This window comes from Semicossyphus pulcher, unplaced genomic scaffold (assembly GCF_022749685.1).
Source record: "Semicossyphus pulcher isolate SPU_LCO1_2020_fin unplaced genomic scaffold, fSemPul1.0.p SCAF_11, whole genome shotgun sequence".
Classification (NCBI taxonomy): Eukaryota; Metazoa; Chordata; class Actinopteri; order Labriformes; family Labridae; genus Semicossyphus; species Semicossyphus pulcher.
Genome location: NW_027211615.1, coordinates 1324379 through 1468557, shown reverse-complemented (window position 1 = coordinate 1468557; position 144179 = coordinate 1324379). Strand labels below are relative to the sequence as shown.

The 144179-nt window shown below is 41.7% G+C and overlaps 5 protein-coding genes and 1 pseudogene across 5 annotated transcripts; 4 read left to right on the top strand and 2 right to left on the bottom strand.

Annotated features, from left to right (window-relative positions):
- Positions 1–39658: 39658 nt before the first annotated feature.
- LOC138611398 (uncharacterized) lies at positions 39659–40543 on the bottom strand (the record flags this gene model as incomplete). Its single annotated transcript, XM_069684483.1, has 1 exon — positions 39659–40543. A coding segment is annotated over one exon (885 nt), but the record flags the coding sequence as incomplete, so codon positions are not given.
- An 8854-nt stretch (positions 40544–49397) lies between these two features.
- Positions 49398–73065, top strand: LOC138585218 (zinc finger protein 85-like). The gene is given in 6 exon segments (XM_069657507.1): positions 49398–49566; positions 70356–70817; positions 71322–71918; positions 72003–72200; positions 72737–72874; positions 73013–73065. Coding segments are annotated over 6 exon segments (1617 nt in total).
- A 16479-nt stretch (positions 73066–89544) lies between these two features.
- LOC138585217 (zinc finger protein ZFP2-like) lies at positions 89545–94443 on the top strand. The gene is made up of 4 exons (XM_069657506.1): positions 89545–89792; positions 92228–92962; positions 93380–93640; positions 93983–94443. The coding sequence occupies exons 1-4, from the start codon at positions 89624–89626 to the stop codon at positions 94441–94443; spliced, it is 1626 nt and encodes a 541-aa protein (XP_069513607.1). The 5' UTR covers positions 89545–89623.
- A 3333-nt stretch (positions 94444–97776) lies between these two features.
- On the top strand, positions 97777–108922 carry LOC138611028 (zinc finger protein 665-like). The gene is made up of 2 exons (XM_069683910.1): positions 97777–97996; positions 106480–108922. The coding sequence occupies exons 1-2, from the start codon at positions 97828–97830 to the stop codon at positions 108720–108722; spliced, it is 2412 nt and encodes an 803-aa protein (XP_069540011.1). The 5' UTR covers positions 97777–97827; the 3' UTR covers positions 108723–108922.
- Positions 108923–118300: 9378 nt separating this feature from the next.
- On the top strand, positions 118301–128625 carry LOC138585216 (gastrula zinc finger protein XlCGF57.1-like; annotated as a pseudogene).
- A 6914-nt stretch (positions 128626–135539) lies between these two features.
- Positions 135540–140795, bottom strand: LOC138585215 (uncharacterized). The gene is made up of 4 exons (XM_069657504.1): positions 140705–140795; positions 139941–139966; positions 139669–139846; positions 135540–136489 (listed from the first exon to the last, which is right to left on the bottom strand). The coding sequence occupies exons 1-4, from the start codon at positions 140793–140795 to the stop codon at positions 135540–135542; spliced, it is 1245 nt and encodes a 414-aa protein (XP_069513605.1).
- Positions 140796–144179: the final 3384 nt, after the last annotated feature.

Below are 144179 nucleotides of genomic sequence, written 5' to 3'. Positions count from 1 at the left end.
CTGTAGCTAAGAAGAACTCTGACAACCTTTAAAAGGACCCGGGAACTGCAGCTGGAACGGATGAGACAGGAGGTGCTTGAATCCCTTTGTGGCCGGTTCACATCATGAAGAATTCCAAGATTCTTCTCATTGCATTTTGGGCAAGACTTCTTAAGGTCACAGCTTGAGGCTCTGTGTTTACGTGCACATCTCAAGCAGCGGCCTTTCTCCTTAATCCACGTTTTTACAGCATCCCTTAATAGCTGTCGGAAATCTGGACAGACACTTAGGTGGTGGTCAGGGACATCACAGAAAGGACATGTCTGTACATTACAGGTGACAGGTGCATTTACACGGTTTTGGGGGTGACTAGTCCCATGAAGTACAGTAGCCTTGGGATGTGTTGACCTTATGGGTTTCCTTTCCTCAACATTACCTTTTCGAGTGTCCACAGCTTGACATTCTGCTTCCTCTTCCAGTCCTGCCAGTTAGAGAAGTCCACAAAGTTATACGGAACACCAGGTTTTGTAGCACGGGTGAATCTAGCATAATTAGCTACATGGTCTGAGGGAAGCCTTCCCAGGAGAAGCTGAACATGAGAGGCACAAGCTAACTCCGCATCTCCTTCTCCATTTTCCAGAGACTGCAGCATACCCACAAGAGCCTGAATCCGGATGGCAAAGTCGCTGAAGTTTCTGGAATCACCATAACGAACAGAGGGGAGGTTCTGAATGGCTGTTATTTCCCTCAGTACAAGCTGCTGTGGCTGTCCATATCTCTGCTGTAAGGCTAACATAGCTCTGGTGTAAGGATGGGGGTGATGTGCATAAGCAAAGGCAACATGACAGGCGGTGTCAAGCCTCAGGTGATCTAAAAGGATGTGATATTTGTTCACTTTCATCATGGGGCAGGAGATAAGTAAGTGCCATTTTGAGCATAGCAAACTGTCTTGGATCGTCTCTGGTGAAGTATGGAAAGGAGGGGGCTGCAACATGCGAGACTCTGTTTGATCTTGGTAATGGCTGTTGTGGGCCCTGCTGAATCGAATGAGACGTGGGGGGACCCAGGTTATATTCAGTCATGTTATGGTGCTGTGAGGAGGGAGGTCTATCTGTAGCGACTAGGGATAACTGATGACTATTCCAGGCACCAGGAGGCTGTCCATAAGGAAGAGGAGGAGGAATATCTGCAGTTGGAGGATGCACATAAGGAACCTGTGCATAAGGGGCATTAACAGACTGAACTGCTGAGGACGTAATGTTCACTGCAGGTGGGGGCACCATCAGCTGCGGAGGTTGGAAGGAGAGGGCAGGTTCTCAAGCTGGCATGGTGGCTAAAGGAGGGAAGGAAGCTGGAATTGACACTTGAGCTGGTATGGGGTCTCTTAGCATAAGGTGCTGCACAGCAGATGCTATTACTGGTCCACTGTGGGGATCGGCAGGATTTGGAGAAGCATGGGATAAGTGTGGGGCAGATCTCAAAACATGAGAAGCTGAAAATGCGTTTCTCTGCAAAGCTTCAGTCCTCTGAGCAAGGGGCTGGAATGGCTCTATATAAGAGGTTTTAATTGAAGTCCCATCACATGGTTGGTGCATGCTAGAATGCCCACACAAAGCTCCAGGGCAGGATGGTTTTATATTAAAGCCTATACCAACCTGTGTGGATTGGGATGATTTGGGCCTTACAGCCTGTGGTATAGGCTTTGGAGAACCAACAGGGGGAGGACGAGAGCAAACACGGCTGGGTGCAGGTGGAGAAGGGTGATTTACATCAGGATTATCGGAGGCAATGTTACACTCACGTAACTTATCATGCAGTTCTTTAACTATAGGGGGATAATTATGGTGTACAAATGGTGCTGGGGAGAGCTCAATACAGTTAGAATTTAAGGAAATTGATGATCGAGCTGAATGGGAAGAATGGAACCACCCAGAATAGAATTGATTCTCAACCTTATCTCCTAAAGCCCACACAGTTTTTCCCAGGTTCAGGATGAGACCTTTGAGCTCTGCAATTTCATTTTTCATAACCTTTATTTCTGTGTTGGCAGTTTCTCCCATCACTTATCCTTCCTCTGTAGTGGTTGAAGGTTTTGGAGATGGGGCAGGATGATTACCAGTAGCTGAGATCTCTGTAGCACTGAAGCCTTTTCCAACTGCAGGGGCTTGAGCCTTGTTAGCTCCATCAGGTAGCTCTGGAGGTTGAGGGGTAGCAGCATTAGCTTATTTGGGCCTGCATGGGAATGGTCTGTGGTAATCTGCCAGATAAGTAGGTAATTTATAATGACGTGCTGGTCATCTCTGTGACTGTGCTCCATCCATTCCTTCTCCAGAAAAGGACAAAGAATAAAGGATATTAAACTAAACAGATGGTCTCTCATTACAATAATTAGGATTTTAACTAAGGTTATCTTCACTAAACAAATCACAATAAGCACTCAGGAAATACTAACAAACAATAAACTTAGATACATAATGCAAGCAACATAATGATAATAAAGAGTGCTATAAAACAATGAAACAAAGGAAACTCACTTATCATTTAACAGTCAAACAATCGTTGATGGAGGAGAGGATGTCAGCCACACTCCTTTGTCTGCCAGAGTCTGGGGAAAAAGGCAGACCTCATGTAAGGAGGCGGCTTTTATTGCTTCCTGGTTCCGCCCACCAGGGAATGGAAGGCAGGTGGGTGTGGCCGTAATTTTCCCTCAGGTAAAGGGACACAGGTATCAGTGACTGTGGGTGGGATTTTCTACACAATGCTTTAATGAACAATACTCGCCGGATTATCGTTGGATGGCTCAAGAACAGTAAGCGTGTTGCCAGACACTGCAAGGCAAGCCAAAGTCAGACAGTCCACATAACACCATATAAATGGTTGATTGTGTTCCATGTGCCGTACTGGAATAATGTACATTGCATGAAGGGGGCAGTTTCTCTAGGTGGGAAAGAGTCGGTGGCTGTCCCCCCTTGGATCCCCTCCATCATAGGCCTCCCTTGGTTCAATTCAAGGGCCAGACACATGGGCTGCTGACAAAGGATTATCATAAATTTGATAAGATTGTAATTAATTTCGGCATTAATGACTCTAGGCTACGCCAATCAGAAGTCACTAAAATTAATGTTGAGTCTGCATGCATTTGCAAAGACGATGTCGGACTCCGTAGTTTTCTCTGGTCCCCTGCCTAATCTGACGAGTGATGACATGTATAGCCGCATGTCATCATTCAACCGCTGGCTGTCGAGGTGGTGCCCAGCAAACGATGTGGGCTTCATAGATAACTGGCAGACATTCTGGGGAAAGCATGGTCTGATCGGAAGAGACGGCATTCATCCCACTTTGGATGGTGCAGCTCTTTTGTCTCGTAATATGGCTAAGTTTGTTAGTCGTAAAACCTGACAAACCAGAGTTGAGACCAGGAGGCAGAGCTGTAGTCCTACACACTCCTCTGAGCTTCCTTGTGAGCAGTTTCCCAGCCACAATGTTAATGTTATAGAGACTGTGTCTGCCCCCCAACCCAGGCCTTTTATTACAGTTAATTCAAACTTAAATAAAAAAGGAGTAAATCATAAAAATCTAATTAAAATTAAAACAACTGAAGTTATGCCAGAAAATATGACAATTAAATGTGGTCTGTTAAATATCAGATCCCTGTCATCTAAAGCTCTATTAGTAAACGATCTGATATCAGATTATCATAATGATATACTCTCTTTAACTGAGACTTGGCTGTGTCAGGAAGAATATGTTAGCTTAAATGAATCCACTCCTCCCAGTCTTCCTAATACTAGCCCTCAGCAGTGATGATTTCATGAGCTTCTTTAATGACAAAATCCTAAAGATTAGAGACAAAATTTGTAACCTCCTGCCGTTAACTGGTGCAGATGTATCTTTGGAAAATACTCAAGAAAGAAGTTTTTCTCCAATTGACCTTCCTGAGCTAAATTCTGTGATATCTTCGTCTAAACCATCAACCTTTTCTTTTAGACCTGATTCCAACCAAGCTGCTTAAGGAAGTCTTTTCCTCAATTAGCACTTCTTTACTAGACATGATCAATATGCCTTTATCGACTGGCTATGTACCACAGTCTTTCAAACTAGCTGTAATTAAGCCACTTCTTAAAAAGCCTACCCTTGATTCAGGCACCTTAGCTAACTATAGACCTATATCTAACCTTCCTTTTATCTCAAAGATCCTTGAGAAAGCAGTCGCTAATCAATTATGTGACTTTCTTCATAACAACAGTTTATTTTTAGGATTTTCAATCAGGATTTAGAGTCCACCATAGCACTGAGACAGCACTTGTGTGAGTTTCAAATGATCTACTTATTGCTTCAGACAGAGGACTTCTCTCTGTACTCGTCCTGTTAGATCTTAATGCTGCTTTCGACACGATAGACCATCACATCCTGTTACAGAGACTAGAACATTTAATTGGCATTACAGGATCTGCATTAAGTTGGTTTAAATCTTATTGATCAGATCGATCTCAGTTTGTTAATGTTCATGATGTGTCCTCTATGCACACCAAAGTTAGTCATGGAGTTCCACAAGGGTCTGTGCTCGGACCGATTCTTTTTACCTTATATATGCTTCCTCTTGGTTATAACATGAGGAAACACATTAATTTTCATTGTTATGCAGATGGTACTCAATTATACTAATCAATGAAGCCAGATGAAACCAATCAGCTATCTAAACTAGAAGCATGCTGTTGGGACCTCACCATGTTGCTCAAACAAAAGAGAGGCCTACTTGGGAGATGAGGAGCCTGAACAACATTTATTTAATTATGTTAATGTGAAACTGCTGCTTTTTGCTTGATTGATTGTGGACCGCCATGTCCCGTTTATGCTTGTGTTTGGCTGCTGTGTTTGTTTTAACTCAACTACTCCGCTAGGATCAGTAAGCTGCCTTCATCAGTTAAAGGTCCAGTGCCACAGCGGATGATCTGTGATCACCCGCTGGGTTTCTGCGTGATAAAGTTACAATTTACTTTAAATTACTGAATCTGACTGCGGCTAGTTCGAGCTGCTTTGTGTTGCCTCACTGGCATATCTTTGTCCTCCTTTGTACTAACCGACATACACACACGCACTCACACACACCTTAAAGGTACAGATCGCGTGAGCACAAAGCTTAGCCTTTTCCACACCATCTTGAGTAGTTTATCAGGCCAGGCCAGGCCACCCCCTGTTTTCTTTGTTCAATTCACATGGACTTGATCCACCATTTGAACACATGAGTGGCGCGACCACCTCCATGGGAGCATCGCCATCTTGCCCTCTCTCTCTCTGCACCCTCACTCGCATGCTCGCTCACACACACTCACACACGTGTGCTTCTGCTTTGTACTTTGTAAATAACTGCTCTTAGTTTAGGTTTGATAGTAATTTGTTTGATTACTGCTTGTTGAATAAATTATATTTATAACTTAAAGAGAAGTTGTTGTGATTAATTGTGTATTTACATTGATTATGGCTGGTTGCAAAGGTCAGTGCTCGGATTCATACCTTCCCTTTTTCACTTTTAATTGAAAATATTGATTATTTAATAACAATATTTATATTTTATAAGTGTGATATTAAGACTGACTTTTCTTCTTCTTGGTTATTATTCCCTGATCCCAGGATGGTGCCCCGTAATTAGTCATTCCGACTGATATTCTTTTATTAATATTAATTATCATAATTATTAATAATAATATTTTTAATTAATAACCAAATTGCTCCTACCCAATCCCAACACATGTCTTAAGGACATAAAGATCCGGATGACTAGAAACTTTCTGCTACTTAATTCACACTAAACTGAAACTTATTGTGCTCGGCCCAAAACACCTTAGAGATTCTTTCTTGATCAGGATATGTCCTTCATCTCCCACATAAAACAAATGTTAAGGATCGCCTTCTTTCACCTTCCCAACAAACATCAGACACATCTTGTCTCAAAACGATGCAGAAAAACTAGTCCATGCATTCGTTACTTCCAGGCTGGATTATTGTAACTCGTTACTATCAGGCTGCCCTAATAAGTCACTAAAAACTCTGCAGCTGGTACAAAATGCTGCAGCACGTGTGCTGACAAGAACTAGGAAGAGAGATCACATCTCTCCTGTATTAGCCTCTCTGCACTGCACACGGAGTAAAATCTGTGCAAACTGAGCTTACAGTAGTGTAGACGGTGGACAACCTTAAACTGGATCAGCTGGTGTGTGCTATTTACAGAGCATGAGTGTATCATAGATAGACTTTCATCCCACATTGCTTCAGATAATTCAATGCCTAATTCCTCTTTCCAAGCAACTCTGATCTTCACAGTACAAGTTAAAGTACAAGCATTGAACAGAAAAACAAACTTAGAGATAAGATGTCTGGAGTCAGGAGGGTTCTTCAAGATATCAAAAAAGTATGCTCCATTGGGAGGGTTTTGAACTGGCACTGGCTTCCAGTAAAATTTAGAATAGAATTTAAAATCCTTCTTCTTACTTACAAAGGCAGATGGCTGTTCAACATGAGTCTGGTTCTGCTCGAGGTTTCTGCCTGTTAAAAGGAAATTTTTCTGCCAATGTGCCGAATGTTGCTAAGTGCTACTCGCGGTGATTCATGTTGGGCCTCTCTTTAAATAACATAACAAAGAGTCGGTCTAGACCTGCTCTTTTTATAAAGTGTCTTGAGATAACTTTGGTTAAGATTTGGCGCTATACAAATAAAATTTGATTGATGGACATTCTTTTTAACAGCTATAATCAGTACAGACAAAATATGTGAGCAGGCAGCTTCTAAGTATTACAACTCACTTGAACATTGTGATCAACAATCAATGCACTTACTAGCCTGCAAAATATTCTTGTGCTTGATCCTTACTTACAGTTCTGCCTGACAGGTAATTTCCCCATCTTAGTTTCTGCTGTATTTGTTTCACATTGCTAAGATGTCTGTGGACTAACATTAGCTTGTTCTCAATGTGGCTACTGTTAAGCATTGTTTCATGGCTGTGTGGCTGAAAATATCTTTTTGAAGTGCTCAGGCAGTGTGACCGTTTCAGACTTTCTCCTGATAGTTCAGTGTGCCTGTGCTCTCATAGCTAAATGTTCTCAACATCAGTGTATTACTGCTTAGTTGGCGCTGTTTTTTCCACAGTCTCTGTTAGCAAACTAAGTGCTGCTGGTTTTGCCAAATAGAGTCATTTCACGTTTTTACATATTTTATGTCTGGCTCATTCAGTTGCTGTGGTTACTAGCCTGCGCTCCTCTGCGAGGAGGGCTTTGGAGGCAGGACTGAGCACCGCAGAGAGAGGGGGAGGGACCTGGAGGTTGTCATCTTTCAAATTTTGAAGCAAAGTCCACTCCCTTCTCCATCTTACCTACTGCAGCTTTAAGCGCAGAGCTGTTAATCTCACAATATGCTTAAAGATGCTGTGCATCAAGTCTCTGGCAGTAGCAAAGAAATCTTAATCCCACATCAGTATTAACTAAGTGGGTGAGAAATGGGTCTCAGATAGCTAAAATGTTTTTATTAAACCGATCCGAGTCTTTCCATATGTATAACTGACATCATATCAGCAATCCATTTCTGAAGTGAAGGTGGAGAGGTAGACTTCCATTCTCTTAGGATGAGTCTCTTGGAAATGATCATCCCCAGCATTAGCAACCTTTTCACGGGTGTGGGAAGACCATCAGTCGACTGTGAGCAGCCGAAGATGGCAAGTCCAGCTTGTGGCCTTAGAATACCAGTCAAATATTTTGGACCAGAATCCAGTTTGTGAGGGCGAGACAGAGGAGTAAAATCTGTGCAACCTGAGCTTACAGTAGTGTAGACGGTGGACAACCTTAAACTGGATCAGCTGGTGTGTGCTATTTACAGAGCATGAGTGTATCATAGATAGACTTTCATCCCACATTGCTTCAGATAATTCAATGCCTAATTCCTCTTTCCAAGCATCTCTGATCTTCACAGTACAAGTTAAAGTACAAGCATTGAACAGAAAAACAAACTTAGAGATAAGATGTCTGGAGTCAGGAGGGTTCTTCAAGATATCAAAAAATGTATGCTCCATTGGGAGGGTTTTGAAATTTCAGATTTTGGACCAGACATAATGTCAAACCTGCAGATAGCGAAAAAAAAATGCAACTGGGGCAAATTAACTTTATCTCTCAGTTGACCGAATTAAGCAAATTGTCCATCTACATACAGATTCTCAATGGAGATTAAACCCTCACCCCCTCCAGGCTTGGTATGATTTACCTGTCTGTGGGGGTACAAAAGAATGGTTACAACAGATCAGTGTTTGTACAGAGGTCTCTGGTAGATTCAGAAAGCTTCTGACCTGGTTTAAGATTCTAACAGAATGTTTTAAAACAAAGCTTAAACTCTTAAAGGACTCAGGCCTCTCCAGCTTAGAATACAGCATGGCTGTCAGGGAGGAGTTAACAAAAGAGCTGCCCTCCATGTTGAGCCACAAGGGGCAAAACCACCTGGAGTCCCCAGTCGCCAAAACATTAGAGCCCTGGCATTGGCAGCCCAGTAATAGTGCCTAAACACTGGTAGGCCCAGTCCCCATTCTGACTTCAGCTTTCATATACAGGACAGGATCACAGAGTCCAATTCTTTGAAAAAGGCTGATGTCAGAAAGATTGGGAGATTTTGGCAGAGATAAAGAAATCTGGGAAGGGAAATCATTTTAATTACATTTATACGCCCAATCATAGACAAAGGTAAACTTTTCCAGCCTTCTGTGTTTTGCTTAAGTTTTAGGACAAATTCAGCTAAATTAAGTTTTAAGTTTAAATATTAATTTGACCTTTTACCATCACAACTAGTAACCGTAAGTTAGCAGCAGCTGAAAGAGTCTGCCAGCTAACTTTTCAAGTAAGGAACAACGGAGGAAGGAAGGACCAGTTTCCCTCCAACTGGACACCAACACAACGACTGCAACTTCTTCACCAAAAACACTGCTCCCCCAGCCCGGTTGAGCAACAGGATCATCGGCCTAACAAGCTGCAACACAGCACAGCAATGCCTTTCTGTCCTGGTCTGGTCTGGTAACGTAACATCTGGGCAAAGCTACAATAACCCACAGTACCGACTAAGCATGAATATTCACTGTATTGTAATGTTGATTGATTTGATTTGTTACTGAGTTGTCTGTTGAATGTCTGTTTCGTCAGGTATTGATTGTAGTTGAGGTTACTTATGCTTACTGTTGGAAGGGACAGTCACATCACCTGAGAGCACCCTCTCCAGCCAGTCACAGCTGTACTAATTAAGGCAGTTCACAGGTGCCTTGATAAGACTGGTCTTTGGCTTGAGATCTTTCTTCGTCTGCCCCACCTTGAGAAGTAACACTGTGCATGTCCTGAGTGTGTTGAGTGAGTAACTTCTTTCTTCTTGTACATTTCATTTGTTTATGTTTTTTGTTTAAGTCAGCCTTCTGGTCCACTGGATGGATTGTTTCAGACCATTCACCATCTGCCTCAGCCGGGGAACAGAGAAACGCTGGGGGATCCTTTTCAAATGCCTCACTACCCGCAGTGTATACCTGGACTTAATCAAGAGTCTGGATACTGATGCTATCCTCATGGCTTTACAATGTTTTGTTTCCAGAAGAGGTCGGCCTTACAAGGTTCTTTGTGACCAGGGTACAAACTTCAAAGGAGGGAGCACCAAATTACAACAAGCCTTCGCCAACATGGCTCCAGACCTCCAGTGACAATTATAAGATTAAAGTTCTCTTCTGTTTGGGGCGCTGGTTTGGCTCAGTTGGTAGAGCAGGCGCCTCATATGCAGAGGCTACAGTCCTTGACGCACTGATCGCAGGTTCAACTCCCGGCCTGCCAATCCGTTTGGTGCATGTCAACCCCCATTCTCTACTCCCCACATTCTCTACTCCCCACATTTCCTGTCTCCCTTCATCTGTCCTATCTAATAAAGGCAAAAGCTGAAAAAAATAATCTTAAAAAAAAAAAAAAGTTCTCTTTCTCTTTCTTCTGTTTCAATCCCTCCAGTGCCCCACAATTAGGTGGCACTTGGGAAAGGGAAATAAGGTTGGTGAAGGATGCTCCCAGTGTGGTACTGGGAAGTCAGTCCGTCCCTGAACCAGTACTACACACGGTACTGGTCGAGGTCGAGGGAATCTTGAACTCCAAGCCGTTGGGATACATATCCTCCAATGTGGCTGACCTGGACCCTGTAACCCCAAACATGTTACTCATGGGGCGGTGGGACGCTTCTCTCCCTCAAGCCATGTACACAAGCATCGACCTTATTGGGAAGAGGAGATGGCGCCATAGCCAAATTCTGGCTGATCATATCTGGGCCAGTTTCATCCGACACTACCTCCCGAACCTGCAACCTCGACCGAAGTGGCAAAGGGAGGCCACCAACCTTCAGTGTGGACAAGTCGTAATGATCATGGACCCACGACTGCCCCGTTCCCTTTGGCTGGTTGGACAGGTGACCCAAGTGCATCCAGAGATGCGTCCGAACAGTGGAAGTCAAGGTAAACTCTCATCACTATCTCTGTCAAGTAGCCTGCATTGTGGCCTTACCTCAGCTTAAGGATGATGATGCCCTGGAGTGACTCGAGCCCACACAGCGGGTTTGGAGGCGGCAGTGTTGGAAGGGACAGTCACATCACCTGAGAGCACCCTCTCCTGCCAGTCACAGCTGTACTAATTAAGGCAGTTCACAGGTGCCTTGAGATCTGGTCTTTGGCTTCATCTTCCTTTGTCTGCCCCACCTTGAGAAGTAACACTGTGCATGTCCTGAGTTCGTTGAGTGAGTAACTTCTTTTCTACACTGCTCAAAAAAATAAAGGGAACACATAAACATTACAATGTAACTCCAAGTCAATCACACTTCTGGGATATCAACCTGTCCAGTTAGGAAGCAACACTGATTGTGAATTAATTTCACCTGCTGTTGGTGGAAATGAGGCAATTAGCAAGACAACCCCTATTAAGGAATGGTTCCGCAGGTGGTGGCCACAGACCATTTCCCTGTCCTCATCCTTTCTGGCTGATTTTTGGTCACTTTTGCATTTTGCCAGTGCCCTCACCGCTAGAAGTAGCATGAGGCGGTGTCTGCAACCCACAGAAGTTGCTCAGGTAGTGCAACTCATCCAGGATGGCAAATCAATGCGCGCTGCGGCAAGAAGGTTTGCCGTGTCTCCCAGCACAGTGTCAAGAGCATCGGGGAGATACCAGGAGACAGGCCAGTACACCAGGAGTTGTGGAAGGGGCCATAGGAGGACAACAACCCAGCAGCAGGACCGCTATCTGCTCCTTTGTGCAAGAAGGAAGAGGAGGAGCACTGCCAGAGCCCTACAAAATTACCTCCAGCAGGCCACCAATGTGCATGTTTCTGTTCAAACTGTCAGAAACAGACTCCATGAGGGTGGTACCTGACGTCCACAAGTGGGGCCTGTGCTCACAGCCCAGCACCATGCAGCCCGATTGGCATTTGCCAGAGAACACCAGGATTGGCAGATTTGCCATTAGAGCCCTGTGCTCTTCACGGATGAGAGCAGGTTCACACTGAGCACATGTGACAGACGTGACAGAGTCTGGAGATGCCATGGAGAACGTTCTGCTGCCTGCAACATCGTTCAGCATGACCAGTTTGGCGGTGGGTCAGTGATGGTCTGGGAAGGCATATCCTTGGAGGGCCGCACAGACCTCCATGTGCTAGCCAGAGGTACCCTGACTGCCATTAGGTACCAGGATGAGATCCTCAGACTCATTGTCAGACCATATGCTAGTGCAGTGTGCCCTGGGTTCCTTCTGATGCATGACAATGCTCGGCCTCATGTGGCTGGAGTGTGTCAGCAATTCTTGCATGACGAGGGTACTGATGCTATTGACTGGCCTGCCGGCCCATGTCTCGTTTCATCTACTGACGCCACGTCGCACCACATACTGTCCAGGAGTTGACTGAGGCCCTGATCCAGGTCTGGGAGGAGATCCCTCAGGAGAACATCCGTCGTCTCATCAGGAACATGCCCAGACGTTGTCGGGAGTGCATACAGGCTACACTACTGAGCCTCATTTTGAATTGTCTTGAGGAATTTCCACAGAAGTTGGATCAGCCTGTCCACTTTTATTTTGAGTATGATTCTGAATCCAGACCTCCATGGGTTAATGATTTTGATTTCCATTGATTATTCTAATGTTATTTTGTTTTCAACGCATTCCACTATGTAATGAATAAAGATTTTCAACTGAAATATATCATTCATCGAGATCAAGGATGTGTTGTGTTAGTGTTCCCTTTATTTTTTTGAGCAGTGTATATTTCTTTTGTTTATGTTTATCTGACAGTATGAGAACACTGATTTAATCTACTTAATTTGACTCTACAATGATGTGTTAATTCACCTGAATGTGCTCAGTTGTATTTGATTTATCATTTTAAGCAGAAATTTCATTTCAGCAGACCTTCATGTTTCTGGGAGTTTGTTCCAGATATACGGAGCATAAAAACTGAACGCTGCTTCTCCATGTTTGGTTCTAACTCTGGGGACAGAAAGCAGACCTGTCCCTGACGACCTGAGTGGTCTGGATGGTTCGTACTGTGTCAGTAGATCACAAATGTATTTTGGCCCTTGACCATTCAGCACTTTGTAAACCAGTAGTAGTATTTTAGAGTCTATTCTCTGACAGACAGGGAGTCAGTGTAAAGACCTCAGAGCTGGAGTGATGTGATCTACTTTCTTGGTCTTAGTGAGGACTCTAGCAGCAGCATACTGAATCAGCTGCAGTTGTCTGATTGATTTTTTAGGGAGACCTGCAAAGACTCTTACAGTTATCAAGTCGACTGAAGATAAATGCATGGAACAGTTTCCTTGCTGAAAGTCTTTTAATCCTGGATATATTATTGAGGTGGTAGTAGGCCGACTTTGTAATTGTTTTAATGTGGCTTTGAAAGTTCAGGTCCGAGTCCATGACTACACCCAGATTTCTGGCTTGGTCAGTGGTTTTCAACACTAATGACTGAAGCTGTGCGCTGACTTTTAATTGCTCCTCCTTAGCTCCAAAAACAACTACCTCAGTTTTGTCTTTGTTCAACTGAAGAAAATTATGGCACATCCACTCATTGATTTGTTCAATGCATTTAACTAGTGCTTGTAAGGGGCTATGGTCCCCTGGTGACATTGTGATGTAGATCTATGTGTCGTCTGCATAGTTATGGTAACTAATTTTGTTGTTTTCCATAATCTGAGCCAGTGGAAGCATGTAGATGTTAAACAGAAGAGGCCCAAGAATGGAGCCTTGGGGAACTCCACATGTAACATTTGTCTGCTCAGATGTAAAGTTACCTATAGACACAAAGAAGTCCCTGTCCTTTAAATAAGAACCAAACCAGTTGAGTACTGTGCCAAAAAGTCCAACCCAGTTTTCCAGACGGTCAAGTAATATCTTATGATCAACTGTGTCGAATGCAGCACTAAGATCGAGTAGTACTAAGACTGAAACTCTGCCACTGTCTGTGTTTAAGCGGATGTCATTAATCACTTTGATAAGAGCCATCTCAGTGCTGTGGTGTGGTCGAAAAGCCTGACTGGAATACAACAAAGCAGTTGTTCACTGTCAAAAAGTGGTTCAACTGTTGAAAATAGCCTTTTCGATTATCTCACTTAAAAATGGTAGATTGGATATCGGCCTATAGTTCTTCATCAGTGACTTGTCTAGGTTGTTCTTTTTTAACAGTGGCTTGATGACTGCTGAGAGAAGAGATAAGTTCACAATCTGTATCAGATCTGATGCCATGACTTTTGAGACCTTTTCGAAAAAATCTGTAGGCATAATATCAAGGCAACAGTGGGAGGATTTTAGGTGTTGTATAATGTCCTCCAGGTCTTTATTGTTGATCAGATAAAATTTTGTCATTGTGTTTAAATTGGTTTTAGATGAACGCAGCACATATCCTGAACCTGATATTGAGTTGCTGACTGCTTGTCTGATTTTCAAAATTTTTTCTGTAAAGAAGGAGGCAAATTCATTGCAGGCCCTGGCTGAGTGAAGTTCAGGTGCTACTGACACAGGAGGGTTTGTTAGCCAGTCAACAGTAGCAAACAAGGCACGTGTGTTATTATTGTTCTTGGTGATGATGACAGAGAAGAATGATTGCCTTGCATTCCTCAGTTGTGAATTATAAATGCGAAGTTTCTCTTTATAGATGTCATAATGAATCTGAAGATTTGTTTTTCGCCACCTGCGTTCAGCTTTCCCCACACTCTCTTTTTTCAGTTCTTACCAGTGTGGAATTTCTCCAAGGAGATCTTTTCCTACCAGAGACAACCTTCGTCTTAGTGGGAGCGATGGTATCCATTACATTTGCAATTTTAGAATTGAAATTATCTACCAAGTCATTGACTGAGACCCAGGGCGGGGCAGGTTTGGAAGAGAAAACCTGGTTAAAAATGATGCTGGTGTTTTCAGTGATACAATGTTTTGTGATTGCTTTTGTTTGAGTAATTGTCTGCACTAAGATAACAAAGAAGGAAGAATCTCAAAGAAAACACAGGAGTGATCAGAGAGGACAACATCTGTCACTACAACTTTGGAAATGTTTAGACCCTTGGAGATAATTAAGTCCAGAGTGTGCCCCTTATTGTGTGTGGGCTCTGTCACATGCTGAGTCAGCCCATAGTTGTCAAGAGTGCAACACAGTTCTTTAGTCCCTCTGTCCTGAGAGTTGTCAACATGGATGTTAAAATCACCAACAATTACAACACAGTCAAAGTCAATGCAGATCAAAGACGGCAGTTCATTAACATCATCAAAAAAGTTTGCACAGTATTTAGGTGGCCTGTAAATATTCAGGAGCATGGCCGGAGGGGAGGACTTCAGCTGAAGAGCCACATATTCGAAAGAAGCAAAATTTCCAAAGAATAACTGCTTGCATTGGAAGGACTCTTTTAACAAAATTGCAACTCCACCTCCTCTCTTATGTACTCTAGCCTCGCTTATAAAACTAAAGTTAGGAGGGGTTGAATCAATAAGAACAGCTGCACTTATTTTGGTCTAACCAAGTTTCAGTTAAAAACATGAAATTAAGTTTGTGCTCAGTAATAAAATCATTGATTAAAAATGTTTTCCCTGCCAGAGATCTGATGTTTAATAAAGCCAGTTTCAATGTCTGAGGAGCCTTAGCTGCCCACATGATCGGGACAGATTGTGGCTCACAAGGAATGGATGCTAAATTTGCAAAATTACAGGGCCTGCAACCTATATATATATACACATATATACATATTGTAGTGACTATCTAACCCAATGTTCCAGACCTTCAGTTAGTCACTATGCGTAGGTGTATGAAAACAGGTTTTGACGCGTATCCAAATGATAAATGTCCAGATTGATATTGCCTTTGGGTGATGTTCCCGTTTATTGCAATGGTGGTACAGATGAGTGGTGATTACCAGTTGATGATGAATGTTTGATGCTCCAATGATGCTGTGATCCTGTGGTTATGTCTATGTGTTACGGTAAGAACCATATGTTCCCTCCACCTACACCAACTAACTTCCATACACCTGTGACCTATAAACACATGACCTAGTCATGTGACCAATTACCCAACTCAAATACACACCCTAGTGGTCAAAGTAAATCATTATAACAACATATTCATCAAACTATTTACAACTTAAGACAACCATTACACACACGCTCAAAATGGCTCCTACACATATGTATATACATATATATATATACATATACATACATATGAGCCACAATAAATATATATATATATATATGATGGATACAAAGGTTATGGCTACAAAGGCGAAGCAGTGGTCAGCCTAGGAGACAAGCTGCCTCCTTGAAGTTTGGAGATCAGTGACAGACTTGCTAGCATCACCATGTTAACAGTAGCTAGCATTAGCATGCTACATTTTGCCGCTGGCTTATAAACTAACGTCACTTAACATTTTGCATCTAGGCAAGCATTTTATAAAGTGCAATGGAAGAGTTTTGTTCATTGTTCTCATTGTGTTGTTTACAGAATTGTCTGCAGTCGATGATGCCTAGGCCGACGCAACGCTGCAAACACTCGCCTGCACCACCGAGCATCTCTGCAATAGTTAAAATCCATGTTGTATAAAGCTTGTACATATGTATGAAAAAAATGTTTTTTTATAAAAATGAAACAAGAGACCTGTCTGTGATTCAGTGCTTTTTTTAATCAATAGAGAAACAAATAATGACAATATTGATCGCTTTAACACAAAGAGAACAGGTTTGCTAGACTTTGAGAAAGAAAAATGTCACTCGTCCCTTCTTATGTGAAGTTATCGCCATGTTCCTCACATACGTTGTGAAGTACACAGCAGGTTTCAATCTGCCAGTATCTGAAAAAAGGTCATGAGCCAATCTTGCATTGGGTACGCCGGCGGGTCACAGATGGTCACTTTGTCTTGTCCCAGCAACTCCCCGTCGCTGAGGGCATCCAGATGAGAACTCGTCGTGTACACTCCCTGGAAAACGTAGTAAAAAGATTACTGATATGTTTAATAGACACCAGTTTAATCGATGCTAAATAAAAAGCTCAGTTGAGCTAGCGGTCTAGCGGAGAGGCCAACAACATATTACGTTCAGTCTTATTAAGAATAAAAATGGGTGGATCATTACCTTTATTCTCATAAGAAGTCACCGTCCATGGAAAGCACGACGAGGAGCACAAATGTGACAAGTTATCTTTGTGATCTAATGTGATTTAGAAAAGAGGAGCAACAGCGGAAAACATGTAGTCCCCCATTGTTGTTTTTGTGAGGTAAAGTTGCTGCTGGGTAAAATGGTCACATAGAGAGTGACATCTTGATGTGGCTCTTCCACAGGCTCTAGCGGGTGGAAAAACAAACTGTTTCCGAGTTGGTTTGCAAGTTGAACCAGCTCCGAACCAGCACGAGCCAGCCCTGCCCTGAACTAGAACCAGGTTCGCATTGGTGAAAAAGGGGTATTTGAGCATTTTTCAAGTTGTGCAGTGGGTGGACTTATGGTCAGACTGTGGTTGCAGTTACACTTAAAAAAGAAAAAGAGGTCTACCCTGCGCGTGCATAACAGCCTCCTCTGCAGGGATGGCTTTGGAGGCAGGACTGAGCGCCGCGGAGAGAGAGTGAGAGGGAGCTGGAGGTTGTAATCTTTCACATTCTGAGTTAAAGTACTCTCACTGTACTATAAAAGTTAATGAACGTTCATCACTGATTTTCACAAATAATATTAAGCGCCATCGGACATATTTTAATCAATACGCCATTGCCACTAAAGAGTCTTTAAATCCAGTAAACAGTATTTTCTTAGCAGGCGCTAGCTGCGGCTAACACGCTCTGTACGTCTATGAACGTTAGCTAAAGGCTCGGCTCCCTGAAACATTAGCAGGAAACACGTTTCCAGCAGTGAAAGAAAACCAACCTGCTCTCCGCAGCTTTATTTCAGGTGTTAAAATCACATCCAACAGTTTTCTTTGGCGGTGGAGCTCCTCTTCGTATCCGCATGTTGATGTTTGTCCTGCCTCGTCTCTGATAACCGCAGCGAGCAGCCGCCGTCTGAATAAATCTTTAAGATCCTGGAACCCGGACATTTTCCACACATCCAAGAGTCACAGAAGGAAAAGAAAACTAAACGCTGACGTCTTTTCTACGATTACTCTGCTGCTGTAAAACGCTAGCACATCCATACATACACGGAGAGAGCCTCCTCCTGCTTCTTCTTCTTCCTCCTTCTTCTTCTTCTTCGATGTTTAAGGGTGGGTGGCAACCAGCGTAAACAGGTGCATTACCGCCACCTTCTGCTCCGGAGTGTGGATCAAAGAATGAACTCCTGTCGACTAATCCAGTTCGTTTAATAAAATCAAAGAAAACTGTCCTGCTGATCTTACTAGAAAGATTAATTAATGTTTTAACACTAATTTCCTCAGTTCTAGTCTCTCTCAATTAATTCTTCATGTGTTGTCTTTGTTGTTCATATTGTGTACATTATCTCTCCTCAACATTACAATATTCACTTAACCCATAGGATGCTTCCAAATGATTTTAAGTGTACTGTTTAAGTTGGAGTGACCTAGCCTTATCCTGTTGTAAATTACCTCTTCTTCCCTTGACCTTGCACTATTTAGAATTGTTGACTTGACTGCACTATTTAAGCTGTAAAGAGACCAACCCTTTGACCTAGTGTCCCATTTCCCTTGCCATTCTTCCACTACAGTATGACTTACAATTTATTCAACAGAGATGTTAATTACATTAAATGTGTTCATAATTACACAATGTCTGACTAGATTCTATGATTAGGCCGATCGATTTCACTGTCCTTCTCTGCCCATCATCACTAAGAGAGCCTTTTTTTGGATCAACCAATCACAGCTTCTGAAAGAATGTGTCATACCTAGCAAAAGGTCAATCATGCCTCCTCACTAAGATAAAAGTTTCTGTCCCTTCCTGCTCAGAGTTGCTCTGAGAGTGTTCCTAAATCACTTCTAAGCTAGGACTCCTTACTAGAAGTTTTTAGGCTAAATAACAAACTGACGTCAGCATCTTAAATTTGACGTTATATTCAGGATTTAAGTGTTTTCATGTCTAGAAACAACACAAGTGAAAAGTTTAAAGTGTTTTATGTTCACAGGGATGGCTGTAAAAGCTCAGCAGGTCATTAACATGAGTTTGAGAAATATATTTACAGATGAGAAAAGCCACTAAGGAAGCTCGGGATGATTTCTCATGATGTGGAGTGATTTTAATGACTGCCTCGCTGGTATTTATGTACCTTTTATTATTTGCATGACATGAAACCATTGTTACACACATTTCCTGCCTCCGCCGGAGTGAGGGGAGTTTGTCTCAAAGCTCGGCGCTGTATTTAATCCCTTCACCTAAACGAAGGATGCTCCATTCAGCTGTGAAAGTGACGTCAGACGGAGTCTAATATGCTAAGGACTGTGAGTGGGGAAGATCCGGTTAGGGAACGGCCCATCTCCTCGAGCCTGGCTCGAACCGGAAGGAGTTCCGGAGCTGCCATATTGAGGACCGTCTCAAAGCTCTTATTGGTGCTCAGAGGAGCGAGGATCGAGGAGGGAATTCTGAGGAGCGATAAGCAAGGACACACGAGAGCAGCCTCCACAGAAGTCTGTTACTGGCCAATACGCCCCCTTATTAGATATCAGTTAGTGATTGGACACTGTAGCAGAACGAACTGATGTGAAACTTCACAACATCACCGGAGAAAGGAAGAAGCGGACCTTAATACAGACTTTAAAGGGTATTTTAATACCTGAGATCGTTTAGAAATATTGAAAACTTAAAATAAACACAATAGAGTGTAGACCTACTGTCGATTTGATTTGTTTTCTGAGTCACCATTTATGTAAAAATCTGTTGATTGTCTAAAAATCATTAATTTCTATTAATTTCATTTAAAAAAGACCTCTAGTCATGATCAGTTATTTCCCCCTGCTAACTTTTATTATGGATGAATGAATAAATTCAGAGGAAGCAGAAGAGTCTCTCTGTCTCTCTGGCAGCAGCTAACACTTTTTTCCCCCCATTTTATTCAGTCTCACAGACGTGTAAACCACTTACAGAGGAACACAAACCAAATTATGTTTATTGATTAAGACATTATAATGTCAGCAGGTTTTGTAACGACAAGTTATCTTTCATGATAATAATAATAATAATACATAATAATACATTTTATTTATATAGCGCTTTAAAAGGTAATCAAAGACACTTTACATGTAAAAACAACATAGCAAAGACAGTTAAAGTAATATACAGTATAAAACAATCAAGGTGCAGAAAAATAAACTTAAAATGTGTATAAAAAAAAACAACACAGACGGTCAAAGATTAAAAGCAGATTTGAAAAGGTGGGTTTTGAGACCAGTTTTGAAAGAGGCGAGTAAGGGAGAGTGTCTGAGGTGATGGGGGAGGGAGTTCCAGAGGGAGGGGGCAGCAATGGAGAAGGCTCTGTCCCCCCCAGGTCCGGTGCTTGGATTGGGTGAGAGGAGTGACCGATAACTGCCATCTCTAAAAAACTTCTTGTCCTCTTCTTCTTCTTCTCAGTCAGTTGGCATTGATAATCGTTGCATTACCGCCCACTACTGGATTGTATCAGTTTCACAGTGCATAATATTAACATAGTCAACCCAAAGTGATAGCCTTTCCTGACATATCTCGTTCTATAACCCAGACACAATTGTTTGGGTTTGCCCAAGTCCTTGTCTCAATGTTATAGCCAATTCCTCCCCAGAAATATCCACAATGTCCAGGAACCTTCTGGAAGCATCCAGCACCATTTTAATTTGTTCTGACTTCCTGTGCACATCAGCAGCACAGTTAGTAACCATGGAAATAAAAGCAAGAAAACTTTTTTTGTCCATGAAGCTAGTTTGGCTGGTTCCAGTCTTCACTTGCTCCTCTTCCTTTTGTACGGTTACCACTCTCTTGTTTCTTTCCATTCTTTTAACAGCTTCAGCGTATGACAATTCTCTTCCAGTTCTGATCCGATTCACTGTCTCTGCTTTTATTCTTTTTGGACAGTTTAAAGACCATGTGAAGTGATTTCCCTTTTGGAAGGCACGCTGCCTGATCTTTGTCTATCTTGCAGCTGTTGTCATAACAGCCGTTTTTTCCACAAGTCCCACATGTTCCGATTCCTCTGCAAACAGCAGCAACATGGCCGCACTCCTGGTAGCAGTAACAACTGAGAGACAGAAATGTAAGCTTAGTTTGATTCTCTGTTTGATAGTTTTGTTGATTTTTATTGATTGTTTACCATGAATGTATTAGTGTAGGTAGGCGATTTCACTGGAACCTGCGGTAGTGGCACTATATTTTATTGCACTCACCTGTTCACTTCTGGGTATTGGCATTGATGGAGAGGGGGTGAGCTCGCAAGTGGATATTTTCAAAATATATCTTGTGCACACCAGAAACTTTCCATGTGAGCACGGGAAAGTATTGTGTGCTCACAAGATATCAGGTGCGCACCTGAAAGCAGCCAGTGCATTTTGACCTGCTGTATTTCTGTGTGAAACTGACAGTGCAGGCGCTAGTTGGGCTTTATTTTAACCTTGCCATTTGAAATGTAAAACACAACTGGTATTTTTTTTGTAAATGCTGACTTCTTTCTGTTAAAAATGACACAACATGAACATGTGACAATGGTACATGTCTTCAAGGAGAAGTTTGGTATTTTTAAACCTGGGCCCTATTTTTTTTACAAATTTGGGTGTCGAAATGACTCATAGGAACAAAAACTTTTGGAATCGGTCCAGTAGATAACCTCCGCCATAGCCGAGATACAAACACACTGAGAACTTGAATTGTTTTGTTGCTGTAATCTGTCTTGGGAACCAGCAAGTTGGCAGCAGATATAATGTCTAGCCGAGAGGGTATATATGAAACAGTTGCATTGGAAGGATGCTTCTTAGATAAGATAAGATAAGATAAGATAAGATAATCCTTTATTCGTCCCACAACGGGGAAATTTACAGTGTTAATGCAGCAAAGTGGATAGTGCAACATTACAATAAAGAGCATATCAAAATAAGTATCCTAAAAAATATGTACAGAGCTAATATGATTCTTATATCCTCTCTTTTGCTGTTACTTTGTTTCTTTGGAGGCCTGTGTTGGGTAGCACAAGTTCTCGAGACAACTCATTTGTAACCTTGTAATAAATAAACTGTTACCATCTACTTGTGTTATGTTGTGTTGAGTTTCATAATTAAGTCTCTTTGGTAGAGAAAAGTAGTTCAGCAGATCCTGCTGCAGACATACAAAATAAAGAAATCTCCATGACACCTGACTAGATTTGTTTTCCATTGATGTTATTGTATCAGAAAAATACCAAGTAACACAATAAATTAACACCAGCTAGACACATTGTCAAAGTAGCTTTCATTTCATATTTATTGTTTCACGTTAACTGGATTACAACAAAGCAATGACTTCTTCTTTAATTAATCTCATGCGTGAGCTCAAGAAAGCTGAAGGGTTTCTCTTCTGTGTGACCCAAAATGTTTGAGATCAGATGCCCTTTTCAGTAAAATCTTTTACGACACTCAGAGCAGCTAAAGCTAAAGCATGAATTCTCATGAGCTCAGATGCCCTGTTAGGTTAAATGTTTTACTGCAAAAGAGCAGCTTAAGGTTTCTCTTCTCTATGAACTAACATATGTTTGAACCGACTCTGTCTATGGTTAAACCTTTTACCGCACTCTGAGCAGCTGAAGGATTTCTCCCCTCTGTGATTGTCCATGTGAAGTGTTAGGTTAGACTTAGTGTAAAATCTTTTACCACACTCAGAGCAGCTGAAGGGTTTCTCTCCTGAGTGAGTTCTCATATGTGAGCTTAGATGCCCTGTTAATCTAAATGTTTTCCCACACTCAGAGCAGCGGAAAGGTTTCTCTCCTGTGTGAATTCTCATGTGTGCGCTCAGATGACCTTTATGGTTAAATGTTTTGCTGCAAACAAAGCAGCTAACTGGTTTCTCTCCTCTGTGAACTAACATGTGTTTGGCCAGACCGTGTTTAAAGTTAAACCTTTTACTGCACTCAGAGCAGCAGAAGGGTTTCTCTCCTGAGTGAATTTTCATATGTGCATTCAGATGCCCTGTTAGTTTAAATGTTTTACTGCAAACAGAGCAGCTGAAGGGTTTCTCTTCGCTGTGAACTGACATATGTTTGGCCAGACTTTGTTTATAGTTGAACCTTTTACCGCACTCAGAGCAGCAGAAGGGTTTCTCCCGTCTGTGATTGCCCATGTGAAGTTTCAGATCAGACTTTCTGATAAATATTTTACCACACTCAGAGCAGCTGAAAGGTTTCTCTCCAGTGTGAATTCTCATGTGTTGGATCAGATGCCCTGTTTGGTTAAATCTTTTACCACACTCAGAGCAGCTGAAGGGTTTCTCTCCTGTGTGAATTCTCATGTGTAAGCTCAGTTGCCCTGTTTGGTTAAATCTTTTACCACACTCAGAGCAGCTGAAGGGTTTATCTCCTGTATGAATAATCTTGTGTCTTGTCAGATTTCCTTTTTGGCTAAAACTTTTACCACACTCAGAGCAGCTGAACGGCTTCTCTCCTATATGAATTCTCATGTGTTGGATCATATGTGATTTCATTTTTAATGTTTTACCACACTCAGAGCAGCTATGTGATTTCTTATTAATCTCTGGCCTCTTATCTTTAAAGATTTCCACAAAGTTCAAACCTGTCTGTTCCTGTTCTCTGGCCTCCTTCCAATCATCATCACTGTCTTCAGTCTCAGGTTCAGAAGAGTCTTCAGTCTTGACCTCAGTCTCTGGTTGTAAATGTCTCTCTGGATCTGAGTTCCTGGCTGGTTCTGCTCCTCCACAGTCCTCTCCATCAGCTCCTGTTTCCATCTGTTCAGTTTGTCTCTGATGAAGCTGTGAGGACTGAGGTTTCTCTTCATCATCTTCACTCTTCACAGTGACAATAGTGAAGGGGAACTTGGTGGTATCAGCCTCCTCCAATACTTGAAGCTGCTTCTCCTCCTGACTGATCCAGAGTTCCTCCTGTTCCTCTTTAATGTGGGGGGGCTCAGTGACCTCCTGGTCCAGGCTGGTGCTCCACTCCTGCTGCTCAGGTTGAAGCTCTTCTTTAATCACCAACAGCTGCTGGACGTCTGCAGGACACAGTAAACAAAAATAAAACAGATGTTAAAGAAAGCCACCACTAAAATCTGAAATGTGGAAATCTGAAAAACGTTAGGTTTTTTGAAGAAAGATAGAACATTTGCCTTCATGGCTGGTGAATGTTTTCAGCTGTACTTTTAAAACTATCTCATAAATTAGCTGAATGAAATATAAAGCTTGTGCCTGTTGCTGGGTCACTGATTTCTTTGCAGGGTTAATGGTGGATTACACGTGTTTCCATACATCACATAAAAAAGATATGGATCAACATATTTTTAAATTAGTTTTAAGAAAATAAACAACATTCTGTTTTTAGTTTACATTATTTTGGAATAAGCCGTCCAGATATTCAACTGTGCTGGTTGAATGCACACTCTGGAAGTGTTCATCAGAGTAGGGATGCAGAGGATTAGTCGAAATTGTAGACAAGGAGGTGACTAAATTAGTTGCCAACGAATTTTGGTGTTGACTGAGGAGTGGTCACCAAGGGAGGAAAAGTAGTCCCTGCCAGACAGATAAGATCTGAACCAATCCAAAACTGAGCCAGAGAGGCCAACACACTTCTCTAGTCTGTTCCTAAGAATATCATGATCGACCGTGTCAAAGGCAGCGCTTAAAGGACAAATTCACCCCTGGAAAAAGCCACTGTCAGTCAAAGCTGGTGTTCTCTGCAATCAATAGAAGCAATAATATTTGAAATTGGCCTTAGCTGTGGAGAAAGTTGTACAAACAGCTTGTGGTTTCACCCATTCTACATTCCTACAACACCCAGCGTGCATTGCACCCCTCTCTCTGTAAGGAACTGCCCAACAGGGGCGTTGTGAAAAATCCCCCCCTCCTCCTCTGACTTTCCTTTACCTGCCTCTTCACTTCCTGAATGGGCGGAGCTTCAAAACTAATAAAGGAGGCCAGTTCACCTGTGACAAGCTCTTTGGGAACAATGGAACTGGCTGGCTGCATGTGGATGCCCCCTCACCTCAAGTTTGAACTGTGTATTTGATATGCAAGTTTCCTTAAAATGTGTTTGAAGTATCCTATGCAGTTTATGCTTTATTTGTGATGTTTATTTAGTTCCTGTGTTAGCAACTGATCATTTAATGCTAGATTTATATTTTAATAGTGATTAAGATTAATTACTTTTATGTTATAATAATAATAATGGTTTGGGTACTATAATGTATAGTAAAATGTCCTTTGTTACTCCTTTCTTTCATCAGAAAACCAGTTTAACAATAAATAATCGGACTGGAACTCCATGCCTTTGCTCATCTGTTCTGACCGACAATCCACTGAGTTGGTACCACCCTTAAAGTCTCAAGTCTGTCCTAAGAAAAACAGTGTTCATCTAAAGCAAATATTTTTCAGGCATGGTTACATAGGGAAGTTATAGGTCTGCGCGAGAAGTCTGCCTCTTTGTTATGTTTGTTCTTTCGACCAGAACAGTTAGTAAACATAGGGGGTAATTCACTCATCTCAAGGTCCAATTCCCAAAGCACATTGCCCTGATGATACTCAAGCGCAAACTCGCCCATAGAGTTTCACAGATCCATGCAGTTTGCTCTTGTTTTGTCTCTGATTGTGGAGAGAATCTGTATGCAGCTCCACTCTGCCCTCTCAGCTTCGCTCGCACTGACGGACCTCAACTGCATGCACAGATCGATGAGGAGACGAGAGAGCAGGGGGCAGATCTTTGAACAGCTTACTGTAAAGTCCAGACAGGGGGGCGTTATCTTAACAACTGCTGCAGAGCTAGCTTCACCACAGTGCTTCACATAGCGTGACAGCATCGAGGAGAGGGGCTGTTCAGTCCACAGAGATCTGCTCTTTAACTGTAAAACACGCCAGTCTGTGTTTAACATTTCTAGGCGAGGTGTGCATATTACACTGCACATCGGCTCCTTTATATCAAACAGAGTTTCCACGTTTATACTTCTACCTGTGATAACGATTGGTTGCTTTACATTATCACTGACGTTGCAGGCCATGAATGTTAACTCACCGGTATTACACAAACTCAGTTTCATAGCGTAGTGCTGGGTCAAAAAACTCAAAAAAATTTTTTTGCTGTGACTTGCAAACACCAACGATACACACAAATCCCCTCAATGGACGTTGTGCATGTGTGATGTGTGTAGCGTAAATCGGTCGATTAATTATTTAATAATTAATTAGTCGTCGAATGCCTGCACTCCATTTTGACTATTGGAAATTAAAGTTTAATATTAATTAAAAGATTTAACCTATTGTAGGTATTTATCGGGGCGCCACAGGGGAAATTTATAATTAGTTGGTAATTATTTTAAATCAATCTCATAATCTGAAGGTTGCTACAATCTAGAATTGAGTTTGTTTCGCGGTGTACAGAGGCTTAGTACTTCACACATACAAAACACATAATGCAGATCTTTATAAATGAAGAATTTATTAACTAAACCACTAAATCTACATGAGATAAATGAATATGGTGAAGAGCATGAAAACGATTAATAACAGGATGAATATGATGAAAAGATGGGCTGAAAATGAAACATGTAAAGGGAGCACGGTGTAGCAGCTGAGACAGTGGCAGGTATCTTCGCTAAAGCTCTACTCTAACCCCTAATACTCTTAATACTACTACATCAACTCTGAATTACAGTAAAGCAAAGTTAGACCTACTCTGATGAAGGAGAGGGTTAACCGTACTGTAGGTGAGGCCTGGAGCTTCAGTTGCCCTGGGCTTTGACCCGGGGAACATCCCTCGGAGCGGCGCCGCACGGCCGGTTCGGTCTCTCTTAACGACAATGTGCAGGTCACTCCGTGTTGTGACCCGAGCTGGATGGAGACTGCGTTCGTCTTCTGGGCTCTGAGTTTGAGGCTTGTCAGGGCACAAGGACTGGAGCAAAAAGAAGCTGTTGTCTTCTGTTCTTGGAACACAGGGCTAGAACAGCTTTAAGTTTAACTGGAGCAATGTCTACTCGCGAAATCTTCAGCGCAGCAAGGTGCACACAGGCTTTGGGCCTTCTCACGTTGCAAAACTTAAGAAGTATAAGAAAATGTAAGAAGTCCGGAGGCAGGGTGTGGCGCTCGTCAGCTGCTGGATCGAAGAGGATGCATGAACGGCAAAGGATGAAAAAGAAACAAGGAGAAAAACAAGAGTGAAAAAACAAGAACATAGAGAGCGATCTTGGGGTGTTGTCTCTCTTTTAATTGGTCTCTTCTCCCGAGAGGGAGAGGGGGGAGTGCTGGGCAGCAGAGAACTTCACACACTCCTGCGTGTCTTTACAGGAGTTTGGGGTGCAAGTTCTCTCTTGCTGTGTCACAGTCCTTTAATAAAGCATTTGGTTAATAATCAAACACAAATTATTCTACATGCAAATATATAAAACAAAGCCACAATCAACTCAGTTCAATGGAGTGTGTCCCAAACTTTACATCCTGTCTCTGTGGAATCTTGAAAGCAGTGGGGGAGAGGGTTGTAAACCCCCCTTCTGATTCCATTAGTGTCATTTTGACTAATAGCAGAGCTAGCGGTCTAGCTCTCTTCCTGGTGGGGTCAAATGACCAGGTCAGACCTGGATCAGGCACATCCTGGTGCCACGCTACATGTGTTCACTGTAGACGTACTGCTATGTGAAAAACCTTTTGTAGATTACGATTTGATTTTATGACCTGCCTGTTTAATGTTTCTGCCTTTATGGAGTACTTTGAAGCCTTTATTTTGAAAAGTGCAGTATAAATAAATTGTATTATTATCATGTAGCCTACTCTAGTAGTGCAGAAGGATTTATGTTTAGTCTTTATTTTTATGTTCTGAGATGGGTCACACAGATATAGGTAAGGAAATAAACATCTTTTATATTATAGGGGGCTGTACTCTTGGTATACTTAAAAAGTTCTTTAATAATATGATAGTTCAACTACTTGAATTGATTATTGAAAAAGTACCAATGTGAAGTGATACGATTATTGAGGACTGACTACAGTGACAGTCATGGCAGGCTGAAGAGGGAAAAAGTTAATATGAATATTAACAATGATTAATGAGGTTTTGAGTTCTTATTTCACACTAGTTTTTCTAGCCCTTTTGGGTCTCGCCCCTGACCAGTATTCCATATTACAAAAAACTAAGCTAAAACTAAGCATTTTCCAAAAATAAACCAACAAACCAGCTTTGAAAACTGATTAAAACTAAACTGAAATTGAAAACAAAAAGTCAAAACAAAATAAGAATAAAAACTAGAGAAACAAAATCACAATGGCTCCAATGTCAGGGAGCTCCAGCAGAAGGACACAGACATTGGGCAGGTTCTGTCCTGGCTGGAAAATGGCCAGAGGCCTCCTAGGTGGAGGGTGAAGGGTGCTAGTCGGGGTCTGACAAGACTATGGCATGAGTTCCCCCAGTTAACCTTCAGTGATGCCACAGTTGCTGAGTGTCTCTGTAAGGACTACATCCTGTAGCATGGGGTGATGGAGACACTGCAGACAGACATGGGTAGGCAGTTTGAATCAGACGTGGTGAGACATTTGTGCGAGATGTTGGGTGTAAAGAAAACGCGCACTAAAACGTACAATCCCAAATCTGATGGCATTGTAGAGAGATTTAATAGGACTCTGATATATCAGTTGGCAAAGACTCTCCTGTCTTGTGAGGGGGAGTGGGACTCTTTTCTGTTACAGGTCGCGTTTGCTTACAATACCAGTGTCCATACCAGCAAAGGACTTACGCCTTACTTCCTTACGTACGGCAGGAAGGCTCGGACACCTGTGGATGTTGTGTTGGGTCCGCTGTTGCAGAGTGACCTGGTGTGTTGCACTCCAGGGGACTTCGTTAGTTCTCGTTTTAAGGGTTTGGACACAGCGTTCCGCCAGACGAAGGACAATAACCTTGCTGCAAGCAATAGACGAAAGGCTCGCTATGGCACCAGATTAAGGCACAATCCTTAAGAGGTTGGGGATCTTGTGTGGTTGAACGATCCCACGGAGAGCCGCCGTAAGCTGGCTCCCCACTGGAAGGGGCCTTACTCAGTGCAACAACGAATGGACAGAGACAACGAGGTGGGGGTCAAAAGTAGGAACAAAAAAGATTTTCTTGTTTTTAATTTCCAAGACTGATACTGTTGATAATACAAATAAAAGGCTTAAAGCTGCAGTAGGTAAGATGGAGGAGAGAGCAGACTTTGCTTCAAAATTTGAAAGATGACAACCTCCAGGTCCCTCCCCATCTCTCTTTGTGGCGCTCAGTCTTGCCTCCGAAGCCCTCCCCGCAGATGAGGCTGCCATGTGCGCACAGGCTATTAACTACAGCAACTGAAAGAGCCAGATATACAATATGGCAGACACACCGGTAAAAACATGAAATGACAACAACCGCATTGTATTACACGACCAACACTATCGATGCAGATACACATCAAACCAGCAGAATTTAGTGTTTTTACTGTGAACAGTAATCTACAGCTGATTCTTTTTGGCAAAACCAGCAGTACTTAGTTTGCTAACAGAGACTGTGGAAAAAAACAACAGCGCAAACTAAGCAGTAACACACTGATGTTGAGAATATTTAGCCATGAGAGCACAGGCACACTGAACTATCAGGAGAAAGTCTGAAACAGTCACACTGCTTGGGCACTTCATAGAGATATTTTCAGCCACACTGCCATGAAACAACGCTGAACAGCAGTCACATTGAGAACAAGCTAACGTTAGCCCGACTGCAACACCAACGTAACATCACAGTAACCGCAGACACGCAATGTGGATACGTTTTTTGAAAGCAAATACAGCAGAAATAAAGCTGGGGTAATTACCTGTTGAGCAGAACTGTCTAACTCAGCATCGCTTTTTTATCCTCTCAGGTCCCGTAGCTCTCTCCACCTCGGAAATGCCGCTCCAGTGTTTACTCTTGTTTTGTTTCTGTCTCGGTCCAACTCTTTCTTTTTAGCCTGCTTTTCCTCATTTCTCTTCTTCTGTGTAACGGTCTTTTGTAAGCCGTAGTTGGCAGTGGAGGGATGGGCAGTTTGTTCATTCCCGGTGATTGCGTTTTTTAGCCATTGTGGACACAAACCGGGTGACGCTGCGCAGACTGAAGAAATTGAGCTTGACCGTGTGAGCATGCGTGGAGGAGTGTGACTGACAGCAGCCTGAAAGACTGCGCGGCTCTGATTCGTTGTGTGTTTCGGGAGCGTTGGATTCTTACAAATGCCATTAGGAGCAGTAGGAGTAGCCAGAGGAACATGATTTTTTCACAGATTATCGCTATCATGTTCTACTGTGTGTTTATAGTGACAGTTTGGGCAAATATGACAAAAATTTAGTTTTAAAAAATGTTACCTACAGCTTTAATGAGCAAGATTTTCCATATTAAATATTCCCTCTTAATCAACATTATAATCCAGGAGAAGTGTGAGCTGGTGTCTGTATCTGCAGAGGATCTGCCCTTCGTCTGTGTTTCTATTCTTATTATTCTGCTCTGTTTGGGGCATTTTGGACGATCTATGGACTGTCTATCACGGGGCAGAGGTCTGGAGCTCAGCCAACAGTCCGCAGGTCGGGACTCAATCAACACGTAGCATCACAGTGACATGGCTGTCTCTCTGCTCTGCTCTCTGTCTGTCTGTCTGTAACACCGTCGTAACTTTAGCATCTTTATGAGGCGTGTGTGTGTTTCGCTGCTGTAAGGAGCAGCAGGTGTGACTGACCCCTCGATCCCACAGGATCCGTCTCCGGCACGTTCCGTCAGCGCCACTTTTCTGGTCCGTAAACGGCATGAGCCCTCGCCCACAGGAAGCGTGTCTGGTCCGCAGCGCAGCGGAGCGCTGGCCCAAGCAGCTGGATTCGCGAGATCACAAGATCACGGGAGAGCTACATTATCGCGAGAGAATTGAGAAATCACGCAATAACATCAATGTTAAACAGAGCAACACACAAACTACAGTTCAGTTTGCACCTCCGAGGTTGATTATCTGCTCATTTGGAAATCATTCCGTGATTATTGTGCTTCTACCATGGCTAGCATGGCTACCATAGAGTACACTACTTAATTAAAAGCGTCTTTTTTCGATATTTCAGTGTGTTGATCTTAAAATAAACAGGAAAAAACGGGAGTCTGTACAGGTCTGAACATGGTGTTTTATTTTGAAATAACCGGATGCTGTATGCTGCTTTCATGTGTGACTTCCTGTTTGGAACGATCTGCTCTGTTGAGCTTGACGCGTGATCAAAAGCATTGACTTGAATGGGTGCGATCGACTTCGGAGGTCGTGGCGCAGACGGAACGTGCCGGAGACGGATCCTGTGGAATCGAAGGGTAAGCTTGTTGTTTAGAGCATAACCACTGTGAAACTAGCAGACAATAAAGCTTAAAGCTCCTGTACCTTCATTACTATCGAATTTAAAACTGAGAGAAACAGCGGTGCTCTGATAGCAAGCTTTGTTTGGCTGATTACTTGTGATTTTAACTTGAGTTTGTTGAACTGCTGATGTGGGAAGCCTGAACGATATACCCCCACCGCCTTAGTTTGTCATGGTCGAGGATCAGAATGACCTGTTGGGACTAATTTCGTTACCGACCGAGAGATGACCCGGTCTCATTTATGAATGATCGGTAAGTCATTCGCCCCTCCTCAAGGCTCAAACTGTCTGTCTGTCACTGAGACTGCAGTCTGCTGTATAATTCAAATATTTCACACAGAGCTGCAAAGGCTTCATGATCAAACTAAGTTTTATATCATATCATCACTTCAGTCAGCGATGGCCCGCTCCCTCCCTCCCTCGGTGCCGGTGCTCGCCCCCTCTCAGTGCTGCGAGTCTGCGTTACAGTTTTGCTTATATGTTTTTTATAGACTAATGAAGGTGAATGAGGCTCCTTGTGTGTTCACAGGGCCTAAGGCTGTAATGTATTGAATCAGAGTACCCCCCAACACTGCTGTTTGAAAAAAAATGAATGAACGATACCAAAACAATTGTATTTTTCTACATTTTAAAAAAAACAAATAAACATCTAAGAGGCCTGTGCTGATTAATAAAAATATCATTAGAGCTCATGCACAGTTTATTTGATGGCCTTAAAGATCATTTACCAAAAAACTGGCCGATTTTAGCTGACTTCACTTTACGTTTCCTTCACGAGGACCATTCTCGTTCAGTGAACGAGAGAGGAGAGGAGAGGAGAGAGAGAGATTCGGTCATGCGATACGTTCTGTAGTTCTCCTATCCAATGATGGTCATTTGATTTGATACATACAGCCCTCCTTCAAAAGGCAATTGGTGCGTGCTAACATCAGTCAGTGCGTGCTAACATCAATCAGTGTGTGCTAACATCAATCAGTCTGGCAAGAAAGGAGGAATTGGAAAGCTGCGAGCGGAGCAGAATGGACGAAAGGAAAGAATTTAATGCATGAAAAGATTTGTTCTTTTTTAAAGAATCATTCAGGACTGAAACATCTCTAGGTGTAACGACTTTCTCTCACAGCACTGCAAAAACTGAAGTTCTTAATATCGGAGCATATCAGAGGACATATACGCAGAGACTATATATCTGCGAAATGCGAATGTCGGCCGATAAAATCGGTCGGGCTCTAATAATAATAATACTTTATTTGTATAGCACTTTTCTAAAGCAGGTAAAGTGCTTCACAACAGACAATTATAGACAGATAAAATTAATGATAAAAAAACAAGATAAATAAAACACCATAAATAATTCAGTTCGGGCTTCAAAACTATTCTTCAGTAACCTATGTGTGACGTCACTGAGACTACGTCCACTATTTATACAGTCCATGATTTTAACTAATTACCGTAATGTTGGCTAGTGTATGGGTCAATGACGTGACGCCTTTTTTTTGGTGTCTCTGTGGTTTAATGAAATTTAAAAGGGTTAAAATTAAATAAAAAACTTAAAAATGACTTTCAAGCAATCTCTTTTTTAAGGCCCTAATGCTAAATCGATGTTTTTGATAAATTTTGATACAATACTGTGTGGATTATGTCAAAAATGTCAATGTGGTGTAACCAAAATAAATTGTACCAAAAAATTAGACTTGCTTAAAAAAGGTGAAACTCTAAATAAAACACCCTACAAACTAGTTTGGCATAATCTTACATTAGTGATATTCAATAGTAAATAAAAATTATGAAACATCATCTTTCAGATTTTTATATATAATTTGGGGAAACGTGTCAGTCATGTCAACTTAAACTTAAATGTCAAGGCGGCCTTTAAGGAGCCATTTTGTCATATTGTGCAAGAAGACTGTGCGACAGGAAATGAAATCACAAAGAAGGACCCCTGATGATCCAAACTGCTGGATGCTAAAGTTAGTTACTCATTTGACAGAATAAGGCAACAGTCAGGTATGTTTCAAGGTACATGTCAAATGGTATGACCTTAGAAACACTTTGATAATACATCATACTTATAAAGATGTGTTTTTACTTTAAAAATAATGTTTGAAATGTTCACACTAAGGCAATGTGCTTGCATAGGTGTCCATGATAATGCCTGTAAAATTAGATTTTAAAGTAAAATGTCAAATGATGTAACCAGTTACACCATTGGACTCCTATTACAGGCCTTTCAGTTTGAGGTCACTTTTGTAAAAATATCAGTAGTTTATTCTGCTGATTAAACATGTAATATAAAGTCACTTATTATGTGAAACTATTTTAAAGTTTTCAGTGTTATATCTTTTGAAAAAGTGGTGGACCTGCTCTCATCTGAGAACGCGGTGCCAATGGCGGACCTTCCAATTCTGGTGTTCTCTGGCGAAGGCTAATAGAGCTGCACGGTGCTGGGCTGTGAGCACAGGTCCCATTAGAGGACGTCGGCCCACATGCCACCCTCATGGAGTCTGTTTCCGACTGTTTGGTCAGAAACATGCAAGCCAGTCGCCTGCTGGAGGTCATGTTGTCGGGCTCTGGCAGTGCTCCTCCTGTTCCTCCGCGCACAAAGTAGCAAATATCGCTCCTGCTGCTTAGTTGATGCCCTTCTACGGCCCTGTCCAGCTCTCCTCGTGTAACAACCAGTCTCCTGGTACCTCCTCCATGCTCTTGAGACTGTGCTGGGAGACACAGCAAACAGTCTTGCGACCGCACGTATGGCTGTGCCATCCTAGAGGAGCTTGACTACCTGTGCAACCTGATTGGGCTGCAGGTACCGCCTCATGCTACCAGTAGTGACAAGGCCACTAGCAGAACACAAAACTAAAGAAGACGCAGTCAGGAAGTATCAGGAGAGAGCAACTGTCTGTGGCCACCACATTCAAAACCATTCCCTTTTTGGGGGTTGTCTTGCTTTTGCCTCTCCATTGCACCTGGTGTCTCTGTAATTTGCACCACAGCAGGTGAAATTGATTCACAATCACTCGTGCTTCCTAAATTGACAGATTGATATCCCTGAAGTTTAACTGACTTGGTGTCATACTGTGACGATTAAGTGTTCCCTTAATTTTTTTGAGCAGTGTACATTGAAATTAAATTAAATTAAATTAAATTAAATTAAATTAAATTAAATTAACACATTGATTTCAGTCGACCTTGTTTATGTCATGCTTTGATTTTCAGTGTCAATTTCTTTGACAAACAATGGCCTTGGACTGTAGAAGCAACATGGTCAGTTGGTGTAACCGATTTGTGTCAATTGGCGTAACCAGTATTTTTAATCAAAATATCAAAATATACAGGAAAATTCATTTGGAATAAAATGTTATCCCCTATTGCAGTGGAATAACATGTGTTTGGTTTTTTTTCACATAATTTGTCACAGAATATTTAGAAAACCGAGCTGATTTCAGCATATGTCTCACCCAATATTGCAAAAATTCATACAAAAAGTATTTATAGATAATCCTAAAAAAATAAAAATCGCATGATCCTTTTATAACTGAGTTATTATTTCTCTGAGCACATTTACATACACACTAGCTGAATAGAACATTAAATATTTCTCATTATTTGGGGGTTACACCACTTGACATTTTCAGGCGCATTTAGTCTTTCCTTATGTATAAATGATGTAAATATAATTTCAAATGACATGAAACAAACATATATATGAAATCTACATTTTACCAAACCTGATAAATGCTTTTAAAACAAGTTTTGAAAAGGTTTTTGGAATTTCTCATCTTGCCCACCCTTATTTGTCACTGACCCGTATTCTACACTGTGCTGTATTCTACAGCAATGCATCAAGGTATATACGATCATCATATGATTGTCCAGCGAGAACAACGTGTCAACCCTCTTTTCCTGAGATCAGAGAAACAGCCTGTTTTCAGGTAAAGGTGTGTGATGTGCACGTAGAGAAAAAAAATCTAATTATCTTACATATTATAATCATTACACAAAAGCCACAAAGAAGTATTTAAGCCCAATAAACAAAGTTTTTTTTTTTAGAAAGAAAACCAACCTGCTCTCCGCAGCTTTATTTCAGGCGTTACAATCACATCCAGCAGTTTTCTTTGGCGGTGGAGCTCCTCTTCGTATCCGGATGTTGTTGTTTGTCCTGCCTCGTCTCTGATAACCGCAGCGAGCAGCCGCCGTCTGAATAAATCTTTAAGATCCTGAAACCCGGACATTTTCCACACATCCAAGAGTCAAAGAAGGACAAGAAAACTAAACGCTGACGTCTTTTCTACGATTACTTTGCTCCTGTAAGACGCTGTCACATCACTACATGCTAACTGTGCTCTGCAGGAGAGAGCTTCTTCTTCGTCTTGTGTTTTCTCGGCGGTTGGTGCATTACCGCCACCAACTGGAATGGAGTGTGGATCAAATATCTAAATCAGGGGTCGGCAACCTTTGTGACATTGAGTGCCAATTTGAAATTTTCTTGTCAATGAGTGTGCCAAATAGCATAATGTTAAAATATGACACAAAATACAAGAACATTTCCAACATAGCAGGAATTTTATTCTATCCATAGGCCACATCAAATCACATTTCAAAGATATGTTCCCATTATTCACAAGAGGGATCTCATTTCAAAACACTGCTTTCAGAACTTTGTTTAAAACATATTGCACTGGGTGGAAATGCAGACACTACGGTGCATCAAAAAAACCAACTCTATTACATCAGAACAAAACAGCCACAACATTTTAAATACATGGGCAAACAGCAACATGTTTAACTAAAAATAAGTGTGGGCTGTGGCTAAAACAAATTCACTACTATGCCTACCAGTCAGTGTGATCCCTGGCCCTGCTTTGCTTGGCTGAGCTCTGTTATCTGGGGCTTGTAGTTTGTCACTTTTAGTTGTAAACATGCCTCAGAGTGGTCCGTCGATAAACGACTGCGGGTGGGGCTGAGCACATTTTTCATGTGTGAGAATACCTGCTCACAAAGGTATGTTGACCCGAAGACTGACAAGAGAGCCAGTGCAATGTCCCGGAGACAGCTGAACTTCTCTGGTGCAGATGTCCAGCATGTGAGGATGCAGGCTCCGTGATGTTGCACAGCTGTGGTTTCTAACTGTTTTCGGAGCTCTGCAAACTTTGTCACCCACAGTGTTGAGCTCTTCAGCTCTATCAGCTGCATCTCCATGTCCTGTATATCCATCCATTCTATCAGAGATGCATCCAAATCATGTCCATCAAAGCTGTCGGGCTTGATCAAGAAAGAAAACATTGGTCCGTACCTTTTAAAATCCCCAAAGCGGGTTGTGAACTCAGACTCCAACTCACGCATGTATGCGGCTATTTCAGCGGTGCTGATGTTGCACTGGGAGGACAGCTCTTTCAAGTGTCGGAAGTAGCGGAAAGTGGATGTAGCAATGTCATTTGAGAATACTGCCAGCTTACCGACAAAAGCCGTCCATGTCTCAAACATGTCCAAAACAGTTTGTCCTGCACCTTGCAGTCTGACATTCAGTTCATTGAGGTGTCCCGTAATGTCCGCGAGAAACATAAGTTTCACAATCCACCTCTCGTCCTCCAGTTGTGGATGATGTTGTCCCTTCTCAGCCAGAAAGGCCTTGATAGCATCAAAGCAGCTGACAAATCGCTCCAAAACTTTTCCGCAGCTCAGCCATCTCACTGCTGAGTAGAGAGGGAGATCTGTGTATGCGCTGTCCACCTCCTCGAGCAGGGATCGAAACTGTCGGTGTGTCAGCGCAGATCGTTTAACTATGAAGTTAATAACCTTTGCCACCGTAGCCATAACTTCATTAAGATCTGCATTTGACATTTTTGCACACAGATTTTCTTGGTGTATTATGCAGTGGAGCTTCATGATGGGGTGGCCGACTTTTTCTTCAATCAGTTTGACAGCTCCCTTTTGTCTCCCAACCATGGCGGGTGCGCCGTCTGTTGTCACCGCAAACACTTTCCTGATGTTAATCCCTCGTTCCTCAAAATGTTCAATTAACGCCTTGGCTACGTCTTCACCTTTTGTTGTGTCAGGCATTGGCATCAAGCAGCAGAGTTCCTCTCTCACAGATGAATCGCAGTATCTTGCCATGACTGCCAAACGCGGGATGTCATTCACGTCCACACTTTCATCAAGTGCTATGCTAAATACCGTAGCATCTTTCAACCCAGCTGTTTGCTGAACTCTGACATTTTCTGCCATTTCATCGATACGTCGCTGAACACTTCTAGCTGACGTGGGGATGTCCTTTATCCTTGTCTTGATTGTTTCTTTGTTTGGCAAGTTTCCAAAAAGACTATCTGAGCAGCTGAGAAAAGCCTCCTTTATATATTCGCCATCTGTGAAGGGCTTTCCATGCTTAGCAATGCAATGAGCAATACGATAGCTAGCTTCTGTGGCGTGATTTTGAACAGTAGCAAAAACTTTGAGGGAGTTGGCTTGTTTTTCATACCTGGACACAGCACGCTTAATTGATTCTGCTTTATCTGCTTGGTCTTTGAAAGTCTTCTCGTGCTTCGTCTCAAAATGCCGCTTAACACTTGACGTTTGGCACACAATATTCTCACAACATAAAGTGCACACAGCACGGTCCTTCAAAAAAACAAAACCAAACTCTTGTGTCCATGAGGGCTGAAATGCCCTAGCTTTTTTAGCGGGCGGCGTTGCCATTTCTAGGCTACTACATCTTACACATCTGACGTGGGTCTCTGGGAATGTGGGCGGGAGGACCGGACAGCGGCTACTACGGAAGATTTCTTCTTCTATGGCACTGGCGGCTACACAGCGCTGAGGGGAATGTGGGCGTGAGATCTTGCTGTCACTCAAACACAAGAAACCAGCCAAGGCTGGGGCCGTCACCGAGAGGTGCCGGCGTGCCAATGATTATGCCGTGTCGTGCCAGCTGTGGCACGAGTGCCAAAGGTTGCCGACCCCTGATCTAAATATACCATATAACCCCCAAAAAATAATAATTAAAAATAAATATATATAAAATAAATACAATTTAAAAAACAACAATAATAATAATAAGTAATAATAATAAGTAAAATTTTGATAACACTCACTTGAATTCTTTTGTAAGATATCTACTAAATCCAATTGTACTTTTTGCTTTCTGAACATTTCAATCATTTGTCTTCTTTCTTCCTCATATTTCTTACAATGTAATATGACGTGCTCTATTGTCTCTTCTTGCCTACAATAATCACACCTGCTTGTATTATGCTTACCTATTATTAATAGTGTACTGTTAAGACCAGTGTGTCCAAATCTGATTCTTGATATTACTGTTTCCTCTCTTCTGTTCCTACTTGCACACCTCATTTCTCCCACTTTCCTTTTAACTCTGTAGAACCACCCACCTTTCCGCTCTTCCTCCCATTGCTTTTGCCATCTTTCCTTCAGTCTTTGCTTAATAATGCCTTTGATTTTAGTTTTACTTATGCTAATGCTTAACTCAGCCTTACTTCTTTTTGTCGCCTCCTTTGCCACCTTATCTGTCAGTTTGTTTCCTCTAATGCCAGTGTGTGCCAGTACCCATAAAAATATCACTGTAAGACCCATCATTTGAATTCTGTATAGTGTTTGTTGTATTCCAATCAAAATGTCCGGTCTGCTGTCTGAATGGCTGTGCTGCTAACTGTTTAGTGCTGAACTTGAATCTGAACAGATGATTGCCTTTAATGGTCTCGTATCCTCGACCCACTGCACTGTTAACAGTATTGCCATCATATCTCTGGTGTATACTAAGATCAATCAATCAATCAATCAATCAAATTTTATTTGTATAGCGCCAAATCATAACCAGGGTTATCTCGAGACACTTTACAGAAAGAGCAGGTCTAGACCGACTCTTTGTTAAGTTATTTAAAGAGAGGCCCAACATCAATCCACCATGAGTAGCACTTAGCAATTCGGCACATTGGCAAGGAAAAACTTCCTTTTAACAGGCAGAAACCTCGAGCAGAACCAGACTCATGTTGAACAGCCATCTGCCTCGACTGGATGGGCCGAAAATGGGATAGAAGGAGATGCAGGATAGAGACAGGCAAAGAGAGCAACAACAACACATGTTCTTGTTACCACAACAACATATGTCCTTGTTACATGAACAACAACAGACATATACTTATGGTTACAATGCCAATAATAGTGGTAGACTAGGGTGAAGATTGGCTAAATAAATAAATAAATAAATAAATTAGCGAGAGAAGCAGAGTAATGATAAAGGCTGAGGTAATCGTAATTGTAACAGTTGAAGTCAACAGGTCTACTATTAGCATTAGCAGCAACAATAATGATACTATGGGGAAGGCTGATGTTAGTAGGTGTTGCAGTCGAGCAGGTCCACAGCAGCAGGTGGTCTGCAGCAACGATCCTCAGGAACCTTCAAGACAAGGGAGCACAAGAACTCCCGGGAAGATATGTGGTTAGTAATGTTAATGGGACCAGAAAATACAGAGTTAATGAGCTGCATTAATATGACAGATAGAGATAGGGAGAGAGAGAGAGTCAGAGAGAGAGGAAGAGAGAGAGAGAGAGAGAGAGAGAGTCAGAGAGTCAGAGAGAGAGAGAGAGAGAGAGAGAAGCTTGGTGTGTCAGATCCCCCCGGCAGTCTAAACCTATAGCAGCATAACTATGGGCTAGTCCAAGCCTGAGCCAGCCCTAACTATAAGCTTTATCAAAGAGGAAAGTTTTAAGTCTACTCTTAAAAGAAGAGAGGGTGTCTGCCTCCCGGACCTTGACTGGTAGATTGTTCCAGAGGAGGGGGGCCTGGTAATTGAAGGCTCTACCTCCAACACTACTCTTAGAGACTTTAGGTACCACAAGCAGGCCTGCATCCTGGGAGCGCAATGTTCTAGAGGGGTAATATGGCACTATGAGCTCTTTAAGATATGATGGTGCCTGACCATTAAGAGCTTTGTAAGTAAGAAGAAGGATTTTAAATTCTATTCTATATTTTACAGGAAGCCAGTGCAGAGAGGCTAATACAGGAGAGATGTGCTCTCTCTTCCTAGTTCTTGTCAGCACACGTGCTGCAGCATTTTGTACCAGCTGCAGAGTTTTTAGTGACTTATTAGGGCAGCCTGATAGTAACGAGTTACAATAATCCAACCTGGAAGTAACGAATGCATGGACTAGTTTTTCTGCATCGTTTTGAGACAAGATGTGTCTGATTTTTGCTATGTTGCGAAGATGAAAGAAGGCTGTCCTTGATATTTGTTTTATGTGGGAGATGAAGGACATATCCTGATCAAATAGAACTCCCAGATTCCTAACAGTAGTGCTGATGCCATCTAGGGCAGCTATATCATTAGAGAAAGAGTCTCTAAGGTGTTTTGGGCCGAGCACAATAACTTCAGTTTTGTCTGAATTAAGTAGCAGAAAGTTTCTAGTCATCCAGATCTTTATGTCCTTAAGGCATGCTTCTAGTTTAGATAGCTGATTGGTTTCATCTGGCTTCATAGATAAGTATAATTGAGTATCATCTGCATAACAATGAAAATTAATGGAGTGTTTCCTCATGATATTACCCAGAGGAAGCATATATAAGGTAAAAAGAATCGGTCCGAGCACAGAACCTTGTGGAACTCCATGACTAACTTTGGTTTGCATAGAGGACACATCATGAACATTAACAAACTGAGATCGATCTGATAAATAAGATTTAAACCAACTTAATGCAGATCCTGTAATGCCAATTAAATGTTCTAATCTCTGTAACAGGATGTGATGGTCTATCGTGTCGAAAGCGGCACTAAGAACTAACAGGACGAGTACAGAGAGAAGTCCTCTGTCTGAAGCAGTAAGTAGATCATTTGAAACTCGCACAAGGGCTGTCTCAGTGCTATGGTGGACTCTAAATCCTGACTGAAAGTCCTCAAATAAACTGTTGTTATGAAGAAAGTCACATAATTGATTAGCGACTGCTTTCAAGGATCTTTGAGATAAAAGGAAGGTTAGATATAGGTCTATAGTTAGCTAAGGTGCCTGAATCTAGGGTAGGCTTTTTAAGAAGTGGCTTAATTACAGCTAGTTTAAAAGACTGGGGTACATAGCCCGTCGATAAAGACATATTGATCATATCTAGTAAAGAAGTGCTAATTGAGGGAAAGACTTCCTTAAGCAGCTTGGTTGGAATCGGGTCTAAAAGACAGGTTGATGGTTTAGACGAAGATATCAGAGAATTTAGCTCAGGAAGGTCAATTGGAGAAAAACAGTCAAGGTAAACATCAGGTTTTTGAGCAGTTTCCAAAGGTACATCTGCACCAGTTAACGGCCGGAGGTTACAAATTTTGTCTCTTATCTTTAGGATTTTGTCATTAAAGAAGCTCATGAAATCATCACTGCTGAGGCCTATAGGAATACTTGGCTCAGTGGAGCTGTGACTCTCTGTCAGCCTGGCTACAGTGCTGAAAAGGTACCTGGGATTGTTTTTATGTTCTTCTATGAGGGAGGAGTAGTAGACACCTCGAGCATGCCGTAGGGCCTTCCTGTATTTATTAAGACTATTTTGCCAGAGTAAACGAGACTCTTCTGTTTTGGTGGATCGCCACATTCTTTCAAATTTACGCGACATTTGCTTCAAGTTACGAGTTTCTGAGTCATACCATGGAGCTAGCCTCTGTCGTTTAATAATCTTCTTTTTTAAGGGGGCAATCGAGTCTAGAGTACTTCTCAGCAAACCTGCAGTACTATCAACAAACTGATCAAGCTGAGAGGGACTAACATTAGCATAAGAGCTTTCTGTAGTAAACAGATGTGGTAAAGAATTAAAAGCAGCTGGAATTGTTTCCTTAAATTTAGCTACAGTCCTATCAGACAAACATCTTGTGAGTACATTTTTGTTAACTGGAGAGTAGTCGGTTAATAGGACATCGAATGTTACTAAATAGTGATCTGATAAAAGAGGATTTTGTGGGAAGACAATTAAGTTTTCGGTTTCAAGGCCATAAGCTAGAACAAGGTCGAGGGTGTGGTTAAAGCGGTGAGTAGGCTGGTTTACACTTTGAGTGAAACCAATAGAGTCCAAAAGGGACATAAATGCCATGCTAAGACTATCATTATCAACATCTACATGAATATTGAAGTCCCCTACAATAATTATTTTATCTGAACTCAGGACTAAATCTGATAAAAACTCTGAGAATTCAGTTAGAAAATCAGAGTATGCGCCAGGAGGGCTTGATTATTGACCCTCTTACCTACTTTGATGTGAAACTCTGGTACAATAAATGCTTCTCCTACTTCAATTACTGGATTGTTTGATGCATCTGTGTGAATCTGGCCGTAACTGTTGTATCTATCAATGTCTTCCTGTATGATGAATGAATTATACATAACTTCTTTATACTTGTTTTCCTGTTCTAATATTGTGTTTGATTGTAATCAAACGTTGATGAAACAATGGATTTCACAATTTAATATAGCACAAGTGCTATATTAAATTCTATCGCTCTTTGGTTCATTGTCCACTCAACGCTTTTTGTTTTCCTTCTCTCCTTTTCCCAACACGGTTTAATGGTGATTTGTGTTGGGTGTTCTCGGCTATGGCCCTGTAAGTTAACCCAGTAACTCAATGAAAGCTGTATCCTTCTCTTCTCTAGAGGCATCTCCTCCATTTCCACCTGCAATGCTGCTGTTGGAGTTGTTTTTAATGCACCTGTACAGAATCTCAATGCCTGATACTGAATATTGTCTAACTTTTTCAGAGAAGTGCTTGCTGCTGGTCCATACACCACACAACCATAATCTATCACAGATCTAATTAATCCAGTGTATATGGCCTTCAAAGCAGCTCTGTCTGCCCCCCAGTCCCTTTCTACTAAACACCTCATTACATTCAAAACTTTCTTACATTTGTCCACTACTTTCTTAATATGTACAGCCCGTGTAATTCTCTCATCAAACCATAATACTAACAATTTATAGTGTTTCACTCTCTCCAGCTCGTGGTTATATCATTTCATGTTTACCTCACTACCAATTCTCTTCCTGGTATAACACATTATCTTTGTCTTCTCTACAGAAAATGTAACAGCCCATTTATATGACCATTATTTCTGCATACACATCATTTATCATAATTGAGAATAATAAAGGACTTATTATGCTCCCTTAAGGTGTAACATTGTCAATATCGAATGCCCGTGTGTACTGCTTTCCACTTCGTACTTGTATTGATCTCCCAAACAAATAGTCCTAATCCATGTATATACCCGGCCTTTAATACCCAATTTCACTAATAACCCTTGTCCCCACATCGTATCGTACGCTTTCTCAATATCAAAAAATACAGCCACGACACTTTCTCTGTGTATTTGTGCTGTCCTGATTTCATATTTTAACATAGTGCTGTGTCCATGGTGTTTCTACCCTTCCTAAAACCACTGTGGTAATTGAATAAATACCCTTTATTGTCTACATAATATGTTAACCTTTCGTTTACCAATTTTCTATTATTTTGCGTGTTGGATGTTCAGGCAATCGGCCTATAATGGGTTTGTACAATCTTTTCCTGGTTTGCGTATTGGATCTACAACTGCCTCCATCCAGCTTTGTGGTAGTTTCCCACCCTCCCACATGTTATTATATAATTCCAACAAAATATCCTCGGATGATTCACTGAGATGTTTCAACATGATATAACAAATGTGATCTTGACCCGGTGCTGACATCTTGGTTTTCTAAAGGGATCGGTTTAATTCTGTCTTTGTGAATGGCTTGTTAAGTAAATCATTAGTGTCTTCCTCCTGTTGTACGAGTTCTTCATTCTCTGCTATGGTCATTTCCCTTCCTTTCCTTCCTTCATCACTAATATTGTCTGAACTGTGAATTTGAGCAAAAGCTTTTTCCAACATCTCTGCTTTCTCTTCATCTTTCACTGCCGTAGTTTCACCGTCAACTAAGACTGGATACCCATACTCTCTTTTATTCCCGTTCATTCTTCTTATCATTTTCCAGATTTGACCTACTTCGGTCTCCCTTCCCACTGAATTACAAAATGTCCTCCAAAATTCATTCTTTGCATTTTTAATGACTCTTCTCACATTTGCTTGCAACCTTTGGTATTCAATAAGATTCTGAAAGTTGTGATTTCTTGTCAACATTTTAAACGCTTTATTTGGAGACTTGATTGCTTTATCACATCTTTAGTCCACCAAGGTACACTCTTCTTGTTGTGCTTACCTCTCTTCTTCTTCACAGACTTGCCGCCTCTAAAATAGTTTCACACACAGAAAGATTTAACTTCTCTACATCTTCATCAAGAGCAATTTTCCCCATTTCTTGATCACAGATTTCCTTAAATTTTTCCCAATCAGCACGACTAAAAGACCATCTCTGTAATCCCCCAGTATCATACTGATCTAAAATCTGTCCTACCTCTGTTTCTATCGGGTAGTGGTCACTTCTCCCAGTCGTCCCTCTCAATACTTCCCATGAACGAACACCGGCCAGTGAATCTGACACTAGTGTGAGGTCTAAGGCTGATTCTGAACCTGTTCTGATGTTGATTCTTGTCTCACTTCCATCATTAAGACACACAAGGTTTTTACTCTCCATGAACTCTTCGATCACCATCCCAGTTTCATCATGACAGTCGGCCCACAACGTGCTCTGAGCATTAAAATCTCCACACCATATAACTTTCCCTCCTAAAGACACAGCAAGCTCATCCATCAGCTCTATTGAAAGCTTTTTACATGGGTTATAAAAATTAATGGTTTTAACATTTCCTTCTTTTGTCCAAATTTCGACTTATAAATATTCTAACTCTGTTCCTTTGGCCAATAATTTATACTGTATTCCTTGCTTTATAAATATCACACATCCCCCTCCTCTCCCCTCCCCCCCGTCTCCGCGGAAACTATCGTAGCCTTTGATGACAAAGTCTCACGTAGGCTTAAGCCAGGTTTCTTGAATACAAATGATTTCTGGTTTTCTTCTTTGACTCTTTGATGAATCCTTTAAACTCTTGCCCATTTACTCTTCTTCTTTAGTGGGGGTTACTTAATAGCTCCTATACATCACCATAATGCTCTATCCACTTTTTGTAGTGATGTCTTTGCTGCTGCTCCATATATTTTACAACCATAGTCTGTTGTTTACCTCATGACTGCCATATATGTCAATTAATGCCTGTCTGTCTGCCCCCCAGTGCCCCCCCCCGGCCACAGCATGAATAGGATTTATGACTTTTTTGCACTTTGTTTCTAAATGTTTAATGTGTGTTTTCCATGTGTAACTGCTCTCTAACCACAAACCCAGGTACTTAAATTCAGACACCCTCTACTTCCTTTATTGCTTTTCCTATATTCTGTCATACATATGCTGGATTTCTTCGCCCCATCCATATTGCCCCGTTATCAGCGTACAGCGCCGATTTGATGCTTCCATCAAGTTTGTAAACGTATCATTATATTGAACAGTATAGGGCTGATAACACTCCCCTGTCGGATTCCATTTTCTATGTCAAAGTCCTTTGATATTTCTACTTCCACCTTTACTCCGAAGTCCCTGCTTATCAAAAAGTCCATTATCCAGTTATATATCCTCCTCCCAATACCCATTTGACTTAATTTGACAAGTAACCCTTCCCTCCACATAGAACCGTACGCCTTTTCAATGTCTAAATAAACTATTGCCATTAGCTCTTTCATTTTCAATGTTTTTTCCACGTCATTAGTTACTCTGGAGCGTCTATTGTGGAACATCCTTTTCTAAATCCATTCGGAAAATGACTCATTAATCCTTTGAACATGTGATAGCCTACGGACAATTATCCTCTCCATCCATTTACATACATGGGACGTCGATGCTACGGGCCTATAGCTTCCAGGATTAGCAGGATATTACTGCCCTTTTCCAACAACTGTATTACTCCCTCTCTCCAGATCTTGTTAAATAGTCTTAGCACTAGTTTCACTGTTCCCACTGGTAGCTGCCGAAACATTGCGTAACACAGCTGGTCTTGTCCTGGCGCTGTATAACCAGTAGCTTGCACGGCTGTTTTCCATTCAGACATTGTCATTTCTACATCCGGTGTTGACATATCTTACTCTCTTTTCCCTGACATTCCCATTTTCTCTGAGTGCAATGTCTTTCTGCTGCCTGTGACTATCATCAAGGTGCTCACCGCTATGGACTGCAGCAAATGCCCTACCTAACACATCTGCCTTTTCTTTATCTGACACTGCCAGTTTCCCACTCATTTGTTTAAACATAGACCAGACACCCCCTAACTTTACTCCCCTGCCAATGGTGGAACAGAATTCTCCATGTCCTCCTATTTGTGGATTTAACTATTCTACGAGCCACTTCCCCTTTTCCTTTGGTACTGTAAGAGATTCTCTTAAATACATATTTTTCCTCAAGGCTCTGAAGGCCTTGTTTCACTCTTTCACAGCTTTATTACATGCACCAAATTAAATGGATTTGACCTCCATTGAAAACCTAAAACTCACAAATCAGAAATTGGCAAAAACATTATTTATAAAGTTGAATTTGTATTCTCTTAAAGCAATTCTTACCTTTCTGGCATTTTTACGCTTTTTTTTTGTAATCATAAAATGCTCCTAATAAGCGTATAGCACAATAAAATGTAAAAGAAATCAACTAGGCGTTGAAACTCATCAATATTTAATTCTCATATATTTATGATAAAAGTCTGACCAATCATTTTATTCGGTCCGAATAAATTGATGTCATCCGTCGCCGCGTCCCTCCCAGTTGCACCGCTGTCATGGCTCGCAAGTCCCGCGCCTCTCAAGTCACGCGCCTCTCTGGTAGAGCAGTAGAGCGGTGAGAGAGAGCAAGGAACGGAGAACTGACAATGACTGACCAAGGCGAGCCGCCACTTCCATCATCAGCTGCCCCCACAGAGAAAATTATCAGGACAAAGACTATTTCACAAAAAGCTGCCTTAAAGAAAGAGCTTGATGCGGCAAGAGGCAAGACTGGAGTCAACATCGGCTCTGCTTTCCAGCAATGGAGGAGGCTAATGCAGCTACATCCGGAGCTAAAAAGAGATGAGATGGTCGCGGAGTTTCTGCTGGACAGGTACGTTAAGTTTGCCTAATCCTAAAACACAACATTACATGTGATAACATCAGTTACAAGTTACTGCCGTTCTGTAATATTATGTTATTTGTGCAGGGAAATTTAGCCTAGCGTTAGCGTTAGCACCGGTAGTGTAAACAAACTGACTCCACAGCTTGGTTTGTTTAACGTTACACTACCGGTGACGTTAGCTTCAGCGTTAGCCTCAGTGTTTATTGTGAAGTTGTCATTAACCCAGTTTTAGTATTATAACTCCGGGGTTGCGTTTGACTTGGTTGGTTGTACAGTAACCACAGCTAGTTCAGCACATTGCTAGAAGACTTCTCCGGCTAATAGATAATGCTGGCTAGCTGACATCTGTGTAAATAAGACCGATCTGTCTATGTTTGTGACTTTTTCCATCCTTGGGAAGAAGTACTATTTACCAGTAGGGAATTTTAAATTGTAAGAAGTTGATACATACACTTGCTCCACTTACTGTACATTGTGATAACATCACTCTGTGCCAAAGCAGCCTAAGATCTATGTAAAATCTAGCCTGTTTGAGTTTATGCAATTTATATCCTCTGTCACGTGTCTATTTTTTTTTTTACTCTTTGTCAAGGTACACCACTCCCACAGTAATGGAGGACATCCAGCACCAGCCAAGACTTGGTACCCCTGGAACTCATGAAGAGCTGAATGTTACATCTAAAAGATTTGTTTGCATTACTTAACAGTAATCTTGCAAGTGCCATATGTTATTTATTTGCTTTTTTATTGGGACCAAATAACTAATTTCTTAAAGAAGACAGCTGTAAAAAAAAAAAAGATAAACTGTGTACGATAATAAATGTTTTTCTAAAAAAATGATTTTAGTAATTCACTGCAGTTCATTCAGATGAAGTGGGAATATGAAAAAAGGGTCATAATGGAAGTAAAGCATAATAAACATTACCTTATGTGAGTAAAAAGACCAAGGCAATTATACAATGCAAGGTTTTATTGAACAACGTGAATAAGAAAAAATACAAAACTATATGAACTGCTGGACTCAGATGAGATCGTCAGGACTGAGTACAGCAGGTCCACGTGCCCTCTGACTGGCTCTTGTTGTGGATCTTGGGGCAGCTTGTCTGCTGGTTCCGGGCCTCTCCTCAGCAGATTCCCCACTCCGCATCACCCCATGGCCCCTGCTGCTTCTACCCTGGCAGCCCTTGGAAGGACCTGCCCTTCTCGGGGCTCTTACACCTCCTGTGCTGGTTCCTGCTGTAGGCTGCTGCTGTCGGCCCCTGCCTCTGAAGATCCGGAACGTAGTCGGGATCTCCAACCACACTCTCCTCCAAGAAGCACCACAATTTAAAAAAATGAAAGAGCCTTTTACTTTGTGACTATATAACATAAAGTTAAAAGAAAAAAATGTTGAAGCTAAACGTCTGAACGAGGGCTAAAGTTAGCTACCGTTAGCTACCGTTAGCTGACAAAACAGGTTCTCAACAAAGTTAACCTGTAAACAAAACTGCTTGTACTGCTCCTAATTTCATGACAAACGTTACCGGGACAATTCAGGCAAGGTAAGACGTTATGACAGCAAGAAAATATTAATTGTGCCGAAAAACGACGCATTTGACTGTAAACAAACAGGCGATGAAATGCTATAATTACGATAGTAACGTTGGTAGTTCGTCAGACTACAAAAGGTAACTAAACGTTACGAGGGAGGGAATTTTATTTTATACCACATGCAGAATTGAATATTATTTAATTACTGTTGGTTAGTTTTCACTTACCTGTGCCTCTGACTCTGACTCCGACTCCATTGACCCGTTTCACTCGCGCTACTTCTCTCACCGCACGCGTCAGGGATGCATGGAGGAGGAGGGAGGGAGGGAGGGAGGGGAGCGTCAGAGGTCAGGCAGGGGGAAGAGGGTGGGACTTTGAAGGGAGGCGGAGTTGTTCTTGTTCAAATTTTAACTAAGTGCTGAGGGACATGCCAGAAAGGTAAGAATTGCTTTAATTAGCAGAACCCCCTTGTCTCTCTTTGTTGTTGCTTGTTTTTATTTCATGGTAACATTTGTTGTACAGTCATATTGATCACCCCAGTTTGTAACTTTGATACATTATTGTACATGTTGACATATCTTTACATATGTACTTTAAATGTATTTAAATAAAGTTGACAGAAGAAGAAGAGGGAGAAGACAGGAAGTAGTGTTTTTTGTTTCCGGGTCTCGAAGGCTCTGCGAGGCAGAGAGCACAGTTAGCATGTATGGATTTGCTAGTGTCCCAAAGGAGCAGAGTGATCGTAGAAAAAACGTCAGCGTTTAGTTTTCTTTTCGTTCTTTGACTCTTGCATGTGTGGAAAATGTCCGGGTTTCAGGATCTTAAAGATTTATTCAGACGGCGGCTGCTCGCTGCGGTTATCAGAGACGAGGCAGGACAAACATCAACATGCGGATACGAAGAGGAGCTCCACCGCCAAAGAAAACTGCTGGATGTGATTTTAACACCTGAAATAAAGCTGCGGAGAGCAGGTTGGTTTTCTTTCACTGCTGGTAACGTGTTTCCTGCCAATGTTTCAGGGAGCCGAGCCTTTAGCTAACGTTCACAGATGCACAGAGCGTGTTAGCCGCAGCTAGCTCCTGTTAAGAAAATACTTTGTGTACTGGACGTTAAGACTCCTTAATGGCTGTGGAGTATGTGGACTGTGTTTGTGAAAATCAGTGGTGAAAGTACATTAACTTTTGTACAGATTCGATTAACTTGTACATAACTAGAGATTAAACAACCTTCTACTTTTACTACACTAGATAGACAGATAGATGAAAAGTTCTATCGGTCTATGTTTATCACACACCTTTACCTGAAAACAGGCCGTTTCCCTGAGGTTAGGAAAAGAGGATGTTTACTGGACTTAAAGACTCTTTAGTGGCTGTGGTGTAATGATTATAATATGTCTGATGGCGCTTGAAAGTATTTCTGAAAATCAGTGATAAAAAAAGTTCCTCGAATCTGTAAGAGTTAGAGATTGAGCAACCTTCTACTTTTTCTACACTACATTGTAGGGCTGAACAATTACTTGAAATTTAATTATCGCAATATGGGCTCCTGCAATGTTCAAATTGCAGGAAGTGCAATATTTTTTAAGGATGAAATGTGTGTTAAAACACCATTTTAAATTAAATATTTCGTTGCAGAGATGCTATGGCCTACACATCATACACAGATGAAAGTATCAGATGTCTTTGCTTGCTACAGATCCCTGAAAAAATAATTGCTAATTCATATTTTTCAATGAAAATTAGAATTATTTAAAAAATATGTATGATTCCCTTTAACACCGCAAATCATATCGAAATTTCAATATAAGTTAAAAAAAATGGCAATTACATTTTTTTTTTTGATCGTTCAGCCCCACTAAATTGTATATAAGATTGATAGATATATACGTTTATCACTCACTTTCACCTGAAAACAGGCTGTTTCTCTGAGCTCAGGTTTTTTAAAGACACGTAGTTCTCACAGGACAATCATATGATGATCTTATAGACCATGATGCATTGCTGTAGAATAAACCAGCCAGCTTTATGGTAATTAGTTAAAATGAGCAAAACGTTTAACAGAACTTTGTGGTTGGTGGTAAATACACAAACGGCATAGAGCCCAAAATCTTCAATAATCCTACACACTCACATCGTGACTTTAATAGAGGAGAAACACAAATCTGACATTCCTGAATTTCCCCTCTGGGGCTCAATTAAGGGTTTTCAATAAAGGATTATCTAAATCTAATAATCTGTTTATTACTTCATTCATTCTCATAGAAAAAACTAGAAACATTTAAAGGTATGTGATGTTTTTTTTTGACTGGCCAAAATATTTTTTAACTAGTGTTACGTGTTGAAAATTTCAGGGAAGGACCAAAAACACTTTATAGTATAATCACATCTGTTTAATGAAAATTGTTGAGAAAATAATGCTTGTACAAGGACCTTTTCTGATTGGCTCTCTGCAGTCTGCAAGCAGTTAGCTGCACTCAACCACCCAAAAAAGGATAACCTTTCCTAATACATTAGGTGATTATATTCTATGTGTGTGCATGTGATGCAAATGAATAATAATAATACATTTTATTTGAAGGCGCCTTTCTCGGCACTCAAGGACACCGTACATATATATATATATATATATATACACAAAATACACATTAAAAGAGAGAAAAAACAAACAAAACAAGAATAACAAAAGTGACAAAGCAATTAGCGTCATGTGGAATAGGCAGATTTAAACAAATGTGTTTTGAGTTTTGATTTAAAATCCGGGAATTAATCGATGTTTGTGAGTTGGGGTGGTAATGAATTCCAGAGACGGGGAGCAGAGCGGCTGAATGCTCTGCTCCCCATCGTGGTGAGTCGGGCGGAGGGGACAGACAGGTGTAAGGAGGAAGAGGATCTGAGGGAGTGGGAACATGGAGGAGGTCGGACAGATATGGGGGGGCGAGGTTGTGGATGGCCTTGAATGCTAACAGGAGGACTTTGAATTGAATACGGAACTGAACCGGGAGCCAGTGGAGCTGTTGGAGGACAGGAGTGATGTGGTGGATGGAGGGGGTTCGAGTAATGATACGGGCAGCCGAATTTTGGACCAGTTGAAGTTTATGGATGGATTTGTGAGGGAGGCCGAAGAGGAGGGAGTTGCAGTAATCCAGACGGGAAGTGACGAGACTGTGGACAAGGATGGCGGCAGTGTGGGGGGTGAGGGAGGCGCGGAGACGATTGATGTTTCGTAGGTGGAAGTAGGCAGACAGGGTAATGTTATTGATGTGGGATTGAAAGGATAGTGTGCTGTCGAGGATGACACCCAGACTCTTAACCTGGGTGGAGGGTGAAACGGAGGAGTTATCAATAGTGAGGGAGAAGCTGTTGGTTTTGGATAGAGTGGATTTGGTGCCAATGAGGAGAACCTCGGTTTTGTCACTGTTTAATTTAAGAAAGTTTATGGTGAACCAGGTTTTTATTTCAGAGACGCAGTCAGTGAGGGAGGTCGGCGGGAGAGTGGACGAGGGTGAAGTGGTGAGGTAGAGCTGGGTGTCATCTGCATAACAGTGGAACTGAATATTAAATTTGCGGAAGATATTGCTGAGGGGAAGGAGGTAGATGATGAAGAGGAGGGGCCCCAGGACAGAGCCCTGGGGCACATCTGTAGTGACGGAGGAAGGAGTGGATTTAAAGGACTTGAGTTGAATGAACTGAGTGCGGCCAGAGAGGTCAGATGTGAACCAGTCTAATGGAGTGTGCGTGATGCCAATGGAAGATAGCCTGTTGAGGAGGGTGGTGTGACAGATGGTATCGAAGGCTGCACTAAGGTCGAGGAGGATGAGGATGGTGAGGAGTCCAGAATCAGCTGCCATAAGGAGGTCATTGGTGATTTTGATGAGTGCTGTTTCAGTGCTATGGAGTGGGCGGAAACCAGACTGCAACTGTTCATACAGGTTATTGTGGGATAGGTGAGAATGGAGTTGGGAGGCAACTGTTTTTTCAAGGATTTTGGAGATGAAGGGTAGATTGCAGATAGGACGGAAGTTGTTGAAGTTGGAGGGGTCGGCACCAGGTTTTTTCAGAATTGGGGTGATGGCAGCAGTTTTGAAGGATGTAGGGACAGTTCCAGTGGTGAGAGAGGAGTGGATGATGGCAGAAATGAGGGGGACCAGAGAGGGGGGGCAGGTTTTAACAAGTTGTGTAGGGAGGGGGTCCAGTTGACAGGTGGATGGCTTGGATTTCTGGATAAGTTCTTAGATTTCTGAGAGAGTGGGGAGCTGGAAGAAGGTGAATGGGTGTGTGGATGGGTGAAAGTCGGCTGAGATGCTGAGGTGAGGGTTTGAACGAAGGTGCTGGTGGATATTCTTGATTAGCCTTAGCAACTAAGCTTCTCATTGGACTAAACTGTTGGAGAGAAACAGTGGTGTAAACTTCGCTCTCTCTTCGTTGGTGCTCGGGTTAGGCCTAACCCCTGGCACATGAACCCTCCAATCAGCGGAGTCCATGACCTGCAAGAAAAACTTCCCTTTACTCTCCATCTTATCTTCTATCTAGCAGCTGCTGGGTGGTTGTGGTTTCCAGCTATCTTCTGTGACCTCGTCTCTTGCCTGTCTCAGTTTCTTCCTGTCTTCGGTGTAAGTCTGTTCTCGTTAGCTGCCACTCTCAAAAACAACTTCCTCTTTACTGCTTTGCAGGGGGCTTTTATGCGTCAAGGCCTGAACTTAACCTTTCTACTTAGAATGACAGCTGTATATTTTAAGCACATGTGAAGCACTATTGACCCTGTAACCTGGCTTTTCTCTCATATGTATTAATCCATCGTAACACGGGACTAATGATTCCATCCAACTCATTAATCAACAGTTCACTATATCTAGTCTGGGCCTCGAGGGCATATACACAACTCTAAAAATAACCGAGTTTCATTACATAGTTTCACTCAAAGCAGATGACAATGTCGTAATGCAGTTTCGCTAAAGTCATACCTTTTCATAATGCAACTTCTCCTGCCTAACACTAGTCATACAAATGTTAGATGATGTCAATAAAAAAATTGTGCAGAAAGAAACTAATACAGGGCTCTACAGTGCAACTATTTTCAAGCCATATCATTTAAATGAACACTTTTCATTGGGGGTAAATCCCGCTTTAATGCAGCAGATGGCGCAATGGCGGTGTCATATGAGAAGACGCAGTTTTCCAACAAGGACAGCACCTGTTGGAGCAGAGTGGTTTGGTGTCGAACAAAGGCGAAGAGCAAGCAATCTTGCTAAGTGCTACTCATGGTGGATTGATGTTGGGCCTCTCTTTGAATAACTTAACAAAGAGTCGGTCTAGACCTGCTCTTTCTGTAAAGTGTCTCGAGATAACCCTGGTTATGATTTGGCGCTATACAAATAAAATTTGATTGATTGATTGATTGAATCTGGCGAAGCTCAACCGATGAGAAGCCAGGATTAGCCAGCTGACACTAAAATCCTTGAGATGTCAGTTCAAGGCCGCCAAGGAAGAGGAGAGGACCGCCCTGACAGAACTCACAAACATCATAAGGAAGAGGCTCATCTCGCTGAGGAGGGCGGAATGGCACCAAAGGAAGGGCAAGGAAAAGGCTCGGAAACGCAGCGCTTTTATTGGCAATCCCTTCGGCTTCACCAAGAAGCTACTGGGCCAAAAACGAAGTGGCCACCTCGCTTGCCCTGTAGAGGAGATCGACCATCATCTCAACGCCACCTTCAGCGACACCCTGAGAGACCACGAACTCGGGCCTTGTAGGGAACTGGTGCACCGCCAGAACCAGCGACCCAATTCAACAGCGCTGAACCCACCCTGATGGAGGTAAAAGAGGCTGTCAGAGCTGCAAGATCTAGCTCTGCTCCCGGCTCCAGTGGTGTATCCTACAAAGTGTACAAGCATTGCCCGCGGCTCCTGAGTCGTCTCTGGAAAATTCTGAAGGTGATCTGGTGGACGCCTACGGATCTGTTCCACACAAGCTCGTCGAAACCGCAATGGCAAGACACCATGTTCCAGACAAGATCTGCAGCCTCATCATGGACTACTACAGCAATTTCAGCGCGCAAGTCTCCTCAGGCCAAGTAACATCTGCCTGGCATCGCCTTGAGAAGGGCATAATTACTGGCTGCACAATCTCAATGCCACTCTTCTCACTAGCCATGAACATGATTGTTAAGTCCGCCAAGGTGGAATGCAGAGTGCCCAAGTCAAGATCTGGGACGCGTCAGCCCCCCCATAAGAGCCTTTATGGATGACAGTCATGACAACATCTGTTCCAGGGTGCAGGTGGCTCCTTCAGGGGCTTGAACGGCTCATCCAGTGGGCAAGGATGAGCTTCAAGCCCGCTAAGTCCAGGTCCCTGGGCCTGGAGAAAGGCAAAGTGACCTACCAGTTCCGCTTTGCCCTGGGAAGGACTAAAAATTCCATCAGTGACTGAAAAACCTGTCAAGACCCTGGGTAAGACCTTTGACAGCCCCCTGAAGGACACAGCAGCCGTAAAACAAACCAGGAGGACCTGGCAACCTAGCTCACAACCATCGACAAGTCTGGTCTCCCAGGGAAATTTAAAGCCTGGATCTATCAGCACGGAGTCCTGCCAGGAATACTCTGGCCCCTGTTGGTCTATGAGGTACCAATAACAACGGTAGAGGCACTAGAGTCCATCAGCCAGTTTCTCAGGAGATGGCTGGGGCTCCCTCAGTCCTTGAGCAGCATCGCCCTGTACTGCCATTCCACCAAACTGCTGCTCCCTTTCAGTGGACTAACGGAGGAGTTCAAAGTCACCCGCTCAAGAGAGGTGATGATGTACTGACGTCAAAGTCGCATCAGCAAGAATTCTCGTGCAGACCGGGAGAAAGTGGCAGGCACAAGAGGCCATCACCAGAGCTGAGGCGTGACTGAGGCACAACACGCTGGTAGGCTCCCTGGCAGTGGGGCGAGCAGGTCTTGGTTGCTTTCCAAAGCAGCGTTAAAACCTGGCCCGTAGAAAGGAGATTATAATATATAATATAACAGTCCTCTGACGACAAAACTTTTTCCGTAGACTGCAAGAATCTAGCTATCTAATGTTACCTAGCTACATGTAAGTAACTGTGTAACAACACACACGAACAAAGTAAAAAGTAAAATATCAAGACACATAATATTTGTAACCATTCAGAAACGTCCTGCTGCTGCCGCAGAGTTTGAATTTCTTAAGGAGCCTCTCCTTCTGGATCAGATTCTGGATCAAATTGATATGGCTGAACTACAGCAGACTTCAAATTGACTGTTCTGGGACCTCTTAGACCTATGTGAACTTGCTGAAAAGGAGTATAATATGAGACCTTTAAGATCTTTGGCAGACTCCATTTGCACGGTGATCTAGCACAGCAAGACCCAGGCCGCCCTCCAAACAGTCAATCTCCTTCATTAGACTGGGACAGAAGGCTTATCGATATCAGCCTAGCTCTACAGGGGGGCTCCTCACCACCGATCGTGACTGGCAGCTCCAAGTCGACCTTGAAAAACAGCTCAAGTTCCCAGTCAACATCAAAACCACTTCTCTACCCCCAGATCTGGTGCTAACATCAGAGTCCACCAAGCAAGTGGTTCTTCTGGAACTGACTGTCCCCTGGGAGGACCGAATTGACGAGGCCAATGAGCGAAAGGGGGCCAAATACGCAGAGCTCATCACAGAGTGCCGGAGCAAAGGCTGGAAAGCCTGCTGTGAGCCAGTCGAGGTTGGGTGCCGAGGCTTTGCTGGAGATTCACTACTGCAAACCCAACTCCTTGGAGTGAAAGAACTACAATCCAGGAGAGCCATCAAGAACACACTAGAGGCCACAGAGAGGGCCTCAAGGTGGCTGTGGATCCGTGGGGGGATCCGTGGAACAACGTGCCACTTGGGCACAAGCCGGGGACTGATCACCCCCGGATGGGTCGCCCGGGCGTGAGTGTATGAAGATTAAAGACCAAGTGTCCAATTATCACCGGAAGGTGTATTCAACACTAACTTACTCAACTCAACAGTAATAAAACAGAGCTCATGGTTGTGGGTTTCAAGGTGCTGCTCCGGAAGGTTGGAGATCGGTTCCTCTCTGTTGATGGCTGCTCCATCTCTCCATCCCCCGAAGTCCACAACCTTGGCGTCACCCTAGGCTCCACCCTCTCTTTCTAGGCTCACATCAAGACTGTCACCAAATCTGCTTATAAGCACTTCCGTAACATTTCCAGACTCCGGCCATGACTCTCTGACTCCATTGCAGAGACCCTCATGCATGCTTTCATCACCTCCCGCCTGGATTACTGCAATGGAGTCCTGATTGGGGTTCCCAGCAAAGCCCTGGAGAGGCTCCAATACGTCCAAAACTCAGCCACCAGGGTTCTCACCCACATCAAGCCCTAGCAGCACATCACCCCCATCCTCATCCACCTCCACTGGCTGTCAAGTCCCGAATCACCTATAAAATCCTCCTCCTCACCTACAAGTCTCTCCATTCCCTCCCCCCTCAGTACCTAAAGGGCCTCCTCCGTCGCTATACCCAGTGGCGCAAATAGGGGGTGTGCAAATATGCAGCGCATATAGGCGCTACGCAAAGAGTGATGCGAAACAATAGTGAAAATGTACATGCGACAAGATATGAAAATTAGTCTTTGTTGTCAGTTATCTTTGTTATGTAATTTAAAATATGAAAATTCTTACCTATTTTAAGTCTTCAAACACGTAGCCAATACGTTACAGTTGCGGTCCAAGAATGACTAGATTATGTTTTCATAACAACAGTAAGCACGCAGCTCCGGCTTTGGGTGCCTTCCCCTGTCCCACGGTTCGCCACACAGTTGATCCGCGGACCAAGTTTAACATGGTGATGTGAAATTTAGTTTTACTTCCGCTAAATCTCTCTGCAGAGTTACAGTGAAAAGAGACAACACAACATGATGTGTTTTACTCTGATGTACAGTTATCAGAGGTATGAACTTGATGTAGCGAGATTTCGAAGTTCACGATCATGCATCGATGCAGTGACAGAACGTAAAGTCAGGGGAGATTAGCAGCTCTTGCAGCGCGAGCCTTACCGCGGTGCTTCAGATAGCGCTGCAAATAGGAACGTATGAGACCACAGAGGTTTGCTCTGTAACTGTAATAATAATAATAACTTAATTTGTATAGTATAGTAAAGTGCTTTGACAACCAAGCAAAACAAGCAAATCATAAAATCAGCAAATCACTAAAAGAAGCAAGCACAAAACCAGCAGATCACAAAACAATCAAAGCGTACATGTTTTAATATTTCTATGAGGTATGTGTATTTCACTGCACACTGGCTGCTTTGTATCAAACAGGGCTTCCACTTTTCTAACAACAACAAGAACAATAACTTTATTGATCCCCAAAGGGAAATTCACTTGTCTGGCATCTCATCTACCATTTACTAAGAATTAAAAAGTCTGATGGCTGTGGGTACGAAAGCTCTTCTATACCTCTCCGTCCTGCAGCAAAGAGAGAAGAGCCGTCCACCACCGTTGTTACTTTGGTCCATTAATGTGTTAATGAAGTGGATGATCCGTGTTGTTTAGAATGGCCTCAACCTTCTTCAGTGTGCATCTCAATATCTCTAGCTCATCAAATCCGCTGGGCAGAGAATTGACATTTCCCACTGATGGCAGAAAGGGCCTACATCTCCATTTCCAAGCCTTCACCTTTGACACCAGCACGGCAACCACGAAAACACCTCTTTATCTCAGCTGGAATAGGGTGGCATCCTCCAGACTTGCTCCGTTTCAATGAAAGAAGCTCTTCTTTTGAACAAACTCTTCTCCCCACAGAAATATCCATCAGCAGTCGACAAAACGTGATAAAAATACAACAAAACTAAAGTAAAGATTCAGAGATATTCAGAGCTACCAGACCTTGCTGCTACCAGTTGAAGCACATGTTCTGATTCCACTTTTCTACTTTCACTCCGACCGTGTTGGCCTTTTTTTGAAAACCAGCTAGTGGATGCTTATGATTAAAACCAGTCACTTTACTTTAGTGACTGATGTATCTGTTAACCCATCGGTATTACACAAATACCGTTTCATAGCACAGTGCTGGGTCTAAAAGCTGAAGACCTAATCCAAAAATGAATGTGCCAATGTTGATGTTGCATACCCTCCAAAAAATGGATAGTTGAACCCCTGCCTTTACCCCATACCGGAGTCTGCGGTACTCAGATACAGGCCTGCTCTTCATCCTTCACTATCGCCCCTGAACTGTTGGAGATCGAGCTTTCAGTTTTGCGGCCCCCACCCTCTGGAACTTTCTACCTGCAGAGATCCGCAACGCCACCTCCCTGGACATTTTCAAAAACACCCTCAAAACCCATCTGTGCACCACTTCATTTGGACTATAATTCACCACCTGCCCTTTTTTAGTGCTAGTTTTATCTACCTCTTTCTGCCCTATTTGTTTGCTTTTTTTACTCTGTCGCGAACAAGGCGCTATATAAGTCTAAGTTATTATTATTATTATTATTATTATTATTGATCGCTGACATGGCTTGAAATATCCAAATAAGCAGTTACTTTTCAAAGCGAGTTCAGGAGTAGGAGAATTGAGAGGCGAGTGAAACATTGCAGACACCATCTGTTCATTACTGGCAGTTAAAAAACATTACTTTATGTCACTGACAGGATGCTGTGGATATGTCAGTTCTGTCAGTGCCCAAGCACAAGAAATGGGAGGGACCAGTGATGGCAACGATCAGACTGCAGGATGAGGCATCAAAGCGAGGGTATCTAGTTTCCAAGTCATTAGAAGTGTATGCAGTAAATGTTGACACGATTTTAACAACACTTTTTATTGATCCTCCCAGATCACTGAAAATTGTAATATAGAGAACACTGTCACTTTTTTATGTCTGTATCAGAACAATACAAAGTTCCTCATGCATGATTTGTTTTTGTTGTTAGGTTAAGACACCCCTGTATAACAGATTAAGACAAGGCACTTGGATGTGTGTTGCAATGTGGCATCAATGGACCGGTGGGCTATTTGACAAAGCAGAATTCAGAAATCCAGGATGAGAGAAAAGGCGAGGATTGGCCTAGCCTAGGTAGTGCATCCTGGTTTAATCTGTTTCACGTAGGTCAAGCCAGGTTTAAGTAATTCTCATAAATGCGTGTTCACGGTTTTCTTTAAAAGACCACGGGCTGAGCACAGATGTTCTGATGCTGAAATGGCATACTTCACACCCATTAAGATCGAGCAAGAGGAATTTATGAAGAGATGAAACACATAATATGTATATATAAAAAAAAGGAACCACTGCCGCTGCTATAATAAAACAATGAGAGAACGCATGGCAAACTATTGAGGACAGACTTATTGCGTAAGTAGCCTAAAAATAGCCTATACATCAGCAGTTCCCAAACGGTGGACTGCGGTCCGGATCCAAACTCAACTGCCGTTGTTTCTGGACCCGCACCTTTTTACAGTTTTGAAAAGCGCATCTATTTAAACCTGCACAGCTTTTTGTCTTTGCGGTAGTGATTTGGGGGTCCAGGAAACTCGCAGACCAATGCATTCGTTGTAAATCATCACACGTGGCGCTACTCAGCCAATCAAATCTGTCACTCAGATTAACATCGCGACGGACCCAGTGGGTGTGTGAGAATACAGATACAGACTGAAGAGCCAGCAGACAGGAGAGTTACAGAGACACAGTAGGAGAAAATAAGTGAGTTAGGGAAAAGTAGACATGGCGTGTTCTAAAATGAGAGCAAACCGAGCTTTTAAGACTGGACAGACTCGTATATGTTCCGTGACTGTGGCGATTATTAAACGCGGACATTGTCTGACACTGTCACTCCGTTTGTCTCTGTTAACGGAGACTCCAGGCTGCAGTTTAGTTCAAAAACTTCATTGATAAACCTAAGAGTTACACAGAGCGACATCAGGCTTCATCATCATGACCAGTTTTCCTCTTATTTCCGCATTTCTGTTCTTAAATGTACCGGTATGTGCCCTCTCTCTCTCCCCCTCAAACAGTCATTGCCTGTTTTAAAACTCAGTGTGAGAAAAAGTCTAGTGCAACTGCATTTCGTGTATTTATTTTGTGTATGCCTGAAATAAAACTCTAGTGTTAAAATAAAAGAAAATTGTAATATCAAATCACAATACTTAAAGCAGGGGTTGACAATGAGCACAGTTTTCAACTGGCACTCCGGGCCAGTAACTTTACAAATTCACTGGCCCTGCCATTAAAACCACTGGCCCTGAAATAATTTGTTATTTCGGTATTATTTTAACGTTAATCTTTGTTTCTCTGGAAGGGTTCTTATTAATGAATATGTGTTCAATTGTGGAACTATTATAAACTCATAAAAATAGGCCAAAATAATCATATGGGTATAGAGAGGCTTCTTTACCTTCTTTAGAGTAACTTTTTTAAACAAAATCTTACCGTCTCCTACTTCCTTTAGCCGTTAAAGGTTAACAGTCAGCGGCTCGTCCGCTCTGTGAACGGTCTGTTTATGTAGCCACAGCGCTGACGGGCACCAGGACGAGGTGCCGCTGATAACGGGAATACACACACTTATTGCCACCTCACGTAACTGCCTGTCTGCCTCGGATCATCCTGCAGACGCATCTGTGATGGCCGGAGCGTCGCATGCATTATTAGAGTTTACAGGCAGGTGACTGACACACAGACTCTGCATGCACAGCTGTCATTAAAAGCTGCACTATGTGATATCAGACGGACTTTTCCTGTTGTGCTATGTCTGGGAAACACTGCTATGGGTATAGCTGTTCTGCCGCGAGTGCAGCGAGTAGCGTGTAACATGTTGTTGACAGCAGCAGCCAAAGTACCTGCAGTGATGCTGACATCAGACTGAGATTACCGCGGGGTTCTGCGTAGAAAGTAATTCGCCTCGTTCATCAGAACTGTGAATCTCGGGAGGGCTACTATATTGTTTACATTGTGGGCTTGTGGATCCTACTGGCACACAGGGCCAGTTAAATAGTTCATCTACTGGCCCGGGGGGTTACAAACATTCCGTCGGGCCACCGGGCCAATGCTTATGTCGAGCCCTGCTTAAAGAATCAATACATGTCGAATCGGGACCTTAGTATCAGGATAGTATCGAATCGGGAGGTGCCTGCCGATTCATAGCCCTAGTAGATTACCTAATTAATATAACTGCAGCACACAAGTGTATTTGTTAAAGAAGCACATCACTCCACCTGTTCTCTCTCTGCTTTTTCATGCTGGTGTCAGAATTGTTCATAAAAGTACAAGGGGGTTTGTTTGAAGAAAATAGTGTTAAAAGCCCCAAATTATAAAAGGTATGATTGTTAATATGTACATGAAAACGTACTTCATTTATCATTTCCTGTATTATTTATATCACAATAAATATCACAGACCAAAAATCTATTGCTATGTCAGTTTTTTTCCAATATCTTGCAGCTTCAACACTGGTAAATAGTAAATGGACTACTTTTTTATTTTTTTTTTATTTTTTATTTTTTGGGCCTTTGGCTTTATTTATAGGACAGCTGAAGATAGACAGGAAATGTTGGGAGTAGAGAGTGGGGGATGACATGCACCAAATGATCGGCAGACCGGGAGTCGAGCCTGCGACCAGTGCGATGAGGACTGTGGCCTCTATACATGGGGCGCCTGCTCTACCAACTGAGCTAAACAGCGCCCTGTAAATGGACTTTGCGACCACTCAAAGCTGCTTTTACACAACATATCACATTCACCCATTCACACACACATTCATACACTGATGGCAGAGGCTGCTATGTAGGTGCCCAACTGTCAATCAGATATCACATTCATACCCGCTGGCTATGCCACCAGGAGCAATTTGGGGTTCAGTGTCTTGCCCAAGGACACTTTGACATGTAGCCTGAGGGAGCTGGGGATCGAACCTCCGACCTTCTGATTGAAAGATGACCGACTCTACCACTGAGTCACAGCCGCCTCACTGTGACATCTATTCACCAACTTTATTAATAATACAGTAGTAATACATTTTATTTAAAGGTGCCTTTCATGGCACTCAAAGTCACCTTACAGCATATAATAACTTACAGCAAACAATAGAATAACAGCAGAGCACCAGTAATAAGGCATTTGTACAATCATACACGCAATTAAAATTCAATAGTGTAGCGTGAATCGCCTTGACCTCAATTCTACATCTTTTTTTCAAAGTATTCTTATCATTGGAACAGACACATGCAGAGTCTGTAAGAAGAATGCTGGTACAAATGGTCAATTTAGGTACCAACCATCCCCCAAGTTTACGACCCTTACGACTCACATGCAGACACATCCTTTCTGCAGAGAATATAAGGACTAAAGTGACTGAAATGTACTTAAAGTAATGTTATGCTGAGCTAACATATTTTAAGACTGTGAAAATTGTTTTAACGTGAATCTGAAACTGCAGTTCTCCTCATCCTGATCACACCTCCTCCTCATGTCTGTCTGCTAACAAAGGAAGACCACATGTGGACACATGAGGTCATTTGATCCATTCATTTGATGTGCAGAAAGGTTTACCTGTGCATATGCAGACGTGTACGTGTACATGTATATACTATATGTCGTCATAATGGATGTTGCCATTAACCTCGTTGTTTAATTGTTTAGTTCATCTAATCCCTTTTCAACAGGTTTTATTCAACAATTAATATAAAGTGTTTGGTATCGTTCTTTAGTTGACAGAGCCCAACTTTTAAATATGGAAGAATTAAATATGTGAAGTAGACAATATTGATTTTAATGCTTTAAAAGACATAATCTCTATCTCAGAGCCTTCTCCTCATGGGTGTGGCTAGAGAGGGACCCCAGAAACCAGACCCCTCTGGTCCCAAGATTATAAAGCTCCAAGCAACTTCCTCTCGCCCTCTTCTCCTGTTGGGTCTTCGTCCTGTCTCTTGTCCTGTTACTCTTGTTCCTGAGTCCTCTGAGTTCTCTTCCCCCCCTGGGGGGGGGGGAGGGTTGGCCACATGGCCTGTCCCAGGTTCTGCTGTCAGCTTATGCAGCCTGAACCTCTTCTGAAGTCCTGAGCCGTCAAGAACGGCCTTATTGTGTACTGGGCCGCAGAATGCCGCCAGTATCACCATGCTGATCCCGTGCTGCACTGAGCGTGTTGAAAAAGCCGAATCTAGCAACCTTTAAAGGAGACTTTGCACAAAAGACACTCCCGAACGACGTCTGGCAAAACTGCCACAGACTTCACCCCAGCCAGAGAAAGGGGGGTGAAGATGAAGATGATTCAGCTACCTGCTGAGCCAGAGAGAGAGAGAGATGGAGAAACCCGATTCAAGCCGAATCGGCCACGAGGGACGAAAGTCGTCCTGAAAAGGCCCGAGCGCCAAAAGAGAGCCTGCTGCCACACCCATCAGATGATCATCAGGTGATACAATTACATCTCCCATGTGTTGATGCTTGATGCTAAATTAACTTAATTAATTAACATTAAACCTAAACCTAAAATCTTTTAAAATTAGAATTACTTTTGAATTGCTTCAAAATCTTCCTTGGTGCCCTTTTAAACTCTCAACTGCCGAACGATGCATTAGTAATTAAATCCCATTTAATTCTAAAACATCAAAGAAATCAGTCACAGATGCTTTCTACAATGTGGTCCGCTGTCATTCGTTTATTGTTCATCGTTGTATTCATTGTCCCTGTTCATTTATTCATTCATATTCCACTTGGAAGTAGTTAAATAAACCTTTCTTTTATAAAGACCTTGATCCATGTGATTTGTGTGTGTATGAGATGGTAAAGTCACTGTACACCATGTCCAAGAACCTCGTAGCAACCCTGAGATCATGAGCCTAAAGTCATTAATAACTAATTATAAGTTTTCCCTGTTTTGTCAAAATTGGGTGGCGTCCAACACTGAATTTAAGGTAAACCTAAATCCTTTTGCTATTAATTAGTTATTAATCTTGCTACCCCTTAACGCTACAATAGAATGCAATTAATGGAATTAAAGTGAGTAGGTTAAAAATTTGCAGAATTGAATTCTGTGATGGAGTCCAGCATGTGGATGTGAGGGGGAAGGGAGTCCCAAAGTTTGGGTGCAGCATAGGAGAAGGCCCTGGCACCCATTGTGCTGAGGTTGATGGCTGGTAGTGCTAGTAGACCTGCTGATGAGGAAGGTAGGGAGTGAGAAGAAGTGTAACTGTGAAGGAGGTCTGTGAGGTAAGCAGGGGACAGATTATGAGGAGCTTTAAATGTGCGTAAAAATATTATGAAGTTAATACATTATGATACAGGGTGTCAGTGTAGTTAAATTAGCAGAGGGGTGACATGTTCAGTGGACTGTGATCATGTAATAATCCGTGCTGCAGAGTTCTGGATAAGTTGAAGACGGTGGATAAGTTTGTTGGGGATGCCTGCCAGAATGACATTGCAGTAGTCAATGCGCAGGTGTATACCAGGAAGCAGTGTGGGTAAATGAGACAGTCTGTGTTTTCAGAGGGGCTAGTGTGCCAAGTGAAGAAGATAATGAGTCATTGTAGTAGTCCATTAGATCCAGGGGTGAGGGGGGGGGGAGCAGGAATGGAGTTTGAGATAATTATGCTGATGAGATCTTCTGGGTTAACATGTCTGATGTTGCGGTATGATGTGGTACGATGCACCCTTGATTCACTGTGCCATAGATTGGTGTGGAATAACAGAGCTTTATTGTCTGAGATGGTAGTCAAGCAGGGGTGATGTTGTATGATGCGATACCAGAACAGCAAACTAGGTCAAGGATATGGCCCTTGGTGTGGGTTATAAAGTTGACATATTGTGTTAGATCAAAGCAATCTAACTCACTTGTCAACATACTGTCAGTGTTATCAAAACGAACATTAAAATCCCCCATTAGGATGATATTAGGTGACATTAACCTAAGAGTGGTTAAAACTGTCAAGAGTTTGGTGATGAAGGTATTTGCAGCCTTGGGTGGTCTGTATAAAACCGCAATAATGGTCCACAGAGCTTAACAGCCAGCAGCTCAAAAGAAGATTGATCGGTGGTGTCAATTTTATACTCTCACGTTAAATCAGTGCAAGGCTGCCTCCTCTGCCTGAAGAACGGGGTTTGCCTGTGTAAGTAAATCCAGGTGGAACTGCTGAATTTAGATGTAAAAATAATTCTGTGGCTGCCAGGTTTTTGTGAGACATAAAAAGTCCAGATTATGATCTGTGATGAAGTCGTTGATCAAATGGGCTTTATTGGTGATACATTGGATGTTGTAGAGGGCAAATTTATATAATTATAACTTTATTTATATAGCACCTTTAAAACCAAACATTTACAAAGTACTTTGATGTCCAAGCAAAAAAAGCAAATCATAAAACCAGCAAATCACAAAAAGAAGCAAGCACAAAACCAGCAGATCACAAAACAAGCAAAGCACGAAAACAGACAAAGCACAAGACCCAATAGGCAACAGGAAAACCCGCAAAACATGGTCAGACACAAGACCAAGGGGACAAAGCAGGAAGAAGTAAATGGAACTAAAATAACTAAGAGAGATAAAAGAGAGGAAATAAAGCAATAAAAGCTGTAAAAGCGATAAGAGATAAAAACTAGTAAAGGCAATACAAACAATAAAACAGCTAAAAGCAATTGAAGGTATAAAAGGGAATTAAAGCAATAAAAGTAATAGAAAGAGAATAAAGCAATTAAAGGAAGTATAGGCAATAAAGCAACAAAATAATAAAATGACAAAGGAAAAAAAACCAATAAAAAATGGAAAAGTAAGAATAAAGTGGAAAAACATTTTTAAAAGACAGTTAATAGCCAATAAGAAGAAAGCCATAGCACACAAAAGCAAGTCTATAAAAGTGAGTTTTAAGAAGGGATTTAAAAGATGACACAGATTTTGCGAGCCTCATCTCCTCAGGCCATGTGCGTATACAGCTGATTTACCCAGAGAAGAAGGAAACACTGTGGTCTACACACCTTGTACTGTGTAAATGGAATGCCCTGTGCCTGATTAAGGACTATATAGGGAAATTTATAGAGGGAGCATCATCAGAAGTGTGAGCCGCGGTCAAGCGTTCAACAGTCCTGTATGGAATAGGTGCAGGGTTCACATTGTATTTGGGATTTACAATGACAGGAATATCAGATATCAGAGATTTGGGGGATGCACCGGTGAAGGAGTTAATGCCAGGAGAGGACAGTAGAGTGGGCTAGCGCTAAGAGAAGTTGCATGACATTAAACCAGAGGAGAGGAAGGAGATTTCGGGTTGTGCGAGTGGAGTGTCACGTTGAGATAGTGCTGCACCATATACTGTACGGTAGCAGCTAGCATTTGTGAGCCCAGTTTGTTAGGGTTGACTCTGTCTCTGTTAAAAAGAGACAAACATTCCCAGAACAGGTTAAATTGTCAAAAAAATCCACATTGTGAGTCCTACAACCAGTCTGGAGCCGACTGTGGAGGCTAAGGAGTCTGCTAAAACGGCCAGCACCGCAGCCCACCGTGGGAATGGGACCCAAAATAAAAACAGACATCCCACTGCACTTGAGGAAGTTAAAAAGCTGGCTTAAATCAGATTTGGTCAGCTCGGACTGTTGAAGGGCCGTGTCATTTGTTCCCACTTGGATAATAACTCTTTTAATGGAGGACAGGAGTGATGGCAGCAAATCCTGGAGCTTTTGTGGATGACAGGGACTGTGGCACAGAGGAAGCAGTGTGTGACTACGTCAAAGAAACGCAGATTCCTGGTTATGGAATCACTGACAGTCAGTGTTGAGGGGGAGAAAAGCAGCCAGGGACGTGTGGACTGGGCTACGGAAGGATTACGCTCAGTGTCCCCTGTGTGCACTGCGTTCACTGGCTGAGGATGGAAGGCCTGGGGTTGGGGGCAAGGCAGCGGCATTCTTCATAGCAGAGCTTCGTCCAATCAGCATTCGAGTTAAAAGACTGTTATAATCTATCATCTGCAACTGCAACGGTTGAGGAAACGGAGACCCAGTGTTCCAGAACGGACAGTCTAGTTGTCAAACTGATCTGTTGAAGTTGTGTGTGCATAGAAACGTGAGTCACAGTTGTTCCATACCTTTGATTAATCATAGTGTCTTGTTACTGTTAAGTTTATTGTTTTAGCTAGGTTCGCGGCGAATGTGCCGTCTAGACGGCCCAGCATCGAGTCACGTGATCAGCTCTTAAAGTGGCAGAACCCAATTTCATAACTATGCAGGAAATGTGCATTTTTGTCAGCCAGCCTTATTAATACTGCATCAGAATGCCATATTGTCATTATTACTGCATTATATTGGGTTGATGTTCAGTTATGGTCAGTGGTTCATTATTTTCCCTTGATTTTATTCCAGAACCACATATTCAATGTCAGTAAATTGTCTTCGCAATAAAGATTCCTGATTCCAAAGTCAGACATCTCTTGTGGACTCCTTACCGGATCCCCTGCAGCGGGTCAATCCCCAGTCAACCAGTTTCAGTGATTTTTACACATGTAGATGGCTCTTTGTTTGAGGCCATGGTGAGGGCCCAACACCACAGATCAGACAACAGAACCAACCTGGTTAGAGCTCAGTATGAACTGAAAGAAGCAATTTAAGGATTAAAAAAACAAAAAATCTCCTGAAAAGACAATAAATTTGATATTGAATCCATCATCAGGTTCATTTCAAGCAAGACATTTTGGAGTGACAAAAGAGAACCACCCAATTGATTCTTAGTCAGTGTTTCTGCTACATACAAAATATATTATTGCCGCTGCTGCTTCAGATTTTTATAACGTGTCCTGAAGTCACGGAGGTCTCCGCTCTAAATGAATGTCGTTCGCCCTCTCTCTTCATCAATGAAGAGCACTTAAACAGTGACAGGAGTCACAGATCGTCAATCACACGTGTGTCACGGTTTCAAATTTAAACAAAAGGTTGAGGACCCAGATGCAGACTGAAATAAGAATTTATTTTAAACAAAAAGGCACAAGGCGAAACAAAAGGCTTACTCTTATGAGGAATCCAAAGGGGGCAGACAAACAAAATCCAATGGTAAAAAGGTCCAAACAAAACAGGCAATAAGTCATCCAAATAAAACAGAAGGTGAAAAAATCCAGGGAAGACTGAGAGTACTGACAAGATGCATGGACATGGACCAACGACAAAGCTCCAGAGAAGGACGACACAGGATGGACGACAAAGATTCACGCACGGTGGATGACAACGAACTAGCACAGGGACAAGGGAAGACAAAGACTAAATACACTGGGGAGGTGAAACTAATCGGACACAGGTGAGACCATCAAGGGAGCAGGTGAAAACAATAAGGGCAGGGCACATAATCAAACAAGCGGGAAAACACACAAAGGCAGGAAGTAAAACAAGACAAAACATACATAGGGCAAGAACTACAAAATAAAACAGGAAACACTAAAAACCAAACTCAGGACTGTGAAAGCAGAACTCAAACAGAAAATCTCTAGACAATGAAACACAAATGAATTACATAACTAAACAAGACTAAATCAAGACAAGAATACAATATATTAAATACAAAATTAAACACTAAGAACTCATGACAACGTGAAGTTGTGGCAACCAAATAAACAACAGCAAGGCCAGTTTTCTCCTCGTACAGTGTTCTAACAGTTAAAGAAGGTCTGCTCCGCATTGCTGACATCGGACGCTCTTTGTCCATGCAGAATCATGCAGTTCTGTTACGCTATGTGAATAATCCACGTGCCTATATCTACTGTGTGCTCAGTATCAAACTTTCACCTCCCTGGCGATCTCCCTCCAGCCAGCTGCCACAATATTGTAGTCAAATGAGGAGGTACTGTGTATCTAACTCCATATGTCCCCACTGTAAATGCATTCTAAAAGTGCAGATGTAATTTGGTAACGATCAATCAATCCTTTTGATCGCTACGTCATTAATAACGTCCCTTGTGCACACGTGGCTCACGTGCTGTGAAAACTGAATTGTGAGAGAAAATATTCAAATTTTGTGACTTAATCAAACTGCTGATGAAGACAGTCAACACAGCAGACAGAGAGACAGACAGGGGGGGGGCTGGGCCAGCAGCTGTGCAGAGAGCAGAGGTGCAGGTGTGTTGAGTGGACTGAAGCAAAGCAAAGTGATCAGATTAAAGCAGAGTGTAAATTAAAACTTAATAAGGTGAAGAAGAGAGTGCAATTAAAGTGTGGAAATAGAAATAACCATCTAGAACCCCCCCCCACCCCACTGTTGAAAGAAATCCTAGAGGAAACACTGTCAGTGTTCTAATTTATCAACAAAGAATGATGAAGAAACGATCAGCTTTTGTTGAAGCTAAGATCATCAAAAATGATTCTGCCGCATGACTGATTTCCAATGATGCTGATGTAACTTTCTTGTGTATAAGTTTATTTTACTGATGTTGGTCTTTTGTCATTACTGCAGATGTGATTTGTTCTTTAATTTCTTGAAAGGAATAAAACTTCGGTGCAATTTGTTTGTACAGCTTCAGTAAAGGCTGTCAGTTCATTACATGAACTGTTTGCGCTCTCTGCTGGACATTTTAAGATTTTATCAAACAGTTTGCAGAGAGACCAGTGACCCAGCAACAGGCAGGAGTTTTATATTGTCATTCCACCAATTTATGAGTTTGTCATAAATGTACAGCTGACAACAGTCACCAGCTAAAAAGACAACATTTCTACCTTTCTTCAACAATCCTAAAGGTTTTCAGATTTGCTTAAACATTTGCTGGTGTTTTTTCTTAAACTGATCTAAATCTGTTTTATTTATTTTTTTAATGTGTCCTGCAGACGTCTAGCAGCTGTTGGTGAGTAAAGAAGAGCTTCAACCTGAGCAGCAGGAGTGGAGCCCCCGTCTGGACCAGGAGGACACTGAGCCCCCCCACATTAAAGAGGAGCAGGAAGAACTCTGGATCAGTCAGGAGGGAGAGCAGCTTCAAAGACTGGAGGAGGCTGGTACCATCAAGTTCCCCTTCATTCCGGTTTCCGTGAAGAATGAAGATGATGAAGAGAAACCTCAGTCCTCACAGCTTCATCAGAGACAAACTGAATGGATGGAAACAGGAGCTGATGGAGAGGACTGTGGAGGAGCAGAACCAGCCAGGAACTCAGATCCAGAGAGACATTTACAACGTGAGACTGAGGTCAAGACTGAAGACTCTTCTGAACCTGAGACTGAAGACAGTGATGATTGGAAGGAAACCAGAGAACATCAGTCAGGTTTAAATTCTGTGAATTTGAAAAATAAGAGACCAATGACTGATAAGAAATCACATAGCTGCTCTTAGTGTGGTAAAACATTCAAATATAAATGCATTCTGACCACACACACAAGAATTCACACAGGAGAGAAACCCTTCAGCTGCTCTGAGTGTGGTAAAAGATTCAACAAAAAAGGAAATCTGACCACACACATGATTATTCATATGGGAGTGAAACCCTTCAGCTGCTCTGAGTGTGGTAAAAGATTCAACAAAAAAGGATATCTGACCAAACACATGTTAGTTCACACAGGAGAGAAACCCTTCAGCTGCTTTGAGTGCAGTAAAGCATTCAAACACACAAATCTTTTAACCAGACACATGATTATTCATATGGGAGTGAAACCCTTCAGCTGCTCTGAGCGTGGTAAAAGATTCAACAAAAAAGGAAATCTGACCACACACATGATTATTCATATGGGAGTGAAACCCTTCAGCTGCTCTGAGTGCTTTAAAAGTTTTTCCTATGAAGACAGTCTGACCAAACACATGTTAGTTCACACAGGAGAGAAACCCTTCAGCTGCTCTGAGTGTGGTAAAAGATTCAACAAAAAAGGAAATCTGACCACACACATGATTATTCATATGGGAGTGAAACCCTTCAGCTGCTCTGAGTGTGGTAAAAGATTCAACAAAAAAGGATATCTGACCAAACACATGTTAGTTCACACAGGAGAGAAACCCTTCAGCTGCTTTGAGTGCAGTAAAGCATTCAAACACACAAATCTTTTAACCAGACACATGATTATTCATATGGGAGTGAAACCCTTCAGCTGCTCTGAGCGTGGTAAAAGATTCAACAAAAAAGGAAATCTGACCACACACATGATTATTCATATGGGAGTGAAACCCTTCAGCTGCTCTGAGTGCTTTAAAAGTTTTTCCTATGAAGACAGTCTGACCAAACACATGTTAGTTCACACAGGAGAGAAACCCTTCAGCTGCTCTGAGTGCGGTAAAAGTTTTTCCTATGAAGACAGTCTGACCAAACATAAGTTAGTTCACACAGGCGAGAAACCCTTCAGCTGCTCTGAGTGTGGTAAAAGATTTAACCTAAAAAGAAGTCTGACCAGACACATGCTGGTTCACACAGGTGAGAAACCCTTCAGCTGCTCTGAGTGCGGCAAAGCATTCAAACAGACAAATCTTTTAACTAGCCATATGAGAATTCACACAGGAGAGAAACCCTTCAGCTGCTCTGTGTGCGGTAAAGGTTTTAACAATAAAGACAGTCTGACCAAACACATGTTAGTTCCCACAGGCGAGAAACCCTTCAGCTGCTCTGAGTGTGGTAAAAGATTTAACCTCAAAAGAAGTCTGACCAGACACATGCTAGTTCATACAGGAGAAAAACCCTTCAGCTGCTCTGAGTGCAGTAAATATTTTTACCTCAAAGGAAGTCTGACCAGACACATGCTAGTTCATACAGGAGAAAAACCCTTCAGCTGCTCTGAGTGTGGTAAAAGATTTCACCTAAAATACCGTCTGACCAGACACATGTTAGTTCATACTAGAGAAAACCCTTCAGCTGCTCTGAATGTGGTATGAGATTTAAAAGAAATCCAGATCTGACACGTCACATGGCACATCACAGAGGGAAGTGTTGAGAGAATAGGAGTATTATGCAATCGTCGTATTTGTTTCATGTGGCCTTTTGGGCATGCCATCTTTTGGATGGGATGGCTTAAAATTCAGTTGTTGAATTTTAAAAAAAAGCAAATTGACAGGACCTCAAAACAATAATACAGATAAAGATACATATATATACAGTATTTATATAATCCACATCTTTTCTGGTTGATGTAGCTGTGTAAACAGGTGTAATCCACTGCTAGCCATGCAGAGATAAGTGACCCAGCAACAGGCAGGAGTTTCGTGTGTATTGTGACAATCTGGATTTTCATCCCAAAGGATTGCACGTACTCAGACCCCGGTACCCCCATTTACACAACGCACTCACCGATTCGTCCCTGGCTCACGCCACCATTCAAACCCACTTCATTATTTTCCTGTCAGTGTTGAGGAGAGGAGGAGAGCAGAAGCAGTGTGGTTGGTCGGAGTTAACGCTCATCTTGCCAACAAAAAACAGTAAGGTCGTTTAATCCCTTCATTTGTTTCATTCACTGTCGTCATCTGTCCTTCTGCAATAAAACTCCTGGATCACTCTGTTATGCTGTTGCTCAGCAGAACCAGTATTCACCAAATTCACAGCCAAAACCGGAACTGGATTTACCACTTGACTGAACCGGACTTACTGGAGTAAGCACACATTATTTTTGCCTGAAGGTTTTTTTCTTGGGTTTGTTAGTTGTTTTTTTACTGAACTAAATCTTTGATTTAAAAACTCAATATGAACTTTGATTTGGAAAACTGAACTTTATATTTTTTGTTTTGGAAATATATATTTTTTGGACTTAAAGAAGAGTAAGAAAAAAAAGAAAATCCGAAGTGGAATTTTGAGTTGGACTGTTTTATATTGCTTTGTGGATTTTGGGATTTGTTGTTTAGTGCTTTAAATATATTGATTTGCAACTGAGGATTTTGAGTTTGTGTTGTTCTTGCTGGATGGGGCTTTGTCATTTATTGTGACTGACTGACTTAACTTAAATGCCAGGAGAGAAACCTGAATGGTACCAGTGGCGGCTGGACCAATAGAGGGCACTAGGGCGCCGCCCCACCACTCCCAACATCCTAGACCTTCATTGAAGACTTAACATTAATTTGAAGTTTTTTTTTTATTATTATATGTTTTTTATTAGTCAATTCAAGTAGTCACGTGTTTCCGGCCTGGGGCGCAAGAATCTTTGCCCGTTGACTCTCGTTATAAGTTATACATGTGCAGTTCGCTCCTCTTCAGTACAAGAGATAGGCGTTGACAGGGTTTATCTATCTATCAGCAACTCCATTTCAGAACAATTCCATGCTAATTGGGAAAAAACTATTTTAAATACTGAATTTTTTGCAGCCTTGAAAAATCTCCTGGTACAGAGCTCCAGGCATCACGTGACTTGTTTTGTTTACGCCACCATGTTGGCAGGAAACCTGTTAGCGAACATGAATGGCGCCAGCGGTTATTTCAAGCCCACAGAGTTCACGGCTCACTTTAACTCCAAGGACATTGAAATGTATTGTAAAAAACTTAAAAACCGGGGTGCTTTTCACGAGGATTGAAACAGCCGTGACGGACGGCATACCCGACCTGCAGTATCCAGATATCTATAACTACCTCATCAACTTTCCTTCCTCGTTCCCTGGAGAGTCTTTGAAAGCGTACAAAAGCCTGGAGGGTACAAATGGACTGGATTTGTGATGAATATTTTACTTTGGAGTCTACCAGCAAAAAAATGCTTTGGTCACTGGAAGGGTAAGTGTCACTTCATCCACCGTGGCATTAGCAACTGTGTGCTTAAATACAGTACAAGTAGCGTTAGCTAGCGTTAAGTAGTCTGTATCTTCGTATTTACCAAAGGTTGATTTAATGATCACTGTGAAAGGGATAGTTCGGTTTTACAATCTTATGGAAACGACTAAGTGCTGTTCACGGTGGGGACTAGATGATATTGTTTTCCTCTTCATGCTGTGAAATGTTTTATGCCATATGTCAGCTGTGTCAGAAAGTGCCGCAGCTAGCACAAACTGAAATCAAATTTCACCTTTCTAAAGATATCACCGTTGATGCTTGTTTGTTTTTTCCAGGACTGTTCAAACAAGTGTGTCGACGAGTGTCCTGATTACCTTATAGATTACACCGAGTTCTGTAGATTGATAATGCTATTAGATAGTGGTGGCTAGCTGCGCACAAACTCCAGGCGCAACACTGAGACAGTGATACACCTACAATGATCATTTTTCTGAAGAGGATTATGCAAAATTAGCGCAGAATAATCCGGCTTCTCATGACAGGGGTCATGCTGACTGTTATCTACTGCACGTAGTACGCTTACTATTGATAAGTATCCCAAACAACCCCACTTTAAAAAAAACCTAACTATCCCTTAAATGAATTTAGAAAGGCACCACCTCATGTTTGAAATTATACCTTAATGATATAACTGCAAATATCACGCAAGTGCCATTACATTTTTATTTCAGGTGAATCATTCGCAAAGATTGAATGACCCTCAGGTAAAGCCGTGGGTGGTGGTCAGGAATGATGGAGTTGTGTTAGGAGCACACTGCAATTGCACAGCTGGACCTGGTGAGAGCTGCTCCCATGTGTCAGCTGTGTTGTTTAGGGTATGGCAGCATAACCATGAAAGAGAGGAAGAGATAGCTGTAACATCTAAAAAGTGCAAGTGGGCCACACCAACTGAGGAATCTTTGAAAAGACAGTTGAAAAGGTATGGGAAAAGGAACTGGGCAGAGCATGTCTGGCACCAGATTGGAAAACAATATGGTCCAACTTTGGCAGCACATCTAAAAATCTTGCACATCAGTTAATACACTTCAAAATGATCCACAGGGCCTATGCTACACCTATTAAATGTTTTAAAATGAAACTACTCTCGAGTCCCAACTGTAGCCAGGATCAAGTGCCGGGCACAACAACGCACGTGTTTTGGGAATGCTCACTTATCAGAGGTTTTTGGAACTGGATTCTATCAGTATTCTCTGAGCTCCTAGGATACCCAATGGGGCCCAATCCTTGTCTCTGTCCGCTCATTGATGATTCGTCTCTTTCCCTTCCCTTAAATCAACGTAGACTACTGCTGGCAGGCCTCACAGCAGCGAAAAAGATCATACTGACAATGTGGTTCCGCCCTAATCTTTCAATGCTTGACTGCTGGATGGCGCATTACCAATCTATAGTGTCCCTTGAGTGCACGACAGCATGACTTAATAGGGCCAAACCAGCTACCGTAGAGGTATGGTCAGGCATTGCTGCATCCATTAGAGACCATCTTAAAAACGGGCTCTCTCACGCCCCCCTGTATTTGGCGGTGTTGTAGAGAGAATGGGCGGCTGTATTTCATAGGTTGAGGGTGTTCTTAATCTACTTTATTTTTGTCTTGCTGATCTATCTTTTATTTTTTTTGTGTGTGTGTGTGTGTTTCTTTTACTCTTTTTCCCCATTAAATGAAAATATGTATACTCCTGAGTATGAGATGAGATGTATCATTGTCATTACTTATTCAAACTTACATTTTCTGTCACTATTTTTATCTACTCAATTGTTTCTTCTTTTACTGTCTCCCGTTGCTAATTGTGTGTTCCGCACTGTTAATGATATTCTTTTCATTATTGTCCGTCTGTGTTTGTAATGTTCTTACTGTTTTGCTTCACAAAAACAAAACAAAATAAAAAATGTGGATCACAAAAAACAAATCAACTTTCTTCCTAGGATTAAAGACCCAAAATATCATGAATATGTGGCTTCAGTGTGATCTAGCTATCTTTGGAAGAGTTCCCGTAACAAAAACTGAAGGTATCTCAAGGCTTGTTTATCCAGCTCTGTTGTTGTTTGTTCGAGACTTAAATAAAATCAACAACATACTTACTAATTTTGCCTGGAAAAATAAACAATTGAACTTAAAAAGAGACGTGGATTGTAATTAATACATTTTAATAATTTGAATAACACCTTCAAAATCAAAGGGATGAAGGAATGTCTTAAAAATCCAAATTCTATCTGTTATTTTAGACCAAACTTTATTTTTAGAAAATTTGGGAGTCTTAGTTTTCTGCTTACTTGTAACTATTCCATCACCAAACTACCTACAAAATTATCTAAATTTGATCAACAGACCCTTCTTGGATGGAAATTATGTTATATTCATAACTTTTCCCCACACAAAAGGATATGGATATATGGAGCAACAGAGACATAACTATTGGTAAAAAAAAATGGTAAAATTGGATCGATAAGGACATTATATATATAAGTGATCTTTTTAATGGCAATGGTGAATTACTCAGCTATGAACAACTCCTTCATCTTAAATCATTTCCTGTAACCAGCAAAGAATTCAACTCTGTCATGAAGGCTATTCCTAAGGGTCTTTCTCAGCTAATGACAAACCATCTTCAATACCAAGAATCCCTGAAAATTGAACCTGCCTTACTGATAGATGGTATTGACATCATGAATGCTAAGCGCAATAATAAACACATACGTAATGCATTTTGTGAAAAGAGAAGTTTAAAGGAAAAGCCTTCTGAAACAACATTTTTCTAGACATAGATTGGCAACGGGCATGGTTATTACCATATACATTTTGCATCTCTAATAAGATTAAAGAAATACATGTTAAACTTTTGCACAACATATATCCAACAAACCTTTATCTCTGTGAATAATCAGATATTGATAGCAAATGTATGTTCTGTAATGATGAGACAGAATCTTTGACGACAAATGGTAAATGGTAAATGGACTGTACTTATATAGCGCTTTTCTAGTCTTTGCAACCACTCAAAGCTGCTTTTACACTACATATCACATTCACCCATTCACACACTGATGGCAGAGGCTGCTACGTAAAGTGCCCAACTGTCAATCAGATACCAAATTCATGCCCGTTGGCTATGCCATCGGGAGCAATTTGGCAATTTGGGGTTCAGTGTCTTGCCCAAGGACACTTCGACATGTAGCCTGACGGAGCTGGGGATCGAACCTCCGACCTTCTGATTGAAAGGCAACCGACTCTACCACTGTGCCACAGCCGCCCCAATTATGATTACTACAGCCTTTATCATTACTATGCTTCTCTCACTAATTTATTATTTGCTAATCTTCACCCTAGTCTACCACTATCATTGGCATTGTAACCATAAGTATGTATTACCTGTTGTTGTTGATGTAACAAGGTCATATGTTGTAGCCTGTCTCTATCCTGGATTTCCTTCTACCCCATTTTCGGCCCATCCAGTCGAGGCAGATGGCTGTTCAACATGAGTCTGGTTCTGCTCGAGGTTTCTGCCTGTTAAAAGGAAGTTTTTCTGCCAATGTGCCGAATATTGCTAAGTGCTACTCATGGTGATTCATGTTGGGCCTCTCTTTAAATAACATAACAAAGAGTCAGTTTAGACCTGCTCTTTCTGTAAAGTGTGTCGGGATAACTCTGGTTATGATTTGGCGCTATACAAATAAAATTTGATTGATTGATTGATTGAACACACTTATTTTATCACTGTAAACATCCCACTACATTTTGGACTAAAATGATGGAATATATGTTGTGTAAAAGTAAAAATGTCATTATATTGAATGTAAAAATGTTATTATGTACTTCAAACATGATAAATATAACACTGAGTTCATTGTTAAGTTAATGACATTATATGGTAAATTCTATATTCACAAATGTAGGATCACATAGGGACCCTAAAGTCAAACTGTCACTGTATGTATGTATGTGTGTGTGTGTGTGTGTGTGTGTGTGTGAGTGTGTGTTTGTGTGTGTGCATGCGTGCGTGTGTGTGTGTCTGTGTTTAATGTGTGTGTGTGTAGTTATATAAATATATAAAACAAACACACAGTCTATTAATGCTGTGTGTTTGTGTATGGATGTGTTTGTGTCTGTGCTAAAATTAGCAACTGGTAGCATTTTCAAGCTAGAAGATTTTATTAGCCTTTACTTACAAACATAATTAAAGATTGTGAAATGCGATTCCATTTTATTTATTTATTTATTATTTTATTTTAACCTAACTAGGTAGGAGTGTTAAGAAAATAGCAACCTTTAATGATGAATATAACATAAAAATGTACCTTAGGATTATAAGAGTGTAAAGAGTAACAGCTACTTTCTTGCGGGGACTGTAACCATGACAACAGTCCCTGGAAGAGCCCGCCCCAAAAAATAATATTTTTTAAAAAAAGTATAATGTACCATAGAAGGTCTTTAATTTGACAGTTTTTGATGAAAAATGTGTTTTCTGGGTTAAAATTGTGTCATAATGTCAAACTGTCTCTTGGTCAACTTATATGAAAAAGATGTACAACGTTTGTCAATAAAGATACACAATAATAAAAAACTGTTTTAAAAAATAAAAAAAAATAAACTTCATACATGATTCTAGGTGCTTTGATTGGATTTTGCCCTCTGGGGTTTGGGACCTGGGGACACATTTTTTTTTTTACAAAAGGTCTATAATAGTCAAATCAATCATCCAAACATCTAAGCCAGAGAATGGCCACAGAGTTGAGATTCTTGACCTCATTATTTGTTACATTTTTGTATTTTAAGCTGAGTAAATTTAATTTAAGCTCATCTTAAACTTTTATTTTTAGTTTAGTTTATCAAGTTAATTTACATGTGATATACATTATTCATTAAACTTTTTTTTTTTTTTTTTTGGATGTATGTTTTATATTATCTATTGTCAAATTGGTCCTGGGTGTGTTCACACCTGTACTTAAAGCTGTCAATATGTGATCTGAACTGAAAACAGTTGCAGTTCCTTTCTGCTACAGAAAGACTTCTTCTACTTTTAAGTACTTACACAATCATAAGATCAAGTGAACTTTCACATAAGGACATATTTCAATTACACATTGTTATATGAGAATAATACATGAGTATATTGTATTTTTCCATTACAACTGTAAATGTGGTTCATTTGACAATTAACAGCTTTTTCCAAAACTAACTTCGATCTTATTCTGAAGGCCAGATGAGTGTACTGGAAGTAATGATTTTGTTTCCGGGTCTCGAGGCTCTCTCTGGCAGACCACAGTTAGCATGAATGGATGTTCTTGCGTGCTACAGCAGCAGAGTAATCGTAGAAAAGACGTCAGCGTTTAGTTTTCTTTTCCTTCTGTTACTCTTGGAAGTGTGGAAAGTGTCCGGGTTTCAGGATCTTAAAGAATTATTCAGACGGCGGCTGCTCGCTGCGGTTATCAGAGACGAGCCTGGACCATATTCTGTATAAAAAGATGGACGTCATGACAGCTCCCTAAAAGTGAAGCCAAAACATTTCAAGTGCCCCCTGCTGGCTGGCTGCAGTATAGGTCATAAAGCCCGCCTCCTCCATGTTAACAGATGGGACATGAGTCAAACTATAAAATCAAAATACACGCCCGATCAATTTTTCTTTAAAGTTAGTTATTATCATGCTGATTTACGTCCAATTTTTCTGACAAGTTTATTTTTAATTAGTTATTTGATGCTGTCAAAATGATGATTGACAGCTCTGTTGACCAATACGGCTCCTGCAGCCAATCAGTTCCAGGTGAGCAGAGCGGAGGACGAACGGCGAGTGGAAATGTAACTAAAACAATCACTACAGTCATTGAAGTTTCCATACCTGTGAACGTTAACCTCAGACCAACACAGAGAAGCTGTTCTGCTGTTAAACACGCCGGTGAGCGGGATCCTTGCTGTTTTTTCGGTAAGTTAAGTGCGTGTTTGGGTTAGCGGAAGTGGCCACGGCCGCTTCACTCGACAATCTCTACTGCGCAGACTCTGGCTCCATATGACGTCACCATCGCAAGATGGCAGCGCCTATCACAGGGGCTATTTTACGAAGGATACGAAGAGGAGCTCCACCGCCAAAGAAAACTTCTGGATGTGATTTTAACACCTGAAATAAAGCTGCGGAGAGCAGGTTAGTTTTCTTTCACTGCTGGAAACGTGTAATTGATTCTCAATACATCACGGTGCATCGCGATTTGGGATTTTTATTCATTGTTTAATTTTCCCCATCTATAAAAAGAATCAGGTGAAATCAAAAGCCTTTTATTTATACATTTTTTTCTAACAGATAACATGAACAGCTGACCCTTTTCCAATAAATAAACATTCATTTTTAAAGTCCACCTGATAAGACTGAACATAGCCTAGTGCTCAAAAACTGTAAACTAAAATATACCTTTTTTGTAGTGCATTACATTTAATACATCAAAATGAAACTCATATTGAAACAATAATTATTTAGCAGCTGCTTGATGTATTGCACATAACTTATGCTCAGTAAACCTGTGACAACAACTCTCCTTCCTCTTTCGCTCTTTTTGTCTATGACTCGCTCAAATATGTTCAGCGAATCTCCAAATTCTTGTGAAGAACACAAGCTGGTCTACATGCTGAGGAGTACTGCACTGTGCTGTAACTACAGTGTTTTCCGCTACATACATATAGTGGCGGCAGACCAAATTATTGCCACCGCTGCTTCAGATTTCTATAACATGAAGTCGCGGAAATTTCCGCTCCAAAAGAAAGGACAAAAGTCCTCGTTTACACTGACAGAGAGAGTGATCGCTGTCTCATGCACGACTCCTCCGCAGGTTGAAAGGTTTACGCATATCATATATTTTTGGACACAATTATTGTCGGGACAATTGACTAATTTCCATACCCAATTCTACGTACTTGATACAGCCTGCCTATCAATTGTTTTTAAGCTAAATAAATGCAGATAATATTTCAGTCATTTCACCCTTTTGTCCGGAACATTGAAAGCTTCCAGTACACGTGGAACGGCACAGATTTTTTCTAACGGAAACCCTGCAAGAGACAGCAAGGTGGCACAGATAGCAGGTTGTTGCTCTAAGAACCTGTCTACCATCTCATATGCGCTGTTTCACCTGGTGCTGCCATCTGTTTTCAGCTTATGACTCGGGAGACCAAGTAGCTTCTGCTTCTCCTCAAGGTGGTGCTTCACTTTGGAAAAACGTAGTAATCCATCTGATCCTCCCCAGTAGCCTTGATACATTGGGAAGCTTGGGGTCACGCTGAGAGGCCAAGTTCAGTGTGGGCAAAGCATCTGACATAGGGGAATCTAAACATCTGAGGAGCAACCACCATGTTGGCAGCATTGCCGGTCGCCAACACTAAATCTTTGGTCACAAGCTCCCATTTGTCCGACATATCTTGTAACAACTCCGCCAAATGGGCACCCGTGTAGCTCTGATACATGGATCTTGTTTGGAGCACATGAGACTGTAGCTGCCAGTCAAGATAGTGCTCTGTCACCATTACATAGGAGTCTGTCGCAATAGATGTCCACAAATCGCAGGTTATTGCCACTCGACTCGCACTTCTCAATGACTCCATTACTTGAGCTTTGGTGTCTCTGTAAAGTGTTGGTATAGCCTGCCTGGACAGGACGTTGTACCTCGGTTTTAGGGTATGCAGGAGAAAAGAAAAGTCTTTGTTTTCAGATTCAATTTCAGGTTCAAATTATCCTGAACCTTTACCCAGGTTGATCGGCTACTGATCGGTATCGACCAATAATCAGTAAAACTATGCGATCAGCATTAATGCTTTCCTGTCGCCAATCGCGCAAACCAATCAGGCAAAACACTAAAGCCAAATCTCTGCTGAGTTTGTGTTGAATGCTAATTGATCGAACAAGGAGCACTGCGTGTGCGTATTGTAGTAGAGCCCGGCGCAGGACTTTTTTCTTAATCTCGCTCCCGCCTGCTCACGTTGGATTTCGTACCATAAATACCCGCTCCTGCAATGTGTGTTTTCCACTTCCGCCTGCACCCGCAAAATTCTGACCATTCCCGCCCACACAATAGAGTTCCACTGATTTTCTGTCTTCTCACATCCAGCAGGGAATAAAAGTTATTTCATTGTTTATTGTTTAGGGCTGCAACAAACAACTATTTTGATAATCAATTAATCTGTTGATTATTACTTTGATTAATCGATTAATAATCAGATAAAAACAAAAAAATGATTCAGTATTTCCAGCATTATATTGAAAACACAAAAATTATCATATCTTGTAATGTTGTACAATGCAATGTTATTATATAAAAAATGCAACTCAATTAATACCTTAATTAATTGCTTATGAAAAAGGAAAGTACAGACGAGGCCACTACAATAAAAAAAGGACATTGGGGATGCAGCCATGAACTGACTATAACAGGGAAATGTAACTAACCAAAATATATTTAATCAGACACTGCTCAAGTTTCTGTTGTGAATAAATAAAATATTCACTTTAGTCTGTCTCTGACTAGTGGCATGAAATATTAAAAAACTCCGTAACATTATGTTACACTCCAGTGTCTGTCCGACCGAATTTTAGCTAATTAGCGATAGCTTAATCTGCTTTCTGACGGACAGACGCACGATAACAAGTTTATTTAAACACACCGTGATGGATTTAATACTTTCTGTCAGTTTTCTCTCCATGTTGTGATGTTTAATGAAGCCGGGCTTTAGCTTTATCAAGAGTTAGCGTTAAATTAGCCTTACCAGTGGCGATAGCTTATTAACAGCTTTATTACTAGGCTGTTTATCAGGGGCCCGGCCGCCTGGCTATGGACCCATCAGAAAACGGAGAGGAGAGAAAATAGACGGAGTTTCAGTCTGTTTTTAAATGAATGTTAGAAAACGTAATCGAGCGTTTGTCCGTGTAAACAGACAAAAATCTACCTGAGGCGGACACATCATCAGCACTGCCCAACAAACGGATGGCATTGGCTGGCTGCCCCCAGTGACTTTTTCACAGTGAACGCCGTGCATCATAACAAAGACCCAACGATCGATGATGAAATTCGTTAGGGGGACAGCCAAGATCTGAGCACTCTGAGCAGACGTGTTTGGATGAGCTTGTGCTAACTCAGCTAGCAAGTTTGCTACACCTGCTAAGGGGATCACGGCCTGCAGTGGACAGACACGTAAGGAAAACAAGCTGGCTTTCTTTGTGGGGGGCCAAGCTTTTGTGAATGGAACTGAAATATTCCCCCCTTAGAGACACGGTTGGTATGACAAATTCAGCACAAGGAGCAATCAGAGTATAGTTTACAATGCTCCTTATTTTTTTTTTCTCTTCTCTCACCTGCATTATTGCCAGAGGGTTTTTTGTTTGTGCTTTTAAATGCACTAAGTTAATCATGAGCGAGTTGCTCTATGCTAAAAGCTGTTATGCCGTATATTTAATCATTTTGAAGATTAGGTATAATGCTGCTTAAAAGAAGACACAAAGCTTAGTTAAAAACATCTTTTTCAAGATGTTCTTTTACCTCATTTTTTATTTCAAAATAAGTGACGAAGAGAAAAATAGCATTCTTAAACATTTCCAGACGACTGATGCCACATTGAGCTCGTTTTTATATAATCTCATGGTCATACATTGTTACTTGGTTTCAAACCTTATGTTCACTTTTCTTTTAAAACGTTACATTCTTAGGGACCACAAGTTCTCTATTTCGGTGCATTACCAGGTCTAACACTTTTTATTTATTTTTTTATTTTCTTATTATTCCTTTATTCATTATTTCTTTGTTTGTTAATTCACTAAACACGAGAGGGCTAAGGAATCACGTCAAACGTAAAGCTACTTTTTTGTATTGCAAACGGCATAATACTGACTTTTGTTTTATACAAGAATCTCACTCAACTGAACAAGATGATAACTTTTGGAGATCCCAGTGGGGATGTGATTTATCTCATGGGTCAGAACACTCGGCTGGTGTTTGCATTTTGAAAAATCGTTTGAATGGAAGAGTTTTAATCTCTGACTGTGACAAAGACGGCCATTATATATTCCTTGTACTTGAAATTGCAAGCTTTAATTACGTCATAGTTAATATTAATTGACTTATGTTGACAGATTAGAAAGACGACTACTTCACTGGTTATCTAAATTTCCAAATTCTTCCATCATTTTTGGAGGCGACTTCAATACTGTACCAGATAATCATATTGACAGATGGCCTTCAAGGTGCTCAGATTCCTCCAGTTCTCATGTGAAGATGTTCATACAGAAATTTAATTTAACTGACACATGGAGAGATACCCATCCACTACTGAAAGCATATACATACTATCCATATTTATATTCCTTTGACGTCTTCCTCCACTACCCCTAAATCCTCATACTGGAAACTTAATAGTACTATTCTTAAACATAGAGATGTAATTTCTGAAGTTAAACAACTGATTAGTCATTTTTGGAACAACGGCTGTCATACTCTTGCATTTTTATTTTTATTTATTTATCCTCTTATTTTCACATTTGTTTTAGGTAAGATTTTTTTGTTTCTACAGTCTTTTGAAACCTGACGCTACCTTTTGGTTTGTTTTGTGGATGTCTCATCTGGATGTATGTGATCTTCTTTGTTCTGTTACTATGTATGTTGACATTTTGAAATAAAGAATAAAAAAAAAAAAAGAGGAAGGACTGAGTGAGGTAAAGGTAAACCGGAAATGTCACTGAACGACCGGGTGAACAACTGTAGTGAACAAATCCTGCAGCTGAATGAGATCTGAAGATCCGGGTCACTGAAGTGAACGATAGCTGCCATCTCTATTGGAAAGCTGCAGCCCCATGGATTGGGACCAATGACTGTATATATAGATGGACGACGCGTCTCCATCTGCTCCCATTGTACAAATTGATGCCAAAATAGCCCCTGTGATAGGCGCTGCAATCTTGCGATGGTCACGTCATATGGAGCCAGAGTCTGCACAGTAGAGATCGGCGGGTGGTGCCGCCGTAGCCATTTACGCTAACCAAAACACACACTTAATTTACCGTAAAAGGATGGCAAAGATCCCTCACGTCTGTGTGTTTAACAGCAGAACAGCTTCTCTGTGTTGGTCTGAGGTTAACGTTCACAGGTATGGAAACTTCAATGACTGTAGTGATTGTTTTAGTTACGTCGTCCTCCACTCTGCTGATCCGGAAATGATTGGCTGCAGGAGCCGTATTTGTCAACAGAGCTGTCAATCATCATTTTGACAGCATCAAATAACTAATTAAAAATAAACTTATCAGAAAAATGAACCCTTGGACGTGAATCAGCATGATAAGAACTAACTATAATGAAACCATGTTTGAGAAAAATGTATTTGACTTGTATTTTGATTTTATAGTTTGACCCATGTCCCATCTGTTAACATGGAGGAGGCGGGCTTTAGGACCTATACTGCTGCCAGTCAGCAGGGGGCGTTCGAAATGTTTTGGCTTTTAGGGAGCTGTCATGTGTCCATCTATATATAGGCCCAATCCCAATCTCCACCCTAAAGCCTAAGCACTGAACACTCACGGACTTTAATGGCGTCAGGCATGCGGTGGGTAGAGTGCGTGAGTCTGTGAGAGTTTGAGAAGTGCATTAAAATGAGGAATGGGAATGGGAACTATCATGGCATCGCACGTTGCCTGTAAAACCAGATGGGCCATTAAATCTAATAAGTAAAAAAGCCGACCTGCAGCATGTATTTGTGTGTCTTACAGTGTTTACATATTTTAAGATAAGATAAGCTTTATTTAACAAACTATCAAAAGTCAGAAAGGCATTCATTTTAATCATTTGCGAATATTTAATTATTGTCACTTACAGATAAACGTATTTGCGGTTCCCGTCACCGTACATGCTCGCATTGTTTACATTTATTATTATTTTTTGGTCAAACTTTATTGAATCCTACTTCAATGTACGAATGTTCGCTATGAACCCTGGGTAAATCCCTCAGGAAAGTCTGCAGATATGCGGACCCACGGAAAGTCCATAATTTGGCGTTGTAAAGTCAGCATCAGAGCCCTCACGCACTCTGTGATCTGACAGTGGGTCTGCACTAAGCACTTACGCAATTACCGGGAACGCGCCTCAAAGTCTGTGAGTCCGTGGCTGCTTCCCAAGTCTCTTAAATTGCATCCATGCTTCCTTCACTTGCGTCGTTCACTTGCGTCTTAGTCCCTCCCACCAGAGATGCATGGAGAGACGCGAGGAAACCAAGAGAGGAGAGAGGAAACGAGGGAATGTTTTTTAAGAGACACGAGACGTCCTTTCCGATGAAGCGTGACGTGCTGCGACGTCCGTTTGTGATGATCGCGTCAGCTGATCACCGCTGGATCAGCTGTCAGTCTGCTTTAACAGCTGTTTGTGTCTGCACACATGTGCACTGTATTAATTCTAATAAAACACACAGTAACAGTGTTTTCTCTCTGTAACCTGTTACCTGTGTAACAAACACCTGCACATGAAGAACAGGCTGCAGTCTGTGTTCCTGCTGCAGAGCCAGACGGACATTTCCTACAGCACTGTGTCTTTATATTATCACTGATAATCTGATCTGAATTATTATTTAATTAAGAGAGACTTGGGAAGCAGCCACAGTCTTTGATTGGGACACAGCTGTAGTATACCCATGGATGTATTATATAACTGGATACCGGACTGGAAAATGGCGGCCGTTGATTTCAACGGAGTTGCTCGCCTGGCGCATACGCCGAAAAAGTTTCTGACTTCCGGGTTTACTTCCGCGTTATGGGGCCCATAGAGCATGCGCAGTTGAGTCACCCCCCATGATGCTCTGGGGCCTCCCATCATGCCCTGGGGCAATGAGAACGAGCAAATCGCGTTCTGGACAAGCGCTGCGCGCTCATGAGTGCTTGTGGATGAGTTTGACCGGTAATGACAAATCTACACAATCAAATGATGGATTTATAGGGCACATCAACCGATGATGTTCTCAAAGTCATGGTTATAGACTATACGTGGTTAATTTGTGTTGTTTTATTTTTTTTTAAGTAAGGATAAAACGAGTCATTTTTATTAAGGTTAATCTAAAATAAAAAAATATGGGATTCCCCACAATAATACAAGCTGTCATATTTATCAACCAAATGCCGGTAGGTAAATCTGTTTTGTCTATTAATGATCCCGTATGTGATATAGCCTATGACTTCTTGTCAGATTAAGTTTAAAGTTCTTATCGTTTTATAGGCTATATCGGCACATTCAAACAGGCAAGTCTTTCGTTATTAAGCGTTGTGCAGTCCCAATTTTAGGCCTAATTAACTTTGCATTTTCTCTGTTTCTTTTACAGCTACGTGATATAGTTTGGATATTACCTGAGTCATGGAAGGAGCTCCTGGACATTAAGTGTTATTCCTAGCCTGATATCTTTTTATAGTCGACCCTAAAACACTGTTTTCTCCTGTAGTGAGATGTCAGAACCTATACTTCGCCACATGCTACTGAATTAAAAAAAAAAAGAAAAAACTTTTTTTCATTTCATTTTTTCACAAACTATTATCATTCTTATAATTACAAATTTCCGTTGTGTGGTGTATTTAACATAATTTGGTGTTCCTATGCAAGGCTTTATAATGAAACAGTTCAACACTTTTTGGTCTTGTGTTCCCACTCTTGGCCTGCACCTTGCCGTGGTGAGTGGGCTTTTTAACTAAGACAGGCTGTTTATGTTGTGTGTGAGTGTGTGGGCACTAAAGGCATTGGTAGTATGCAAATGATGACTCACTAAATTATACTGAATAATTCATTTGAAATTACATTTTACTGTTCTATCATTAATTAAACTTCTGTTTTCTCCATCCTCCACAGCTACATGCCACACAGGATTGATGGATGGATTACAAGATGTTATTCCATTGATGAGCCCTGAAAGAGACGAGAGAGCTGAGCCTGTGGCCAGAGCGACTGTCTGTGACACATGTAAGCCACGGTAATTATGGCACATGTTCCACCAAATACTAACAAAGTGATACACCATGTCCAATCTCCCTCTATTCAGGATCCTGACTATCTCCCTTTCAGGCGGAGCTGGCATGATGTATAAACAATGTTGTGTGCGAATCCAATAAAGTGCAAATATCTCTACCGTAGTGCAAGTACCATTATTCATGTGCATTGTTAAGTTGATTGTGCATATATGTATACAAAATAATTGTAAAATATTTCCAAGGCTCAAACAAATCTGTCCCAAGTAAAAATTGTTTAATTTGTGATTACAGTCTGCAAAACTGAGAAAAATAGTTTGTAAGAGCCAAGTGAGAGTATAACATATGTAACTGCATGTTGACTGTTGTTTCTTACTTTCTTTAAATAGAGAATGCTTTGACATTACGTAAGGAAAATGTGCATTTCTTAATTAATTAATTAATTAATTAATTTTATCTTATATTTTTCTATTATTATTCATCTTTATTATTTATTGCGTTGTAGTTTATACTTGCATCATCATCAGTATGCTCTGCTGCAGATTGCATAATTCCAGGCCATCAGACTGAGACGGTTCAAACCGTAATAAAAGGTCGTTATGATAGGATGAAAAGGATATTGAACACCAGTCAAGGTGAGACCGAGACCCTGGTGACACATCACCGAAACTATCACATGCATGGTAAATAACTTCGACTTTTACACAGCAGTGGCACTGGCAGTAAGTGAAAATGCGGTCATTAAGCGGGTAATTTAACGCCAAAATACCTAGAATTGCATTTAAAAATACATGCCATTAAAATATGAAACTTGTATCACAACTCTGTCTCGAAAAAAACTCACCCTGGAGTCGTTTAATTCACTTTTCCGACCACGTTTAGCCCCGTTCAGAGCTGTCATTAAGCCAACAGGCATCCTCGCTCCCGAGACGCAGCACGACCGCACTTGGGAGTGCACGCATACAGCTGTGACGTCACCATGGAAAATTAGACTTTGGGGGGGCTTTTCTGGCCTTTAGAAAACTTTTTGACGGTTTAAAAGTCCATGACTTAAAAATATGGAATACAAAGATTAGCAATTAACAGTGGTTACAGCTGGAGGTGTCCCGAGAACAGTTTTGCAGGCTTCTCTTTTACTATTGCGGTCTATGGGAAAAATGCTTTCTGGGCCCCATGGGATTTTTTGTTGCAATACCACGAGTGGCCACTGGGAAAAATCGGCGTGTCTGCTGAGAGGCGGCGCCATATCCAGGTCTTATTATAGATCCATGAGTATACCCCTAACGAGTGTACCGGAAGTAATGTTTTTGTTTCCGGGTGTCGACAGCTCTCTCCGGCATAGTGAGCGTGTATGTATGTGCTAGCGTCCTAAAAGAGTAGCGTGATCGTAGAAAAGACTTCCTTCTTTGACTCTTGGATGTGTGGAAAATGTCCGGGTTTCAGGATCTTAAAGATTTATTCAGACGGCGGCTGCTCGCTGCGGTTATCGGAGACGAGGCAGGACAAACATCAACATGCGGATACGAAGAGGAGCTCCACCGCCAAAGAAAACTGCTGGATGTGATTTTAACACCTGAAATAAAGCTGCGGAGAGCAGGTTGGTTTTCTTTCACTGCTGGAAACGTATTTCCTACTAATGTTTCAGGGAGCCGAGCCTTTAGCTAACGTTCATAGACGCACAGAGCGTGTTAGCCGCAGCTAGCTCCTGCTAAGAAAATACTTTGTGTACTGGACTTAAAGACTCTTAAGTGGCTATGGTGTAATGATTATAATGTCTAAAGACGCTTCATAATATAATGAAAATCAGTGGTAAAAGTACATCTCACACACGCACACACACTCACAAAAAATAAAAAGAAATTGTAAAATTGTAAATTGTAATTGTAACAGATACATATAGATCATGAAGAAAAGGGAACAGGATGATTAAGGGAGTGAGAGACACTGATGCAGTCAGATATGACAACTAAGAGGAGATGATGAGAGTAAATCGCTATCTGAGGTAAAACTACAAAAAGGCAGCAGTAAGACGAAAGTGTAAAAATTCACTATTTCAAAAATGCAGCTGTGTAGGCAAGTTTATTTTTCAAGAACCATTTCTACATAGACTAATTCAAAGTGCTTAACACAGTTAAAAACAGAACATTATGACGGGCATAAATACAGAATACAAAATATAGTAAAATAGTTATAGTGACATTTATAACCACATCAGTTTTGTTCGTTTTGACACACAACTTCTTTAACGACAAGCCTCCTTCATGTGTGGATCTCATGCTGCTGTGTAAATGAAGTCAGAGTTAAAAATTCAAAACGTGAGTTGTGTAATTTTAGCAACTTTGTTAAATGGACAGCTCATGATGAATGTCAACAGGCGGCGGCTGATGCCTGTGGTGGCCTCTTCCAGTTTTTGAACTATTCTTGATTGCTGTGTTTGTGGTACTGACACGGGCTGGGGGAAACACTATTTCATTTTTGTATGTATGCAACTGCACAAGAAAATGACAAACGAATCTTAATCTTAAAACAGAGCAGACACATATAGGGAGCGGGAAACGGAAAGAGGCGAGACAAGCCAATGTGTGCAGTTACAGCAAAGGTGTAGGTGTATGGGGAGAAATAACTCGAGAAGCAAGGTGAGCAGATTGAAGTAGTTTTTTGAACACAGTCTAATTTTTAAAAATAAGGTATACCCTTCTTTAAGTAGAGTAATGTAATTACCATATATTCTAACTGCCGTATACCTGGAGTCATTTATTTGGTTTTCTTATATTTCCACTGCAAAATGGTCAACCGGCTTTGACGTAACATAAGGGAGTCTAGCTGATTAATCATAATATCTAAATATAAATATATATATAGATATATATATATATCTATATATATATATATAAATATATATATATCTATATATATAAGGTAGATAGGTCAGTTATGAATGCAGTTTGTGAGTGTAGTGTTGAATGCAAACTAAAGACAAAACAACCAAATCAGCTGGTGGAAGCCTGGGAGGAAGAGAGGAGAGACTGCCTAATTAAGTGGCTCCCACTCTAATCTCTGTTTCCTGATGTCTGTCCTGTCTCTTCCCATTGGCTCCTGAACTAGAGAGTCAACCAAAACAATAGCAGGCAGAGAAGATAGGACGTCACAAACACCTCACACATGCACCCATTCATGCACATGTATACAAACAAACAATCCAGATCACATGCATTTATTATTTTCATTATATGCCATGATAATAGCCATATGTAATAATATAGTGATATATTTTGATTATCTTGATATAACAATGTTAGTGGTACAGCCATTTTTTCTAAATTACATAAAACTACGAGGATTTGGAATTACTTCAGACAGCTACTGCAACATATTGGTAAACTAGTAATTGGACTACATTTATCTGTCTGCTAACCTGGGTTACAACTGCATCTTCCACCAGTTTGTCAGTTAGGCAGCCTAAAGGGGGTGCAGTAGGACGCCAATAATGTCCTTCAGGTGGCCAACATCAGTCTTTCAAAGGATTTATGACCACGGACGTTGACAGACGGCCCTGTAGTAATTTAATACTGTGATGGAGGGTTTCTCAGGGTTTATGGCAGCGACAATGTGTCACCCTGTTTAAAGAAAGTTATATCGTAATGCCATTATAACAGTTTCATCCTTCTCCACCATATGTTGGTGTTAGTTCACAAAACTACTGTAATCTGCTCACCTTGCTTCTCTTCAGTTCAGTTCTACCTACACACCATTACCTGCCTTAACTGCACACAGCAGCCCTTTCTGTGTCTCTACCCACATGTGTCTGCTCTGTTGACATTCAGTGTGAGCTGCGCGTTTTGCAAAACTGCACATGCGCCCATGTTTTTGTTCTGATGAGCATGTGTAGAGACGCTGCTCTAGGCATGTGAGAGGCAGTGTCAAGTAAGTTAATCGATCATGGATTAACACCTTTTTGACGCCAAATTTACTTGCCACCCCTCAAAACATAGTTCAGAACATAGTTAAATTTTTGTTCACTGTGTCCTGCAGACGTCCAGCAGCTGTTGTTGAGTAAAGAAGAGCTTCAACCTGAGCAGCAGGAGTGGAGCCCCAGTCTGAACCAGGAGGACACTGAGACCCCCCACATTAAAGAGGAACAGGAGGAACTCTGGATCAGTCAGGAGGGAGAGCAGCTTCAAGGACTGGAGGAGGCTGATACCACCAAGTTCCCCTTCACTATTGTCACTGTGAAGAGTGAAGATGATGAAGAGAAACCTCAGTCCTCACAGCTTCATCAGAGACAAACTGAACAGATGGAAACAGGAGCTGATGGAGAGGACTGTGGAGGAGCAGAACCATCCAGGAACTCAGATCCAGAGAGACATTTACAACCAGAGACTGAGGTCAAGACTGAAGACTCTTCTGAACCTGAGACTGAAGACAGTGATGATTATTGGAAGGAAACCAGAGAACATCAGTCAGGTTTAAACTCTGTGAACTTTAAAGATAAGAGGCCAGAGACTGATAAGAAATCACATTCCTGCTCTGAGTGTGGTAAAACATTTAAAGATAAACCGTATCTGAACATACACATGAGAATTCACACAGGAGATAAACCCTTCAACTGTTCTGTTTGCGGTAAAAGATTTAACCGAAAAGGAATTCTGACCAATCATATGTTAGTTCACACAGGAGAGAAACCCTTTAGCTGTCCTGAGTGTGGTAAAAGATTTACACGAAAGTCTTATCTGACACTTCACATGGCATATCACAGAGGGGACAAACGTTACAGCTGCAGTGTTTGTGACAAAAGATTCTTTTGGTTTTATCAATTAAAAAAACACAAGTGTGTTGGCGGGCAGGCTTCAGAGCTTCATCAAAACCAAAATGAGAAGAAGAGAGAGGCAGAATCAGGAGCTGATGGAGAGGACTGTGGAGGAGCAGAACCAGCCAGGAACTCAGATCCAGAGAGACATTTACAACCAGAGACTGAGGTCAAGACTGAAGACTCTTCTGAACCTGAGACTAATGATGGTGTTGATGATTGGAAGGAGACCAGAGAACATCAGTCAGGTTTAAACTCTGTGGAAAACTTAAAAGATAAGAGGCCAGAGACTGATATAAAATCACATAGCTGCTCTGAGTGTGGTAAAACATTCAAAGCTGAACAGGATCTTATAATACACATGAGAATTCACACAGATAAGAAACCCTTCAGCTGCTCTGTTTGCTGTAAAAGATTTACCCACAAAGGAATTTTGACCAAACACCTGGTTATTCATAGTGGAGAGAAACCCTTCAGCTGCTCTGTGTGCGGAAAAAGATTTCGACAAGAAGAGCATCTGATCAGACACAGTACAGTACACAGTGGGGAGAAACCCTTCAGCTGTTCTGAGTGTGGTAAAAGATTTACACAAAAGTCTTATCTGACACTTCATATGGCACATCACAGAGGGGAGAAACGCTGCCGCTGCAGTGTTTGTGGCAAAACATTCTTGTGGTATAATCAGTTAAAAAAACACAAATGTGCTGGCAGTCAGGCTTCAGAGCTTCATCAAAACCAAACTGAGGAGAAAAGAGAGGCAGAAACAGGAGCTGATGGAGAGGACTGTGGAGGAGCAGAACCAGCCAGGAACTCTGATCCAGAGAGACATTTACAACCAGAGACTGAGGTCAAGACTGAAGACTCTTCTGAACCTGAGACTGAAGACAGCGAGGATGATTGGAAGGAGACCAGAGAACATCAGTCAGGTTTAAACTCTGTGAAAAACTTTGACAATAAGAGACCAAAGAATAACAAGAAATCACATAGCTGCTCTGAATGTGGTAAAACATTCAATAAGAAACGTAATATGACCCGACACATGATAATTCACACAGGAGATAAACCCTTCAGCTGCTCTGAGTGTGGCAAAAGATTTACCTCAAAGCCTTTTCTGAAACTTCACTTGGCAAATCACAGGGGGGAGAAACCATTCAGTTGTTCTGAGTGTGGTAAAAGATTCTCTTGGCATCATCAGCTAAAAAAACACAAATGTGCTGGCAGTCAGGCTTCAGAGCTTCATCAAAACCAAACTGAGGACAAAAGACAGGCAGAAACAGGAGCTGATGGAGAGGACTGTGGAGGACCTGAACCAGTCAGGAACTCAGATCCAGAGAGACATTTACAACCAGAGACTGAGGTCAAGACTGAAGACTCTTCTGAACCTGAGACTGAAGACAGAGATTATGAAAAATCAGGCAGGTTAAACTATGAGAAATGTTGAAGTTCCTGTCAGTGAAATAAGATGTAACACTGGTGAGAAACCACTTAGCTTTGGTGTATGAGTGGAGTCATATTCAGATAGTTACTGACAGAGGAGAAAAAAACACTTAGTTGTTATTTTTGCTTTTTTTACACAAAGGGCAGGGTTTGCGACAAAAGATTAGTTTGGTTTCAATAAGAAAGAAGTGAATGCTACTTTGACAATGTGCCTAGCTGGTGTTAATTTATTGTGTTACTTTTATTTTTTCTGTTACAATAAATGGAAAAAACAAATATATTTAGGTGACTGCAGGAGTCTTATTAAGGGTAAAAAGTTTTCATTGAATTCAACGTAAACATAATCTGACTGTGGTTGGTCTGTAGCAGGAAACCTCGTTCCTGACCAAAGAGAATTTAAACACTCAACACAAAATAACACTAGTGGATGGTATTCTTTCTTACTCTACATAAGTGTGTTTATTACAAGGTTACAAATGAGCTGTCTCAAGAACTTTTGCTACCCAACACAGAGGCCTTCAAATTTCATATATAGCCTACTTCATAAACTTCATAGCTGGTCCCAACTTGGCCTTGCCCCCCTCCCTGGACTTAAGTTTTTTACAATACCTCCATTGCATCCCCCTGCCTAGTCTTAATGCCCAAGACGTCCTATCTTCCTGGCAAGGATCACAAGCCTCTCTTCACATCTCCCTACTTTCCTTGGGCTTAGATCTGATGATTGTTACTTCCGCAGGTGGCTGTGGCTCAGTGGTAGAGTCAGTCGTCTTTCAATCGGAAGGTCGGAGGTTCGATCCCCAGCTCCCTCAGGCTACATGTCGAAGTGTCCTTGGTACACCCGGTGGCATAGCCAACGGGTATGAATCTGATAACGGATGGACAGTTGGGCACTTTACATAGCAGCCTCTACCATCAGTGTGTGAATGGGTGAATGTGATATATAATGTAAAAGCAGCTTAAATTGGTCGCAAAGACTAGAAAAGTGCAATATAAGTACAGTCCATTTACCACATTCCCCCAAGTTACAGAGTTTCACAACAAAATATTAATGTGAGTAATGTGAGATTAATGTCAGTTCATTTGTCAAGATGACAGCTGCCTCTTTATATGGACCAAGATACAATGTTACGATTTTGTTTAGCAGACGCTTTTGTCCAATTGTGTACATCAGAGAGTTATTACAACACAAGCAAGGATCTAGACGGGAGGGAAAAGCTTGAGTAACTGCCAAAAAACAGCTTCAAGTCATTATAATCAACATCATCAGTTTTATCATGAAAATCCTAATCATCGGCATCAACATCATCAATAGCATCAATATTATTAAGCATGGAGGTGTTCACATAAGAGCTGGGTCTTAAGCTTCTTCTTAAAGGTGAAAGGGACTCTGCGGACCGAATGGAGTTTGGTAACTTATGTGAGTGAGTGTAGCAAGTGACTTAGGGCCCTGTTGTGATGGTACCAGGCGCCTTTCAATGGTAGAGTGTAGTGGGCGGGATGGAGTGAAGACCTGGATGAGGATAACCAGGCTGGCAGGAGCAGTTTTTGTTGCTGTTTTGTAAGCGAGCAACAGAGTTGTGAGCCAGTGGAGGGACATGAACAGTGGGATGACTTGTGCTGTTTTCAGTGGGTTTAAGACCAGTCACGCTGCTGCGTTCTGCATCATCTGCAGAGATTTGAATTTAAATGCAGGAAGGCCTGCCAGTAAGGAATTACAGAAGTCAATACGTGATATTACGAGAGCCTGTACCAGCAGTTGTGTTGCATACAGGTAGGATTTGACCTTCTTGGTGTTGTACGGGGCAAATCGACATGACCGAGCAATCTAGGGTTGGACCTTCTTGATGTTGTACAAGGCGAATCGACATGACCGAGCAATCAAGGCCACAGGAAACTTAAAGGTTAGCTGGTTGTCACTCATGACACCCAGGTTCCGGGTGTTCAACTGATTGTGAGGGAAAAATGCCAGGACCAATTGTTTTGTCCATGTCCAGCTCACTGTTTAAGAATTTCATGAAGCTCAACTGCGAAGAAGAGGAAAAAGATTCGGGAGACCCAGATGGTTTAAGTTGAAGGAGTTTATATATCTTGATCAAGGAGAAGTGACGGAAACAATACACTTGCCGGTGCAGTGTAATGCAAAGTCAATTCTAATGGACCATTCCTCATGCTCAGTATTTATCCTTTCAGATGCGGTCGTGTCTATCTACTCTATTCCATATAAGGTCCAAATACAGAATGGCAATGTAATCATTCTTACCTAAGGGTAGTGAGTATCTTCCTTATGCACATAATTAATTTAAGGCCAAGAGTGTTATGAGGTTGTCCCTGGAGAGACCTATCACCCTAAGCCTGACCTCTGAGTCCATTTGCGGTTCATGAGACCCACGAGCGTTTCATTTCAGTTTATGTTAATTCAGTGCGGTGAGGAGACAGATGCTTTAAAGCATAGATCTGTGTGCTAACTGTGATGATCTTTTTGTTTTTCACAGTTAACTGAGAATCCAGTCTGCAGTGTAGTCCTTTCACAGATAAACTATAGGGCTGTAAAGAAACAAGTTTTTATATAACATAAGTGTAGCTTACTCCCTTCACTTGTGCACATTTTGCTTCTGCAACACCTGTACGCTGTAAAAACACATACTGGGGCAGCTTGCATGGTTCAATGTAAAATGACATAGGCGACATGATGGCATTGCTTTGTTATGGCGCCTTGGCAGAACTGCAGTGTAAAAAGGGCTATTGAGAGATAATTCATGGATTTACTCACTGCTTTGTTGAATGTTGAGCCTTTTAGAAAATAGAGAATCCCCAAGATCCCAAAAGATTATTTCATTTTATCTTTTGTTTTCAAGTTTGCAATAACCTACCATGATATCACATGATTATATTCCACTTTATATTATACTCAACATTGTAGCAGCTTCACTATTTTAAATATTTTTAAGATTTTTTTTCTGTTTACATGTTTAATGTGTTTACTTTATTTACTTACTTTAATACTTTCATATGTAGTAACCACATAAAACAAGAAGTAAACACAAGTTAATTTTTTGTTCGCAGCCTGAGATCTAGGAGTTTCATTGATCAACGGCTGCTTTGCTGTAAAGGTGGTTCTTATGACAACTAAGAGCTTTTCCAAAACCAACTTTCCATCTGTACCTCGACTACAAATAATGGGCTATGAAAAATAAAGCTCTGCTTTAATCTATAGGCCAGATGAGCGTACCGGAAGTAGTATTTTTGTTTCCGGGTGTCGAAGGCTTTCTCCGGCAGAGCACAGTTAGCATATATGGATGTGCTAGCGTCCTAAAGGAGCAGAGTAATCGTAGAAAAGACGTCAGCGTTTAGTTTTCTTTTCCTTCTTTGACTCTTGGATGTGTGGAAAATGTCCGGGTTTCAGGATCTTAAAGATTTATTCAGACGGCGGCTGCTCGCTGCGGTTATCAGAGACGAGGCAGGACAAACATCAACATCCGGATACGAAGAGGAGCTCCGCCGCCAAAGAAAACTGCTGGATGTGATTTTAACACCTGAAATAAAGCTGCGGAGAGCAGGTTGGTTTTCTTTCACTGCTGGAAACGTGTTTCCTGCTAATGTTTCAGGGAGCCGAGCCTTTAGCTAACGTTCATAGACGCACAGAGCGTGTTAGCCGCAGCTAGCTCCTGCTAAGAACATACTTTGTTTACTGGACTTAAAGACTCTTTAGTGGCTGTGGTGTCATGATTATAATATGTCTGATAGCGCTTCATAGTATTTGTGAAAATCAGTAGTGAAAGTACATTAACTTTTATACAGATTCGATTAACTTAGTTAGAGATTAAGCAACCATCTACTTGTACTACACTACATTGCACATAGCGATAGATAGATCTATTCATTATTATACTAAAACATTTAAGGTTTTTTATTTTTTATTTATTTATATAAATGTTGGAGTTTTGGAAAAATCTGTCTGAGAAAAGCTATTCTGTTAAATACAAGGAATTTGTCTTGTGCTATTGGTGCATTATGGTAAGCATAATATAAGATTTAAAAAAAATGCAAAAGGAGTGCACAGAGTATTCCTGCTGTCAAGAAACTTAAATAAAATAAAATAAACAATGTAAATATAAATTCATATTATGGCGTAAGGTATGCCTTTGGTGTATGTGCAAAAGTTACTTTATGACCTACAGAGACAATGTACAGTGTACAAATAATAGTCTAAGTAAAATGTTTAAATGTAATGTAAAGAGTCAGACATGGAGGCCTGATATGATGTTACCATAATACAGTGGTTCCCATACTTTTTGTGCAGGGCCCCCTTTGTTAGAGTAAAATAATTTGATGCCCACCCTACCCTTCACCTTATACATCGACACATAAACATACATCCATACACACTTAAACACACTATCAGACTAAATGTTGTTACGATTTAGAACACTGCATGCAGAACATATAGAATTGCAACTTGTGTGTGACATTGAACTTAAAAAAACAAACTACTTTTACAGAGGAAGCAATTCAAAGTGATATTTCAACATGCATCAATGAAATTTTTAACGTTTAACAGCCATAGACTGTATAAATAATGGACGTAGTCTCAGTGACGTCACCCATTGGTTTCTGAAGAAGCGTTTTAAAGCCAGAATTGTTTTGCGCTGGGGGGCGCCATATTGGAAATGCCAGAGCCGGCTAATCCAGAGGCAAAGAGGCGGAGCGCGAACAAGCTGAAGCCTATGGCTGAGGACTATGGGCGGGCCACACAAATCAGCCAGCTATGGTTAAGAAGCTAGGCTATATGCTCCTCAGCGTAGCTAGCGGCTCCAACAACACAAACAGATGAAGTTGAGCTCAGTGTCTGTGTGTCTGTGTTGAAGTCTAGCAGACAGCCAGCAGGATCCACCTGTCATTCAAGTGATCCAGCCCCTATAATGTAAGGCTTAATATAAGTAAAACGGGTGTGTTATAAAAAAAAATTCACCCCCGTACAGTTATCTTGAACAATAAAATGAGCCATTTATAACAAAACTGTTTTTTGTACCAGGCTGTAAACATGTTTATTTCAGCTGAAGAAAATGAACATTTTCCCACCTGCAATAATGTTATTTCTTGTTTTCTGGAGCCAGCCTCGAGTGGCCACTCGAGGAACTGCGGTTTTTTGCACTTCTGCATTGGCTTCATTTTCCAACATCGGAGGTTGCTGCTTGGTAACAGCATTCATTGCTTTTAACTGATTTTCTCAAAATGGACTTTTTGTTACCCAACTCCGTGGGATAAACAATTTGATCAAAATCATCTTTGCAAGATTTACTCTTCTAGTCCTGTAGGGATGTAACGATACCTCGCAATGCAGTTGAAAATCGATAAGTGACGAGACAAATTGATAAGATGAAGAGATGAATCTCAGTACTATTTCTTAAACCGTAGAGGGCGCTATCTGCTTTTGGCTTCTCTTGTTCAACGCCATCACGTCTTTTGCGTCTGTAGCTGAATAGAGGAGTAAATAAATTGTTTCACCATCGCATTTGTGATATGCTCCAGTGCAACTGGTTTTCCACGACTTATCAGCAGGAAAAGTCAATCTGATATCACTTTTGTGCAGCCCTTCATCAGTGCATCAGAGTCTGTAGCTGTGTCCCAAATTCCAGGGGCTGCATCCTGTTTTGTCATCTGCATGTAAACTGTTGGCACGCGATGCTGCTGCTGTCACACGCAATGTATGCTAGTTGTTGCATTAGGAGGTACATTTTCCCTTCTAGCCTTTCCACAGCGACTTGAGTCCTGACGGAGGTAATTTTTCTTGTTCAAGTTAACTTCAACTGCACCAGCACGCAATCAGCTCCACGCTGATTAAACAGAGACAGTTTTTTAAAGTTCCTATTTTTTCTAAGTAACATGAACGCATCGCTGCACCGCATCTCATCACCAGCAGAAGGACCGACACAGACAATGTCTCCTCCACCAACAGAAGCTTGTTTTCCCACTCACCCGCACAGAGACAATCTGCCCGAATCCGTTCACGGATCCACCTTTGTTCACACCAAGGATCACGCCGAACACTGGACAAAACACACACTGATCACTACCGAGTGTGATCTCAAGTGAGAGGCTTTTGTCTGGGCAGAGATAGCTTAGAAAGTGTGTTTACTTATTCATGTGAAACTGCTGCTTTTTGTTTGATTGATTGTGGACCGCCGTGTCCCATTTATGCTTGTGTTTTGCTGCTGTGTTTGTTTTAACTCAACTACCACACTGAGATCAGTAAGCTGCCTTTAGATTGGTTTAAAGGTCCAGTGTCACAGCTGATGATCTGTGATCATCCGCTGAGTTACATTTACTGAGTCTGACTGCGGCTAGTTCGAGCTGCTTTGTTTTGCCTCACCGGCATATCTTTGTCCTCCTTTGTACTAACCGACATACACACACCTTCATGGTACAGATCGCGTGAGCACAAAGCTTAGCTTTTTCCACACCAGCTTGTGTAGTTTATCAGGACAGGCCACCTTCATTTTCTTTGTTCAACGTAGACTTGATCCACCATTTTGAACACATGCGCGGCGCGACCACCTTCGTGGGAGCGTCGCCATCTTGTCCTCTTTCTCTCTGCACCCCCACTTACTCGCTGTCTCTCTCTCTCTCTCTCACACACACACACACACACACACACACACACACACACACACACACACACACACACACGTGTGCTTCTGCTTTGTGCTTTGTAAATAACTGCTCTTAGTTTAGGTTTGATAGTAATTTGTTTGATTAAGTGTCATTGATTTTGATTGGTGCTGCATGTTTGTGATTAATTGTGTATTTACATTGATTATGGCTGGTTGCAAAGGTCAGTGCTCTGATTCATACCTTCCCCTTTTCACATTTAATTGAAAATATTGATTATTTAATAACAATATTTATATTTTATAAGTGTAATATTAAGACAGACTTTTCTACTTCTTGGTTATTATTCCCTGATCCCAGGGTGGTGCCCCGTAATTAGTCATTCCGACTGATATTCTTTTATTAATATTAATAATCATAATTATAGCCTCATTGTTGGATGAGAGGTGACATCAATAAACTGTTCGTCTTCTCGGCTGCTGAAGCCATCAGCTAGTGTTTCAATGAAAGGGTCTTGGATCCAAAATGTGTTTTTTCCTCACAAAAACTGATATATAATGTATAGAGTCAGAGAGTGCATCAAGGTTTGTGGCTGCCGCTTAAAAAACACTCAGTCAGTGTACAATCAGTGCATTCAAAGCAGGCCTGTAACTCCAGCTTCACTACATGCTTTGCAGATTTCATTTCTGCCTGTAGGTAGGCGGTGATGCGCGTCCTGCGTCCCTGATGCATTTAAATCTAAAGGATGCAGTAAACTCACTATCCATGCATCCTAGGGATGCACCTCACCTTTCCCATACAGAACAATACACTGTGAATGTGAACAACAAACTGGTGTTAAAAGTGGTGTTATTTGTTATGCTCCTCCTAAACTTTGCACATGATTCATTTTACTGCTAAACTTTGCACATGATTCACCTTGAATCACTGTGTCTGCACATTTACAACAGTGAAGACTGTATGGTACATGTATGGTTTCATGCATTTTACGTGCAGCTTATTCATATTTTTTGGATAATTTGGGGTGTGTTCATGCATATGGCATACATTTTGGCAAGATTGTGTATTTTTGTTTGATCTTGGAATTTCCAGCGCACTCCTACAATAAGTCTAAAATACATTGTGTAAACCAAATTGTTACATTAGTACTGTTGACTGCAAAAAATGCGTAATTGAAACCCATTCAAACCGAAATTTTTGATCCCACAGCCATCAAAGCATAAAACATGTATTGTATTATTTTTGGGTGTAATTCTGGGCTTTTGCCTTTGGAATTTTTAATTTTTACTATTTTCCAGCTGATGTCATAATTTTTTACCATATTTGGCATCTGGAGAGAGTACATGCTATTTCCACTCGGTGGCACTGTCGCACTGTTGGGGGCCTAGTAATTTCTAACCTGGCAAGATGGAGTGAGCCTTTACAGAGGAAGATGTGCAGGCAGCTTTGGACTTCACTATGGAGTCTGAGTCTGACAGCGAGCAAGAGGAATCTGACATGGAGGACACAGGTACTGCAGAAGAGGAATACCACCCTGTGTCTGATTCCTCCTCCGACTCCTCAGATGTGTCCTCTGACAGCGGGGAAGGGGAGACAGTGGGATGGATTTCGAGAAGTGGGGAAATTTAGTGGGCCCCCACCAACACCGATACACAGCAATATATTCCTACAGTTTCTGGAATGATCCCAGGACCCACCCATTACGCCACTGCCAGAATCAACACCCTGATGGACAGTTTAAATTTGTTCATCAACGACGATGTCATGAAGCTGATCATAGATCACACAAACCTGCAGGGGAGACGTACAATCCCAGACTGAAGGGATATTGATGCCACTGACCTGCGGGCATACATGGGGCTGCTACTGCTGGCTGGTGTATATAGGTCCCGCAACGAGTCCACGCGCAGCCTGTGGGATCACCACATAGACAAGGCCATCTTCCGGGCCACCGTGTCACATGACACCTATAGGCTCATCAGCATCTGCCTGCGTTTGAGGGATAACAAGCTGGCTGCGTTCAGGGACATCTGGGAAATGTGGACCGCTCGCCTCCCACTTCTCTACAACCCAGGAAAGGATGTCTGTGTTGATGAGCAGCTGTAGAATTTTAGTAGAAATTTTACATGGGCTAGAGGTGAGTTTCTTTGTTATAATCTAATACAGCACAAAAAATAATGATGATAAGGACTGATGTTTGTTAAAACATTTGCGATAGTATGTGAGTATGTGCAATATTGAAGTGGGTTAACACCTCTACCTCCCTGCAATGTTTGTTTACATTTAAGTTGTATGTTAGTTTTCTAATTTAGATTTACTTGAGTAGGTTTACTTTTCAGATATGTTTATATTTAGATGTATGTTAGTTTATATTTTAGATTAATCTAGTTGAGGTTATTATTTATTATTGCTGTTAGTACTGTGCAAAAGTTTTAGGCAGGTGTGAAAAAATGCTGTAAACTAAGAATGCTTTCAAAGATATAAATAATAATTGTTTATTTTTATCACTTTACAAAATGATCAGTGAGCGAACAAAAGAAAAATCTAAATCAAATCAATATTTAGTGTTACCACGCTTTGCTTTCAAACCAGCATCACTTGTTACAGGAACACTTACAGGAGCACACAGTCAGGGATTTTATAGGATTATAGTCAGGTGTATGATCAACCAGTTATACCAAACAGGTGCTAATGATCATCAGTGTCACATGTAGGTTGAAACACAGTCATTAAGTGAAACAGAAACAGCTTAAAACTGGGTGAGGAACAGACAAACTCTGCTACCAAGGTGAGGTTGTGGAAGACAGTTTCATGTCACAGGTCAGACACCATGGCAAGACTGAGCACAGCAACAAGACACAAGGTAGTTATACTGCATCAGCAAGGTCTCTCCCAGACAAAGATTTCAAAGCACACTGGGGTTTCAAGATGTGCTGTTCAAGCTCTTTTGAAGAAGCACAAAGAAACGGGCGACGTTGAGGATCGTAGACGCAGTGGTCGGCCAAGGTAACTTAGTGCAGCAGATGAAAAACACATTGAGCTTATTTCCCTTTGTAATCAGAAGATGTCTAGCAGTGCCATCAGCACAGAACTGGCAGAAACCAGTGGGACCCAGGTACACCCATCTACTGTCCGGAGAAGTCTGGCCAGAGGTGGTCTTCATGGAAGAGTTGCCGCCAAAAAGCTTCCGACATGGAAACAAAGCCAAGCGACTCAACTATGCACAAAAACATAGGAACATAGGTGCAGAAAAATGGCAGCAGGCGCTCTGGACTGATGAGTCCAAATGTGAAATATTTGGCTGTAGCAGAAGGCAGTTTGTTTGCCGAAGGGCTGGAGAGCGGTATAGTAATGAGTGTCTGCAGGCAACAGTGAAGCATGGTGGAGGTTCCTTGCAAGTTTGGGGCTGCATTTCTGCAAATGGAGTTGGAGATTTAGTCAGGATTAATGTCGCCTCAATGCTGAGAAATACAGGCAGATACTTATCCATCATGCAATACCATCAGGGAGGCGCATGATTGGCCCCAAATGTATTCTGCAGCAGGACAACGACCCCAAACATACAGCCAATGTCATTAAGAACTATATTCAGCGTGAAGAAGAACAAGAAGTCCTGGAAGTGATGGTATGGCCCCCACAGAGCCCTGATCTCAACATCATGGAGTCTGTCTGGGATTACATGAAGAGACAGAAGGATTTGGATGTTTGGAACAACCTACCAGCCGAGAATTGATGCTGTTTTGAAGGCAAAGGGTGGTCACACCAAATATTGATTAGATTTAGATTTATCTTCTGTTCATTCACTGCATTTTGTTCATTGATTAAAAATGAATGAATGAATATTAACACTTCCGTTTTTGAAAGCATTCTTAGTTTACGGCATTTTTTCACATCTGCCTAAAACTTTTGCACTGGACTGTATATCAATATTTTATTCCACTTTCACTGAATGGAATCGTTTCCCTTGCTTCAGTCCTGTTAATTTATACCAAAAAATGTGTACATCTTTAAAACGTTAACCCCTTAAATGCCAATTTCAGAATCAAGTATCAGAATCATGAAAAACATGCAAAATAGAAATAAAGTCAATATACTAAAGCCATACGACAAAGTTGTTTTTCTATTGTGCCAGTATTATGTGAATGATTAGCAACAACTTTTAAATTGTTTAAACAATTTTCATTTTTTTGTGGTTTTAAAATAAAGGATTTGGCCTGTCAGTTTATTCTGCGTTTTAAATGAGTTATTGCATATTTGCCTCAAAAGTTTTACACTCCAATATGTAATAGTGTTGAGTACATTGAACATCAAAATATTATGAACAGAAAAACTATTTTGTGTGTGTGTGCGTGTGTACACTGAAACACACTCAACCACAACTTGATGTCTGCTTGGTATAAAAATGAGAAATACATTTTCCACGACTACAGGGCACCACCCTGGGATCAGGGAATTATAACCAAAAAGGAAAAATCAGTCTCAATCTTACACTTGCTGTGGAAAGGCAATGTGGGATGAGTCAGGCTCTTTTATGTCCTGTGTGACTTCATGGCTAGGTCACATGACCTCCCTGGGTTTACCACAAGGTTTCCTCCAATGGAGGTAGACCAGGTCATTGTAGCGTTTTTCCATGTGGTCCTTCTTTGTTTAGGCTTCTTTTCCTTCCCTCTTTGTTTGAGCTCATGGTGAGGTCCCAACACCACAGATCAGACAACAGAACCAACCTGGTTAGAGCTGAGCAGGAGGTAAAAAAAAAGAAGCAATTTAAGAATGTTCTGAAAATGTATCAAGAAAGAATGATGAAAATGGCTGACTGGCTTTTCTTTGAATTGGGGAAATCTTAAATGACAGGCCAATCAGCACAGTTTCTAATAATGCTGAAGATTTGGATCAAACTACACCTAACTGTCTTTTTTTTCTCAAATCCAAGCCTTTCCTTCTACACAGCGGAGTTCAGTTCAATTGACTGTTGGAAGAAGAAGTTGGTGATATTATCTGCCGTTTGCTAATGTAATTTTCTTATGCCCAGGTTTATTTTACAGATGTTGGTCTTTTTAATTATTGCAAATGATGTGATGGTGTCATGTTAATATTTTTGCATGGAATAAATCTGTAGTGCCATTTGTTTATGCTAAAGGGCTTTTTTCTAAACAGTAATGAAAAAATATTTTGATCCATGTCTTCTCTGGTTGATGTATGTAAACCGATGTAATCCACTGTTAACCCCCTGCATAGTGATCAATGAACCGGGAGCAGGCAAAGTTTCACAATGTCATTTGGCCGAAACACGAGATTTTCATAAGTACAGCTGACAACAGTCCCCAGCTATGATGACAAAGTTTATATCTTCATCAACAAAAAGTTTTTTAGATTTACGTAAACATTTGGTGGTGAATTTCTTTAACATATGTTTTAATTTCTTTACCTGCAGACGTCCAGCAGCTGTTGGTGATTAAACAAGAGCTTCCCCCTGAACGGCAGGAGTGGAGCCCCAGTCTGGACCAGGAGGACACTGAGCCCCCCCACATTAAAGAGGAACAGGAGGAATTCTGGATCAGTCAGGAGGGAAAGCAGCTTCAAGAACTAGAGGAGGCTGATACCATCAAGTTCCCCTTCACTATTGTCACTGTGAAGAGTGAAGATGATGAAGAGAAACCTCAGTCCTCACAGCTTCATCAGAGACAAACTGAACAGATGGAAACAGGAGCTGATGGAGAGGACTGTGGAGGAGCAGAACCAGCCAGGAACTCAGATCCAGAGAGACATTTACAACCAGAGACTGAGGTCAAGACTGAAGACTCTTCTGAACCTGAGACTGAAGACAGTGATGATGATTGGAAGGAAACCAGAGAACATCAGTCAGGTTTAAACTCTGTGGAAAACTTTAAAGATAAGAGACCAAAGAATGATGAGAAATCACATAGCTGTTCTGAGTGTGGTAAAACATTTAAAAATAAACAGTATCTGACCACACACAGAAGAATTCACACAGGAGAGAAACCCTTCAGCTGCTCTGAGTGCTGTAAAAAGTTTTACCGAAAAGGGCATCTGACTGAACATATGTTGGTTCACACAGGAGAGAAACCCTTCAGCTGCTCTGAGTGTGATAAAAGATTTACCCGAAGAGGGAGGCTGACATTTCACATGGCACAGCACATACAGGAGAAACCCTTCAGTTGCTCTGAGTGTGGTGAAAGATTCTCTTGCCCCTCTCAGTTAACAATACACACGGGTGTTTGCGGTCAAGTTTCAGCTTTTCATCAAAACCAAACTGAAGTGAAAACGGAGGCAGAAACAGGCACTGATGTAGACGACTGTGGAGGAGCAGAACCAACCAGGAACTCTGATCCAGAAAGAGATTTAGAACCAGAGACTGAGGTCAAGACTGATGACAGTATTGATTATTGGAAGGAGACCAGAGAACATCATTTAGGTTTAAATGCTGTGGAAAACATTAAACATAAGAGAACAAAGAATGATAAGAAATCACATAACTGCCCTGAGTGTGGTAAAACATTCAAAGGGAAAGGGAATTTGACCAAACACATGAGAACTCACACAGGAGAAAAACCCTTCAGCTGCTCTGAGTGTAGAAAGAGATTTAGACAAAAAGAGCATCTGATCCAACACTTGAAAATTCACACAGGAGAGAAACCCTTCCGCTGCTTTGAATGTGGTAAAACATTCACAGAGAAAGGGAACCTGACAATACACAAGAGAATTCATGCGGGAGAGAAACCCTTCAGCTGCTCTGAATGCAGAAAAGGATTTCGACAAAAAGAGCATCTGACCCAACACATGAGAATTCACACAGGAGAGAAACCCTTCCGCTGCTCTGAGTGTGGTAAAACATTCACAGAGAGAGGGAATTTGACCATACACATGAGAATTCACACGGGGGAGAAACCCTTCAATTGTTCTGATTGTGGTCAAAGATTTACACAACAGACGAGTCTGACACTTCACATGGCAAATCACACAGGAGAAAAACCCTTCAGCTGCTCTGAGTGCAGAAAAAGATTTCCACTAAAAGAGCAACTGATCCAACACATGAGAATTCATACAGGAGAGAAACCCTTCAGCTGCTCTCAATGCGGTAAAAGGTTTGGCTATAAACAAAGTCTGACCAGTCATATGTTGGTACACACAGGAGAGAAACCCTTCAGTTGCTATGTTTGCAGTAAAACATTTTACCGTACAGGGCAGCTTAGCTCACACATGAAAATCCACACAGGAGAGAAACCTTTTGACTGTTCTGAGTGTGGTAAAAGATTTACCCAAAAAGGGAGGCTGACATTTCACATGGCACATCACAGGGGGGAGAAACCCTTCAGCTGCTCTGAGTGTGGTAAAAGATTCTCTTGGCCTTCTCAGTTAACAAGACACAAGGGTATTTGCGGTAAGGCTTCAGAGCTTCATCAAAACCAAACTGAGGAGAATAAAGAGGCAGAAACAGGAGCTGATGGAGAGGAATGTGGAGGAGCAGAACCAGTCAGGAACTCTGATCCAGAGAGACATTTAAAACCAGAGACTGAGGTCAAGACTGAAGACTCTTCTGAACCTGAGACTGAAGACAGTGATGATGATTGGAAGGAGACCAGAGAACATCAGTCAGGTTTAAACTCAGACAATTTTGAAGTTCCCTTCAGTGATATGAGTAAGAAATACTGCTGAGAAACCACACAATAATTATCATGACACCAGTAGATTTTTTGGGAGGGGGGGTAATAAATGATGGTATCAGATCAGTGCATTGACTGACATACTCCCTGATACCTGATGTGTGTTGGTTTTGTATGAATGAATTAGTTTATATGTTTGTAACTAAACAAGATGTCATTGCTTTGCTCTTATCCATTCAACATGAAGCAATAAATAAGAAGCGTTACGCAGGTGTTAATTTATTGTGTTACTTGGTATTTTAGATTACATACAATAACAAAAATGGAAAACACAAATATATGCCGGTGTTGTGGAGATTTCAGTTCAGACTGCAGGGTGCTTTTTAAGGGCTAAAAGTTTGTTTTTTTTACCTAATCTGACTATGGTCGGTCTGCAGCAGGATCTCACAAACCCCTGTTCCATACCAAAGAGACATTAGAAACTCAAACTAACACTAGTAGATGGTATTCTTTCTCACTCAACATCAGTTTGTTTTTACAAGGTTACAGATGAGCTGTCTAATGATCTTGTGCTACCCAACACAGAGACCTCCAAGGAACCAAAGAGTAACAGAACAAAGAGGAGATGGCAGAAGAAAAGAAGCATCCTTACATTATAACTGACTAGACTGCATAGCTGGCCCCAGCTTGGCCTTTCCCTGACATCCAAGGTTTGCATGTGAGCAGACAGCAGGCCTGCTGTGGGAAATATTCATGTCTTACTTTTTAACCAGATTCTAGTCACCTCTGACCTCTATTTCTTGGCAGCCATGATTTCCCTTATTTCTGGTGCAGGCTCACCCTGTCAGTGCTTTCATGCAAACCAGAGATTAACTCATAACCCCATTTTGTCATCTTCACAAAGACCAACTTACAATGTTACAATTTCTATTTTATAAGCAGGCAACAGGGTTTTGAATTTGATGCGAGTGGCAACTTGGAGCCAGTGGATGTTTTGGGCTGGTTGAAGACCATCTGCAGTATGGGGGCTACAGTAGTCAATGCAATATTATGAGAGCTCTGATCTTCCTGATGTACAGGGCAAATTGACACGAAGGAGCAATCTGGGCTTTGTGAATCTGAAAGGTCAGCTGGTCGTCAATCATGACACCCAGGTTCTGTGTGTTTGACTGATTGTGAGAAGCCGATCAGGGAAATTCAGGGCCAATTTCTGTCCCAGTCCAGCCCACTATTATGGAGCCCCAGAGTGGCCTTGGAATGAAAAAAACTCAACAAAATGCTATTTCGAGCGCACAAAGTAGTAAATCGTGGTCTCGTTTTAAACAAATCATTCCCTTGTTTTGATTAATTCGTTCCTTTGTTTTGATAAACTTGTCCCATCATTTTGCTGATTCTCTTAGCCACGCAGAGCTGGGCTGTCATCCTCTCATCCTGACAGAGCTCAATTCTGTCACAAACAGATGATGAGCGTATTGCGTCAGGTGAGCGTATTGCGTCATTTCCTGTTTTCTCGCTGCTACTGTGTTGTTCTGTGCTGTTTGTAGCTGCTGCTAGAGCTCGAGTTAAATCGATTAATCTGCTGTAATTATCATCACTGCGGTTATTCAGCTGCTGTGTACTTAAACAGACACTAGTTTTCATCAAGCACACTGTTGCATTAGCGTCATATCTGCTAAACCCTTAACTTTATACTCGCTCAGCCGTTAGCTTAGCAGCTAGCTTAATCAATTGAAATGTCTTCTCCTTCTCCCTCCTGCTCTCCTGATCTGCCCTGTTCGGTGTGTCAGATGTTTAGCTCTACCTCGACCTCCTTTACGGATAAGGGTACTTGTATGAAATGTAGTATTTTTGGAGCTATGGAAGCGAGGATCACGGAATTAGAGACGCGGCTCCGCACCTTGGAAAACCAAGAATCGCTAGCTGCTGTAGTCAGCAGCAAGCCCCCAGGGCCAGTAGCCGATGCGGGCCGACCTAGCGTAGCTTCTCCCCCGGCAACTCCCGAGCAGCCGGGATGCAGTGGCTGGGTTACTCTCAGAGGGAAGCATAGCCGCAAGACGAAGCACACGGTTCACCACCAACCACTTCACGTTTCGAACAAGTTTTCCCCACTCAGCGACACACCCGCTGAGAAACCAACTCTGGTTATTGGCAGCTCCATAGTCAGAAACGTGAAGTTAGCGAAGCCAGCGGCCATAGTGAAATGTATTCCTGGGGCCAGAGCGGGCGACATCGAGTCAAATTTAAAACTGCTGACAAAGGATAATCATAAATTTGATAAGATTGTAATTCATGTCGGCGTTAATGACTCCCGGTTACGCCAATCGGAAGTCACTAAAATTAATGTTGAGTCAGTGTGTGCATTTGCAAAGACGATGTCGGACTCCGTAGTTTTCTCTGGACCCCTGCCCAATCTGACAAGTGATGACATGTATAGCCGCATGTCATCATTCAACCGCTGGCTGTCGAGGTGGTGCCCAGCAAACGATGTGGGCTTCATAGATAACTGGCAGACATTCTGGGGAAAGCCTGGTCTTATCGGAAGAGACGGCATTCATCCCACTTTGGATGGTGCAGCTCTTTTGTCTCGTAATATGGCTAAGTTTGTTAGTCGTAAAACCTGACAAACCAGAGTTGAGACCAGGAGGCAGAGCTGTAGTCCTACACACTCCTCTGAGCTTCCCTGTGAGCAGTTTCCCAGCCAAAATGTTAATGTTATAGAGACTGTGTCTGCCCCCCAACCCAGGCCTTTTATTACAGTTAATTCAAACTCAAATAAAAAAGGAGTAAATCAAAAAAATGTAATAAAAATTAAAACAACAACCGAAGTTAAGCCAAAAGATATGAGAATTAAATGTGGTCTGTTAAATATCAGATCCCTGTCATCTAAAGCTCTATTAGTGAACGATCTGATATCAGATTATCATATTGATTTACTCTCTTTAACTGAGACTTGGCTGTGTCAGGAAGAATATGTCAGCTTAAATGAATCCACTCCTCCCAGTTATCTTAATACTCATATTCCTCGAGACACTGGTCGAGGTGGTGGAGTGGCAGCTATCTTCAGTTCTAGTCTTCTAATCAACCCTAGACCAAAACTTAGTTTCAGCTCTTTTGAAAGCCTTGTTCTGAGTTTTTCACACCCAGCCTGTAAAACTTTACAGCCTGTTTTATTTGTGATAGTATACCGCCCTCCTGGCGCATACTCTGATTTTCTAACTGAATTCTCAGAGTTTTTATCAGATTTAGTCCTGAGTTCAGATAAAATAATTATTGTAGGGGACTTCAATATTCATGTAGATGTTGATAATGATAGTCTTAGCATGGCATTTATGTCCCTTTTGGACTCTATTGGTTTCACTCAAAGTGTAAACCAGCCTACTCACCGCTTTAACCACACCCTCGACCTTGTTCTAGCTTATGGCCTTGAAACCGAAAACTTAATTGTCCTCCCACAAAATCCTCTTTTATCAGATCACTATTTAGTAACATTCGATGTCTTATTAACCGACTACTCTCCAGTTAACAAAAATGTACTCACAAGATGTTTGTCTGATAGGGCTGTAGCTAAATTTAAGGAAACAATTCCAGCTGCTTTTAATTCTTTACCACATCTGTTTACTACAGAAAGCTCTTATGCTAATGTTAGTCCCTCTCAGCTTGATCAGTTTGTTGATAGTACTGCAGGTTTGCTGAGAAGTACTCTAGACTCGATTGCCCCCTTAAAAAAGAAGATTATCAAACGACAGAGGCTAGCTCCATGGTATGACTCAGAAACTCGTAACTTGAAGCAAATGTCGCGTAAATTTGAAAGAATGTGGCGATCCACCAAAACAGAAGAGTCTCGTTTACTCTGGCAAAATAGTCTTAATAAATACAGGAAGGCCCTACGGCATGCTCGAGGTGTCTACTACTCCTCCCTCATAGAAGAACATAAAAACAATCCCAGGTACCTTTTCAGCACTGTAGCCAGGCTGACAGAGAGTCACAGCTCCACTGAGCCAAGTATTCCTATAGGCCTCAGCAGTGATGATTTCATGAGCTTCTTTAATGACAAAATCCTAAAGATTAGAGACAAAATTTGTAACCTCCTGCCGTTAACTGGTGCAGATGTATCTTTGGAAACTGCTCAAAAACCTGATGTTTACCTTGACTGTTTTTCTCCAATTGACCTTCCTGAGCTAAATTCTCTGATATCTTCGTCTAAACCATCAACCGGTCTTTTAGACCCGATTCCAACCAAGCTGCTTAAGGAAGTCTTTCCCTCAATTAGCACTTCTTTACTAGATATGATCAATATGTCTTTATCGACGGGCTATGTACCCCAGCCTTTCAAACTAGCTGTAATTAAGCCACTTCTTAAAAAGCCTACCCTAGATTCAGGCACCTTAGCTAACTATAGACCTATATCTAACCTTCCTTTTATCTCAAAGATCCTTGAGAAAGCAGTTGCTAATCAATTATGTGACTTTCTTCATAACAACAGTTTATTTGAGGACTTTCAGTCAGGATTTAGAGTCCACCATAGCACTGAGACAGCCCTTGTGCGAGTTTCAAATGATCTACTTACTGCTTCAGACAGAGGACTTCTCTCTGTACTCTTCCTGTTAGATCTTAGTGCCGCTTTCGACACGATAGACCATCACATCCTGTTACAGAGATTAGAACATTTAATTGGCATTACAGGATCTGCACTAAGTTGGTTTAAATCTTATCTATCAGATCGATCTCAGTTTGTTAATGTTCATGATGTGTCCTCTATGCAAACCAAAGTTAGTCATGGAGTTCCACAAGGTTCTGTGCTCGGACCGATTCTTTTTACCTTATATATGCTTCCTCTGGGTAATATCATGAGGAAATTTTCATTTTTATGCAGATGATACTCAATTATACTTATCTATGAAGCCAGACGAAACCAATCAGCTATCTAAACTAGAAGCATGCCTTAAGGACATAAAGATCTGGATGACTAGAAACTTTCTGCTACTTAATTCAGACAAAACTGAAGTTATTGTGCTCGGCCCAAAACACCTGAGAGATTCTTTCTCTAATGATATAGCTGCCCTAGATGGCATCAGCCTGGCATCCAGCACTACTGTTAGGAATCTGGGAGTTCTATTTGATCAGGATATGTCCTTCATCTCCCACATAAAACAAATATCAAGGACAGCCTTCTTTCATCTTCGCAACATAGCAAAAATCAGACACATCTTGTCTCAAAACGATGCAGAAAAACTAGTCCATGCATTCGTTACTTCCAGGTTGGATTATTGTAACTCGTTACTATCAGGCTGCCCTAATAAGTCACTAAAAACTCTGCAGCTGGTACAAAATGCTGCAGCACGTGTGCTGACAAGAACTAGGAAGAGAGAGCACATCTCTCCTGTATGAGCCTCTCTGCACTGGCTTCCTGTAAAATCTAGAATAGAATTTAAAATCCTTCTTCTTACTTACAAAGCTCTTAATGGTCAGGCACCATCATATCTTAAAGAGCTCATAGTGCCATATTACCCCTCTAGAACATTGCGCTCCCAGGATGCAGGCCTGCTTGTGGTACCTAAAGTCTCTAAGAGTAGTGTTGGAGGTAGAGCCTTCAATTACCAGGCCCCCCTCCTCTGGAACAATCTACCAGTCAAGGTCCGGGAGGCAGACACCCTCTCTTCTCTTAAGAGTAGACTTAAAACTTTCCTCTTTGATAAAGCTTATAGTTAGGGCTGGCTCAGGCTTGGACTAGCCCATAGTTATGCTGCTATAGGTTTAGACTGCCGGGGGGATCTGACACACCAAGCTTCTCTCTCTCTCTCTCTGACTCTCTGACTCTCTGACTCTCTCTCTCTCTCTCTCTCTTCCTCTCTCTCTGACTCTCTCTCTCTATCTCTCTCTCTCCCTCTCTCTCTGACTCTCTCTCTCTCTCTCTCTGTCATATTAATGCAGCTCATTAACTCTGTATTTTCTGGTCCCATTAACATTACTAACCACATATCTTCCCGGGAGTTCTTGTGCTCCCTTGTCTTGAAGATTCCTGAGGATCGTTGCTGCAGACCACCTGCTGCTGTGGACCTGCTCGACTGCAACAACTACTAACATCAGCCTTCCCCATAGTATCATTATTGTTGCTGCTAATGCTAATAGTAGACCTGTTGACTTCAACTGTTACAATTACGATTACCTCAGCCTTTATCATTACTCTGCTTCTCTCGCTAATTTATTTATTTATTTATTTATTTAGCCAATCTTCACCCTAGTCTACCACTATTATTGGCATTGTAACCATAAGTATGTGTCTGTTGTTGTTCATGTAACAAGGACATATGTTGTTGTGGTAACAAGAACATATGTTGTTGTTGCTCTCTTTGCCTGTCTCTATCCTGCATCTCCTTCTATCCCATTTTCGGCCCATCCAGTCGAGGCAGATGGCTGTTCAACATGAGTCTGGTTCTGCTCGAGGTTTCTGCCTGTTAAAAGGAAGTTTTTCTGCCAATGTGCCGAATTGCTAAGTGCTACTCATGGTGGATTGATGTTGGGCCTCTCTTTGAATAACTTAACAAAGAGTCGGTCTAGACCTGCTCTTTCTGTAAAGTGTCTCGAGATAACCCTGGTTATGATTTGGCGCTATACAAATAAAATTTGATTGATTGATTGAAAGGGATCAGCATTAGACTTGACTCTAGTATCAAACAGTATTGCAGCAATATGTGACTGGTCAGTGTATCAAAGAGGAACTTTAGGGAGTGACCATTATCCAGTGTGGTGCAAAATTAATATTGCTTCTCCACAGGGAGTAGAGGGTGGTGGGGGAAAGTGGATATTTGCAAAAGCAAACTTGGAGATATTTATGGAGGAAGGAGACGAACTACTAAGCCAGGTCAGTGAGGAACTGAGTGTGGAAATGCTTGATTGCAAAATAAAACAAAGCATTATAGCAGCTGCAGCAAAAGCTATCCCAAAAAGTAAAGGAAAGAAAAAGAACAAGACAGTACCATGGTGGGACAATAAATGTAAGGAGGCAGTGAGAAGCAGAAACAAAGCTTTTAGACTAGTGAAAAGAACTTTCAGCACTTAATCCAGTACGTAAGCAAGCTCAGGCAGCAGTGAGAAGGACGATAAGACAGGCCAAAAGAATCACTGGAGACAGTTTTGTGACTCCATAGGAAGCTCAACGAAAGTAGGGGAAGTGTGGGGGACGATTAAGAAAATGGGAGGGGATAGAAGAGAGTGGAGTTATCCTGTTCTGATAGATGGAGGTGCATAGCACAAATAACTTATCAGAAGGAGGTCAAAGAGGCAGAGAAAGAACAAAAGCAGAAAACAGAGAGGCACTCTGTAGAAAAGTGAGTTTTGAGGGAATGGAAAATGTCCCTTTTACCATGGATGAGCTGAAGAGGGCTCTTAATAAAACCGGGCAAACTGCACCAGGGAAAGATGAAATATGTTACTGCATGTTCAAGCATCTAAGTGAAAGAAGCCTTGGGAAGTTATTGACGCTATATAACAAGGTGTGGGAAGAAGGGAGAATGCCAAAGAGCTGGAAGGAAGCAGTCATCATTCCAATACGGAAACCTGGGAAAGATGCAAACAAGCCAGGGAATTATAGACCCATAGCTCTAACGTCACATGTTTGTAAGCTAATGGAAAGGATGGTAAATGAGAGGTTAATCTTCCTATTAGAGAGCAAAAGCATGCTGACAAAGAGATGGTAGGAGCAGTGTTTTTTGATGTTGAGAAAGCATATTACATGCTATGGAAAGAGGGCCTCTAATGGGGATTGGAGGAAGGATTTTTAACTGGGTGATGGACTTCTTAAATGGAAGAACTATTCAGGTGAGAATAGGGGCAGAACTTTCCAACCAGTATGAAGTTGAGAATGGTACGCCACAGGGAAGCGTAGTAAGTCCAACATTATTTGCAGTAATGATTATGTGTAGTTTTGAGAGTGTTTCAGGAGGAATGGGGAGATCTTTGTTTGCAGATGATGGTGCCTTGTGGAAAAGGGGGAGGAATTTTGAGCATGTCGTCAAGAAAATACAGGAAGGAATCAGTCAAGTCGAGAGATGGGGAACTAAATGGGGATTTAAGTTTTCAGTGGAAAAGTCGAAAGTTGTTTTCTTTACAAGAAAGAAACTAACAAATTGCAGTTAAAAAATGTATGGTGAAGAAATAGAAAAAGTTGACAGCTTTCGCTTTCTATGGGTACACTTTGACCAGAGGTTAACCTGGAGAGACCACGTCAGTCAAATGATCAAAAAGTGCAAACAAGTGTTAAATGTAATGAGATGCCTTGTAGGATTGCGGTGGGGTGCAGATTTTACATCGCTGAAGCACATCTATGTGTCCCTAATCAGATCCCGGCTAGATTATGGGAGTGTAGTATATGGGTCAGCAGCAAAATCAGTGTTGGCAGGCTTAGATGTAATCCAGGCACAAGCACTAAGATTGAGTATAGGAGCAGTCAGATCTTCTCCTGTATGTGTGCTCCAGGTGGAAGCAGGGGAAATGCCATTGTGCTTGAGGAGAAAGCAGCTGATGGCCCACTACTGGGTTAACATAAAAGGGCAGGGTGATGACCACCCTACAAAAAGTGTGCTGCAGGCGTGCTGGGAGAAGGAAAGAGCAGTGTTTGGAAAAGAGTTTGCAGAGACTACAATATGGCCTGAAAGACCTCTCTGGCTGCATGAGAAGCGAACAGTGGACTTTGAGCTACTGCGATTAAGCAAATCAATAAAAAGACAGATTTAGTCAATGAATTTTACCATCTTGTAGAAAACAAATATAAGGACTGGGTTCAAGTTTTTACTGACGGGTCAAAGGAGCCTCTCACAGGTGCTGCTGTATTCAAAGTATTGACCTCTGTTGAAAGACTGAAAAGGAATTGTAATGTTGTGTTTCTGTGGGTCCCTGCACACGTAGGTATTATTGGAAATGAAAGAGCAGACAAACTGGCAAAGGAGGCGGTTAAAAGAACAGCTATTGAAGCAGAAATTAAACTATCAAAGTCAGAAGGTAAAAGTATTGTGTGGCAACAAAACTGGAACACTGAGACAAAAGGAAGGCACTTGTATTCAATACAAAATACAGTAAGATCATCAAGAAACAGAGGACATAAAAGGAAAGAACAAGTTATAATAGCAAGACTGAGGATTGGACATAGCAACTTAAACAGCACTCTGCACATTAGAGGGAGACACCCAACAGGACTGTGTGAGCATTGTCATGAGCCGGAAACAACAGCACATATACTAGTGTCATGTGATAAATACAGACAGGAAAGACAAATAATGATGAATAAGTTGGAGAGGATAGGAAGAGCAGAAAAAAGTGTTAAAAGTATTCTTGAGTGCGCAGAAGGTACGCAAGGGAGGGAGGAGGTGTGGACTTTACTGACTGTGACTGGACTGTTAAACAGAATATAAAATGATTGAGGAAAAAGAAGATGAGTAACTGAAGGTGGCAGTAATGCAACTTCATGGATTCCAGCTGCTGTAAAACACCAGAGAAGAAGAAGGAGTAAACGACAGCTGAGGAGCAGAGGCGCTTGTCAACCGGCGCAGAGAAATGCGCGTCTGGTGTGAAGGGAAGTGCTCCAGCTCGCGCGCGATTTCCGTTGCGCGGCGCTTCACAGCGCTTCGGCATTCGATGTGTCCCCGGCGTAATCGTAGAAAAGACGTCAGCGTTCAGTTGTCTTTTCCTTCTTTGACTCTTGGATGTGTGGAAAATGTCCGGGTTTCAGGATCTTAAGGATTTATTCAGACAGCTGCTGCTCGCTGCGGTTATCAGAGACGAGGCAGGACAAACATCAACATGCGGATACGAAGAGGAGCTCCACCGCCAAAGAAAACTGCTGGATGTGATTTTAACACCTGATACAAAGCTGCGGAGAGCAGGTTGGTTTTCTTTCACTGCTGGAAACGTGTTTCCTACTAATGTTTCAGGGAGCCGAGCCTTTAGCTAATGTTCATAGACGCACAGAGCGCGTTAGCCGCAGCTAGCTCCTAGGCCCCAGAATATCTGTGAGCTGCTCTATCATTTTCAGCCACTTTGAGCCAAAAACACATTTTGAGTTTTATCCATTGTCGGAAAGAGGGGATTTTTAGCGTTCCAGCGATATCATTATTTTTTTTGTTCTCCAAATATTAAGTAGCATTAAATAATCACTGTCACAGAGTCATGATTTTTAGAAGTTTGCTGTACATTTTTAGGTGTTTATTCAAATGAATCGTGAAACATAAAACACGTTTATCTAGATATGTTTGCACAAACACATACACAAATACTATACTGTTCACCCTTTGTCACAAGTCATCCATGAAGCAAACACACGCGCACACACACACACACACACACACATGCATGCACATACCCACGTGTATGCACACACGCACATGCACACAATATACAATTTTAAGTTAAAAAACTTAACTTGAGAATATACTATGGTCATGTGTTTCACATGCTTGTGTGTACACAAGCCCATGTACATGACCACGTGCACAACCAAAGCCATGTGCACGCCCATACTCACATGTACCACAGGCGCCACGTTTTCGATCACGATCAGTTATACATGCTGTGATGTTTACTGACAGCACAGGAGCGCTCTCTTGGTTCAAAGTATTTCTTGTAGCTCAAAATGTTGTTGGATGGATTACTATTTTACATTTCATTTGTAACTGATCAGCTGGCTGGAGGTGTCCCATGGGTGGCTCGCGAGTCACCTAAAGAATAATTTAGACAACTAGAAAAATTGCAATTCCTTGCAGAAAATGCATGGGAATGCTGAAAGCTAAAAATGCAGAAATGTGAAGTAAACTGCTGAAAGCTGTTGAAAAGATTAAAAAGGTGAGGAACATTAGGCAGAATGTGAGGGATATTAAGCTCAAAGTGAGGAAGAAGAAGAAGAAGAAACAGAAGGTATGGAAGATGAAGCTTAAAGTGAGGAAAATCAAGCTGCAAGTGAGGAACATGTAGCTAAAGGTGAGGAGGAGGAAGCTGAACGTTAGGAAGAAATAGCTGAAGGTGAGCAGTGTTTCTGCTACACACGTTTTTCAGATTTCTATAACGTGTCCTGAAGTTGCAATTAAACGACGGAGAGGTCCGCTCCAGAGGTCGTTCGCCGATGTCATTTGGTAAGGATCGATTGATCGTTTTGATCGCTCGTCATTAATAATGTCCCTTGTGCACTTGCAGCTCACTTGCCGTTTTGAATTGCAAGAGAAAATATTTAACTTTTGTAATGTAATTAAACAGACTTCTGATGAAGGCAGTCAACAAAGCAGACAGAGAGACAGACAGAAAGAGGGGGCGGGGCCAGCAGCTATGCACAGAGCAGAGGTGCAGGTGTGTTGGGGGAGTGAAGCAAAGCCAAGTGATCAGATTAAAGTAGTTTGTGAATTAAAACATAATAAAGTGAAGTAAAGAGACAAAGAGACAGTACAATTAGAGTGTGGAAGTCTGTATGTGATGTGCTTCTCACAGAAATCATTGATATATGCGAGTAATTGCGATCAACTAATTAACCCCCCCCCGTTGCTGAAAAAACTCTGGAAACACTGGTGAGGAAGAAGAAGCTTACTTTACAGTAGATGGACAGTATTTCAGCGCTCCAGTTGCTTTAAAGCTCATTGTGCCATAACTGTTAATCCGTTTGGCTTCAGAATTTAATCAGCGGTAGAGGAGAAGATTTCCTACATTTTGAGCGTAAAATTATGTGTGTGGAGTGAAAATTGTGGGCTGAGGAGCAATTTGTTTGGAAGAAGTTTGAAATATTTTAAACAACCTTTCCACTCTAATTTCCAAATCTTCACTCTAGCCCCGAACATTCCGCGAAATACACACTAATGTTAAAATCTGAAAAAGGCGAAAAACAGCATCAAACTTAAACAGTGATGATTCAAACACCGTAAAAGATAGCAGAAAGCTGAATACAAGTATAATAGAACAAACTGTGAACATTTAAAAGCAAAAATGAAGTCTGTGAGTGAAAGTGTGCTGAAGCAGTAGCATTTCAAAGCTGAAGGACTTAAAGTGAAGTTGAACATGTTTCCCATCTGTTTTCATTGTACAAAAAGGTACAAAAAGCTGAATATTTAAAAAAGTATAAAGAGTAGAAATGTAAAAAGTAGAAGTAGATAGTTGAATGCTTTTTGTAGTACAAAGTATGCAGAAGTAGAAGCACGTCGAAAGAAAGAATAAAAATTAGTGGAAAAATAAAAATAAAGAACAGGATAACAATAGTGTGAATGCTGAATCAGCATTCCCGGAAGGTCGGAGGTACGGTCCCCAGCTCCCTCTGGCTACGTGTCGAAGTGTCCTTGGGCAAGACACTGAACCCCAAATTGCTCCCGGTGGCATAGCCAGCGGGGATGAATGTGATAACTGATTGACAGTTGGGCACTTTACATAGCAGCCTCTGCCCTCAGTATATGAATGTATGTGTGAATGGGTGAATTTGACATGTAGTGTAAAAGCAGCTTTGAGTGGTCGCAAAGACTAGAAAAGTGCTATATAAGTACAGTCCATTTACCATTTACCATTTATATTTATCGACTGAATTTGATTATATAAGTTATATAGTCTGAATGCCAAGACTTTGTTTATTTAAAATCAGACAAAACCCCAAAACGACCCAAAATCGATATGTATATCGATAAAATCCACTTTTATCTCGCAATGAGCTGTTGCGACATCCGACTGATTTTGATAGAGCGGGCCACATTGGCAGAACTCATCCACCCATAGGCTACTCATCAGTTCTTTCTCCAAGGTCCAATATACTCCGCTGTCTGTCCCACGAACACGCCTTGAGACTCGTGGTGATCGTGCTTTTGAGGCCATAGCACATAACTTGTGGATGCCCTGGCTATATCTTAATGTTCTACTGACACTGTTTAGTCTTTCAGAAACCAGTTAAAAACATATGTTAGGCATTCCAGTAACTATAGATTGTCCTGTAGCAGAGGGATTATTGTTGAATGCATAGGTTCCTGGCAAAGTTGCTGATGAGTCCAGATTATGGGACTAAAACAGTCTCATAGGTATTCGTAACTCGTAAAACACATTGCACAATAAATGCAGTGTGATTTGAAGAGCTGAGAACAACCAAATCGCAGAGGGAGTTTGACTTCACTGTCTTTTTAGGAAGTTATTTTTAAAGGATATATTTACATCGGACGTACTTGATGTCAGATTTATTAATGTGCATCGTAGTATACCCCCCAGGAGGGGGTCTGTGTTGTTTTTGAGGTGTGAAAGCACAAGGTGCTGAAAACACTTCATCACCATTAGGGATGCAACTATTACAGATTGTGATGGTACGATAATGAGTCTGAGGACTAATCACGGTTACATGATTGTTATGCATAAATTAATTTCGCATTACTAATGTATAAAAATCAATTCTTAAGAAATGTTCATTATTTATTGTTGCCTTTTGAAACAGAAGTAACACAGTAATCAAATAATACAGTCCAAACTTTTAAATGGGAAATATGGATGAAAAAAAACCTCTAATTGGCTTTTGGACTGAAACTGTTGCTGCCCTTTGAAGCATACATAATACTTCAACAATGATAGCTTAATAAAGAAGCGATCTGAAGTGTCATCCATGCCCATCTTTAAGTAATCTATCTTAGGTAATGAATGTAATCTTACTGTACATGGTGCCTGAGAAAATCCTGACTATAACTGTTTAAGTTAAAATGGAAGAAACTGAGGACATCTCTCATACAGTGTTATGAATAACTCATATGCATTTGAAGCTGCAAGCGGTGATGAACGGGCCATCGCACCCATGTGCAAGTTGGGGTGTGTCGCGGGTTGTGCATGAAGTACAGGATGTACTGAAGCCACGGGTTGTGCACCAGTAGGCGGTGCTATCGGCATGACCCAAATTTGTAGATCTGTTCAGGTTGTGAATGTCATCATACATGTGAAATTTGAAGCTGATTGAAGATTGTATATGAGAGTTAGTACTGGCTCTTACCAGTAGGTGGCACGATGACTATGAGCAAAAATTAATATGTAGATCTGTTCAGGCCATGTCTGGCATCATACATGTGAAATTTGAAGCTGATTGAACATTGTATATGAGTGACATTATAGCTAAGACAAAGAAATTTGCATGTAAATGTGTTCAGGGTGGGACTCTTAGCACATGAAATTTGGTGCAGTTATGATGAAGTACAGCTAAGCTATAGCAGGATAAATGTTATGGCAAGGTATCATATCGAGTGTCATATTCCCTGTGCCGCCACAGACACGCCCCTTGATGAAAACTCAAGCTTTTAATAACTTTTAATCTTCAGTGTCTTCTCAATGTACTGACAGAATTTGAAGAGGATCGGATGAAGTCCCTAGGAAGAGTTCATCAAAGTATGGACCCTGTGAATATGGTGAAATAGGCCAAAAATGACCACAAAATACAAAATTGCTGACTTCCTGTTGGGTTTAGCGTATGTCCATAATAGACTTTTTTGTAGGTCCTGACATGATACATATATGTGTACTAAATTTGGTGCACGTAGGTGAAACCTGTTGGAGGGGCTGAACTTTAGGGGGCGCTAGGGAGCCATTTTGCCTCACCCATGCACAAAAGCACTATTACACGTAAATTTCTCCTGCACACGTCAACTTTCATGAGTTCTGGGGCATGTTAAAGCCGCCAAATATGCGATTACTTTGTGCGAAATAATTCCTTGAATTCCAATAGGGTCCTGCGTAGCAGGGTCACTGCGTTCAGTGCTTGTGCCCTAATTAATTAAATCCCATGGTATAGTGCTGGAAGTCTACAAGCTCCGCTTTACTGCTGTTTGTTTACGTTGAACTGAAAGCTCAACTTTCACCACTACACCATTGATTGTAAGTGACACGGTTTTGTTGAATGCCCCACCAACTCAGTGTTTCATCCAGTATCTTGCCACTAATGTAGTATCAGTAATTATTTTATCATCAGTTACTTGGAAGGGGTAGTGTTAGGTAGGGATCTCGCAGATACTGTATCAAGTTCGACGTGTTTGACACTTTAGTCGCAACTTTTTTCCGTCAGGTTTTGTAGGCGGGGGATTCGTCGTCTTGACAAACTTCCTGATAATTTTTGCTCCCACAACTTGACTCCTTACTTCAGGTGGATACAAAGATTCTCTGCAAGACCCATCCTCCATTATAAAGCTAAGGTAGCCTCCATGTCTCTTGATAAGCATGGCACAATAGACTGGTGCACCCACAGGTGTCGTTCATTCCGCGCCAAAAACGATGTACCCGCCCCTTTTGTATGCCTTTATTTTAGAGAGAGGACAGTGGATAGTGGTGGAAATGGGGGAAGAGAGAGTGGGGATGACACGTGGCAAGGGACTGAGGGCGGGACTTGAACCTGGGGCCGCCGCATCGAGGACTGTAGCCTCTGTATATGGTCACCGATTTAAGCACTGAGCTAAACCGGCGCCCAACAAGTCCCTTTTTTGAGAGAGAGAACAGAAACACCAGGTGTATCGGAGCCTTTGTGAATAAATAAGTGTGATGTTTTAAAGTGCAGTTAATAGTGAATCAGGTTAATCGCTGCATCCCTAATCACCACAGAGGTCAGGGGGAATGTTATGTGGTCATTAAGTCCTGTGGTCCTCAGTCTTTCGGACACAAGAACGATAATGGAGAGAACTTGAAGCAAGCTGGTATGAGGCATGTCTCCAGAGAGGTGTCTAAAATGTCTGTAAACACTGGAGACAGCTGATCAGCACAGTGCTTTAAGGGAGAGGCAGAGTCAGGTGTGGCTGCTTTGTGGGGGTTCTGTTTTTTGAAGTTAACATCTCTCTCCAAAGCCCCTTGCACATGTTCTTCTCTCCTGCAAATGTCACACGATGTAACGGTGGGCTGCATGTGTGAATGCAGCAGGTAAAAGTCAGGAACATTCACCACAATCTCGTTGTCCACTACAAGCGTAGTTTCGCTGCTATATTCTCTTTACTGCTCGCCTCCGCAGGCCCCTAAAATCACCCACTGTGAGGTACATGTCTGAAAGGCAGGCTCCTTAAAATATCAGGTAGTGAATTTCCTATATTTTAAGTGTGAAAGGGGCTTATGATAGAGAGTTGTCACCGTGGAGGAAATGAGCTGCTTAGTGGAGTCACAGGACAGGTTTCAGGACTGTCCCATTGTCACTCAAAGTGACAGTAGAACTCATTGGCCCTGTTCAGACCTGGCATTATCCACATCATATGTCCTGGGTCATCTGATCACAATTGGTGAGCTCTTAGCACAGCTGTTCACACCGAGCCTTAACGAGCCCTTCACATGCGGCTTCAGTGACCACTTGTGATCGGATCTTACTTTCCCGCTCTGTATGCAAATGAACATGTGGAGACGTAGTTTAACTGTGCCCAGAAATATGGACAGATAGAGGTACAGAGCATGGGAAACGCACAGCTCTGTGTCATATCTGCTCCTCTCCGAACAACTGTCTCCCCCCGCATAGCATGATAACTCTGATAAACTATGCCTGGATCACCTCCAGCTCATCTCATTCACAGCATGTGGAGATGTAGTTTATGCTTTATGAAGGTCAACGGAAACACAGGAATGATCATGACCCTATTGAGTCAGGGGCAGAGCATGAGATGCACACATCTGTGCCATATCTGCTCCTTCTGTAACGTCTGTCTCCTCCCCTGAGCACGAGTAGCCTAAACTCTGATAAAAATTGAGCTCATCTCATTCACAGCATGTGAAGATGTAGTTCATACTTTATGAAGGTTGCGCACTGGATTTACAGGACAGATCAAGATCCTATTGAGTCAGGGGCAAAGCATGAGAAATACACACAGATTTGTCCCCTTCTCGTCCATTCAGGATCGTCCCGTATTGAAAAACGTAAATGCGGTCTCCTTACTGTATAGACATGATCTGTCTGTATCTCTGTGCACACTCCGCTCTGATGCATAAACTACAATTACACATGCTTCGAGTGACTTGAGAAATAAATAAAGATAAGATTTTCAAGAGACCCAGCAGTGAATTGTTAAGTCAGACAGGAATTGGAGGCGAGTGAGCTCGCCTTATCCATGTAATCCTTGCCATGGATCGTGAGAGTGGGCGGTGCTTAAGGTCATTGGCAAGGCGCAAGTCATTAACAGAGTAGGCAGTTTTAGGCCTGTAGCTTGTGATCTCTCTGAGACCTTTCCAGATTGGGCCAGTGTCCATCTCTGAGAACTCTTGTAGTTTACAATGTTGCAATGTTAGAATTTCATTTAGTAGATGCTTTTGTCCAAAGCAACGTACATCTGAGAGTTAATACAACACAAGCAACGATCAAGACATCAAAATAAATCATCATCAACATCCACATGGTCACATAATCATCATCATGAATATCCTTATCAACATCAACAACATCCTCAATGTCATCATCAATAGGATCAATGTCATTAAGGTCAAAGGTGTTCATAAAGAGCTGGGTCTTTAGCTTCTTCTTAAAGGTGAAAGGGACTCTGTGGACATAATGGAGTTTGGTAACTCGTTCCATCACCGGGGGGTGACAGAGGAGAAGGGTCTAGTTAGTGACTTCAGGCCCTGTTGTGATGGAAGTAGCATGCGCCTTTCATTGGCAGAGCGTAGTGGGCGGGACGGAGTGTAGACCTGGATGAGAGCATTCAGGTAGGCAGGAGCCGTTATTGTTGCTGTTTTGTAAGCATGCAATAGGGTCTTGCTGCCTGGCTACATGGCTGTCTCTGCCAGTGTCAGCACCCGTTAACAATGGCTGTGTTTTGGTTTGCTTCCTGTATTTAGTCCTAGTATTTTAAGTCAGTTTATGTTCCGCCTGAATCCAACCGGATCCTGGTTCATTTGGAAACGGGCCGAGACCCATCTTTTCTGGTGGACTGTGGTCCAGTTGTTTGGTTCACAGCAGAGTGCGAATGTGTGTTCTCACCTCTCCAAATCAACAGACTATCCGAGTAAAGTCCAAAGCTGTCAGGTGTGAAAGCACCCTTAGATTACCTTTGCTAAAGTCTGGAAGCTGGTAGGAAACATCACTGCAGACCCATCACACCCAGGACACAAACTGTTTACATTTCTCCCCTCTTGTAGGCGTTACAAGGCACTGTACGCCAAAACAACGAGAATCAAGAAGTTCAGCTGCATCACTGCTGAACATTGGTCACATGTTTTCTTGAACGTAATTTAAATTTTTTTTTATCCATATCTTTTCTATTTGATGTATGTAAACAGTTGTTACACCTATTACACCTGCATAGAGATCAGTGACCAAGCAACAGGCAGGAGTTTCATATTGTCATTCAGCCAATTTATGAGATTATCGTACGTACAGCTGACAGTCACCAGACATTTATTGGTGGTTTTCTTTAACATCTGTTTTTTTTTTTTTTTACTGTGTCCTGCAGACGTCCAGCAGCTGTTGGTGAGTAAAGAAGAGCTTCAACCTGAGCAGCAGGAGTGGAGCCCCAGTCTGGACCAGGAGGACAACAAGCCCCCCTACATTAAAGAGGAACAGAAGGAAGTTTGGGGCAGTCAGGAGGGAGAGCAGCTTTAAGGACTGGAGAAGGCTGATACCACCAAGCTCCCCTTCACTCCACCCTCTGTAAAGAATGATGATGATGAAGAGAAACCTCAGTCCTCACAGCTTCATCAAAGACAAACTGAACAGATGGAAACAGAAGCTGATGGAGAGGACTGTGGAGGAGTAGAACCAGCCAGGAACTCAGATCCAGAGAGACATTTACAATCAGAGACTGAAGTCAAGACTGAAGTCTCTTCTGAACCTGAGACTGACGACAGTGAGAATTGGAAGGAAACCAGAGAACATCAGACATCAGTCTGTGGAAGACTTTGAAGATAAGAGACCAAATAATAATAAGAAATCACATAGCTGCTCTGAGTGTGGAAATACATTCAAAAATAAACAGCATCTGACCGAACACAGGAGAGAAACCCTTCAGCTGCACTAAGTGTGGTAAGAGATTTAACCAAAAAGGAAATCTGAACCAACACATGATTATTCATATGGCAGAGAAACCCTTTAGCTGCTCTGTTTGCAGTAAAACTTTTAACCTAGCAGGGCGTCTAAGCTCACACATGAGAATTCACACTGGAGAAAAACCCTTCAGCTGCTCTGAGTGTGGTGAAACCTTTAGCCAAAAATGGCATCTACACTCACACATGACAATTCACACAGGAGAGAAACCCTTCAGCTGCTCTGTGTGTTGTAAGAGATTTAACCAAAAATGCTATCTGACCAAACATATGTCTATTCACAGAGCAGAGAAACCTTTCAGCTGCTCTGTTTGCAGTAAAACATTTAACCTAGCAGGGCGTCTAAGCTCACACATGAGAATTCACACAGGAGAGAAACCCTTCAGCTGCCCGGAGTGCAGTAACAGATTTAACAGAAAAGAGCATCTGACCACACACATGAGAATTCAAACAGGAGAGAAACCCTTCAGCTGCTCTGAGTGTGGTAAAAAGTTTAATAAAAAGTCTGATCTGACACTTCATATGAGCCACCACAGAGGCGAGGGGAGAAACCCTGCAGCTGCTCGGAGTGCGGTAAAACATTTATCTATAAACGAAGTTTGGCCAAACACATGTTAGTTCACAGAGAGAAACCCTTCAGCTGCTCTGTTTGCAGTAAAACATTTAAACTAACAGAGAATCTGAGCTCACACATGAGAATTCACACAGGAGAGAAACCCTTCAGCTGCTCTGAATGCAGTAAAAGTTCTAGACTAACAGGGCATCTAAGATCACATATGAGAGTTCACTCAGGAGATAAACCCTTCAGCTGCTCCGAGTGTGGTAAAAGATTTAACAGTGAGTCAAATCTAACACTTCACATGGACAATCACAGAGGGGAGAAATCCCTCAGCTGCTCAGAGTGTAAAAGGTTTAACCATAGACAAAGTCGGTTCAAACATATGTTAGTTCACACAGGAGAGAAACCTTTGAGCTGCTCTTAGTGAGGTAAAATATTTTACACAAAGTCTAACCTAACACTTCACATGGACAATCACGGAGGGAAGAAATCCTTCAGCTGCTCTGCAGAAAATTATATAGATTAAAAGAGTATGTTACGACCCAAAAGATGTTTAAGAGGATGACGGCAGTAACAATACATTGAAAAACCCAGGTAAAATAACGGATGAAGCGGATTAAGCAAAGTAGGCCAAAGGTTTATTCAGTAATGTAACAAAACAACTTAAAGCGAGTGAGAAACTGAAAACCACTAGTTTCAACACAAAGAGTAGGCTAACTAACAATAAAGAATGACTAAATCACTGCAGGCTTCACTGCCACTGGAGGCCTGCTAGGTTCACACGCTGAACTTTACCCCAGCCACACACTGGTCCACACAGGCTTGATGAGAAGGGAGGAATGAGAGAGAGACCACAGCTCTCTTCTCCTTCTCATAGCCTCCTACTCATCAGCAGATTAGCCACACCTGCCACACCTCTACTGCAGAGCAGGAACCTGCAGGGAGAGGGAGAAAACACAAACACACACACACACACACACACACACAGCACGTAACACCCCCTCCCATAAAAACAAACTTGTAATTACTATTTGTTATTAAGGAACTACCATTATAGATACATACATTCACAGTATGGAGTATCACTAAACATTATCTTTCTATGTCAGAATTTTCTTTACCCACAGAAACACACCAAATGCAAATTTTGATTTTTCTCACCCACGGGACAGTGCATCAGCCACCACGTTTTCAGCTCCTTTTTTGTGCTGGATGTCAAGGTTGAACTCCTGGACTAGGAGTGCCCAGCGCATCAACCGCTGGTTGTGGTTGTACATTTGCGCCAGGAACACAAGAGGGTTATGATCTGTGTATACTGTGACGGAGAGGAACCAATATACACTTCAAAATGCTGAAGGGCTAACAGCATAGCCAGGGTCTCCTTTTCAATTGTGGAGTAGTTCAGTTGATGCTTCTTGAACTTCACAGAGAAATAGCACAAAGGGTGGCACACTAGTCTACCACTATTATTGGCATTGTAACCATAAGTATGTGTCTGTTGTTGTAACTTAACAAAGAGTCGGTCTAGACCTGCTCTTTCTGTAAAGTGTCTCGAGATAACCCTGGTTATGATTTGGCGCTATACAAATAAAATTTGATTGATTGATTGATTGACATCACCCTCACCATCCTGCAGGAGCACCGCACCAGCTCCCATGGTATTTGCATCCACCTCAAGTTTGAAGGGTAGAGAGAAGTTTGGTGCAGCAAGTACAGGAGCACTACACAGGAGAGATTTTGCAGGACTAAATGCACAGTCACATTCCTTTGTCCACACAAAAGGAACCACAGGACTACATAACCGAGTCAAGGGAGCAACCCCGACAGAAAAGTTCTTACAGAAACACTGGTAATAACCCACCATCCCCAGAAAGCGCCGAAGTTCACGCCTTGAAGTGGGGGCCTGAAATGACAACACAGCCTCCACCTTTGCATCAACAGGACGGACCTGACCATGTCCAACTTGCTTCCCCAAGTAGGTAACACTAGCCTTACCAAACTCGAACTTCGCAAGGTTGAGTGTCAAGGACGCATTTGCAAGTCGCTGGAAAACTGCAGCTAGAGTAGAAACGTGACTCTCCCAACTGCTCGAGTACACCACTACATCATCCAGATATACATTACAGTTTTGCATATCCCCCAACACAAGGTGCATGAGGCGCTGGAAGGTAGCAGGTGCATTTCTCATGCCAAAGGCCATAATTGTATACTGCATGAAGGCATCAGGAGTAACAAATGCTGAAATGTCAGACGCACGTGGTGTTAATGGAACCAGTAACCCTTAAGCAAGTCCAGCTTGGTGATGAATATGGAAGGACCAACACTGTCGATACAGTCCTCCGTACGAGGCAATGGGAAAGAGTCTGGCACAGTAACTGCATTAACTTTTCTAAAGTCTGTGCAGAAACGAGGGGTTCCATCTGACTTTGGTGCGAGCAAACATGGAGAGCTCCAGGGACTACTGCTGGGCTTAGCTAGACCATTTTCAACTAAGTAGCAGACTTCTTTTTTCATGCTCTCTCTCTTCTCCATTGAACAACGATATGCATGCTGTTTAATGGGCTTTGCATTACCAATATCAATGTCATGCTCCAACACAGTGGTGCATGACGGCACATGACCAAATAAGGTGGGGTAAGAGCTGATCAAATCAGTTATGTCACACCACTGGGCTTCAGGGAGGTATGACAAGTGACTATCTATGCTAGACAACAACTCAGAATTGGACAGCCTACCACCACAGTTACCCGGACCCATCAACCCCTCAGATTCAGCTGCGACACAGATCAACGAAGCGGTGACCACTACAGGGACAGCAGCTTTTGGCTCCTCCTGACTGGCAGCTGCTCTGGAATTAAAAGGTTTGAGCATGTTAATGCGGCACAAACGTGTTTTCCTCCTACGCTCCGGTGTGTGGATGACATAATCTGTATCTGACACTCTGCGTTCTACCACATAGGGACCAGAGAAGCGAGCGGTGAGAGCAGAACCAGGTGTAGGCAGCAACACAAGAACCTTATCACCAGGCTGGAACTGTTGCTCAACCGCTTTCTTATCGAACCTCTTCTTCATACTAGCCTGAGAGGAAGAGAGAGCTTCTTTCGCCAGCAAGGCAGCACGGTGCAGACGCTCTCTGCACTTGGAGACAAAATCAGAAACATTAAGTTTAGGAGACGCACTGTACACAAATTTCTCCTTCAACACTTTCAAGGGGCCACGCACATTGTGACCAAACACAAGCTCAGCTGGGCTGAACCCCAAAGACTCCTGTCTGGCATCACGAATGGCAAACAGAACAAAAGGCACACCATCATCCCAGTCCTTACCCGTCTCATGACAGAACTTGCTGAGCATGGACTTTAATGTTTGATGCCAGCGCTCAAGTGCACCTTGCGATTGTGGATGATATGCACTAGAGACAGAGTGAGATATACCCAAAGACTGCAACATCTGCTTAAAAGTTTTGGATAGAAAGTTAGTACCTTGATCAGTTTGAATCACTTTGGGGAGACCAAAGGTGGTGAAGAACTTTAGCAATGCCTTGCTAACTGCTGGTGCAGTGATCTTGCGCAACGGAATAGCTTCCGGGAAACGGGTAGCAACACACATCACCGTGAGCAGAAGACTTTGTTCTGTGCAAAGGACCAACACAATCAACAATGACATGCTCAAAAGGTTCTCCAATTGCAGGGACAGGTTGCAGAGGAGCTGGGGGCACCACTAGATTAGGTTTTCCTACAACCTGGCAGACACTACAGCTTTTACAGAAAAGCACTACATCACCTTTCATTCCTGGTCAGAAGAAATGTTTTAGGACACAGTTGTACGTCTTTGTTATTCCCAAATGTCCGGACCATAGGTACTCATGTGCTAGTTCAAGCACATGTTGCCGACAATTGAATGGCACAACTATTTGGTACACTGTGTCCCAAACCTCCCCTGAAACATCATCAGTACCAACAGACTGAGATAACCACCTGCGCATCAACATACCTTCATCGAAAAAGAAAGACTGCCCCTTTTTGCACTCACTAGCACTCTGAGAAGCTGTGCTAAGACATTTAGCTAGGGACAGGTCATTCTGCTGAGCAGAAATGAGAGCCTCTCTGGTTAAAGGGAGAGGAACTGGTGCTGTGACAGACTCTATCTCGCAACACTGTGACTGGACAGGACCGACAGACTCTGTAACCTTTTCCGCCTCCAAGGTGCAGTTCACTTGTGTACCTGTCGAGGGGGTATTATCCTCTGTCACAACAGAAGCAAACAAGGTGTCAGACAAATCAACATCCTGTGCCGGCTTACGGGCCTGAGCTCTGGTCAACACACTCACAGTGAGGATATTGGGATGATTCTGGACTAAGTGGTCATGTTCAGAATCTGGAATTGGAACATTCACAACTTCAGGAACAGGGTAAACTTTGCCACCAGCAATATCATTTCCCACAATTAAGTCCACACCATCAATGGGGAAACTAGAGCGGACACCCACTGAAAAGAAACCAGAAACTAAGGGAGACTGCACATGAATGCAGTGGAGAGGTGCAGGCACAAAACCCATTTCAATGCCTCTTACCACTGCGCTCACATCACAGGCTGACTGTTCACCCAAAAGCATGACACTAGACAAGATAAGAGACAGCAAGCACGCCGTGTCTCGCAACACTGTGACTGGATGCTGATCTTCAGTTTTCCCTGTAAGAGAAACCAGACCATCAAAAATGAACGGTTTGAAACAGTCTTCTGGCTCTTTAAGAACAGGAAGTTGGACACTAGAAGAAATTTTAATTAACCCCACCCCCTTAGGCTGTTTTGAAGCTGACCCTTGTTACTTACGTTTCCACACCGCACAGTCAGCAATAAAATGGTCAGACTTATGGCAGAAGAAACAGGGCCTCCTACCCTTAGGACCTGATGCAACAAAAGTACGCACTTGTGCATCAGCGTTCTCATAAGAGTCACGGGGAGAGAAGTCACGACTAACAAACACGTTTTTGTGTGTGAGTCTAAACTCGTCAGCGAGCGTAGCAGCCTGCTGCAGAGCGGAAACTTTCTGTTCATCTAAATAAACAGCAAGGCGGTCAGGCACACAGTTCTTGAACTCTTCTATTAACATTAACTCACACAGTGAATTAGAATCAACAGTTTTACATGCTGCACACCATCTGTCAAAAAGAATACTCTTTTCTCTGGCAAATTCAGTGTATGTCTGATTTGACAGTTTCTTAAGACCACGGAAACGCTGTCTATATGCCTCTGGCACTAGCTCATAAGCTCGCAGGATAGCACTCTTAACCTTATCATACATCAAACCATCCTCCACTGACAAGCATGCACAGGCCTCTTGAGCCTTACCTGTTAATTTACACTGTAATAGTATAGCCCACACATCTTCAGGCCAATGCAAAGCAGCAGCGATGCGCTCAAATGCACTGAAGTAGGATTCTACCTCGGACTCGCGAAAAACAGGAACCAAAGAAATGTGTTTACTCACATCAAAAACAGCAGCAGAACCAGGCGGGGGCGCGGTACTGGCAACAGTAAGCATGGAGTAAGCCTGCAACTCTAACTGCCGCAATTTAATAGCAGTTTATGCTTCCAGCTTTTTAATTTCGAGCTCTTTTATACGATGCTGAAACTCCTGATCCCACTCCTCTTTCTCAAACTGAAGACGAGCTAACTGACTAATCTGATCAGAAATGAAAGTTCAAATTGTAAAAAAAAACGTGTTATCTGCTCTGAGTGTCCTAAAAGATTTTACTGAAAGGGCATCAGATTCTTATTTTAAACATGTTTGATCATACATAAGAGAAACCCTTCAGCTTCTCTGAGTGTGGTAATTTAAATTAACAGGGCATCTGAGCTCACGCATGAGAATAATTGAACAAGAAGTCATTGCTTTGTTCTAATCCAGTTAACATGAAACAATAAATATGAAATGAAAGCTACTTTGACAATGTGTCTAGTTGTTGTTAATTTATTGTGTTACTTGGTATTTTTCTGATACAATAACATCAATGGAAAACAAATCTATTCAGGGATCATTGAGATTTCTTTAAGTTGTATGTCTGCAGCAGGATCTGCTGAACTACTACTGAGACTTAATTATGGTAAATGGTAATGGACTGTACTTATATTGCACTTTTCTAGTCTTTGCGACCACTCAAAGCTGCTTTTACACTACATGTCACATTCACCCATTCACACACTGATGGCAGAGGCTGCTATGTAAAGTGCCCAACTGTCAATCAGATAACACATTCATACCCGTTGGCTATGCCACCGGGAGCAATTTGGGTTTCAGTGTCTTGCCCAAGGACACTTTGACATGTAGCCTTATGGAGCTGGGGATCGAACCGCCGACCTTCCGATTGAAAGACGACCGACTCTACCACTAAGCCACAGCCCCCCCATTATGAAACTCAACACAACATAACACAAGTAGATGGTATTCTTCATCACTCTACATCAGTTCATTTAATTACAAGGTTACAAATGAGCTGTCTCAAAGAACTAGTGCTACCCAACTCAGAGACCTCCAAGGAAACAGAAGTGTTGAAGAAGCATCGGCTAGACTTCACAGCTGGTCCCAACTTGTTAGTTCTCAAGACAGATTTCAGCAAGAAAACAATGTCAAAACATTATTCAGTACATCACTATCTCTTCATGTGGACCTGTTCAACATTTGTAAGATACTGACACCCAAGGTTTGCATATGAGATGCAGGATATAGACAGGCAAAGAGAGCAACAACAACAACATATGTTCTTGTTACAACAACAACATATGTCCTTGTTACATGAACAACAACAGACACATACTTATGGTTACAATGCCAATAATAGTGGTAGACTAGTGTGAAGATTAGCAAAATAAATAAATAAATAAATTAGCGAGAGAAGCAGAGTAATGATAAAGGCTGAGGTAATCGTAATTGTAACAGTTGAAGTCAACAGGTCTACTATTAGCATTAGCAGCAACAATAATGATACTATGGGGAAGGCTGATGTTAGTAGTTGTTGCAGTTGAGCAGGTCCACAGCAGCAGGTGGTCTGCAGCAACGATCTCCAGGAACCTTCAAGACAAGGGAGCACAAGAAGTCCCTGGAAGATATATGGTTAGTAATGTTAATGGGACCAGAAGATACAGAGTTAATGAGCTGCATTAATATGACAGAGAGAGAGAGTGGGAGAGAGACAGAGAAAGGGAGAGAGAGAGAGAGAGACAGAGAGAGAGAAACACAGAGAGAGAGAAAGAGAGAGAAGCTTGGTGTGTCAGATCCCCCTGGCAGTCTAAACCTATAGCAGCATAACAATGGGCTAGTCCAAGCCTGAGCCAGCCCTAACTATAAGCTTTATCAAAGAGGAAAGTTTTAAGTCTACTCTTAAAAGAAGAGAGGGTGTCTGCCTCCCGGACCTTGACTGGTAGATTGTTCCAGAGGAGGGGGGCCTGGTAATTGAAGGCTCTACCTCCAACACTACTCTTAGAGACTTTAGGTACCACAAGCAGGCCTGCATCCTGGGAGCGCAATGTTCTAGAGGGGTAAAATGGCACTATGAGCTCTTTAAGATATGATGGTGCCTGACCATTAAGAGCTTTGTAAGTAAGAAGAAGGATTTTAAATTCTATTCTATATTTTACAGGAAGCCAGTGCAGAGAGGCTAATACAGGAGAGATGTGATCTCTCTTCCTAGTTCTTGTCAGCACACGTGCTGCAGCATTTTGTACCAGCTGCAGAGTTTTTAGTGACTTATTAGGGCAGCCTGATAGTAACGAGTTACAATAATCCAACCTGGAAGTAACGAATGCATGGACTAGTTTTTCTGCATCGTTTTGAGACAAGATGTGTCTGATTTTTGCTATGTTGCGAAGATGAAAGAAGGCTGTCCTTGATATTTGTTTTATGTGGGAGATGAAGGACATATCCTGATCAAATAGAACTCCCAGATTCCTAACAGTAGGGCTGGATGCCAGGCTGATGCCATCTAGGGCAGCTATATCATTAGAGAAAGAGTCTCTAAGGTGTTTTGGGCCGAGCACAATAACTTCAGTTTTGTCTGAATTAAGTAGCAGAAAGTTTCTATTCATCCAGATCTTTATGTCCTTAAGGCATGCTTCTAGTTTAGATAGCTGATTGGTTTCGTCTGGCTTCATAGATAAGTATAATTGAGTATCATCTGCATAACAATGAAAATTAATGGAGCGTTTCCTCATGATATTACCCAGAGGAAGCATATATAAGGTAAAAAGAATCGGTCCGAGCGCAGAACCTTGTTGAACTCCATGACTAACTTTGGTTTGCATAGAGGACAAATCATGAACATTAACAAACTGAGATCGATCTGATAGATAAGATTTAAACCAACTTAATGTAGATCCTGTAATGCCAATTAAATGTTCTAGTCTCTGTAACAGGATGTGATGGTCCATCGTGTTGAAAGCGGCACTAAGATCTAACATATGTCCTTGTTACATCAACAACAACAGGTAATACATACTTATGGTTACAATGCCAATATTAGTGGTACACTAGTGTGAAAATTAGCAAAACATAAATTATTGCGAGAGAAGCAGAGTAATGATAAAGGCTGAGGTAATCGTAATTGTAACAGTTGAAGTCAACAGGTCTACTATTAGCATTAGCAGCAACAATAATGATACTATGGGGAAGACTGATGTTAGTAGTTGTTGCAGTCGAGCAGGTCCACAGCAGCAGGTGGTCTGCAGCAACAATCCCCAGGAACCTTCAAGACAAGGGAGCACAAGAACTCCCGGGAAGATATGTGGTTAGTAATGTTAATTAACATCCATTTGAATTAAACACAAGATACTTGTGCCCTAATGATGAGGATATACGCTCAGTGAATAAACTCCTCCCCTTGTGCTCTCATTCCAATACCTAAAATGAGCCAACCACATGGCCCTTAGTGGTCACCGCAACCCAAGCAGCATTGCCAACTTCAACAGACCTAGGCTCTGTTCATACGAGCTCCAGGTATTCACAACGCCGATACTACAATATTGTCTTAAATACAAAATAGAAAGAGTAGGATAGAAGTATTTGTAGACAGAGGTGTGTTAGAATATAATTTGTCAGTGGAGTGTTGAGAATGAAGAGGACATAAAAATGCTAACCTAGCCGAGTTAGCGTCTTACCAAACTGAGTTTTTGTTGATCGAAGCTGCGAGTGAGGTCTTCCACAATTTTTAACATCTCACCTTGACAGGAGCTTGACAGGCCTCCCGCGCCCAGTTATGGTTGCTATTGTAGGATTGGACAGTGGCCGTTCAAGGGAGGGGCTTAGCGAAGGGTCAATTGTGTCTGGGTTATAGAATGGGAAAGGCGGTCACTTTGGGTGGACAATGTAAATATTTTGTAGTGTAATTCAGCGATTATTAATGCCACTTGCCATAAAACCCAAAAGAAGAAGCTGAAGCTGAGCTGAAGAAAGTTGTGGTGGGTAGGAAAATCTGTGTTGTGAATGGACCAGAGTGGGGAGATTCTGATATTGCTGATAGATATGGAAATAAGCCAAAGCGGAGAGAGAATTTATTTTCAGGGATCAGTGCAAAGAAAAGCAAAACAAAGGGAGCCAGCCGTAGATGTCTGGTGTCCGTTTCAGAAAGGAGGTTCAACAAACCCTCAGTCTAACCCCAGACTGTGGTTTGACTTACTCTGAGTTAAAATTCGCTGGCTTTGTGGTTTCAGAAAGGCTGATCAAAGTTAGTTCAATCAACTCTGAGTAGGTTCAGCCAGAGCTAAGTGTGTGCACGCTGACTATAAAAAGCCAGCATTAATGGAGCCCCGATACCACGATTCACCATGGCAACGGTACACAAAAAGAGGTCCTCCTACGTCACACCAGTGGAGCTCAAAATCCTCATGCGGACGTTCAGCGAATACGAGCATGTTTTTAGAAAAATAAAGTAACTCGGCTGCAGCTGCAAAAGAGAGAGAAGCGGCGTGGGAAGAAACTGCTGCTCGAGTAAATGTGCAAGTTTGAACTGGTCTGTTTATATAATACTTAATCACGACCGGAAGCTAAAATTTATTTTAATTTAGGAGCAATCCAGCGGGAGAAAAACAAACATGGAAGCAGTTAAAAATAAAATACTAGAACATCATTCAAAGGTACGGCTCAGGCAGAACAGGCTCATGGCTGAACCTCACTTCAATCATACTTCAAATATTAAACAGATTAAATATCATTCAGTGGCTGTTTTAATGTGCATTAGCTTTATCCATTACATAGTGCTGATTTCACATACAGTATGTCCTCTCACCTAAATCCTGTTTAGTTGATCAAACTGAATTAAGTTAGTTAAAAAAAACAAAATCCAATAACTACGGCTGCTTTTGTATTGATAGGAAATGAAGAGAACCAAATAAATGACTCATTTATCTTATCTGAGTGCTCTCGGCAGTGGTGGTGGAAAATCTAAAAATGATGACTTTGACACAGATTTGTCTTTTGATTTTTTTTATCATAATTATAAAAGACTTTTGCAAAGGGGTCAGAGCAGCACAGAGACGCAACGTTTCTTCTTTTAATTCGGTAACCGCTCAAACACGCGTGAGACGGGCTGAATGAATGAGGAAGTGAATGAGGGGTTGATTTTCTAGAGAGAGGAGACGGAGCGAAACTCTGAGTTTCCTGAAGAAAACCTGCTCGCGACCAGGTTAGGTTCACAGACTCAGTTACCATAGTAACCAACTCAGAGTTAAAGTTACCTCTCTTTCTGAAACGGCAAACCCAGGGTTTCCCTCATTTCAGGGTTAACAAACTCGGGGTTTCACTAAACCCGCTTTCTGAAACGGACCCCTGGTTAAATTGGAAAGAGTGCTCTTGTAAATCCCAATTATGGCCAGTGGGAGGAAATTCTAATCTTTGAGATTGTATCTTTAAGTAGGTTTTGTTTGAAGTATTGTAGTTTGTTACATTTTGAATCACATAAGTTACTGAGTAAAAAAAAATGTAGGCCTAAATAAAAAACGAAAGGAAAAAAATCACACCCCGTAAACAACTGCAGTGAATGATGGGCAGGAGAACAAACTGGCGCTAAATCACAAGGAAGATGGAGATGGACAGGAGTAAGCCAACATTGTTCTTCTAGATGTTCTTCAAGAACCGTGACTTGTCTCTAGCCACGAGGTCTCCTATTTTTTGCCAACAAGTCCATTTTTTTCCCGAATCCCTGGGCACAAAACAGAAAATTTACAAACACAAACTGAAAAAGGAAATATTTAACAGTAACAGTTTTTCAGTGTATCAGTGTTTTACCTGGACTAGTTGAATGTCAATGACCTTGTTTGCTTTGAGATCCATCATAGTATAACTCCCATACTTGGCAGAATGTCCCAAAAATATGAGAGAACTATATATATACTGTATATATTTTTATTTTTTTATTTCTTTCTATGCCTTAGCCGACAATAATTATCATACATACTCATCAAAGTAAATTATCACCTGCTGAGTCAGCACGCATGTCACCACTGAGTGTGACATCCCCACCAGCTGTGGTGTCTCTGATGACGTCTTTCTGGTTGCTGTTCCAGTGCCAGTTGATGGTGGGAAAGAGGAGCTTGGCCTGGTGTTTGTGGAAGGTGGTTTCCGAGATCCCTTGGATCTTGAAGGCCTCAATAAACTAAAAGTAAAACAGCAAGAATGATGTGATGTGATTGCATTTGTAATGTACTACTGGAACAGAACCTGTTTTTACTAATTTGGTCCTCTCTCACCTTTGATATCTTGACAAATGATGAGCCTGTGAACAGAACAGCTGCACACAGTTGAAGGTTCCCTGTGGTATGTTTTTCACCATTGGCTGGCTAGACCACTGGCGAAAGTACTCGCAGTGAGCACAACTCTGCCTCACATGCAGGAGTGTCCCAAGAACTGTTTTAGAGATGTCAAAGCTCCGGGTGCATTTTCTGAACAGCTCCATTATATTCTCTTCATAAACAATGTACTTGGTCATTGTATGAGTTGGTAATTCATTTGAGATACTATGATGAAGAGAAAAATGGAAAGACAGATAACATTGTTCTAATTATACATTAAGGTTTTTCCTCTTGGGGAATGGCATGTACAACTAAATGTTGCTTTTGGGTTGAAATGAATGTAAAATCTATTGTATTAACTGTTGCATTTCAATCATATTATATTTCAATAATATTTGAAGGGTAACAACTGTGTTATGTAATATTTATTGCCCTTACTGTTGATGGACTCAATTCAATATAAATATGTCTATAAAATAAACTTTATTGGATGCAAACACCAGGAAACTATCCTCAGTAGTCTTGAGAACATGCAAAACTGCAGAGACACCGCAGTAACGTGACATCACAGCACCGTTAGCTTTCAGTTACTGTAACGTTAGCCTAACTTTGCCAATGTAATTTTACCTTGCAGGAGCCGTTTCTGATCATATAACATAAACCAAGCTGTCATGTCATTGTTAATAAAATGCCTGTTACAAACATACTCTTTATACACTCACCTCCAAAGTCAGCGGAGTTGCCGGCGGCAGCGTAGCTGTTGTGACTGTCGTCCTGTTTTCGGCACCGGGAGATAAACGTCAGGCACTGCATCGCCTTTCAGCATAGCCACTTTAGAAAAACCCATATCCACTTCCATGACATTGGAGAAACAATCTCTGGAAAAGTGACGGTTGCACAACCCAGCTCTAGGCGGGAGTTCCCGGTCCGGTAGGCCCAATGCACGCAACCACCACATTTCAAGGTCTGCTGGAAAAAAGTCCAACCCGGAGGAGCTATTGCAGCCGGGAAAGTAACACTGCCGACCCATTCTGGCCACCAGTTAACAAACACTAACACTTATACAAATACTAACGCTATGCATAACTCTAACACAATTTGTAAAATGAAAACACTTTTCACTCAAATGTCAAGATTTGGACCGGAATTGATCGACAATACCACAAAATACCCATATACATGGTTTTCAGCTGAAACTGATCTGGGGGTTTAGTTACTCTTTAATCTTAATTATTTTCTCTTAGACCGCAGAAGTCACGTATAGTTACTTCAGATGAACGTCGCTTTGGACAAAAGTGTCTGCTAAATGAAATTGTAACATTGTAACATTGTAGTTATATCCAGCTTAGCGAAGCAAGCCTGTCAATACTATTTTTTCTCCACATCAGTAAAGCTCGCTTCTATGGTTTGAAAGTTGTCGTTTATTGTTCAGCCGGCAAAATTACTTTGAGTTATCTAAATGAGTTAATTAAATGGTAAATGGACTGTACTTGTATAATTCCCTCCTAATCAGAGGTGGCCCATTCAACAGTGCAAATAATTAATCATAAGGTAGTTATCACTACCCTAGCGTATGTTTAAGTGCACAGCGGCTAAGTAATCGCAGTGATGACAATCAAAGCAAATTAATTGACTTAGCTCGATCTCTAGCAACAACTACAAACAGCACAGGACAACATAATATACATAATTAAATATAACGGGTAAAAATAACGTAATAACTAAATCTTTTTTTAAATGAAATTCAATAGAAACATCTTTATTTTTGCTAATTTGATGTTCAGAACAGCAATTAACAGATTTTTAGTTTGTGACTTACAAAACAGATCAAATAGGCAAATGTGCTCTTTATTTTGTTCAAGTTATGCTCAATATTTCATTCTAAACGATCCCAGATGTTGTTTATAGTCTTTGTTTGTAAGGTTTACACTACGTCTTCACATGCTGTGAACGAGATGCGCTGAATGTTAATAACAACAGTTTATTTGAGGACTTTCAGTCAGGATTTAGAGTCCACCATAGCACTGAGACAGCCCTTGTGCGAGTTTCAAATGATCTACTTACTGCTTCAGACAGAGGACTTCTCTCTGTACTCGTCCTGTTAGATCTTAGTGCCGCTTTCGACACGATAGACCATCACATCCTGTTACAGAGATTAGAACATTTAATTGGCATTACAGGATCTGCACTAAGTTGGTTTAAATCTTATCTATCAGATCGATCTCAGTTTGTTAATGTTCATGATGTGTCCTCTATGCAAACCAAAGTTAGTCATGGAGTTCCACAAGGTTCTGTGCTCGGACCGATTCTTTTTACCTTATATATGCTTCCTCTGGGTAATATCATGAGGAAACACTCCATTAATTTTCATTGTTATGCAGATGATACTCAATTATACTTATCTATGAAGCCAGATGAAACCAATCAGCTATCTAAACTAGAAGCATGCCTTAAGGACATAAAGATCTGGATGACTAGAAACTTTCTGCTACTTAATTCAGACAAAACTGAAGTTATTGTGCTCGGCCCAAAACACCTTAGAGATTCTTTCTCTAATGATATAGCTGCCCGAGATGGCATCAGCCTGGCATCCAGCCCTACTGTTAGGAATCTGGGAGTTCTATTTGATCAGGATATGTCCTTCATCTCCCACATAAAACAAATATCAAGGACAGCCTTCTTTCATCTTCTCAACATAGCAAAAATCAGACACATCTTGTCTCAAAACGATGCAGAAAAACTAGTCCATGCATTCGTTACTTCCAGGTTGGATTATTGTAACTCGTTACTATCAGGCTGCCCTAATAAGTCACTAAAAACTCTGCAGCTGGTACAAAATGCTGCAGCACGTGTGCTGACAAGAACTAGGAAGAGAGATCACATCTCTCCTGTATGAGCCTCTCTGCACTGGCTTCCTGTAAAATCTAGAATAGAATTTAAAATCCTTCTTCTTACTTACAAAGCTCTTAATGTTCAGGCACCATCATATCTTAAAGAGCTCATAGTGCCATATTACCCCTCTAGAACATTGCGCTCCCAGGATGCAGGCCTGCTTGTGGTACCTAAAGTCTCTAGGAGTAGTGTTGGAGGTAGAGCCTTCAATTACCAGGCCCCCCTCCTCTGGAACAATCTACCAGTCAAGGTCCGGGAGGCAGACACCCTCTCTTCTTTTAAGAGTAGACTTAAAACTTTCCTCTTTGATAAAGCTTATAGTTAGGGCTGGCTCAGGCTTGGACTAGCCCATAGTTATGCTGCTATAGGTTTAGACTGCCGGGGGGATCTGACACACCAAGCTTCTCTCTCTCTCTCTCTCTCTCTCTGACTCTCTGACTCTTCCTCTCTCTCTCTGTCATATTAATGCAGCTCATTAACTCTGTATTTTCTGGTCCCATTAACATTACTAACCACATATCTTCCTGGGAGTTCTTGTGCTCCCTTGTCTTGAAGGTTCCTGAGGATCGTTGCTGCAGACCACCTGCTGCTGTGGACCTGCTCGACTGCAACAACTACTAACATCAGCCTTCCCCATAGTATCATTATTGTTGCTGCTAATGCTAATAGTAGACCTGTTGACTTCAACTGTTACAATTACGATTACCTCAGCCTTTATCATTACTCTGCTTCTCTCGCTAATTTATTTATTTATTTAGCCAATCTTCACCCTAGTCTACCACTATTATTGGCATTGTAACCATAAGTATGTGTCTGTTGTTGTTCATGTAACAAGGACATATGTTGTTGTGGTAACAAGAACATATGTTGTTGTTGCTCTCTTTGCCTGTCTCTATCCTGCATCTCCTTCTATCCCATTTTCGGCCCATCCAGTCGAGGCAGATGGCTGTTCAACATGAGTCTGGTTCTGCTCGAGGTTTCTGCCTGTTAAAAGGAAGTTTTTCTGCCAATGTGCCGAATTGCTAAGTGCTACTCATGGTGATTCATGTTGGGCCTCTCTTTAAATAACTTAACAAAGAGTCGGTCTAGACCTGCTCTTTCTGTAAAGTGTCTTGAGATAACCCTGGTTATGATTTGGCACTATACAAATAAATTTGATTGATTGATTGAATGTTTATCAAAGATTATAATAATGCAGTGTGGTGAGGAGACAGACATTAGGAGAGGAGCAGATGGAAAGATTACACAGATCTGTGTGTGTGTTTCTCATGCTCTGTCCCTGAATAACGTCGTGGTCTGTCCGTA

Coding starts and splice junctions, on each gene's coding strand:
- LOC138585217 (XM_069657506.1), top strand. CDS start 89,624: ATGTCCGGGTTTCAGGATCTTAAAGATTTATTCAGACGGCGGCTGCTC. Junction 92,963..93,379: donor ATATCACAGAGGGGACAAAC/GTTACAGCTGCA, acceptor GAATTCACACAG/ATAAGAAACCCTTCAGCTGC. Junction 93,641..93,982: donor ACATCACAGAGGGGAGAAAC/GCTGCCGCTGCA, acceptor ATAACAAGAAAT/CACATAGCTGCTCTGAATGT.
- LOC138611028 (XM_069683910.1), top strand. CDS start 97,828: ATGTCCGGGTTTCAGGATCTTAAAGATTTATTCAGACGGCGGCTGCTC. Junction 97,997..106,479: donor AATAAAGCTGCGGAGAGCAG/GTTGGTTTTCTT, acceptor CTTTACCTGCAG/ACGTCCAGCAGCTGTTGGTG.
- LOC138585215 (XM_069657504.1), bottom strand. CDS start 140,795: ATGCAGTGCCTGACGTTTATCTCCCGGTGCCGAAAACAGGACGACAGT. Junction 139,847..139,940: donor CATTTGTCAAGATATCAAAG/GTGAGAGAGGAC, acceptor TTTTACTTTTAG/TTTATTGAGGCCTTCAAGAT. Junction 136,490..139,668: donor CATGCGTGCTGACTCAGCAG/GTGATAATTTAC, acceptor TGCAAACCAAAG/TTAGTCATGGAGTTCAACAA.